Source organism: Silurus aristotelis, assembly GCF_946808225.1.
Source record: "Silurus aristotelis genome assembly, chromosome: 7".
NCBI classification, from domain to species: Eukaryota; Metazoa; Chordata; class Actinopteri; order Siluriformes; family Siluridae; genus Silurus; species Silurus aristotelis.
The window spans coordinates 7,904,920-8,026,426 of record NC_139580.1 but is presented as its reverse complement, the minus strand read 5'-3'; the positions used below and the strand labels follow the sequence as shown (position 1 = coordinate 8,026,426).

Genomic DNA, 121,507 nt, shown 5'->3' with positions numbered 1-121,507 from the left:
AAAGCCTACGTTTAGCCCAAGAAGAGTCCAAAAACTCGAACGCTATACTGCAATTCTCATACTGCGATTCATTTAATTGATTTTATTCTTTGAAGCTTTTCGACTGTCACCATGAACTTGCAATCTTTCTGACTTCAGGCACTCCTAAAAGGTTTTGTTTTTCCTGAGCCTCGCCTACAACCTATAGTTTGACGTCCAACCTACCACAGCATTTGCCACATATTTGTCTATGACAGGGCGTGTCCCTCTGCAACAGGTTTTGCAAATGAACTCACAAAGAGCAATGACGGTGTGTAAAACTTTCTGCATTTCACTGGTTTAAAGTTTTTTTTTTTTTTACAGGTTAATGCAATAAAAAACTGTTCATTTATGATTTTTTTTCTGAAAATGTATGAAAAGGAAAACTATCTACCCAGACCATGAGCTAGGCCTGGTTCATGCCTGTTCAGGGCTTGGCAGCTGCTGTTTCCCATTCAAAAAAGAGGAATCCAGATCAGTTTTTTTCCCTGTAAGCCAAGTCACGCTGTTGCCACTGCCTATTAAAAATGAACAGTGAAAATGAAAGATATTGCATCACATGTGCACATGTCACTTATGTAAAACTGGTTACGCTCTCCCCCACCGGTGAGAGACTGTCATCTTTATTACATAAGGATTTCTGTGCAACTTTTTTTTTACATTCATCTGACACCATCTAAGCATAGCCTTATTCACTTTTGGGTAAATGTAAGAATAGATGTTTGACTGGCCATAGCTTTACATCTTGGTGGCACAAAAATCTGACCTTATCACTTATTTTAACATAATTAATTTGAACATTTAACATATAAGTTTACTATATATATATATATATATATATATATATATATATATATATATATATATATATATATATATATATATATATATATGTATATATATATATATATATATATATATATATATATATATATATATATATATATATATATATATATATATATATATATATATATACATTTACACCCAATGTAAAAAAAAAGCTTTCTCTGACTTGATTAGTGTGAAATAAAGCATAATTAAAAAAAAAAACATTTATTGAAAACTTGATGACTAACAAATTTATTTCAGCCCATTATTTTGAGAAAATCTGCCCAGTCTGGATGACTCAGCAAATAATTTACAACATTTACAATAATATAACTGATGACTACATATGAAAGTTGTAATGGCTCTTATATATAATTTAGTCTTGGCCTTTTATCCTATACTTTAACCACATTCAGTAACCAAAGGAAGAACAAACTGAACATAACATGTAGAAATTACAGTATAAATGTGAAAAGATAAAAACAAAACAAAAAAAACCCCTACCCGTAATTTTTGCTAATTACATCGATCTGGTTTGAACGATTTTGTCCATAACTTTGTCCAGGGCCACTGCTCTATATTTCCGCAAATGCCCTCTGAATCAAGATTAGACTTGTTTCTCAAGGCTCCTGCACAACTCAAGGGCATTATCTCTAAAATATACAAGTTGTAATATGACATTCCAAAATATATCAAGAGAGAAGATCATAACAGAATGAATAGGAGAGCTGGGATAAAGCTGATGGCAGAATGAATGGGACTTTATCTTGAACACGACTCGATCTGATTCAGATGAAAAATCTCTACCGTGTTCATTTGCATTTGCATTAAAAAAAAATTTTCATTTAGCTGATGCCCTTATGAAGTCTCTAGCAGTGAATAAATCAACACCGGTTCACTAGATTGCAAACTTAGAGTACCAACAGCAATTCACTATAGTGAAATCAAGTTGGCTAAACTGTTCTCATATATAGATTAAACAAATGATCGTTGCAAAGGTGGATCGAACTTATATTGTATGTTGGGAGTCAGAGGTGACTGCATTCACGTCACTAAAGACAAAGAAATTGCCTGGCATTTACAACACTAATAGCTATAATAAGAATTCTTGAAAATCACCAGTGCCACCTAAACTGTTCCTATGGTTTAGTAACATAATATAGTTTCTAAAAACTTAAATAAACAATTCTAATATTTTCTCAGAGGATCAACCATCTACATTTACGGCATTTGGCAGAAGCTTTTCTCCAGAACAACGCACAAAATATATAATTTATACAACTAAGCAATAGAGGTTTAAGGGCTTTGTTCAAAGGCCCAGCTGTGGAAGCATTGGTATTTGAACTTATGACCGTCTGATTAGGAGTCCAACTTAACTACTGCGCCACCACCTTCTAAACAGAATGTTTTATAAAGCATAAGATCATTTAATAATCTATATCAATAAGAATGTGTTCCTCTCTTATTTTTTATTCAATTGCATTTCATTGTTTTTGCATTTTCATATTTCTTTTTTGTCCTGCCTTATGTGAAAAGAAAAATTGAAAACTGAATGCATTTTGAAAGTGTATCTGTCATACTTCGTTTTGAACAAATATATAATAAGTATAAAATAAGAAAGCAATCAAACTTTCAAATGACTCATGTTTAAGATCCGACTCCTTGGAATCGATTCGTCCACCAACCCCGAAATTCAGTCGCGCCAAAGTGCTTAAGTGAAGCTTTTACTAATATCATAGTGAAATAAATCGTTTAGTTTTGACACAAAGCTGTCGAAATGAGGTTACGCTGTTTAATATGGTAGGACTGGCCTCGTTTATGAAAGAAACCGGTTCATTGAGTCTTCTACACAATGAACATCCGGCAGTCAGAAAAGCCAGATTAGGATGACTCATCAGAAATTGGAAGCGTGTATAAAAGGAGAAGAGCTGTGGGTTTTCTATGCAGATCACTCCCTCACACACACAGGAACGCCATACCCAATACACAAGGGCTAAAGGCACTGCAAGAACCTGATCTACAGAAGAGTAAGTAGATGCATGCACTTCACTTCTCCTTTTTTTTTTTTTTTTTTTTTTTTTTTTTTTGTATGCTTTTGGAGCACGCGCTTTTGCAAGACCTCGTTTTATAGCCAGGCGTGTAAAGTAAATCTCTGAACAAGTCTTGGGTGCAGAGCTCACAATGAACTAATTAAATGCAGTATGCAATAATAAAATAAAATAAAAAAATCAACGATATTCAAAGTGTTTTGCTTGATTTTTACAATTTGCATACGCAGTTGCACTCTAGTTTAGTGACGTGTGCAAAATTGCATGCACTCAAACCTGCTATAACACTAGTGCAACTCTTCAAAAGTGCACATTTCAATATCTGGATCTATGTTTAAAAATATGATCGAAATTCTGCAAAGGACTTTTAATAGTAAACAACTCAAGACTAAACAAACATCTGGCAACAATCAAGAACCAATCAGCTGCCTGTTGCTATGCGTTTTTTCACAAGTCTGTGATTCTATTGGTTGTTTTTCTAAATGGGCTCAAGCTGTTGGTCTAAAGTGCATTATGCATCCCATAATTTCAAAGTTCACTTGGTTAAGGTGTACACAATCCACTCCTGGTCTCCTCTGAGACATTATGACTGTGGTGATGATCTCGTTACAGTCCTCGTCCAATCCTCAGAGATGTTATGCACCAGTGCCTCAGTCTCAAGTGTCCATTATTCTTTTATTATGAGCATAGCAACCAAAGAGCGCAGCTGATAACATGCATGAGCTGTAACTTATGGCCGACAGCGTGATCCTGGTGCACACAACAATCTCCTTCTGCACGTAGAAGTGTTTCCTCACCCATTCAAGATGTTAATGCTGTGTGTAGAAAATCCACTCATATGTATGTAACTTGATTGTAAAATGAAAATAACAGGAAGGAACAGAAGGACAGTTTGTGGAGGTGAGGAGGCTCAAAGCCACGTTACACAACGACTTTCAGTAGAAGTATGCAACTGGATGTGGGCGTTTTTTGTAACGTTTCATGGGATAAAGTAGCAAATCCTCAATGAGTTTATTCATCTTCAGTAAATGCTTTAGTGGGGAAAAACTCAACACATGCTGTATGGACCCCCCCACATGTACAAGTGTAATAATGCATGAACATGGTGTAATTGAACGACTTTTCAAGCTGCACAAAATGTTCATTGTGTTCTTTTTTTCCCTCTTCACAGTGGCACCCTACACTATCACATACTTTGCCGTGAGAGGTATGTGACAATCTTTATACTTCATCTCCACCACAGTCATATGACTTAGGCCTGATCCCCTCAGGTTGTTCTGAACAAAAACATCTCGTGGTCTTTCTCGCCGTCAGCTACTTTATTGGGGGATGGGGGGGAGTGTATATTGTATATAATATTGTATAGTGTAATGACTGCATGTGCACGGTGAATATCAAGTTTTATTTTAAAGATGTAATAATGACTCAACAAGACTTATCTGATTTGGCTCCAGAGCGAATCAGACAAATAAAAGGGAGCTTTGCAACTCTGATTGGTCCAGACATGTCTGGTGTTCTCCAGTGTTCATCACAGTCGGCCAATCGGACACCAGTTTTTTGTAGCGGCGTCACCCAAATTGGGGACAAACTTTGATTTGCATATGAACCACAAAAAAAAAAAAAAAAAAAAAAGAGTAGCCGAATCACTCAACACTTGTTTTATTTCACATTGATCAGATATAAAAGCAAATCAGATCGAAGTCAATAGTTATAATAAATCTCATACTAAATAAATGTACGTTTTTATTTGCATAAAGTGGACATGGTGCATTAATGCATAAGGGACTGGAAAATCCTGTTACTATAGTAATGAGGTGTAAACGTTATGCCAGGACGATGCGGCGCTCTGCGGATCATGCTGTCGGACTTGGGTCAGGAGTGGAAGGAAATTGTGGTGAACTTTGATGAATGGATGAATGGAGACCTGAAGAAAACATGTGTGAGTGTCTCCTACAAGGCTGCTGCTGTTATACATGTTAACATTTTAGTTTTCCTAAAAAAAATAAATAAAAAATAGGCCAAACATTCCAACATTATAAATATATAACATTATAAAGTCTCTTTTTTTTAATTATTATTATTTATTTTGATTACATTTTTTTTATAAATACTTTCTAGGTTTTCGGACAGTTGCCGAAGCTCCAGGATGGTGACCTGGTTTTGTTTCAGTCGAATACCTTTTTGAGGCATGTGGGCCGCAAACATGGTGATTATCCCATCAATACTCACGATAACCAATACAACAAAACCATACATCAGTTATTTCATAAAAAAAAAATACTTATTTGTAATAAATTTCAATCAGGAAAAAAAACATGTGTAAATGTAATAATACCATATACAATATATACAAGTAGAATTGTTTAAATAAGCGTTTAATTTAAATAAAGATTGAATCGCCTGATCCATGCTGATCATATCAGTTGTATAGCGTTCACATATTTGGTTGAATTAACCTTCAATTAGCTATTTAAAAGTATAAGTAAGTAAAAGAAGGTCTGTGACCTGAGAAATTGTCTATTTAATAAAAATAAAAAATATAAAAAAATTTAGTGCTAATTGAAAAACATCTGGATCACCAACAAATGTGTATATAGTATGTTACTAGAATAAAATTTGATACTTGTTTATCTTTAAAATAAGTCAATTTATTGACATAGAAACCAATGTCAGATTTGGAAAGGATCCCATTAAAACGTCACCCTGACAGCTCCTTCTGCTTATATGTGCAGGTGCGTACGGGAAAAATGACAACGAAGCCGCCCTGATCGACATGTTTAACGACGGAGTCGAAGATCTGCGTATCAAATACTTGAAAATGATCTACCAGGAATATGTAAGTGATATCTAATGATCTTATATTTCCTAAGAGTCTATTGAAGAAAGCGCAATCTTTAATCAGCATATAAAGCTGGAAATATAGCGACATTCAGGGGGTATTTTTTTTCAGTTGCTTCTGCAGCTAAAGTTCCAGGGAATTAAATCATCGTGAATTTCACGCAAGACCGTGAGAAGGTTTGGTATTTGTGTTCATCGAGACGACGAACTGAGTTAAAATACACGTTTACAGAATCGTTAAAGATTTTGACGTTAAAACACACTCTACATAGTATAAGTAGGAACACTCTCGAGAGAGGTTATAAATATATTTACCGATCACCACCACGAAAACAAAACATGCTGGTATCAAGAATCAATGCTGGGGCTGCTTTCTTTTAAGCCCATACTATAAACCCTCTCTGGGTTTCCACTCCAATTGAGCAGATTTTTATTTTTTTTATATCCTGCATTAATTGAGGAGGAATTATACTTGTGACATCATTGAGCTATTGCAAAAATATTTTTTTCAAATATGATATATTGCCAAAAGTATTGGGACACCTGCCCTTTCCTGCTATATCTTTTCCAAATTGTTACCACAAAGCTGGAGGCACTCAATCGTCTTTAGATGCGCTCTAATCAAATTTTGCATTCACTTTAACTTGGAAACCCAGAACCTGTTCCAGCATGGCAAAGTGCACAAAGTGAGCTCCTTGAAGATCTTGAGTGGCCTGAGCTCTGATCTCATCCCTACTGAACACCTTTAGGATGAAAGTGAACGCTGACTGCACCCCAGGTCTCCTCACCTTCATCAGTACCTGACTTTCATAACACCCTTGTAGCTGATGAACACAAATATCAATAGGCACACTCCAAAATCTGGTGGAACATCTTCCCAGAAGAGTGGAGGGAATTATAAGAGCAAATTGGAAATGTGGAACGCGATGCTTAAAAATGACGTACCATATTTATGACCAGGTGACCCAATACTTTTGAAAATAGTGTATATCTGGGAAAAGCCTGAACTAAAATTGCACATAATTTTGTCCCGTTTCCCAGGACACCGGCAAAGATGCATACATCAAGGACTTACCGACCCATCTCTCCAAGTTCGAGGCTGTTCTGGAGAAGAGCTCAAGCGGATTCCTTGTCGGTGGCTCGGTAAGACTTTGCTGTAGAACGTCTATCAAATATCACAAAACTAATCGAAGGATCTCAGAATCATACACGTGTTCTTGCTCCTGATGCAGTCGCTCTCCGTTCACAGATTTCCTTCGCTGACTACAGTCTCTTTGAGGTGCTGTTGAACCACCAGGTGCTGAGCCCCACCTGTCTGGACTCTTTCCCTGCTCTGAATGGCTTTGTGCAGAAGATGTCCAGTCGTCCCAAAATCAAGGCTTTCCTTGACTCCGATGCCTACAAGAAACTGCCCATCAACGGCAATGGCAAGCAGTAATACAGCTGAACATGTTACAAGCTGAACGTAGATAGATCCACGTTCTCAATTTTATAAAGCTGACCGTCTCGCCGCATTTCCTGTCTAGCACAGCTTTTGTTCTGTATGTGGCTAAAGTCTTTTTTTTTTTTTTTTTTTTTTTTAAGATCTTTTTGGTACTCTTTTTTCAAAAGTGACTAAATCGTATCATTTATTGAAAATAAAAATTTACCCAAGACATGACTGAAGTGTGTTTGCCCAGTGCATTTTTAAATAAGTTAAATACATTTTTAGAAATAATAAACAGCACATCTTTTAGCAAAGTTATAGTGACTAATAGTATATAAAAATAATTTGCTCAAAAGAATCAAACTTTTTTTAAATCAAAAGCTTAAACCTGTATCATCTTGGATATTTTTTTTACATTAAAATACACAAATCATGTAAATAGGGCACACAATGCTGTCTTCTCAAATTATTACCTTCTAATTTTGGCTTATCAGACAGGAAGTGAACTATTCGTTCTGGAAATTGAGGTGTCCAAAGCGGAAAAAATGGGCGAGTGTAAGGATTTGAGCAACTTCAAGGAACAAATTGTGATCGCTAGACTAATTGGTCAGGGCGTCCATTTAAAAATTACAGTTCTTGTGGGGTGTTCCCAGTATGCAGTGGTTAATACCTACTAAAATAAGGGACCACCAGAGAACAAGCAATGACATGGTAAATGTTCTTGAAAACCACGGCTGTCAAATGCATGAAAAAATACCAGTATAAAATTTATGGATTTTAATGTATTCATATTCATTAATACATTATATTTTAAGTTTATTTATCAACAACAAATGCAGAAGCAAAAATGTAGATCATTTTCTTTCTGACTTAGAATTTTGTGCTGCCACCTACTGATCTCCTGCACGCATTGCATGCCCTGTCTGCAGCCAGGTCCTTATCCAGAGTTTCACTAAAGCAGAAAACATCAAAAGTGCAGGACACTGGAGGTGCAGCAGAGGCACTTAGTACTATAAAAGGCATTTAATAAAAAGATCACAATAAAACAAAAACAAGTAGCAGGCTACGTGCTGTGCTGCGTAACGAATGCTACGATCTTTAGCAATGAATTGAACAGTAGTTTTTATTCTAAATAAAATGCACTAAATCCAGCTGTTTTTGTATCGTGTAAAGCTGCGAGTGCGATTGCAAGGCAATGAATATCGTATCTTAATTATCCTCCACGTTCAATCCCCTCGCTAATCGTTCCTCACCAAGCATTCCTTAGTTGTCCATATCTATCACCTGAACAACTTTCTATACCGGACAACCAAACCATCGACCGCACCAAACAATCTGCCCAGTCAGCGTTTTTCTGGAAGATGGTCCGCATTAGCTGTTTGCAAACTCTTTAGTTTTCTTACAGCTGGAATTAGCAGTTTATGACTCCAAACAATCTCATCCAAAAGATGTCAGCTTTTCAATCAACCATCCCGTTTACTGGTTCACTCCTTCCACCTTCCTTCCAACACTCAGATGTAACTTGTAGGTCAATCAAAAACAAATATTTGTTTAGAATGTTTCTAGACAGGTACAAATACAGGTATCAATACGAGGCGCACTATTAATGTTTTTAATAAACTTTTTTTTCAATAGCAATTCCTAGTAACTGCTTGGTCAGAGGATTAGTGGTTTAAATAGATATATATTACATTAGCTAAATTAGATATTCGATAAACATTTACATTTACAGCGTTTAGCAGACGCGTTTATCCAGAGCAACATACAAAAGTGCTCTATCGATGAATAAATCAACACTGGTCTGCTAGGATGCAAACTTAGGATACCATTTGACTAAAACTCTGTTGGAGGAATTATAGCACTTCTCCTTTTACAAAAAGACAAATGGAAGGTGGGTAAAAATAAAGAAGTGTGAGCAGTGCTATGCATATCCCTCAACCGATTGTGAAACGGAGCGACGTAGCGGTCAAGAAATCAGACGTCATGTTGACACCGTCAGCTACAGACGGCCGGTTTAAATTACAGCTCACCGACTTTATATAAAAAAAGAAGAAAAAAAAAATCGGAGACCGAGATACAGAGACACAAATAGCTACACTAGCTTAAAAAGTTGTAGTAGCTACCATAGCGTAGCGTCTTGCTAGCTCAAATGAATTCAGTATAAATGAAATTAGTTCTTTATAATGAGTTTTTATTATACAGTGGACACAAAATACGTTTAAAAAAAAACTCCAGATATGCGCCACTAAAGAAAGAGATATTTGAAGTGAACTCTTTACATATTCCCTACCAGAACAACAGATTTCCACACAATCTCCAGGGTGCTCACTTTTTTTTTTTATTTCCAGTTTTTTTTTCCTCTAACATATCAAAATGTTTTTAATTGCATACTTCATGTGAAATCAGAGCCAAATGTACACAGGGCATAAATTACATATATAGATACATGACACAGTCAGCTTTAAACCATAAATCACAAAGCGATTAAATGCCCCAGAGCATTTAATTCACCCAAGTGTTCGGGCAAATTATTTCTTTTTTTCTGGACATCATGAAGAGAGAGAGGTTGCCCATAAGACAACTGTCTGCAATCCCCAGGTTTTAAAAACATATGTTAAAGTGCTCCAATGAGAAAATAGGACCACACTTTTCATAATTTGTCCAGAATTAGATTAATGTTTAAAACGTTTGCCATTTGCATCATACCTACAGAACCGAGACATACCCACCGAAAAATAAATAACAAAAACAAACTTCAACCATTATCATCAAAACAGAAACAAAAAAAGAACAAATCCAACCATATGCATAAATCGCTACTTTTTTTCTACATACAATTAACTTTGGATAGAAATGAAAATACCACAAACCTAGAACAGAATAAACAGAACTTTATGGCATTCAATGGCATCATCGACTGTCCAGGTGGATAAAATGGGCACAAAAGAGTGAGGTCATCAGCAATTTGCCCTGATCGAGCAAGGCAAATATGAAAAACAATGCGGAAAAACCATTAGCGGCAAGTGCACTTTGTAGCAATCATTTCTTCATATTCTTTATACGCGATCGAGCCGTCGTTTTCGATGGTCAAGACGCTCAGGGGGTCATATTCCAGCGGAACGCAAGAAGGTCTGGGCACAGAGGAGTCCAGCTTCTCGTAAATAATGTTCTGTACCATTGTGTGCACCGGTGAGCCGTAGATATGGCCCACCACACGAGGACAGATGCCTTTGCAGTATCTGGGGTTGTACTTGGAAGGCGCTATGATCCAGTGATCTAGCCTAAGCTGGGAGAAGCTAACGCGGAAGTCGTAGAGGTCACAGTCGTCTGCTGGGTGTTCGAATGCAGCCAGAGGTCCTCTCTCAGCGCTAGACTTTAAGGACTGAGCTGTGTTTAGAGCACTTCTCCGATTTCTCCACTTCAGCCTCTGGAGACCAAATCCATAATACTGGCTTTGCATGGTATTACCCCAAAGGTTCGAACGGATCTCTCCCAGCCGGGTGTGTGTGGAGCCTCTCTGATAGGCCACCTCGCTGGTATCGTTCAGATAGAGCAAAAGAGACGGAGCCATGTGCGTGAGCTCCACGAGGCTTTTGGAAGGAAGACTTCCTGGTTCATCGTCCAAGCAGGTAAGGTTGATGAGGAGGTGGATGTCCTTTTTGTGATCCTTGATAAGAGGGTGGAGGAAGGGGGTCACATCAACTTCTACCCACTTGTGGTGGCTGGCTCTGTTGAGTTGAAACTGGAAACTGATGAGGGACACGGCGTGCTGGGAGCTGGGAGCGCTGAGGCACATGTGCTCGTCTGACGGCATCTGTTCCTTCATGTACAGGTAGCAGTGAGAGGTGAGCGAAACCGCATGGTTGTGGTCCAGGGAGTAGAGCAGAACCGATTTGAGGAGCTGTTCTTGAGTTCGTACACGGTTCAGACTGTAGGAAATGTCCTGCATGAATAGTTCTGCAGGAGAAAGAGACATATTTGATGTGACATATGCACAGACACATGAATCGAAGTTCAATCTGGAATATATTGGAATTTATATGATATTTACACAAAGCTGATTTTGTAAGATCCAGATTCACCAGTCTTACTGGAAATCCTCACCATTTAAAACACATTTATACAGGAACATTTGATTATTGTGGTGATTCTGGTGCTCTATTTTTTGGTAGATGCTGCGTTTCAATTAATTGTGTGTATATTTTTGCTAGCACAGTCTGAATGGTGTTAAATAGTTCATGTCAGTCATTTCAATCATAAAACACCATCACATTTTGCTGTTATTCTCCAGTTACTATTCTCACTTAACGGTTTCATGTTGGTTCTACAGTCACGTTCTACACTCAATATAACCATCAATGTTCCATATCGCTACCGTCGAATCCGACAGCAGATCCTTAGTTCAGCTTGTTAGTGAACCGCAAGATGACGAGGGGTTAACAGTGGTGGTGTTGAGCTCGAAAAAGTGGAAGCTATAAAAGGAGAGCTAGACAGGCTAAAGCATTGCTACATCATTCTCTTTAGGTAAAGAAGAGGTGAAAGCTAAAGTCGTATCGGAAGATAATCCGAAAAATTCTGAATATCTTTAGACAACATCTCTGGAATGTTATAATTCCAGCAAATGTATTTAACGCAAACTACGGTGATGATCGTCAACCAAACTGCAAACATTCTAAAAAAGGTGATCGGGTTTCCTGGTCGAATGAAATGCTAATTTATAAATCATAGGTATGTGAGGTGAAATAGCTTCTTCTACCTTTGGTACATGCTAGCTAGCAATACCAGTGGAAAATTTTACATACGTTTTTATTTGGGCCGTAAACATACGCCTTGTTTAACCCGTATCATCCCTGATTGAGTGTGTGCAAGCAAAACATTCATCTTTTCCTGTTCCTTAAACGAATAGTTTCTCTCATTATTTTTCATTATTTAGTTGTTTGAATGAGTCTGTGAGAACTTTCTATACATCCGTCAAGGGTTCCTTCTGAACTAAATAAAGGACCTTTGGAGTTTGATGGAATATTTTCATTATATTTGAGCGTATTGTACCCCAAAATACCCTCAATACACTTGTGATCCAATTCCACAGCCGTCAAGCAAACAACATACCGTGAAATACACCATGCTGTACACTACTTACTCCAAATACGATTTCTATCAATAAGCAAAGAACAATAGGAAGCACCATGGGAACTCCAGTGATGATGATTTGTGGGAAAACGCCGACATGGAAGTTTACGCGGTTGTAAAAGTGCATCCAGCACAGTGGTGTCACGAGGATTTATTACACACATCTACATAGTAAATCAGTGCATAATTGGTAATAATTGCAATTATTTTTAATAATCAGTGATTTGTCTGTGATTAATGGATAGATGTTTCAACATAAAAGTTTCAAAGCTCATGCAAAATTCAACATTCAAATGAATTCAATTGAGGTTGGACTGAATTTTATTATATGTTTAGGCATTTTCGTTAAGCATCTCGCGGGTTTAGATCTATAATTAACAAAATGCTTAAAAAAAAAAAAAAAAAAAAAAACCCTGAGAGTACACGAGTGATATATCTGGGGGAATCCAGATCCGCCCTGGACACTGTGTCCATCAAACACTAACGCTACATTTAACTCGTCTTGTAAGTGGAAATTGTCATCTATTAGCATTTTTAACTTATGAGGTGAAATAAAAATATATAAATAAACAAATAAACTCGTGCATCTTCATCTCTTTATCTTCTTAGCAACAACCTAACCAGCTACAGTAACTGTGAGGAGTGTATTTTGAGATGCGAGATGTTTTTTTCCTGTTCAAGCAGTTAAATGTGTCACCAGCATTGTACATTGAACATGCTCGTGTCTGTACATCCACAACAAAAGCACAAACTTGTACACACAGTAAAACTCATCGAAAGGTAAAGCTTTGGTGTTTTACATCAGATACTGTGAGCAGGAGGATTTAGTCAATCTGTAAAAACAATATAAAGGCAAAGACTATTCCAAGTGGACGAGTAGGAATTTCAGGTATGGGGACATCAACACTTCTTCAGTCTTCAGACATCAGAACTTTAGAGTAGATATGAGATATACTGTTTGTTTGTTTGTTTGTTTGTATACCTTGTTATATGCTTACCTTAATCATTTTTTACGCATCTCTTTGCGGTACTCGGACATATCAGGACATTCAGAAAAAAACGACTCACCTGTTAAATGTTCCAGTTTCATATCAGAAGCATAAGTGAGCACAAACGTACTTTGAAACGTCAAATTTTATGATTTATTTACTGATTTTTTTTTTATATTTTTTAAATATTTTTTTAATAAATGAATGTGTTAGGGATTTGTGTGGCTACTATGTTAGCAGGTTGAGGACAAGGCGACTCTTGGTTAAAAAAAAAAAAAAGGTCAGGAATACAAGGTCGTTAAAAGAAAACTATACACGTTTTGCCGACTGACTATATATTATGTGCTTCCTGCTTCATTTATGCTGAATAAAGTCATTTTCTCTTTGCTATCACAACCTTGTATTCTGAACATAGTTTCCTTCATTTGCTTGGCATTTTAACTGTTATTGAATTTGTAACTTTTGTTGTTGTCACAAAAATAGTAGGGGCCTTGCTCAAGGGCCCCAACAGTGGCTGTACTGTGGATGGGATATGAGCCACTGACCCACAGCTTTACCACTGAACCTAGTTTGAGGTTCAACCCACTACTTTTGCACACAGATTCTAACCTGTGCTCCAAGTGGGGTGAAGGTTCCTGCAAAGATCTTGTCCTTTATCCACTCATGCAGTACCAGTTCCACCAAAACACACACACACACACACACACACACACACACACACAGTCAGTATCCTCTGTGCTGAGAATCAGAAACCACTGTTCAGAGATGGATCAACATGGTAGACTTTAGTCACTAAGTGAACAGATGTGTGGGTTGTGGTTGTTGTGTTTGTACCTCCACAGCGGTCCAGACACTCCTGTCGTGCTGTGATGAGGCGCACCGTGTTGTAAAGGTGGGACATCTCGTGGCTCCTCTCGTGCTTTGCTGAGAGTTTGTAAAGCCTTTTCATGAATCGCACGTATCTGGAATCGGGTCTAGTTCTCGGGAAATGAATCCCCCAAGGCTCGTGCTCCGACAAGGCTTTCAGTAAGGGGCTTAAGATGTTGCCGTGATGCAGTAAGTGCTCGGCTTGTTCACCTCCAGAACCGCGGCTCGACCCTCCGGCGCACATCAGCACCAGAATCAGCACCAGAATCAGCGCCAGCATCAACGCCTTCAGGTAGAAAACTGCGCAACTGATTTGAACCATGATCAATAAAACTTACCAATGCACTTGCGGACTTACACACACCGGGCCACCCACACACACACACACACACACACACACACTTCCGGTCGTGTACCGCACTTCACACGTGTGTGTAATCATCTCAAACTGGGTGCGCGCGAGTGACGTGTCTTCAGCACGTGGATTCAGGAGGCAGTTCCTTTTAAAACAACACACAAAATCACTGCATTCATCAGTGCACTGGTCTTGATTTATTATTATCATTATTATTATTATTATTATTATTATTATTATTATTATTATTATTATTTTTATTATTATTATCATTATTATTATTATTATTGTTGTTTTGATTAACAAACAACTGTATTTTCAGTTACAAAATTTTATTAGGATTGTGCTATGCAATTAAATTGCACATGTAATGAACAGATGAACGCATGAGACATCATAAAGAATAGAATAAATAACAAATGTCCAACATGAGGGAAATTAACATATTAAATTTATACTTATAACCTAATACGTGCACTAAGTGTTAAATAAAAAAATAATCATAAAATAAAATGAAATATTTACGTCGCGTGAAAATCACGTAGAAACATTTATTTGGAAAAACACACAAGAAGTTTACTACTGAAACGTGTTGAAAAAAAAAAACACACGATAAGTAAAAAGAAAAAAACAAAGACGTGAAAATTTAGTATGGATCATGTGACTATTCACATGTGACGTCTATACATATAAATAAACGTGTATGTATATATATATATATATATATATATATATATATATATATATATATATATATATATATATATATATATACAGTACAGACCAAAAGTTTGGACACACCTTCTCATTCAAAGAGGTTTCTTTATTTTCATGACTATGAAAATTGTAGATTCACACTGAAGGCATCAAAACTATGAATGAACACATGTGGAATTATATATGGAATTATATACATAACAAAAAAGTGAACTGAAAATATGTCCTATTGTAGGTTCTTCAAAGAAGCATCAAGAGAATGCCAAGAGTGTGCAAAGCAGTAATCAAAGCAAAAGGGGGCTACTTTGAAGAACCTACAATATGATATTTTTCAGTTGTTTCACACTTTTTTGTTATGTATATAATTCCATATATAATTCCACATGTGTTCATTCATAGTTTTGATGCCTTCAGTGTGAATCTACAATTTTCATAGTCATGAAAATAAAGAAAACGCTTTGAATGAGAAGCTGATTCACTAAACATTGAATGATTTCAATGTTTAGTGAATCATGTGTTTAATGATTTCAAAGAAAAATATTGTGCAAAATAAAGTTTAGGAAGTTCATTCATAGATGCAAAGCAAAATGTAATTAATTCACAGACCACATTCCGAAAAACCCACACACACTGACTTGTTCTTTTATTCCAATACAATCAGCACACGCCACCCCCCCCCCCCCCCACACACACACACACACACACACACACACACACACAGAGACACACACAGACACACAGTCCCTCAAGACACAAATGACCAAGTAGTCATTCAATGAAGAAACTATCCACAGGATTTCTACTCCAATTGTAAAGATAAAAAACTGTCTTCAGGAATTTGCCTTATTTAAAAACTATAAAGCAAACAATAAAAAAGAATAAATGTCTAGTCTTGAATTCATGACCAGTTACAAAAGTCAAGTGTTATAAAAGCAATTATGTGAAATATACCATTTCTAAACTTCAAATCTATTCATCTATTACAGTCCAGAATACATTATAATTATATATCGAAATAGTTAAAAGGTTTAAGATCTTGGGCCCAACACTGGGCTGAAACCCATTGAGGCACCAGTTTAGCCATTAAGACTAAAACATTGAATTGCTCGAGGATGAGATCAAGTGAATAAAAAAAAAAAAAATAATGCTTTTTTGCACTACAAACACACACCAGAAAAACCCACACACATTTGTAATTTGCACACACAATCACTACAATCACAATCAGGGACAAAGACAGGTGTCAAACAAATCCCACTTTTCCAGAGCGATTATTTGTATAATTATTCACATTACGTACAATTACATTTACTGTAAACAAGATTAGTGTGTAATATCTATACTGAAATACACTTTCATTTCTCTTTCAAATTGAACTAAAGTATGATCCTCAAGTCAGTTAATAAAATGTACCGCACCATGTGCATATCTGTAACATCATGTGTGTAGAGGACAAGTAGAATCAGGGGGGGGGAAACCCCATAAAAATGTCATTACCCAGAACTCAAGCATATTATTAAAAGCTTATGATTATAGCTTATCAAATCAAACCTGAAAGTGGTGGATTTTTGAAAAATGACACGTTTTTTTACAACCTAAACCTCTAAACAAAATATTATCTTTGCTTTCAAAAAAATAAATATTAATACATTTTTAAATACAGGCTATGATGTGTGTATTAGTCTAAGACTAATCAAGTGCATTGGCTTTACTGGGAAGTTCCTTCACATCAGTGCAGATTAATATAAAGTCTTTTTCTACTCTCAGCTTTATGAAAATCTAAATATCACTCTGTAAGTGCTCAGGATGGTGGTGCATCTGTGGTTTATCTATAGAACACTGGGCGTGAACCAGGGACATACCTAGGGGCCATTTAGAGCAGTGGCCCCCAACCTTTTTTTTGCGGATAAATAAAACACAATAAAATGATAGGACCGGCATAAAAACTGTTATTTTCTAAATTTAATAATAAAAAGTGTTGTTGTTTTTTTCAGTTTGTTAGCTTGGGAGTTTTACTATTATGTGTTACTGGCCGGAGCCCCTTTAAGAAGGTAGAGGATGGAGGTAAGACATGTGACAGATTGAGGCATCATGACCTGCATCAAGACTGAGTCATAGACAGATGTGGTGGAGAGAATCTGGTAAATATCCAAAATAAAACATCGTTCAGAATCAGATAATAAATAAAACAGAAATAATGTAAGTTATGTATTCTTTCTGTGTGGCCCGGTACCAGTTGACCCAATTGGGGCCCGAGGGTTGGGGACCACTGATTTAGAGCTCCAAATTCACCCTTAAAAAAAGACAGGACGATACAATACTATGACAATATTAAATAAAAAAAATAAAATACAGTAAGTTCTGCTGAAGGTCTACTTAAGTTCACCGTCGGCTGTATTCATTAAATGTCTTTAAGAAAAAAATTTAAATTAACAAATACTAATGTGAAAGTCTATTGAAGTGCATTGGGCAGTTTATACGCAACAGTGGAACGCGGTGTGGTTGTAAATGGTCCTTCAGTGAGGCTGAATAACAAGAAATTGTAGGGTGTCTTGTTATACTTATCATTTTCGAACAGCATATTACAATGTGAAGAACAAAGTCCTCAGTCATGAACACTTTCTTCCCCATGGAGTTTTTTCGGACTGTTAAAAAAAAAACCCACTGGCACTACAGACTTATTTTTACAGGTGTTAAAATAACGATCTGAGGTTTTAGATCGTTAAGTAAAATGGCGTTGATTATAACGAATCTCGTTCCACCACAGAAATGTGATTAAGCTGATTGAACAAACTAAGAGCTGGAAATACTGTGTAAATGTATTAGAAAAGCTCAAAATATCTAGGAATTCAACTCAAAAGTGACATGTTAATGCAAACGTCTATTCAAGTGCATTCAAACTCCAAAACTCCTCGAGTTAGTGGTTGGACGTCCAGTCTTTCCTGTTCTCCTGGTCATCACCGAGGAAGCGGAAGCTTAATCGATGTTTGGATTTCTTCCTGCGTCCCAGGCTGCCTTGAAAGAGTTTAGTGAATGTGTTAGGGTTTGAAGACCACTCTGGAAGGTGTTGATCACCCGTGACTGGACCGGAGGCAGAAGGGTCTCCGAGCAGCGCTCTCACCTCAGCAGGGAGATCTTTGCTCAGGTACTGATGGGCCTTTTTGCCACTGTTGTCACGTATGTTGCAGTTTGCGCCGTATTCACGCACCAGTACGTTCAAGACCGATTCGTGGCTGTGAATGGCGGCAAGATGCAAAGGCGTGTAACCATCGTAGCTCTTGACGTTCACGTCAACCTTTTCCCCGACGTCAAGGATTCGGCGCACCGTTTTGCTGTTTCCGTGTTTAGCGGCCCAGTGAAGTACCGTAAATCCAGATATGAAGCTCCTTTTCTCCGCCAGGTGGATGTCCTGCAGCAGGAGGCTGTAGACTTGACTCCAGCATCCTGTTGCTGACTTTACAAGCCACTCATGTGCTTGTGGCTCCAGACCAAACACAGACAAGACCTTACCACCGAAACCTGGTGGATCTACTTTGTTTCCTCGTTCTGGCGCTGCTCTACTACGTCCCGCCATCGGTCTCCTTTCGATTCCTGGCGATTTGTTCAGATCAGGTTCATGATTTGGGTAAGGTGAACTCTCCTCCACTCGGAGGATGGTTTTTACCTTCTCATGTGGTGGATTCTCGAATCTCTGAGGACGTGCACGGATTCCGTGGTCACAAGGAGGCGATTTTATTGTCACTACAGCGAAAACAGACCCCATTTCGTGGTTTCCGGTATTATTCGGTACTTTAAGTACCTGAGCGATCCATGATTGCTCCTGGTTGGGTGAAGTGACCAGAGCTTCAGATTCATCTGATTTCAATTGACGCTGGTTGGTTGGTTTAATGGAGCCATTTAGATTTGTGCGAAACCATGAATTGTTATTTACAACATCTGCATTGGTTATAGGAAGAAACTCGCATTTGGAAAAGCAGCTCTGATGTGTAGTGCATGATGATGAGGAGGAGGATGAGGATGCTATGGACGGCTGTCCTTCATTGATCATCTCTTGGTATTTCTTCTTCAGCACGACGTATTTCACACCGTCGACCCGTTTCACGACGGCCACGTTGTTGATGAAACTCTTGAACAGATCCCGGTTGTGTTTTCTTTGCTCGTGCTCGCTGCAGCTGATGTGCGCCGTGAACGCGCCCAGGAGCTCCGCGTTCCTGACTTTCCCGGAGCGCGCCTTTAGAAACGCCAAAACCGCATCCTGCGTCAGTGCCATGTTCATTTCGACTTGATCCATGGGTAAGATCAAAGCCTTTATTCTTTCTTCTATTCCCTTTTTATCTTCGGGATGTTTTCTCCAACAACCTGCTGCTTCCGGTTCTCCACAACTTGTTTCCTGGCACAGATCCCCCGACCGCGTGAGCGCGCATTGGGCTGAATGGAGCCCTGAGAATGCGCGCCCCCGACTGATTGACCGTCCCTTTGTTTTATTGTTGCAGAATAAACTACAAAACTAACTACAGAAACGTCCAAAAGTTTAACAAGTAACAAATTTACACTTCTAAAAAAAAAGACAGTAAACTTGCAAAGTCAGGATTTCTTATTAAAATATTTTGCACTGGTTATAATTCTGGATTAATTTTCAAGGTAATAGGAAATTATATCTAAATAATGAATCATGATGGTGATGGTGTCAGTGCTATCATCATCATCATCATCATCATCATCATCATCATCTTCATCATCATCATCACTATTATCGTCATATAGTTTTATACAATCTTTAATCTTTGAATGGGACAAATTTTTTATTTAGTAGAAGAAAAAAAAAAAAAACTAACCAGCGTTTCCTCCTTCTTTATCTCAAGGATCTTCTCAGCACAAATCTCTTACTTCCTGTCCTCTCACTTTCAGAGAACCCCGACCTCGTGAGCGCGCACTGACTATGGGTCAGGAATGCGCGTGCACACAACAGTGTGTTGCATAACAGTTTCAGTAAAATGCACGAAAAGTAAAAAAAAATTATATATATTTTTGTTGTATTCAAATTTTGTTTTTCAGCCTGTGCACCAATTCTAGGAATAATTTAGGAAACAATTACTCTGATTTTAATTAATATTTACATTTTTATTCTGTTTCAAAATATATATATATACATTTGTCTATCAGCAGATGTGTTAATACGGAACCAGCTTTTTTTCCCCTCCACATACTCCATGTTTTTCTGTGATACTTTGGCAATATTGTAAATAAAACTTTGTATGCATTTTACAAACCAAACTGATATACAGATTTCTTAAAACAAGGCATCTGTATATTAATATCCTCAACCATTTCTCTACAGATGCATAAACAGATGAGATATAAATAAATAATATTGAAAATCTGGCAACCATATTAAAATCCCCAAATTGTTTATTTGCACACACAAATAATCGAATGAAACAAACCTTAGTGTATTTGTTCAGTTTTATTTTATAAGAAATGCACAGATTGAACTCCTTTACTACACATAAAACGGAGCTCATAAGCTGTAGTTTATTGATATACCGTATACAACCATAAAAACAAGCCGTAATCCGTGTATGATTCATTACATTCACTCACAGTTTTAAACAGACCTACAGAACACCTGGCAAGAGGAGCAATAAATACAGCAGCTCACTGTAGCTGAAAACAGCTTGTACTAATAAACCTATAAACATCAGGCCTATATTTTTGTTCGCTCCACTGGGGTCATGAAAATCCTTCAAAATAGAGATTGTATAAAAAGGCACGGTAACACAACGTCTAACGTTCCTTTACCACAGAACTTTCAGGGCTGGACAAAGTTCAAAAGTACATTGTTCAGGAAAAAGGCACACAGCCCAGACTAAACTCCTACAATAGTCTGAGACGGTGTTGTAGATACCGAAAGTCTGGGTTTAATGCGTGGTGTTTCGCTGAAAATAATTTAAATGAATGGAATGAAAGAAATGAACAATGTAAAACATTACACAATCTAAAGTACACTCCGATTTCAAATCCCATTTCTTTTCCTGTTTTAATTCATTCACAGTAATAAGGAATTTCATTGTCACAAAACTCGACATTATACAATTCAACCGGAACTTTTTTCTTCCCACTTTTGCCTTTGTTTTCTCGATTGATCCTGTTTTAAGTGTTAAAGGATCTGTCACTTTAAGGGCTTGAAACGTAATTTCATTGCACCATATAAATAATAATAATACAATAATATTTATTTAAAATGTAACCCCCCACACGGCCAATATTTACTGTAACTTTGTGTAATTTTAAAATCAGAAACATCCTTCACTGAGTGGAGGTAAAAAAAAAATAATAATAATTTTATATATATATATATATATATATATATATATATATATATATAAAATAGGCTTAACATAATGCATTAATAGCAGCTCGAACACAAATGATTTCTCATCCGTCACACTGCCGTGTAGAAAATATCATTTGTAAAAATGATCAAAATGAAATATTGCACTGTATAACAAGTGCTCAATCAAAAGGCTGCTGATGGTAGGTCATGGGTTCAAATCCCTGCACCACCAAGCTGCTGGAGAGACTTAAGCGAGGCTCTGAACTCTTATAAGTTATATAATGAATATTTAAGAGTTGCTCTCGATAATGGCGTCTGACACATAACGTAAAAAAAACTAAATAGGAAGCTGCAGCTCAGTGGTTAAGATATTGATCTCCTGTTTTTGGAAGGTATCGAGTTCAGATCCCTGCACCACCGAGCTGCCGACTGCAGGACCCTCAAGCAAGGCCCTTAACCCCGCCCTCAACTGGTCAGTTGTATAAACGATAAAACCGTAAATCGCTCTGGATAAAGTGCGTCTTCCAAACGCTGTAAATGTAAACCCCCTCCCTGATTTTCTACCCATGCTAATGACTCAACATGATCACCTGACTGTCAGTTTAACGTGTCCAACAACAGAATCCTAATGCAAAAGCTTCAATTAAATAAAGCTTGAAGTCCTTAACAGCTTCTTTCCAATGAGTTACGTGTGACCGCTGAGAATAAAAAAAAATAATCTTTCATATCTAAAGTGACGGAAATCTGACCAATAAGAGAAATCAGAATCACGACAGAAATACTGAGAATATTCAGAGTGGCTTAATATCAGATATCGAGGACACCTGAGCAAATAGAAAACAACTATGATTTTACAATTATTTCAGCAGGGGCCTGAAACAGAGGAGTTCTGACAGCGGTGGGTTTTTTTTTTTTTTGCGATGATTAATAGATATTCAGATAACATTTTCAGTCAAGAGGCGAAGAAACGAGTTCTTTGGAATGTGATATATATCTGATCATATATCGATGTTGAAGCCCCTAAACCAAGAAGTGGATCATGTTCCTACACGTATGTGAACACTGTGCACGGTAAATGTACATTTGAGAATCGGGAGGCAAAATTGTCAGTGGAACGTATTTGGATGAATAAAATAGAATAACTTTCTTTCGTTACACTTCCTACATTATAAAGTATAAATAAATGCCGTTATAAATATAAAGTCCTAAAACTCAATAAAAAAAAAATACCACAAAAAAAACAAAAAAACTGACATGTCCAAAAATTCTTTGGGTTGGTATGCAGATTGTCAGCTTCAGTCAAAAAAATAATAAAAATCACGTGATCATCATATCTGTCAGCATTCCTACTTTTTCCTTATAATTTTGGCTGCGAGTTTACACCGGTTACACACAGGGTGGCGTAGAGATGGAGACTGGCGCACAAACTCCTGCAGTTTGTGTGTGTGTGTGTGTGTGGATGAGATCACACTTTAGTTCCTCCCCTACAGGCTACAGGCACTGTGGTGTCTTTCGGAATCACGTCGCTCTTGGCATCGCCCCGGTCAGACGATCTCCTCGTCGCAGTGAGCTCCGGAGATGAGGAGCGAGTGTTTGTCAGGCTCACTTAAGGCCATGCTGTTGAGCGAATGCTTCTCCGAGCGCAGGGAGTTGATAGAGGCTCGGCTGTAGTTGACGATTCGGTCAAGTAAGCTGAGTCTGGGAGAGGGACGGCGCAGTTCGCCCATGCCGATGTGAACGCTGATGTCCGAAAGGCTGCCCGGTTTGCGCTGGCCGCATATCTGTTGCTCCAGCTTCTCAGCGGTGGGCTTAGTGTAACTGTTAAGAATGAAGAAAACAGACATTGGTCATGATGGGAAACGCAGATGGCATGTGCTTCCTAAAGTAGGTATGTTATTAATTCATCACGTTAACCCAGATCCCGGCTTCACTGATACCCGCTGCAGGGATCGTAATCATTGTAGATGGAATTTTTACAATTTCTATGACCTGGCTGTTATTTTTCTTACATCCCTTTTACTTTATTTTTATCGTTGTCAATTTTTGCATGACTTGTGCTGTTTTTTTAAACTAGTATTATCTTAGTTTTACTCATCCTCCAAATAAGACCATGTGCTCTAACCAGCCCCTGATCCACTATTTGGATGTCATAATAACCTCCACTCTTCTGGGAAGACTTTCCACACGATTTTGAAGTGTGGCTTGATTGTCCATTCAGCCACGAAGCCTTAGTGAGATCAGGAGATGTAGAAGTATGTATCAATGGAGCTCGCTTTGTACGCAGAAAGACTGTTATGCTGGAACAGGTTTTGGGCCTCTTAGTTCCAATGAAAGTAAATTATAATTATACGGTGTTCATTGACATTCTACACAATTTTATGCTTTAACTTTGTGGGAATAGATTTGGGAAGAACCACATATGGGTGTGATAGTCGTGTGTCCACATACTTTTGACCATACAGTGTATTTTCTGTACTTTTTTTTTTTACTTTTTCACAGAATATTTAGGCCCCTCCGGAAAAAAAAAAAACCCAACAAAACAAAAAAACAGTAATTGACTGGGCTACCTCTAGGTGGTGCTAAAATACAATCATTAAAGGCACTGCAGTGTTTTGATCATAAATAAAAGACACTATATGACCGTCACACCAGCGTTTTTTTCCTCAAACTGTTCCTACAAATTTTAAGCACAAAACTGTGTAGAATGTCTATGTATCCAGATTCCACTAAAATAAACAAACACACTTTTTTTTTCACCACACAAACAGTTTTAACGTCAAAATTTGACAAAGAAAAGGTGCAACAAAAAAAAGCAAGGTTGCTACCCCTAGATGGCGCTAGAATACCAGCATCAGAGGAAAACGCAATCGCCCAAATTCTGAGAAATTAGTGCAAGAAGAAATCCATGATGCCCCAGGAATATGTGTACAGTATCTCACTCTTCACATTTCAGCACCCATTCGAGTATCTTCTCAAGGGACAAAACTATAGGCATGAAACTTGGATATATTCTAGTCAATGTATCAAACTATAATATGCTGATCTAATGATCTGTTGGATTGCTGAGAGATATTAGAAATTAACCTCGAAACCAAAATGCATGGATCATATAAGCTGTTTTGCAGACCACAAGTCTTACCATTTGAGGAAAAGAGAGGAGAGGACCACAGACACAGAAGAAGCAGCCATAGCAGCAGAACCCATCCATGGCTGTAGCACCAGCCCAATAGGCATGAACACACCTACACACCGAAAAAGATTCTTTATATTCATACCCGAATCGATATTTAGGACGATTTGATCTTTTTATACATTATGTCACGTATATGCTCACCAGCTGCAATAGGAATTCCTACAACATTGTAGATTAGTGCAAAGACAAAGTTGATACGAATCCTTTTGACCGTCTTCTTGGACAAGTCTATGCTCCCGACAACATCCAAAAGATCATTCTGCAAAACAAAGACGGCAAGTGTTAAGAAAGCATTATCAGAAGAACATGAATGGTAATACCACACCGTGCTGATATTTTTATGGAGAACATAAAATCATATCTGTAATGCAGTGGGTGGAAGCTCTCACCCTGATGAGCACCACATCTGCCGCTTCAATAGCCACGTCGGTTCCCGTGCCGATCGCGATGCCCACGTCTGCCTTGGCCAGAGCTGGCGAGTCGTTCACGCCGTCCCCCACCATGGCTACGCACTTTCCGGCCAGCTGCAGCTGCTCCACCTTCGCCACCTTGTGAGAGGGCAGCACCTCAGCAAACACCTTTCGGATGCCAACCTACAAACGTGGGCAAGAGGCACCAGTCCGTTTATATAGTGTATACACAGTAGATCCATCCATCCATCCGATTTTCCAATCCATCCATCCCATCTATGTATTTTATGTATCATGTTTATTGTGCAATCCTTTGCTACTTAAATATACCAGGTAAATAAATGCTGCACAACAACTTGGTTGTGCTGCTGCGTGTGAATCTTCAGACATGTCCAAACAGCCAAAACCGGTTCTCTCACACAGATTTCATTTAGAAAGAAAAGAAGAAAAAAAAAAAGGGCAGCAGGGTCGAGTTTCACGCTTTCACTCCTCGAAGGCGACACACAGAGAAATGGCTTGAACGCAAGATTGCAATCCGAGTTTCTGGCCTGATTTCTGTTTGAAAAGAGAGTTGTGTGTACCTGCGCTGCAATGGCTCGTGCGGTCTTGCTGTTGTCGCCAGTCATCAGTATCACCTCCAGGCCCATAGAGGTGAGAGTGTGTACAGCCAGCTCAGCTTCAGGCTTCACCATGTCTGCTATTGCAACCATGGCACACAGCACACCTGAACACAGGTACAAGTGTTGAGAGGAAACAAGGGCAAAACAGAGTATAAAAGATGTTCATCGAATATACAAATGAATTCCAGATGAATCACTGCTTCAGATTGATTAAATAAATACATTAGAGTGAGTGAGACTGAATTATGTTCCTAACCGTCCACAGCCACCAGTACAGCGGTCCGCCCCCTGCTCTCATGTTCCATCATGCCTTCGTCCACTTCAGGCCGTATGTGCAGGGCGTTGCGTCTCATCCACTCCCTGTTCCCGATCAGAACCGTGTACGTGGCCGACTGCGCTCGAGCTAAAACCGGGGAAGAAACGGGCGAAGAGCTTTTAAAAGTGATATATGAATAAATAAAAACTAAAGAATGAATAGAACGAGTATCAGTTACGAGAGACTCCGCATAACATTATTTTTTGTATTGTAAAAAAATTTATTCTAAATTGACATGGTGACTGTCAGAGGAATAAATGGCTGATTTTCTACTGCGGCTAAAATCGCATGCGTTTGTTTCATCTGCCTGTAGGTGGCGCTTTGAAAATAATAATAATAATAATTTAAAAAAATATATAGAGCATTTTTTTTTAAGTTTAAAATGTATTAAATTGCTCATATTAAAAATGTTATTGATCACATCCCAAAACACTATATGGGGTGCAGTTTTTTTTCTTTGCGCTTATTGGGGAAAAAATATATTTTACAGAAAAATGCAAACATTAAAATATCATATAAATAATGCACAGACGGGTGGCAAAAAACAGTATGTTTTTTTTATTTTTTTTATTGGCATGAAACCATGAACTAGTTTTGAACTAAAATGATAATAGTTTTAAAAATGTACCTGTAGAATTCATGTTATTATTATGATTATTATTATTATTATTATTTATCACCCAAAATGATGAGAGGACTCACTCGGTGGCTCAGGGTCCATGATGAGAGGATGATAGTCGGAGGTGGCTCTGGGGTCACTGATCTGCACGAGGATGGCGTTGCGCTCGTTCTCCTCTCTGTCGCTGTCCTCCGTCTTCAGCAGGCACTCTATCTTGCTAACCTGACACCTGATCCCGCAACCTGGCACTGCTTGGAAATCAGTACAAGTTCCCAGTGCATCTTTTCCTAGCTCCTGAACATCAATACAAGCTCAGAATGAGATCACATGCTGCACTTTAATTCCTCAAGATCAGACAGACTTTTCTCAGCTTGAAAGAAAATGTGTAAATGAGCAGACCTGTTTACAGAAGCGGGTGATTGCAGCTCCAAGCGGATGCTCGCTGTTGTTTTCTGCCGTGCCGATGACGGCTAATAGTTTGGAGCGAGCCATTCTGTTCCCCTCGACCAGTATCTTTACCTGCATCACTCTGGGGGTTCCGTAAGTAATGGTTCCTGTTTTGTCAAAAACGACTGACTGAATCTGAAACAAAGATCGCCATTAATTTAGCTTTAAAATCTCCGCAAATAAAACGCCTGAAATCAATTAAATTGTGTTGACACACACACACACACACACACACACACACACACACAAAGTGCCCTTTTTTTCTCGCTCACCTTGTGTGCCATCTCAAGAGGTTCTCCACCTTTGATTAGGATGCCATTCTGTGCCCCAACTCCTGTGCCTACCATCACTGCTGTGGGGGTTGCCAGTCCAAGCGAGCAAGGGCAGGCAATGCAAAGCACAGTAATGGAGGCTTGAAAGGCGAAACGGATGATCGCCTCTGCTTCAGACACACTCCTATCATAATCCTGTAGAAAATAAATAAATAAAATCCTATATATTACACACAAGCTTCACGATTGAGTCACATTTGTTATGCAAAATCCTAGTATTATAGTATATGGTATGGTTGATTGGAAAGTTATTTTTCTACACCTCTATTACTTGAACTGATTAAACCACACTGGAGTTAATTTGGAACTGGACTGAGACGACTTCACTCACTATGTTCTCTTATGTCCAAATGTGTATATATAATATTTTATTCAAACTACCGTATTTTCCGGACTATAAGCCGCTACTTTTTTTTTTAAACAACGAAGCGGCTAATTAATGGATTTTTTCCGGCGTTTTTCCGGTTTCACTAACTTCAAGCCAAAAAACTGAACCCCATAACATTAGACCAATGAAATAGCAGAACAGGTTCAGGTGAACCAATGAAACTCTTTATATTAAATCAGATGTGCTCCCACTGAATCGGGCCGCACCACATCATAAATATGGATGAGGTTCCTCTGACGTTTGACCTGCCGCTCACTCGGACTGTCTACAGGAAATGTGAATCATTCGTCACGCTGAAAACAACCGGGCATGAAAACACACACTTCACCTGTGTTCTGAGCTGCACGGCATCGGGAGAAAAGATTCACTGATGGTGTTTTTTAAACGCACGACGATGCCAAAAGAAAAACTGTTGTGAAAAGGAGAAATTGTTGTGAAAGGAAGGAGGAAGACGGTGAACAATGACTTTCTTGGTAGGCTACTGTTTAGATACACGCCGCGTAACAGACACTGTCTTTCATTAAAGCCTGTGTAAAGTTCATTAGTTTCAATGTAGACATGCGGTTTATAGACAGGAGCGGCGTATTTATGTTCAAAATAAAAATCTTTGTAAAATTCAGTGGCTGTGTCTTATATTTGGGTGCGCTTAATGGTCCGGAAATTACGGTAAATTTTTCAACAATAAAAACACAATCAAATCAGTAAGAGCTGAGAAAAAAAAAAACACAGGCACAGAGGTGTGCCCATTTCTGCAGCATCAGAGGAGCAGAAAAACACTTACTGGAAAGTATGTCTTCACCAAAGAGAAGTCTACGAAGCCAATCACAGTCCAGGCAACGAGGGTGAGCACAGAGACACCTACAATAAAGGGGACGAAGTAGCCGCTGATCTTATCAGCAAACTGCTGAATGGGGGCCTGAGGGGATTACGAGAGAGAAGTGGGTTAGGAATGGAAAGAGTGGTGCTGAGTTTTAGTTTTTCTTAATGCATAAACCCCTTTTAACGTTTGGAAAACATTCGAATGACTGAAACAAAGAAAAATCTGTTTTCGATCGGAAAAATTGTGTTTCTGATAAAAACCGAATCCGAGAGTGTAAAACGCATTCGCTGCAAAATCATGATTCGTGGATCACTCGGTGCTAAAGTCATATAAACGTTGATTTAGATGCACCTTTGAGGTCTGTGCCTCCTCCACCAGTTTGACAATCTGGGAAAGCGTAGTGTCTGTGCCCACATGCGTGGCTCGGATGAGCAGTGAGCCGTTCTGGTTGATGGAGCCGGCGATCACTGTGCTTCCTGGTTTCTTCGTCACTGGCATGGCTTCACCTGTTTTATTATTTACACACATTAATATAATACAAGCTCTTGATTTCTTTATTGCATATTAAACATGAATACGTGATTAACGAGGGTAATTAGGAAGATTGACCTGTGCCTAACCTGTGATAAGTGACTCGTCCGCCATAGAGGTCCCTTCAACGACTCTCCCGTCTACTGGGAACTTTCCACCGGGCACCACTTTCACTATATCACCCCTCTGCACCAGCTCCACATCCACCTGCTCTTCACTGAGAGCGCAGACAGAAAGAAAAAAAAAGTGTGTATCTTTTAAAGATTGCATCAATACTTATAAAAATGACCCCCATATTCACCCTTTAAGTTTAACTGCGGTTTTGATAGAATGTAACAGTTTTAGGTAACAATAATAACTCGGTATTAACCTCAGAATCACTTCCAGGACCTCCTAGTTGTTTTCTATGGTAAAAGATAGCTCTTAATGACTTCGCCTGTATGTTTGGGGTCATTATCCTGCTGCAGAATGAATTCTGAGCCAATCAGATTCTTCCCTGATGGTACTGCATGATGTGTAAATATCTGCTTGTATATCTCAGCATTAAGTTAACAATAGTGGCTCAGTGTAATATTAGGATAAAAAGAGCAGAACCGTAGTTACCTCAGAATAGTCATTGTATCCCGGTTCAGAGAGACGACAGTGGCCTCTGTTGCCTGTAAGGACATCAGCTTGGACAGAGCCTCGGAGGTTTTACTCTGCGATGAAGCAAAAAAAAACAAACAAAAAAAAAAAAAAAAAACAATAACCACTCAGAAAAAATATTTGCTATTCAATTTAGCTTCTTTTTTTTGTATAACTTCCTTATAAAAGTCCAACTGTGTACACAGGAAGAGTTCTATAACCATATTTTCTGTGTTCAGTGTCTATCTTTCTAAAGATAGAATGAGTTGATGATATCCAGACTTACAACCCTTAAGCGAAAACCAGAACACTTAGCTGAAGAGTAACTCGATTCGGATACAAATAAATAAATAAAACATCTCCCAGAATTCTGAGTGGAAGTGTACAAATACAGAAATAATACACAAAGACTGGTGTTGCTTATTTATACAGAAAAGGTTAATATTTCATATCCAATCCCACGTTTATGATAATGCATACTAATTAATTTCCAAGCATGATGATGATGATGATGATATACTGTTAGCGATCATGATATACAAAGGCTTCACTGGTTGTACCTTGGCTATTTGTTCCAGCCACCTCCCCAGTGAGATGAACACAAAGAGCATTGGTGGTGTATCAAAGAAGGTGATGGGGTTGCGCTTTGCTTTCTCGATCATGGCAACCATTAGAATGACCACAGAGTAGGTGAAGGCTATAGAAGTAGCCAGGACTATAAGCACATCCATATTGGCAGTCCGGTGCTTCAGCGCTTTGTATGCTTGAGTGTAGAAATAACGGCCTCCTATAAACTGCAAGGAACAAGAATAAAGCGAGGGTTAACCATTTAGATCATTATTTCGAAAAATCTACCTGAAAACAAATATTTTGAAAAGTTCCACTTCCCAGAAAAGGGTCAAGTAACTCCCAGCATTTTATACCCTGACTAATCACAAGATGGGTCACAAGATCGGGAGCATGCGAGAAATACCGACATGAGATGAGAAAGGGGGAGCAAATGGAAGACGTGTTGAATAAAGAAAATACTTCACTATCAGAGATTCTTACAAAAGCCCTATATATTTGTATTTCAAGTGCAATTTACAAGAAAACGGTGTCCAAGCAATCGAGGACGTGCTGGTGTGTTGTCTGGGGTTACCGGATATCAGAGCCTCTGCTCTGATATTCACCGATGTGTACGCCACTAGAATGAATATGGCAAGTAGCAGCATTTGTTTCCCCACCACGAGAAAATAATCTACATGGAAAAAGTCCAGAGTTGTACTTAGATCAGACGGAAATGATCAGAGGGCAATTAGACTTGTAATTTTCTCTCTGGAGGACGGAGAAAACGTTAAATCTTACGGAGAAAACTGTGGCATTAATGGCGTTAATGTCCAAGATTCGAATCCGAAAGAAAATAAACTGGAATCTCGTTTCTACAGAAAAGAAAGGCCCTAACATTGATTATTACTCCCTGAGTAGCTGCTTGTTACCTGCACAGGCAGACAGAAGAGGAAGGAGAGCAGGTTCATGATGGACAGACCAGGAAGGAGCTGTCTTTCCAAGAACATGTTGGAGTGATACATCTGTCTATCCTCCGGTGTGGCATTGTGATGGTGTGTGGTCTCAATCTGGTGGTCCACTACCATCATGTACATCATCATGCCCATAACAGGAACACAAAACACCAGGCTGATGAGGAAAGACCTTCTCCATCTGGAAGGAAAGCAACATACAGCAAGGTGCTTTTAATGATTCATTAAGACCACAATATTATTTAAATGTGGAGGGGATGATCACGAGGGGCCTGGGGGTTTCATGAGATTACGGAGAGACACGGGAGGATAGATTTGGACTGTACTTCATATCAACAGTCTGCTACATTGGCTCAAGACTACAGTTTGCATTCGATCACCATCACTGCACACCTCGACATTGTTTATCTGTAATAAATGGACGTTCGGTGGCACCATGAGGGGGTTCCCTCTTGAGTCTGGTTCCTCTCAAGGTTTCTTGCTCATGTCTCCTCATGTGCCTTTTAGTTTACAATTATAAAGAACAAACTTATACATTCTTTAACACCGTGTTTTATATATATATTCAACAATTTACCCCAAACAGAGCGGAAAGAATGCTTACTGCTGAATCTCTCTGCTGTGATCCAGATGATTTCCTGGTCGATCTCTCTTCACCAAAGAGGCTGTAAAACCCAAATTCTGTCCAAAAAAAAAAAAAAGCATCATAAACAGAAATGCATGTACTGTATAACAGGATTTTGTGAACTGAAAAAACGTTTAGAACCAGACTAAATAAATAAATAAAACTCTTTGGTGCCACCTCCATTCTCACCTCGATCAATCTCATTATGTCCCGAGGGCCTGTCACCTCCGGGTCGTATTTGACATGAGCTTTGTTTGTTGCCAAGGCAACAGAGGCATAGACAATGCCTTTCTGTTTCATGAGGTTAGACTCGATTTTGTGGACACATGAGGCACATGTCATCCCTCTGACCTGTGGATCCCAAGACACAAAGTTGTTAGAGCGAAATCTCTTCTCTCAATCCAATAACGAATGTCTAGCAAGTACACACCACAAGCTCCAGGGTGCCATTGGAGCTGTCGTAGTTCTCCATAACGGAGGCGGTGAAGCCCAGCTCTTTGATGCACTCAGCTATCCTCAGCGGGTCGATGAAACCGGGGTTGTAGCGCACTTCCGCTTTACTAGCCATCAGCGCCACCAACACAGAGTGGATCCCTTCAGAGAAATCACATTGTTGCATTCATTCAGCAACAGTTTACATTCAACAATAATCTCAGAGAATCGTTTGGATTTATAATACATTGCATGGACAAAAGTTTGTGGACACCTAATCATAAGACTCGTGCTTTTTGAACATCTTAGTCCGCATTTAATGTTATGATAACCTCCACTCTTCTAAATAAATAAATAAAAAAAATATTTTTTTTTTTTAAATAAAAATCCTATAAACTTTCCCTTTCACTCATACAGATACCCTTCTATCACAAATCACTCCTGCTATCACTCTTCTCCACCCACTCCACCCTGCCTGCACTCTTTTCTTCACTTCTCCTACTGACTTTCAATCCCCTTCCCTCCAGCACATACCTCCACCTCTCCAGACTCTTCTCAACCTGCTCACTACTCTCACCACAAATCACAATATCATCCGCAAACATCATAGTCCACAGAGACTCCTGTCTGACCTCGTCCGTCAACCTGTCCATCACCACTGCAAACAGGAAAGGGCTCAGGGCCGATCCTTGATGCAGTCCAACCTCCACCTGGAACCAGGTCGACAGAGTGCCAAGAGAGGAGTTGTGGTATTGTATGAGGAAGTCACGTGTGTTAGAGAAGTATGTGAGGGTGGTGCAGGACACGTATGAGGACAGTGTGACAGCAGTGAAGTGTGCAGTATGGTGTAAATCAGGGGTCTCCAATCTTTTCCAGAAAGGGCCAGTGTGGGTGCAGGTTTTTATTCCAACCAAGCAAGTCCACACCAAATTCTACTTGTTCAAATCTAATGATCTTCATTTTTAATGAATCAGGTGTGACCATTGATTGGTTGGAATTTCCACTCTTCGTCTCTACGTTACATTACACTTTATTAAAATGTAAAAGTAACGGCATCAATAATTTTTCCTCTCAACGCTGAAACAACAGCAATAAACAAATGCAATGGTTTCGGAAAAATTTCCGGAAAAAGCCTACTGGATTTATTATTTTTTTTACAACATTATGTTTCAAAAGAGTTATGTAAATTTAGAATGAAAAGTAAAAAAAAATGTATTTTTTTTTTAATATATTTATTTCGTTTAGATTTATACTTGGGCAATTCATCTTTACTAATATCATACACAGTGACTTTCACTTCCGCAGTAACTTTTTCCTTCACCCTTAAAAGGCCTCTGACCCTCAGTGACGAGATCATTGTCAGGAGTCATGTGACAAATAAAAACCATTCAACAGTCTTTGTCTTTGTTCCTGTTTGCATGTATAACTACTCTGAGATGGTGTCTTGATATCTTTAAAGCATTGATTATCCACAGCACTAAATCAATCAGTCTGAGATGATCTACTGTGACACACTGGGGGAGAAAAAAAAAAATCTAGTGGAGGCAATTTGCATGATTCTAATTTGCATAATACTAACAACAGTTCTAACCAACAAAGCTCTTTCCTCATCATGCAGAATAGAAATGTTGGCCTTAATAAGAGCTAAAGGCAGCAGTGGCTTTCGGAATTGCTCCAGTGCCACGTGAGAAACCTCGCAACCAAGGTTTCTGGGAATACTCTCACCAGGCTCGTTTTTGAGGTTCCTCTCGATGTTGGCGACGCACGAGGCGCATGTCATCCCTCCGATCTGGATAAAGCACTTGGAATGCGTGGTTGTTGCTGCTGACTCGGCATCGATCTCCACTTCCTTCTCCTTTTTGGTAGAAAGCGCGGGGGACGAGGAGGATTTCTGTCCAGCCGGAGGACTTTTCGTATCTGACGGTAGCAATGAATTCGTCTCTGTTTATCACATACAAAAGAAAAGAAAAACGACCTCAACTTTTACTGCTTCTTGGCAGTGGAACAAATCTGTTATCAAAATCAATTAACTATATAAGCGTCATTTTGGCAGGAATTTGTGGCTTCAATCCAGTAGAGATAATGTTCTGGTAACCAAATTGACAAAGCATGAAACGTATTCATTATATAAAGAATCCCTGTTTGTACAATTTATGCATTTTTTGATTGATTATTTCTAACAGATGATAAAAGCGAGTTTCGGAAGCTCACCGGGTAGAAACGCATCAAAGCCCATGTTCTCGATCGCTGCTCGCAGTTCTTCCGCTGTGGTGATCAGAGAATCGTATATGAACATCCCCTGATGGTTAGCCAGCGACACCTGCGCTGATCTCACACCTTTCCTTTGGGAGATGGTACTTTCGATGGTCTGCACGCACGAGTTACAGGTCATTCCCTCGATGTGGATTTGAACTGTAGAATCCAGCGGCTGCAAGAAGGTTGGCACGAGGGATTGTTCCGATGGAGGAGCTGGAGATACGGCCTCGCGCAAAGCCGACTGGGTCTTAAATTTCCCAGGTGGCAGCGCTTCGATGGCTCTCTGCAGATCTTTCGCCGTAACTAGATTTGGATTGTGCTGGATTAAAGCTTGCCCTTTCTCCAAGGAGACCTGGACTGAGCTGACTCCTGGCAGCTTGACTATATTGTCCTGAATATTCACCACACATGAGTTACAATGCATTCCTGTTACATCTATTATTGTGGTGATGGAGATGGTGCAGTCCACAGTCTCATCATTGGCGCTCCCTTCTGGAAAAGAACGTGTGGGCCGTGAGGCATTGAGCAGGCAATCCACTGAAGAGAGCTGCAACTGACGAGGCTTGGACTTCACCGAGGCCTTAAAGCCTGCTACTCCGATCTGCTTCAGGATCTCATCCGCGGTGATGAGGTACGGCACATATGAGACTGAAGCGTCCTTGGACTCGAGATTTACTGAGAATAAAAACGCACAAATCATAGGATTACCGACAGGAACCTAAATGCACTTCTTATGTAGCAGCAGGTACACGTGATCATGATCTTGGCGACATTCGAACACTTGTTAAAAGGGGTTCTGCTTCATCAGCTTGTCCCTCATATCATAATCATGTACATTAAATGAGAGTTTGACTGCTTACAGCTGTGATCATTCAAATGTACTTGTTTCATATACATTCCATGACATCAAATGTAATTATAAATAGTAAAAAAAACATGTGCCATTCATTATACATTATATTGACAAAAATACTGGGCTACCTGACCTTTTCAGCGATATGTGGTTCTTCCTGTGGGTTGGAGTGAAAGATCTTGGACTAGTCTGCTATAGAGCTCTGACTTGAACACTGACTGCACCTCAGGCCTCTTCACCTTCATCACTACCTGACTTTACTAACACCCTTGTGGCTGAATGAATCTCACAAATCTCCACAAACACACTCCAAACATCTAGTTGGATCATCTTTCCAGTAGTGTGAAAGCCATCATAAAGGCAAAATGTGGCTGTTCAAAGAGCATGAATCAGGATTATGATCAGGAGTCCAGAAACTTATGTCAACATAGTGCAGTAAAACATATGAATTGCTGGCAAATGACTGTTGTATAAAGAGGAATAACACACTTCAAGAACATAAAACACTTTCTGGAACAGTGTTCGCTTTGGTGTGATTGCACCAACCTTTAAAAACCATCATGGATTGTTTTCCAATCAAATTCCTTTATTCCTGACATAATGAACATTCCGGTTCAGCGTTCCGGTTAATAAAACAGAAAACATCTCACAATGTGTAAAAAATTTTTTTTACATATAAATGCGAAGACAGGAGTGGCAGCTTTATGTATCTGGGATTTGAACTTATGACCTTCAGATCCAAAGACCATTTAGTGTGGCCTGATTAGAGTTATACTTTATTTAGATTTGAATCACCTTTGATCTTTTGGACTCCTTTTAACTTTCCAATCTTGCCCTCGATAGTGGTGGTGCAGGACAGGCAGGTCATTCCCTCGATGCGCATCTTCAGCAGCGCCACACCACCAGAACTATGGGAACTTGCCTGACCAGTGGAAGTGTTGCCAGAGCTGGACAGTGGCACGAGTGTGTTGAGCATTTCGTGGATTTTCTCAACGCTTATAAGAAACGGGACGAACGTGACAGCGATGTTCCTGCCTTCACCATTCTCCTTGGCCTCCAGAACACCCTTGAGCTGGTGGAGTTTAGAGAGCAGATCTGCACTGCAGCTGCTAACGGGGAACGATCTTGTTTCTGTTTGAACGACCGCGGTAGGAGTGGCGTCTGTCGCACTCGACTCAAACCCCATGTCTTCAATGGCATCTGCTAAGGATTTGGGAGTGTGATGCGCTCGGTCAAATATCACCGTAGCGTTCTTCTGCTCCAAGGACACCTGCGGTGTGAGAAGAAGCACAAGAATCGGGTTCAATCTTAACCACACCGACACACCGACACACCGACACACCGACACACCGACACACCGACACACTGTTTAATTGCACAATGAAGAGCTGTAAAATGTAAACAGAGCAATGAAGCTTATGGAAGCGTCGTTATAAATCTGCTGATCTGTTCTTCCACACACACACACACACACACACACACACACACACACACACACACACACACACACACACACACACACACACACACACACACACACACACACACACACACACACACAGAGTGTATGCCTTCAGTAATCTCCTCTGACACACTGAGAACTTGTGATTCACTGCGTCACCTGATCCACTAGCGCAGGGCTGCACGTGAGGAGAAAGAAAAAAGGGGAAATATGGAGTCAAGTGACCTCTCTAGGTTGAATGGAAAGTGGTAGCAGCTTCTTCACTTGCTAGTGAGACCCATAGACATTTAATTCGCTAGAAGACGCTGACACATATATTCTCCAGAATGTAAAAAAGGCTGACTCCAGGTCATTAGTTCAACAAGTCCAACCGATTCTGGTTCTTCTTGACCATTCATCAAATAGGGACAATAACAGTATGTGACTTGAGACTCTATTGATCAGCAGTGACACACGCAGCTCCTGCTTTAAAGAAAAATAAAAAAAAGACAACGCTCTCCTATACGCACGTAATACCATTATGTTTCTCTAACGTGAGCCTTTAGGGCAACAACGCGATTAAGGAAAAGGGCAGCTCACATTAACAACGATTTGTCTACGCAGACAAATCGTTTGGCCCATACAGATGAAAGCTTTTCCTCAATTATGTCCTGATCCCTGAGGGAAAAACACAAGTCAATTCTATTATAAGGTTGTTTGTGTTCTTGGTGCGCGAATGCAGACCGGTGATACCGACTTCCACAGTGATTAACTGATTCCTGGAAAAGAAACCACAGGTACAGTACAGGTTTATTCCGTGGCTGTAGAGCCGAGATCGATGGGGTGTTTTTAGAACGGAGAGGACGTTTTTCTGCGCTGGCAAATTAGGATACATCGTGAAAAAATCGAGTTTTGACGTATTTATATATTGAACATTTCGGGTTAGACGTGGAGAACGTTCTCGTGAACGCCGCTCATTTGCTTCCCCTCGAACCTCACTGCAATCTCGTCTCTCTCTATTAGTTCCTCTCGAGGCTCGGAGACGCTGAAATAGGGAAGATCGTGACGATCAAATACTGGAATGCGAACCTTTGCGCCGTTCACACCGTGTCCTGATCTATTATCAAAGTTACGTGCGAACGATTCTTTCAAATGTATAAAAAAAAAAAATTCAAAAACGTGATGAGTGTGAAACAATCCAATGATGCTTCCCCTTTCTTTTCTAGGGTGCCATTACTTTTGCCCTGCATTTCCATTAAGGGATTTTATTAAGATGTCAGCAATATGAGCGAGTGTGTGATCTGTATGTACACGTTGGCATATAAAAAACGTTCTGAATCCGATCAACCGTGTTTTCCCTTCAAACTCGCAGGTCTTTCCACAGAACGGTGATGTGATCTCTCGACTGTAATGTTTGCACACTGAGCACGTCTCCACTTTGTACATACTGTAAGCAAACAAACGTTGATTGCTCTCTAAAGCACTGCAGAAACAAACAAAGAGATTTTCCGTGAGAAGAAGTTCCATGTTCGTGGTCACTGGGAATCTCTTTGTGATTTTTGCCCTAGACGTGACGTTACCTCGGTGTGGATTACGCCTGGCAACCCTCCGATCCGCTGTTCGATACTCTGGACACAGGAGCCGCACGTCATCCCGTCCACGTGCAGGGACACGGAGCTCAGCCCGCCTCCGCTCATCGTGCTTCCGCTTTAAAACACACAAATACAACATGACATTCAGCACCTTTCAGCTAAAGGTGAACTCGAAAAGGGGACCAGGCAGAGAAGGATACGAACAGCGTGGTCTTGTAAAGCAAATATTATGTGTAGATTAAAGCGCACGTGGTCGTCATGGTGACTGGATTGACTAGATCACGTGTTACCATTTTCTTTTTTACTGTTTTGCCCTGCTGTATAAAATAACACTGAAACAATGTCACCAGGAACCATATCTGGTTTCAAGTAATAACGCGAGTACATAACGTGATCCTTGTAGGAGATTAGAAACCAAGCAGAACGACCGGAATTAACCTGAACATGCATTCAATTTCTTATCCATGTGAACAGATTTATAAAAAAAAAAAAAATGTAATTAAAAATTATATATATTTATGTATTACTATGTATAAGCATATAAATTATGTATAACATATAAATTATTACATACAGTTATTTACATTATTATATATATTTTTGGGGGGATTTTGACATTTTGCAGAAAATAATATATAATATATATAAATACTATAATGATATATTTCGACTTACAACCGTACACATGACTACACTATTACACGTGTTAATCGAGCTTTCAGACTGCATTCGAAAACAGCATGATGAAGATGATTCTTAAAAAGACGAATAGAAGAATCATATAAAAGGCAGATTACATTTTTTTTTTTTTAAAGGAAAAAAATTGTTTTTTCTACTGGTTTAACTCAGTCTACGTTATACACATTTATAAAACTGTGGAAATTTAAAGTGAAGCACAACTATCCTGAATAATAACAACAACAACAACAACAATAATAATAACAAGAATAATAATTATAACAATAATAATAATAACAATAATAATAATATCAATAATTATTACAATTATTAAAACAATAACAATAATAATAATAACAATTATAACAATAATAATAAAAATTATAATAATAATAATAATAATAATAATAGTAGTAGTAGCAATAAAAATAAAAATAACGATAATAATCATAGTAATAATAATAAAAATTATAATAATAATATTAATAATAATAATAATAATAGTAGTAGCAATAAAAATAACGATAATAATAATAGTAATAATAATAAAAATTATAATAACAATATTAATAATAATAGTAGTAGCAATAAAAATAACGATAATAATAATAGTAATAATAATAAAAATAATAATAATAATAATAATAATAATAATAATAATAAGTGGATGGAGATGAAGAAAGTAGAGATTTTAAAAGTGCACAATATTGATGCTTTCTGGGCAGAAAAGTGTCATTCATATAATACAAGATTTTTATGAGTATTTATTTGTTATTTATTTTATAAATGTTAATATTTAATATTGAAATTATGGGCAGTAGCTATGACAGGTACACAAACAGTGTGTGTGTGTGTGTGTGTGTGTGTGTGTGTGTGTGTGTGTGTGTGTGTGTGTGTGTGTGTGTGTGTGTGTAGGATAAGAAAGTAAACAACATACCCAATAATCCAAAACATCCCAAAAAATAATAATAAAACCGAATAAAATATGAAACTAATTAAAGTTATGAAGCTAATAAACAAGTCCACTTTAAGACTTCCATTAAGACTCGGTATCTATGGACACCATGGTTCTCCTGATCCCCAGACTAATGTTATTTAAAGCTTCACAGCTCACATACAACAATTAAAAGTGTTTATTTGTTAATGTTGTATTATTATTACCTGTATAATAGGAGTTTATTCACGGAGGCAGTAGCTAACAGCAGCCGTCAGACTCCTGGCTCGATAGTGAGACAGTTTTCAGGAGTCCTCCTCATGAAGCGACTCCAGCTCTGAATAAACACTCAAACATTTAATTATTAAAAAATAAATAAAGTAAAAAAAGCTCTCCTTCCGGGGAGCCTGTGTTCCCACACTCGGTCTGACCCATCTGAGAGCATTAACGTGAAAAATTGTGAGCTGTCCTGCACGTAGAACCAGATTACGGCTCAATCCTAAATCACTTTCCTAATTAAAACCTAGTGCACTACATAGTGAACAAACAACCCGAGTTACAGCACGAGAGTAGTGCAGTTAGGTAGTGGACACATAGCTGTTTAGGTTAGAACCGAAAGTACGGGCGCCCTCCTCCACGTTACAGTGCGTTCGAGGGGATCAACACTGCGCCGCAGAGTGCGCAGGGAGTGCGCAGTAGTGAAAAGAACTCAATTAAGGACGCAGTACGTTCATTTTTTTACAGATATTTTTTTACATAATGCACTCCTAAGCCATTGCCCATTCTGCTACCTGATACACCTTTGTGAAACCTTCACTGTGGCTAAAAAGTGCATTTACACACTCAATTTTTTAAATACCCATTCCATGTTCAATCCCATTGTTGCTGTTATGATCTATGGGAAAACTTTCCACTATATTTTGGAATGTGGGGAATTTTGATCATTCAGCTACAATAGCATCAGTTTATACAAAGGTGTACAAAAGGGTTGAAGTCAAGACTTCGTGCAGGACATGTTAATCAAACTTGACAAACCATACGAGCATCGCCATGCTGGAGCATGTTTGGACCTCTTAGTTCGGACCTCTTAATTTCAGTAATGTAACGTTTTGTGCTCAAACTTTTGGAGAGAATGACACATGCCATTAAATTTTTTTTTCTATGGGATAAAAAAATCATTATTTCTATTCATCTATTATTGTAGGTGGGATGTTTAGGCATTCAGATACATTTGTTCACATAAATTTAATGTAATCCTATTGTGTGATGATGTATGAGCACTAATCATGGGTGGCATGGTCAGTGGGTGAGCTGTCAGCTTTGGGAGTGGGGATGACGGGTTATTCTGGGGGTGATATTTGGTTGTAATAAGGACGTGTGCATCATTTGAAATGATTCTTCTTTCCAACAAGCAAATATCACGCTGTCCTGCATTCTGGTGCAACTTCTAAACCTGAACGTTCTGCTCACTCCACATCTTATTGCATATAAGATCGTTATATTTAGTATATAGTTGCTAGTGTGATAGTTGCAGAGATTCTCAAGCCTTAATTGCATTGAATAAGTGTAGGCCCTTTGGCACATCTTCTTTGGCTCATCTTATACCTAATTGTGTACTGACCCTTCACTGAAGAACGATTTTGGATACTGTGCTGTGTATTGGTCCAGCTCAGAGCATTACAGAAGACAGCAAGTTCACATCCAGCAGAACGGTGAACTACAGACTAGTCTGTTGAGTATACTGTAGCCTCTCAAACCTCCAAAGCTAATGTCAATCTCCATATGCATAAAATGTAAAATACAAACACACTGACACACGAATGTTTTATGCAGTACGTGTTTTATCCAACTATTCCCAAAAGCTTTGGAGGCTTCAGGTTTTATTTATAAATGGCACTGAGGACTACTGAGGTTACTGGTAGATAGATTTGGAAAAAGAATAAGAAAACTTTGTCGTATAAATACATGTATATGTGACAGGTTCAGTACTTTAAATTGCACTCGTGATCTTGGTGGATATTTCCCGGGGGAAGACACGGTCATTGACCACACCTGTGGCTTTACAGAAAGGCACGTCTAAACATTACGTTGTGATTCTTTCGACCCGTGTTTTTGAGCAATAGTCTTTGTCGCCTTCTAACTCCTTTTGCTTTTCTCTATGGAGTCTGCTGTAGTGTAAGAATTTTACCTTGGAGATGTGGCCTGGTGTTTCAGACACCGGTGGAAGCCGTTGTACTGCACTGCTGAGTATTTTTAAATGAACCTGCTTTGTTAATCGGTGTGATCCATTGGGAATTGGATAGGATTATCGGATACGTCTGTTTGTGTTATTGTATTAATCTTACGCTGTGGTACTCTGGTTCTTCGAAGCAGTCCAGACGTTTTTATATATATATATATATATATATATATATATATATATATATATATATATATATATATATATATATATATATATATATATATATATATATAAATCGGCATTTTGTTTTGATTGTGTTTGTATCTATTTTTATGTGAAAGCGGTACGATTGGAGATACTGAAGCATAACAGCAGGGATGAGTGTATTTCGTTTTTCTTTTTATTTATATTAACAGTGTTCATTAAATTGGTTCACTGTCCTATGTTTGTTTTTAGAATGTTGTTAAAGTAATTTCTGTCTTTAATCAAGTACCTGGAAGGTCGTTCATACCAGGTAACATGGAGGGGATCCACATTTGCCCCATGCAGACTCACCACTGGTGTCCCACAAGGTTCGGTACTTGGTCCCCTCCTTTTCTTCCTCTATACCCACTCCATTGGTAAAGTCAACAGCACTTCTCTGTTCTGGCACCAAGGTGGTGGAATGAACTTCCCCTAGATGTCCGTACAGCAGAGTCCCTGACTATCTTCAAGCGACAACTGAAGACCTACCTCTTCCTGAAACACTTAAATTAGCACTTTCCAAGTTTGTGGAATTCTAGGGTTATATTTATATTAAGTTTGTAATTTGGCGTACCAGTGTAAATGTATTTATTACTAGAGACTAAAAGCACTTTTGTACGTCGCTCTGGATAAGGGCGCCTGCTAAATGCCGCAAATGTAAATGTAAATGTAAATGTAAGTCAAACCAGCAGCGTCCTTTACATTGTTGTTACCTTATCGCTTAACAACTTTTCGTGGGGTTTTGTTTTATTGTCCTGGGTGGTAACAGAAACTAGGTGGCGTAGTCGGATTTCTCAAGCATTCTAAGCTGAGGGTTACATATAGTCGTATTCATTTCACTGCACTCCCTAGTTTGTAAGAAAACTAGGAAACGAGTACGGGGTCGCCCATTATATGTCGCCCATGAAGCAAATATCATTGCTATCTCGGAAAGTATATCGTTACCAAAACAGCGGTGTGGCAGAAGCTTGCAGATGCCACTCCAGATTCCACAATAGTGCTATCTTTAGCCTGTTGTAGCCTGTTTTACACATCATATGGAAATCTGAGCAACCAGTGTTTGTGAGTTCCATTGCCTGACACTATTGTTATACAAAATAGTCCACTAAACGTCCTACACAATGATCTGCGGCTTGTTTCGAGGACCATTTCTCTATGCCAGGGTGACGGGAAAAGGACGTGAAAAGAGGTGCACAAGATCAGGAGCCTGCTTTTCCATCCATCCTACACTTAAATGTCTGTTCAGAGACTGTTGCATCTTTGATTATTTCCAAACACCACCATTCAGCTAGATCAGATTTCTAGCCTCATTTCGTACTTACACCCACTCTTTACCCTCTGTCGTCTTGAAACACGACCAACACACTTTTTTCACAAATAACTGTTGCTAAATTACCATGTAGAATAATCATATTTACTGTAGTGCAGTGGCAGACCTTCTCTGCTGGGTGAAACATCAGAATCACAGTACTGTACACTTATTGGATCAGACTGTACTGGTTGGTGCTGCACTACACTGTGCTTACTATCACATGGTGTTTGCACGCATGCAATTTATATAGTGTGTGTGTGTGTAGTGTGTGTGTATATATATATATATATATATATATATATATATATATATATATATATATATATGCACAGGTGGTTGGGGTGAAAGAGGCAGATGTAGAGGACAGGGGGTATGGAGACGGATGATCCGCTGTGGCGCCCCCTATTGGGAGAAGCCACAAAAAGAATAAGTTTTGATGACGTACTACTAGTGAAATTTGTTTCTGCTTTTGCTTAATCCTTAATCTAGTGATGGTGAGATGCTTTTAAAAGTAGCTTTATAGTGACATCTGTTGAAGAACAGTTAAAAAAAATACAACCAATGTGTTTAACATCAGTTTGAGGGCCACCTGAAAAAAAATCTAAGAATACAATAAATAACGTCGTTGATTACTAAATTGATGATCCACCAACATCAGCTTCCACTGTTCATTAAAAGTTCTTGGAGAACAGTCTGCTGTCGTGGTGCTGAGAAACAGATGCGCTCATTGAACTGCACGTCAAAGACTCATTAACATATTTGCGCAATAGCGCCCTCTTAAGTCACAAAATGGTCACAGCATCTGGCAGTGTATTAAATACTGTATTATCTTCCAACAGCACACAAATGTAACCATCGATATCAGACACAAACTGTCTCTTTTGTGCAGTCTGAAATGGCGACTCCAAGGATATCGATGGATTTTGTGACGTAAGAGGGCGCTATTGCTCAATATGTAAATGAGTCTTTTCTGTGCAGTTCAATGAGCGCATCTGTTTCTCAGCTCCATTTATTCAGCCGGTGCTGTTAGACTTTATAAAAATAACAAATAAATAAAACAAAACTTCTTTTACTTAGTATTGATACTTTTTACATTTTGAATTTTTTTTTCTTCCCAGTTTGTTGTCTCATTACCACTTGTTTTTTTAAGTTATCTGCACCATCACTTATCCACTTAACTTTGGTGCTGAGAGTAAATTAAACTCTAATGTAGACTATGAACCATAACACCATTTAATGCTGGTCTCTGGTGGGTTGCTTTGGGTGGGTTGCTTCGTGACATGAAATTACAACCTACAAAACACTACGTGAAAACATTTCTTTATGAAAATAAAACAAAAAACAATATTCTGGGTGCACAAATATGCCCTTCGTTTATTACTGCGCCTCTGTCCAAGATAAACCAAACACATTCTATAGGATGATTCTGATTGGACAGAAAAACAAGAGCTATTTCTTTAGTATTTTGTTCAAAGCGTTAACATTGTAGCACAAGTTTCGATCAGGAGAGAGGCGTAAACATTAAACGTATACAATTGAATCTTTCAGTGTTTAAAAATTATTATTTGAATTTCAAATTTATCCTAATATTCCTGTTTTTTATCAATCAATTCATTCATTCGTATATTTGTTTTGCTGGTATTTTATATGCAACAAATACCTTCGTGTCGCTGCGGATACAATCGTAAATACGTATAATAAAATATAAAGGCGTCGTAATAAAAAACATTAATTGATAGTCAGTTACATTAGCGACATGAGTACATTACATTTGCTAATCAAGAAAAACATAAACATAAGTCATAAACATAAAGAGTCAGTTCAGGCTACTAACTATATTAAACAATAAATGTTTACAGTATTTTATTACACCTCATTACCTAAAGCAGGGGTCACCATCAAGGTGCCCACGGGCACCAGGTAGCCCGTAAGGACCACATGAGTAGCCCACCTTTTCTAAAAATAGCTGTTTCCTACTTTGTTAAATCATTGTTGATAATTATTGTGAGAAATCATTAACATGATCAGTGTCTTCACATAGATGAATATCATTAATTATTAATAATTACATATAATAAAAGGTAAAATGAGCAAAGTTGTTATTTCAGATCAAACTGAAAACTGTGTGTATCAAACTGGTAGCCCTTCACATTAATCGGTACCCAAGAAGTAGCTCTCAGTTTCAAAAAGGTTGGTGACCCCCTGGTCTAAGGGTCTTGTAAAGCTATAACACATACACACATATCGAAAACACTGATTGAAAGACTAAAAAAAATTTAGTTTTTAAGTTAATTTAGTTTAATAATCAATTGTTTGATTATTTCTTGTCTTTTCTGGAAGGCACATGCTAAACAAAAAGGCTGTGCTTGGCATTAAAGTTCATCATGTCCAAAATCAGAAGCTTATATGAGAAAGAAACCTTGAGATTCAAAGCAGAACCCATCAACATCTGGGTGGCACCAAATGCCATCCAGATATTGGGTCAACTCCTGTTGTCAAATATGCTGTAGACACAATTGACTTGAGATGACCCATGGAGAGCTGACACCTCCAACATGGTAGCGAGGTTGACTTGTTTCTTCTATTTCCGGTCCAGCTTTAGACCTTCAAAAGAAAACAGGCTCCGCCCCCTTTTTTCCGTTTCGTTTTATTTCGAACCCGCGTTCCCGCGCTGCTTTACTGAGCCGATCTGGAACATGGGATCTTCTCTGGACAAGCTAGTTGACCACCGTGAGGTTTGTCCGTTGTGTCACTGCGAGAACTGGGATCTGATCACACTGGAATGTGGACACGGGTTTTGTAGGAAATGCGTAAAAGAGCTGTGGAGTGGCGCATCCACGGGCCCGTACTACTGCCTCGAGTGTAACCATGAAATCATGAAGCTGCCGGACCTCTTTGGAGAAACAGACGGAGCTTCAACATCTACAGGAATACGCACAAGTACTGGTTAAGCTTCTCAACTCGTTCCTACGCGTCGTGCTTTTTCTTTCCTGCTCTCACGCGCGCCATATTTTCCCCCCCCGTGGGAGGCGCTGGCGTATTAAAACCTGGCACTATTCCCACTTCCCACTCAGTTACTCATATTTACATACACATAACTGTATCTGTCACATCTCAGGGTGCATTTGAATCCACGCGCAACATTGATTTCATCCTGCGTGTTTATTTTTTTTTTTCATTTTTTTAAATGAACGACTTGAAAGCTAAGCTCGATTTCTTGTTACTTTAAACGTTACTTTGTTACTGAGTCAATCGTTTGATGTCTGTGTCAGAAAATAAGGTTTATTTTTTGTAGGGGCGGATTTGAAAGAGGGGGCACTTTTTTATGATCATTAATATTTTAAGATTTTCACAAGTCAGTTTACAGAAATGTATAGATTTAGTTTCAGGTCCCAGGTGACTAAGCCATAGGAAAACTTCTTGACAGAACATGAAGAAACCTGGAACGAATCCAGATGTTTAGTTCTAAGGTTGGGAATTAGTTATTAGTTTAATATATGTGACTGATTCGAAAATCCAATAAAATAAGTGCAGAAACAAAACACATCTCAGATTTAACTCAATAAAGCTGCTTTGGGAAAATGTCTATTGTTAAATGTGCTATGGTTTTCACTTTGGTCATCCAATCATGTGGAGGCAGCATATCATGCAGGTACGGGTCAAGAGATTTGCATTGAAGTTTCACATCAAACATATAAATGGAAAAAAGTGTGATTTCTATAACCTTATCATGGTTGTAAGTGGCGGGCCGTGCATTTGGTACCTGTGCCTTCAGTGGGGACGTACCCGATTTAATCCACCTCTCAACACCACCACCATCACGTCACGATTATAGAAACTCCAAACCTCTACACCAACCGCAACTGTGTACCTACATCATCTGGAGCAGTTCAGAATCAATATTTGTCTAATAACATGACACAAACATTTAATTTAAATAAAATACAACCTACTCACCAGAGATGCAGACTCATAATGTGCAGCGCTCCTCAGAGGCTGTAATCCAGTGGTACCGCTCGTATTCACTGGTCTGGAAGTGGAGAACAAACCCTTTCCCGAGCTGAGACATGCTAGCTAGCTTCGGGGTTGGGTGACCTCCTCACGATGTCTAGCTTTTCCTCAAATTGTATTTTTAAGTATGTCCGAGACCAAATAAATAAATTTTCCTCCGTAGGCATAAAAAAAAGTTTAACTCGCATGTATTAATGTTTGCAGAGTGCAACAGTCGAACTTGACTAACAGTTTCCCTCTGACCAACCAATCAGAGGACAGGAAAAAATAAAAAATAAAAAAATAAAAATGTAAGGCGAATATGAAGTCTGATTGGTTAAAGAAACAGACACACTGATAATATTATTTAAAGGTAAAAAGGCCATCAGTACTGACGTTGAAGGCCCTGGGCAGATTAGATTGACATGGCAGCACATAGAGGATGAAATCTGATTGGACAAAAAATCTAACATACACATACTGGAAGCAGTGCAGCCAAGAGAAACGCTACAGAATGAAGAGAATAAACTGATGGGAATAAATTTATACAATTTCATGAAACAAATATTAGAATTTAGGTTGACTTGACTTGACTTGAATTTAGGTTGTAGATGTAGGTCAGTGCTTCTGATAGTGTTTAGGCCAACAGAAGACTTTGCTGCCCCTGACCGCCCGCCCGCCAGATGGTCTAAATATTACAAAAACAAGTGTGTAGTAAAAGTGGTCCGCAAAACAAAAAGCATTCGGTCTGTAGAGGGTTTTATGTTGTAGAGATTAGTTGAGTATAACCAGCCTGGTATGAGATGACAGGACATTTATAGTAACTTAATTAGTCTCAAACTGGGCTGTTTTTTTTGTTTTGTTTTGTTTTAATGGCCATGTAGGTGCACTCTATGTTTTAGAAAGCGATTAACTGGCAGGATGCTTACAGGCTTATAGCATCCAGTACCTGTTAGTATTTGTTTGACAGACCATACAATATAAAATACAATAATACAAGTATATATTGTCAAGTCAAGTCAAGTTTATTTGTATAGCGCTTTTCACAACAGACATTGTCTCGAAGCAGCTTTACAGAAATTAACAGTTAAGGTGAATGGTAATGCGTCTGATCGGTGTGCTGATGATGCTTAAACAGTGAAGTAGATAAATACAAGGTGTACCTAATAAAATTTTTTAAGGTATTATATTATATTAGGTATTAGATTATAGCTTCTTACTTTAGGCCATGCTGTACTACAGAAAGGATTTCAGTTTGATTGTAAAAATGCAGTTTTTTTAATTGTGTTTTTCTGTTTTCTTTACAGGCTTGAATCTTGGAAAGCACTTTTCTGAGCGCTACTCATCCTTAAATTTACTAGGGAAAAGGAAATTTGGCTCGTCTTCATTGAGACAGAACATTGGAGGATGTAGATTAGGCACAGGTTCATCTGAGAATCACACAACCACCATTAATGACTCGTCAGACAATGAGATACCGGCAAAAAAGAGAGCGTCGGAACGACAAAAAAGCCCTCATGTGCAGGACACAGTCCAAGCATCCATGGCTTCAAGTGTTAAATCATGTTTAGAGGAGAGTCACAGAAGCAGAAATTGTGGCGAAGCATCCTCTAGTGGAACACAGACACAAGAACCACCACCACCACCACCACCAGGCAACACTAAATCCAAGGAGTCCCCACAGAAATCCAACAGCAATGAAGAACAGACAAAAAGTCCAAATAAAAAAGCTCAGGAATCTAGTGAAAGGCCTGCTGGCTTCATCATCTGCCATTACTGCTCCGGTCATGAGCAGAGGATGGCTGTGAAGACCTGCCTGGTGTGTGGTGCCTCCATGTGCTCAGAGCATCTCCGGGTTCACTTGGAGTCACCAGTGTTCCAGAGCCACCCACTGGTGCCTGCTGTAGACGACGTGTCTCAGTGGAGGTGCCAAGAACATCAGGAGATGAACCGCATCTACTGTCGTCCTTGCGGGGTGTGCGTGTGCACCGTTTGCACTGTGATTGGCTCGCACAAGGATCATACCTGCATCAGCATCAAGGAGGCTGAGAAAGAGCTCAGAGTGAGTATGACTAAAACATAAACTGGAAATGCACAGTTGAGTAAAATCTGAAGTTTTCTAATCTAAAGCCATTCATTTATAAGTGTTACATTAGTTTCAAATTATTTACATCCAATTTAAAACATGTAGGTGGAGAAATGGCGTAAGATATTATGACATTCCTCAAGGGTCACGTTGAGAGCGTACATGTTGTGTGAGCGAGAAGACGAGATGCGCAAATTCTTTTTCACTCATACAAAAATGTGTAAATCTATGGATTAAATAATGTAATGTCTTCTTCTTCTTTGGCTGCTCCCATTAGGGGGCGCCACAGCGGATCATCCGTCTCCATACCCCCCCTGTACTGTACATCTGCCTCTTTCACACCAACCACATGCATGTCTTCCCTCACCACATCCATAAACGTCCTCCTTGGTCTTCCTCTTTTCCTCCTTCCTGGTGGTTCCATCCTCAGCATTCTCCTACTGATATACCCCATGTCCCTCCTCTGCACATGTCCAAACCATCTCAATCTCATCTCCCTCACCTTGTCCCCAAAACATCCTACATGCACTGTCCCTCTAATAAACTCATTTCTAATCCTGTCCATCGTCGTCACTCCCAACGAAAACCTCAACATCTTCAGTTCTGCTACCTCCAGCTCCACCTCCTGTCTTTTACTCAATGCCACTGTCTCTAATCCATACAACATCACAAGTCTCACCACAGTCCCATAAACTTTCCCTTTCACTCTCACAGATACTCTTCTATCACAAATCACTCCTGCTGTCACTCTTCTCCACCCTGCCTGCACTCTTTTCTTCACTTCTCCAACACACTCTCCATTACTTAAATAATGTGATGTAACAACCCATTATTATTTAATGTAATATAATTACCCAGTATTTACTTTTCTACTCTTTTCAACAACTATTTATTTAATTTTTCTAGCACTTTCATTACTTTTACTTTCCTTTAGCTTATTGCATTATATTTATAAAATCATTGGCTTTTCCCCCCAATTTTTTCAGGCCTCTCTAAAAACCGAAATGAAAAAGATACAGACGAAAGAAGCAGCCATCTTAAATGAAGTGAAGAAGCTCACCGAGCATAAAAGCAGCGTTCAGGTTAGTATTATTTATTTGTACGGAATGTTTATAAGACGTCTACTCCAGGCCTTCCTTAGTTCATTCCTCTGTAGCCTTGAAATATGGATTTGCTTATGGATTGCGCTTCTGTTTTATGATTGGCTGAAAGAAGGATTGCCTAATAAAGTGTGTGTGTGTGTGTGTGTGTGTGTGTGTGTGTGTGTGTGTGTGTGTGTGTGTGTGTGTGTGCGCGCGTCACCTTGCATATTTTTTTGTCTCTTTTTTTGTTTTTAAATATATATAGGAGTCACTAGAGGGGGTGCGTACCGCAGTAGTGCAGCAATATCAGGCCATGCGAGAGGCTCTGAAGATTGAAGAACAGCAGGCATTGCACTGTGTGTCCCAGGAAGAGAACCGAGTGCTGAGGAGCATCCAGGCACAGCTCGACATGCTCACTCCAGCCCTGACCACCATTCAGCACACCTTTCATCCACTGACTGATTTAGCAGACTCACAAGGGGCATCACGACTTCACGACCAGGCCTTCATCATGGTACTAGCTAGTTGCACAATAAAGCCTGCAAAAAAATCAAATAGAGACTGACATTATAGAAATGTGAAAACTTTTGTGAAAAGAATGACGAATGTGCATTTCCTTTCTTTTTAGGAATACAGAAAAATAACAGAGTCGTAAGTACATTGTTTTTACTGAAATTGATTACACATTTTTAGTTTTTTTATATAGACATGCTAACCTTATTCTGTAAGGATTCAATTTCATTTTCATGTCAAAGTCACTTCAATGCATAAGTTGTTTAACCAGAGAATAGACTTTGGACTTTTATGACGTCAACCTTTATCGGAGTGCAGTGTGCGAAGTATATCCAAAAAAGTGCTATAAACGATACATTTCCCAACATCAGCACAGTCCTTTAAAAAGGCTGCAATTAGAACAAGGGCTGATGGAGAAGCGTGTTTGATAAGCATTGTATTGCAGTAATTAAAAAAATTATATATAACTACTGTATATATTACACCGAATATTGATCTAACGATGACGATAGAAATGGGCAAAAAAATTGTACCAGGATGTGCGCATCTCCTGCCTTGTGAGAGGCTTTATTCCCCTAGTGGTCGCTCAGTGGAATAGCACATATTTTATATTTCAAACCAATTTTAGCTCTTGTCTCTCTTCTTTTCGTCCACGTCGCCCCACACCGAAACAGAGCACCCCTGGTTCCGGCCTCCACTTATGACCTGGCACTCGTCCGCATGTTTTACTGCCACATACATATATTCTGTAAAGTTAGATAGTGTAAATTGCTCTGTTTTGCTAAATTATATACCCCATTCTTTAAGGCTCCTGGGTAGGGTAGGCCGTGTTTTGATGTTACTGTAACACATGTAAATCGGGGACTAACTGTATACGTCTGATATATAAAGTGTCAACAAATGTTAATAGAAATACAGTATGTAAATTCAGACTTGGCTAAATCAGTAAAACAGGCAGTAACTATTATTCTTGATGTCTAATCCTCCTCTAGTTTGAACGGCTTGTCTGATCCTGTGGAGAATCTGGAGCCAGTAGAGGAAGTAAACAAGGGCAAACTGGATTGTCTTCAGGATTGGACAGAGAGGAGACTGGACATCGTGGTCATCTCTATGCCTCACAGAGGCCCGTTTAGACTGCTGTGTGAGTGCTCTCGCTAATCTGAGTACAGAAAATGTGTTCCTTGTTTGAACAAACCTACTGTCAGTCATCACTAAATAATTTGACAGAGCAGTGGGTATAAGTAGCCTGTGTGTGTGTGTGTGTGTGTGTGTGTGTGTGTGTGTGTGTGTGTGTGTGTGTGTGTGTGTGCGCGCGTGTGTGCGCACCTGCATAGGTGTCTGTTACTGTTGTCATTTCTATTGTCTGTTTGTGTTATAATGAGTGTGTATATTTGCTTTAGTAAATGATCGAGTGCATGCTAATATTTAATATAGAAAATTTCAATGGATTAAACATAACATTTGTATTACTATACACCCTGCAGATGGTTTAAGTCCAACTCTGGACCCTGACACGGTTCACCCGAAGCTGCTGCTCTCTGCTGAGGACAGGCGGGTGGAGTACAGTGAGGTGCAGCAGGACTACCCAGATCTAGAGTCTCGCTTTAGCGTTTTCCCCCAGGTGCTGAGTAAGCAATCACTATCCCAAGGCCGCCATTATTGGGAGGTGGAGGTATCTTTAGACGAGGGCCGCTGGAAGGTAGGTGTTTGCGGTGAGCATATAGGCAGGAAGGGGCAGAAGGATGCTTCCCGTCTTGGCTTCTACCCAAACTCCTGGTGCCTGGTTTATGAGAAAGGCAAAGTGGAAGCACTTCATGATAAGGCAACCTCGGCCGTGTGTGCCGTCGGACTGCAGAAAGTCGGGGTGCTTTTGGATTTTGAGGAGGGTAGCCTGTCATTCTTCAGTGTGGGTGAACAGGGAACTCTTACTTTGCTGTACAGCTTCCAGCATGAGTTCTCTGAGCCTCTCTACCCTGCTCTGGCTGTGTCCAAAACACACCTCATGATCTGTGACCTGTTTGCTCGATCCACTACAGACTGAAAATGAGCCAATATGTGACATTTTAAGATGATTTTTTTTTTAGTGTGTATTAAACATTAAACATTTTCCATTAAAACCTGGGGAGCAATAACTGGATTTTTCAATACATAAAACTATGTACTTTTTACAATTAATTTTTTAATATAATTTTTTTTAATCATTGGAATACATTAAGCAATATGTGGGTCAACCTCAAAATGACCACTATATAGTAAATAAACAGAAAGGAGGGCATTGTTTTTTGTTTCCTTTTGTTTCTACATTTGTATTACAAATTTCAAATGTATTGCACTATAAAATACTTTAGATTTTCTATAAATATTTCGAATTTCTACACTTTTTTTTGTCTGTTAATTTTTTTGTAAGTTATTTGTACTCAGTAGGATTTGCATATTCACCTAAAGAAAGCTGGATATGTCTATATATGCATTATATTCGTTCTCCTGGATCGAGATAAATATACATTTCATCACCTTGTTTGGCTGCTTTTTGGGTGGTCTTTTGTGTACCGTAATTTCCAGACTATAAAGCGCACCCATATATAAGCCGCACCCACTGAATTTTACAAATATTTTTATTTTTAACATAAATAAGCCGCACCTGTCTATAAGCCGCAGGTGTCTACACTAATGAACTTTACACAGGCTTTAACGAAAGACACATTACACACGGTGTAATGGGTGAAATATGTTGCGCTTCCTTTAGGAGCATATCGGTATTTAGGGAAAAGACCGGCACAGCATTTTTCCGCTATTACTGCGTGTGTTCAAGACCGAGGAATATGTCCTTATTATTTTCTGATGCTCATTTCTAAGTTTCTTTGTCTAACCTGTAACGCTGTTGCCAAGAAAAATAAAAAAGCACGAGTTTTGGAAACTATTTCTCTCGAGAGTTTTTCTTTTGGCATCGTCGTGCGTTTTGAAAAAACGCTTTATCTCCCGATGCCGTGCAGCTCAGAACACAGGTGAGGTGCGTTTTTTTTTCCGATTCCGTTCGAATGTTATGTCGCTCAGTTTTTTGGCTTGAAGTTTGTGGAACCGGAAAAAACCCAGGAAAAATTCATAAATTAGCCGCTTTGTTGTTTAAGCCACAAGGTTCAAAACGTGGGAAAAAAAATAGCGGCTTATAGTCCGAAAAATACGGTAAATGTTTTTAAAAGTGTTCACCAACACTATATTCTGTGCCCAACTGCTTAAACATCTTATACAATTTTTTATAAAATTCATTCTGCTTATCAATTCCTGAAAATATTCAAAGTATTAACTTGAATACAGCTCTCTTCATTTACAAACAGCTTTGACTCCCCGTAAGCAGGCTTTCTCCATTTCCACAAATTACTTCTTCGGATCATTTGATATATCTTCTTCCTCTTTCTGTTGCTCTTGTTGAGGGTCGCCACAGCGGATTATCCGTCTTCATATCACCCTGTCCTCTACATCTACCTCATTTAAACCAACCACCTGCATGTCTTCCCTCAGCACATCCATAAACCTCCTCTTTGGCTGCCTTCTCTTCCTCCTTTCTGGTGGCTCCATCCTCAGCATTCTTCTACCGATAATGCACCTGAATGAGAATGGGAGGAATTGGAACTTTTGGATGATAAAGTGCTTCAAAATCTCTTATGTCTCCAGCTGGGTTGGGTTTTGGAGTCTGTAAAGGCTGTGTCACCTATTTTGGGAGATTAATTGATCCTCGGTCAGGGAACCAACCCCAGCCATTAGGGTTGCACAAGCCAGTGCACTCTTAGTGCCGGGCCCAAGCCCGGATCAATAGGGAGGGTTGCGTTAGGAAGGGCATCCAGGGTAAAAACCTGCCGAATCAAATGAATACGGATGATCGGCTGTGGCGACCCCTAACGGGAAAACTTGAAAGAAAGTTTTAATTGAAGTAAATAAGTGAGTAATTTTTGTCAGCTACAAATGAAATCACTTGTGGAAAAAAACGAAATCCAACCACATCTGGATTTGAGATTATCTACATAATCTGAGTGATTAACATCTGCTTGTATATCTATTGTGGTTTGCTTCATATCCATTTTTTGGTTCTCCGTTATCCTGTGCACAGGGACCCTGTTACATTGTGATGAAATCGACTTGATGGATCATTAGGAGACGTGCAGCTGTTGTAGTAATTGACCCTCATGACATAAATGTCTTCTACTGTCACATGGCAGAATCTGTATAGCAAAATCTGTATAGCAGAATGACACGCTCCACTTCAAGGGTACTGATTATTTGAAAAGTGTCTAAAGACTTTAATTATAAGAGGCTTGTCACCTGAGGTCTTCCATGCGATAAATCTTCCTCGTGCCTTGGCTCGACTACAGTTTCCAGTCTAAATGAACTCATTTGTCCGTCATCATCGCTCCATCTTGCAGTTATGTAGATCTCATTTAGTTAGAAATGAACTCGGAAGCGGATGATTTAATACAACTCACTTTGTACAGTTTGCATGGACTAACTTATGAATGTATATTATAATATACACGAGACTCCTCTGAGTAGGAGGTGCACCTGAAGCAGCTGCACATTAGCATTGTGTGTATGAACTCGACCATGGCAGCATTTCAACATTAGGAGGAGCAGCTGCAATATGTTGATACACTACTTTCATAATATCCTCATCTACTTCTTCCTGTACAAGAGGGATTTTAAGCCCCAGGCCTTGACAGCTATACTCCTGAGCTGATATTTTTTGGACCGTTATGACAGAGTCTTTTCTCATTCCTCAGTTTGGGAGAGTGCAATGTACATTTAGGGAGCTTTGTTGAGCCTTTTGGACGATATCCACGGTGTCTGAACACTTTGAATGCACCATGTTTTCTAGTAAAGCTATAGGTTTTTAAAAGAAAAACAGCAAATGACACAAAATGTAATAATAATAGACCAGACAAGGTGAGGGAGGCGAGATTGAGATGGTTTGGACATGTGCAGAGGAGGGACATGAGTTATATTGGTAGGAGAATGCTGAGGAAGGCCAAGGAGGAGGTTCATGGATGTGGTGAGGGAAGACATGCAGGTAGTTGGTGTGAAAGAGGCAGATGTAGAGGACAGGGTGGTATGGAGACAGATGATCCGCTGTGGCGACCCCTAATGGGAGAAGCCGGAAGAAGAAGAAGAAGAAGACTGTATTGAGTGAGAGTGAGACGTCAAGAGTGAGAAGATGCACATTTGTCTCACACAGAGCACAATTTGTGTAACAAATACACAAAAAAATCCCTCCCTGAAAGCGAATGATAAATACACAATAGCATGCAGCATTGTTACAGAAAGTCATATGGGGATTTAGATCTATAATGAAAAAGCCAGGGGTGACAACGGTCAGGAAAAACGTCTGGAAATGACATCTGAGTGATACTATAAATTGAAATAACATTAAAGGCCTCTCCAGCATGAGTCTCTTGGTCTTTATTTTCACAAGTAATTTTTAGGTCTGCAGTATCCAGTTGAAATGAATTGTCTGGTTCCTCTCAAGGTTTCTTCCCAATACAATCCTGGTCACTGTTGTCTTGATCAATAAGTATAAACTTAGCAATGCTGCTTTTTGCTGCAATGTCGATTATTAAAAGTCTTGAAGATAAATTTTTTTGGGGGGAGTTCAATCACAATAAACACATCAATTTCCTTACAAGGTAAGAACAAGTTATAAAAAATTAAACGCCTCTGGCTTTGACTTCTCTTCTTATATATACTGTATGGACAGATTTTTTTTTTTATTGGACAAATGTTATTGTTAAAGCATGTTCAGGGGGGAAAAATGTGATCTCATTTTCTATTAAATGAGGTTTCAGAGATTCAGAAGCTCTTTCATGCATTTAGACTACACTTTCACTGAATTGAAAGACTGGAGATATTGGCAGTAAATTATTTATGGAGGACAACCTGGGGAAAAAGAATACGGGTATGCTTTATTTTCAGCCTTAAACAGAGGTGTGGGCTTGTGTATGTTTTCTGCACCGAAATTGAACTTGTTTTTTTTATATATTATGCTCTTTGTCTCAAACTATTTACAGTTCTGTTGCATGACTCGGGGCTTGTCTTGATTTCTAATTGTTAAATAACTTTGGCGTAACATTTTATTTTAGAGGTAAATGCTCATTAATTATGGGTTATTAAAGTTCTGGATTTGTTATTATACAGAGTGTCACAACAATGCACATATGTTTATGTGACACTTCTTGCAAAGCCAATAAGCTCAACTGTATTAATGGAATCAGTTAAAAAATTATGTGACGCTGCAGTATTGTACGTTTGAGGAAAAAAAACATAAAAATGGGAAATATAAATAGTGTTTACATTTATACTATACTGTTATATATACGTATATATATATATATATATATATATATATATATATATATATATATATATATATATATATATATATATATAGTGTGTGTGTGTGTGTGTGTGTGTGTGTGTGTGTGTGTGTGTGTGTGTGTGTGTGTGACCATGTTTGACGGACCAGTTGAAATATACAAACTCTGCGGTATATTTTTGCAAAGCCGTCATATTGACATTGAAACATCATCCATCTTGTACTCTTTCTTCTGTCTCTTGTGTATATATACAGTTTGCAATTCAACAGTCCAACACAAGATGGCAAAAATGTTTCACTAATTCAGTCTGTGACATCATTACATAAAAATGCAACGAGCTCTCCAAATCGAATCACTCCTGGACCCATTTTATTGCAAGCGTCAGCTACAGAGGGCACTTAAGCAAAAGGTGGAAGAGAAGACTGAGATTTACTCCGCTTTATCTCACTATGTGACCATTTGTGTCCAATCATCGCTGTCTCCTTGAAGAAAGAGGAGCGGCAGAGACATGCCAGAGATACAATTAGATGGTGTTTGTATTCGTACGCATACGTAAGTTTACACACACAAACACGTGATCTGGTCGAATGTAATGTTAAATCATACAGAATCGAGCACTATAACAGAAATCTGAGACGAATCTAAATCATGCTGCAGTAGTTTGGTTTCTGTCTCTCACCATCAAGCCCAGCATGCTGTCAACATGGATTCATGAACTGAAAATACCAAGATATTATGTAACATCTGCAATCCTCAATTATTTCATGAGCAGCTTCAAGCGCCTCTGAATACAAATGAGGTTTCTTACAGTGAAAGTAGGTTTCTCACAGGGAAGCCAACGCCACTTCAGATCACCAAATCCAAAAAAGCAGCTCATTTCAAGGTGTTTTGCTGAGAAACTGTGGGTGGTGCATTGATCGGTCGGCATGGAATGTGCAGCATAATAGTCTGAACCTTCTCCCAGGACTTGAAAGAATCTTGGAGATATGCTTGGAATCAGCATGGCTCCAAGCTGTTCAGGTTATTTCTCTGATTGGGGCTAATTCACAATACTGTTAAGACTGCATTCAAATATATAATTTTTGCGTAAATATGAGAGGTCTATGAAAGTTTGCCCTTTCACACTTGGCTTTGGGCAAAAGTTTAAATTTGCCAAAACATAAAATTGTCATCAGAAACAAACCAGTTCTTGGGCTCCTATTCTCCTGTATGTTAAATTTTTTTGCGAGAGTGCAAAAGCATTAAGCAGCCTCCTGGACTATAGCTGCATCTGAATGTCTACGTTTGGAGGTAGACAAGCTGGTGTAGGAGCTACACAGTTCCTTGAGGCTCCTCCACTCTCTGAGCCACATTTCCCGCTGGTCAGGAGGCAGCTGGTCTATCTGCCTCGCCTTAAGGTGATCACAGGGCACTAGCGTCCCTCTCAGGGCATGCAGTGTGAACCTGCAAAAAAGGAAAGTTCTCATGAGTGGTGTTGGACAAGGAAACTGTCTGTGCCTGTATGTGTTTAGTGCTCCAAATAGTTGCATCTTTATTAGGAGCATGGCCACTATAAATTAACTAGTAGCCTAATTTAAACAGCAGTCCTGATCAAGCGTTTATAATGAATGAATACAGATCAAACTTGTTAATGTATAATGCTTACATTCACGTGAAAGGAAAATGCACACATATTTGTATCCCTGTGCAAAACATTCTGGTAAGATGAATGAATTGTGTATCTCATATTCATATCTGTATTTATACTCATTTAAAACACATTGTCTGTTAGTTTGCCACATTAAAAAAATAAAACCCGAGGCCCAACAGAAAATAGATTCAGAGGAGAATAAAGAAATAAATAATTCGGAGGAGAATATTGGCTTTTTTCCAAATCTGTATGAAAAAATAATAATAAGTAGGAACCTTGTGAACTTACCATGCTCTCAGATTGTTAGCATAAATAGTGAACAACATTAGAATGAAAATTACCTTGGCAGCAGTGCTACAACGGTGGTTAAAATGCAGACCAGGTAGAAAACAGGGTCGTTCATTTGCTGCTGCATGATCCAGTATGGGTCTGAGGGGGGGTTACAGCTGATGCAGAGAGCGCTGAATACCAAAGTCATGACGAAAAACACCAAGACACTGCCCACCATGATCACCCAGTGTACCACTGTCTAATAGCAGCCGTATATAAAAGAAAAAAATTATTGGCACCAGTAATTAATAGGTAAGCAGCTGGCCAACTTGATTAAGCTTGGCTATCAGTAATGACAAAGCAGAATAATTTGGATAGACCTCTAGTCTGTACTGTTCATTATTTCATCAGCTAATTAGCAAATCTTTCAACAAGTTTAACAAGGTGTAACTGTAACAAGAACGAAAGAAAGACCTCTGCATTCTGAAGGATGCCAGAGTGAGGTATTTAACACCAAAATCTTTATTTGATCTTTGTTGACACTCACCCAACTCTTGATCTCAATTGCCAGGTGAAGCAGGATTGTGAACAAAGACACCGTATTCATTGGGGTTCCAAGAGAGAAAATGCCAATATCAGAGCCTGCGTATGTCTGTAAAATGTACAACAGTGCCAATGTTAAGAAAATGAAAGATATTGCATTGAAATCATTGAAAGGAAACCAAAGCACAAAGAACACCACCAAAAAAAACCCTGACTTACCCAGTATGGGACAAAGAAGCAAACAAGACTCTGATAAAAGGCATCTAGAATAGCTATCCAGAAAGTTGTACGACTGTATCCCTAAAAATAAAGGAATAAAAGAGTCTCGTGGCACAGTATATTTTCCATTATGCACAAACAAGTCAGTACTTCACTTAATAATGTAAAGACGAATGTGAATTAATTTAAATGAACCAAAAAAAAACCCCACACATTGTCTGAATAACATCTAGTATGAAACAGATTTTATGGCAAATAAATTATGTGGCAAAAAATCTAAATAACTGGACACAAATGAAAATACACACATTTTATATACAATAAAAACTTGTGACACGTGTAGTATCCAAAAGCTGCAAGATTTATTTATCAGGTCCTTTCATAAAACCTCAATTCTATATATGAATCATGTATGTATATGAATCATTTTATTAATCATATGTGGAAAGTAAAGGATTACATTTACTTGTTACTGTCACAGAGTAGTTGTTAAAAATCTGCTGTTTTATTTTTACATAAGTATGTTTTGTGTATTGTACTTTACTACATTTTACGTCACATTCATTATTGAAAATCCCAGATGAAGACAAGAGACAGACAAGTCAGACAGAAGCAGAGACCCAGATGAAAACAAAACCCCATCAAATTGTTCCTGAAGTTGAACTGGAAGGAAATAAAGGGACACCTCACCATATTAATGTGATTACTTTGGTTTCAAAAGAAGGCAATAGTAAGCTGAGTTTGTCCAGAAACCAAACTAGCATCTTATAAACACTCTCATTTGCTAAAATGAGTAAAAAAAAACGTTGTTGTATGACATAATGCTAATGTTGGTTAAAGCTAGGAACCTGCTGTTATTATGCTAATGCTAATATGTTCCATTAAAAATCACCTGTTTGATTATAAACAGTGATATGACCAAAATAAACAAATGTGTGAATGTTAAAGTGATTGTTCTTGTACTTATTCAGGATTGAAAAATAATAAGCATGAATCTTTTTTATCCACAAGTGAATGTTAAAAAAAATATATTGCGCAAAACCTGTCAATTTGACAATGTTTTCTGTGCGATTTTCTTTTTCTTTTTCACCGCTCTTGAATCAGAATCAGCATCAGAATGGCAATAACAAGTAAATGAACGTAAATATATTGTTAGTGGGTAACAAATCCTGTGAATATACACAAATTGTTGTGAATTTTTCTAAACAAACTGAACCCAAGCCAAAATCCGTGTCAAAATCCTGTCACCCACTAACAATATATTTGTTTAATAACCTGTGATTGTCCGGCATTCGCCAGCTCACGTGTTCAATTAGTACAAATATATACACCTTACAACATGCATCAAAATGAAAGAATATGTAAGAGAGAACTATATATGTTAGGGGTAAAATTACATTTAACGACCAAAATAAAGTGACATAGTGCCTAATAAGTCTTTTGGGCTTTTGCTAGTGCCATATTGTTTTGCTAGTGCCTGCTTAGGGGTTCAGGAGTGACAGCTCGGTCATGCTAGGTCTTTAAACTTTCACCCTTCTAACACCTAAACTACTGAGACACACCTCAATGTGATTTTCAGGTCAAATAGAATAAATTAATGTATTTTTTTTAATAAAACATGATTTTATGCAGTTCAATATATAAGACTGTTCCCAACATTCTATAAATGGCACCGGTATGAGTTCCGCACACGAGTTATTTGAGTCACATTCGAGTGATATCAGCTTCCTGATTAGCTGTGTGAGCAGCACTAGTGGACCAATGAGGACGCTCAAGCCAACCCTCCTGATTTACATAAAACTCTAACTGCACAATTTGGAAATTCATGCTCAAAAATTGGGAAAAAAAACATATGTACAAAGAAAAAATATGCACAGCAAACAGGATTTTGTGTCCAATTATGGTCACTTCGAATTCATCTTACAGTTTTGTGCGATATATTTTTAGTGTTTTTATATTTTTGAATCACTGGTTATTTTTCAATGCGCTATTGCATTACTTTAAAAAATAAATCCCATAAACGTTTAATTGGTAAATATGTTCAATTTTTTAGGAACACCTACATGAAAAAGTACTTTTTTATTTTTTAAGGTCTATATTTTACTTTTACCTCAGTAGAATTTCATTAAAGTAATAGAACTTTTACTAGAGTATAATATTTTGGTTTGTGTGCAAGTGCAACACGGCAGCTCAGTGCTTAAGGTACTGAACTACATTGTATTACTGTGCTATTGATTAAAAGGGTAGCAACACCAATCTTTCACGATTGAGTCTTTAAGCAAGGCCCCTTAACCCCTTAGTTGTATCCTGGTCTCTGCTGTAAGTAGTTTAGTATAATGGTATCAGGTAAACAGTCGCATATTCTCATGTGTTTTGACCAACCCTGTAATTGGTTTGGTAATAACAGGAGGCAACGTTGTGCTTAATTCAACACCTTTTAGCACTGTTTTCAATATACCCTTGTTGATTCTCCTCCAACTTAAGGGCTGTTTATTTACTTCTGAAACTGTTAAATTGAAGCTTGTTAGATAAGCCCTTGAAAGCGTGAGTCAACACGACTGTAGACTCCAGGAGCAGAATTTGCCCAGAAGGTATTATAATCTGATGCAATTTCCCTTTTATGAAGTGAGAAAATAGCAGACAAAGCGCTTTAGTAGGGAAAACGGGGAACCAGAATGCCTGATATTGCACAATTATAAAATCTGGTTTCCTGTTTAATTCGCAGCGCCAACTGTACACGACAGATTCATCACTTTACTCTAGTTAGCTAGCTGATATGATTCAACTACATTGTTTCCGATACATTCCTCACCCTTTGTGCTACAAGTGGCTGTTTATGTGACATATGTGATGCAAATTCATGAGAGAAAGTTGATGAGGTTGTGCTAAAAGCGCTGGTGGAATAAAGTATTCATCGGACGTAGTGTCGTTACTCTGACACGGAAATGTCAAGCGCTGACAGATGTGTCATTAGAGCTATACATTACAAATCGTAATGGAATATACAATCTATATCCCGCAGCCTCAGTAAACCGTGACTGTGTGTCCCAATAATTAAATTGTGTGTATTTTAGGACTCACCCCAGCATGCTGCCCTTTTTTATAGAGTTCAGGCAAGTTGAGGAGCATGTGAGCAGAAACCTCTCTGTCCATGATGCCAAACATGATAGGTGGAGAGGATGTGAATAAGAGGTTGAAGAAAATCATGAACCAGTAGTCAATCATGGCTGTGCCAGAGAAGCCGCAGAAGAACTGGTACCAGAACAGGAGGTTGACATAAGCCTGAAAGGACGATGGATTGAATGTCAAACTGCGAGAAGGTAATGAGTAGGAGAACTATACACTACAATGACACTAAAATTCTCACCATTCCAGCTGCTGTAATGTTTAAATAGCACATGCATAGAAAGCTAGGTATCTTGTGCTCTATCCTGCTTAGTTATGCAATTATCTGATCAGCCACTCATGTGGCAAGAGCACAACACATAGAATGCAGATACAGGTCAAGATCTTCGGTTAATGTTCACATCAAACGCATTAATGTGGAAAAAGTGGGATCTCACTGACTTTGATGGCGATGGCGTGGTTGTTAAGGCCAGACAGGCTGTTTTGAGAATTTCAGAGAGCTCCCGGGATTTTCATGTAAAGCAGCCTTCTCAGAACAGGCCAAAAAAAAAACAAACAAGTCAGCAAAAACTGTCTAATGAGTGTTAGTTCTGCAGGTGGAAATGCTTTGTTTGCAGAGAAGTCTTAGCTTAGCTGAGAATTCAGAGAAGCATGGCCAGACTCGTTTGAGCTGACAGGAAGGCTACGGAAACACTCTTTATAACCAAGTCGAGCAGAAATGCATCTCAGAATGCACAGGAAATAATAAGGCAGCTGAGCTACAACAGCTGGAAATATTTCAAGAATAACACAGAGAATATTTACATCACCTAAAATGTATTCCGGCAAATGTTGCTCCTATCAAATCTATTATGAAAATGGAATAAGGTTCCAGAGATTATTTTTGCTTTTGGGTAGACCCTGTAAACACCAAAATGTAGTGTAGTAGGCTTTAAAAAAAAATATAATAACAATAATTTTCCTGTTTTAGGAACAACAGTTCCTTTATTTTTTTCCCCCCAGTTTTATTTTAAAATGAAAAAAAAGAAAGAATACATCATATGCAGGCTGTGGCTCTCGGATCTCCGGATATTTCATAACGAAAAATGAGTAAATAAATAAAAAGATTTCAGAACTGGGCACTAGAAATAGAACACATCTTCACATTTACAGTGGCTTCCACACAAAGCTTGCTGTCACTGTGATATTTACCACATTCTTGTAGAAGAAATAGATGATCATGTTTGCCAGCCGTGTGTAACAGGAGTGACCGTGAACCAAGAGAAGCTTCTTCAGGTGTTTGAAGCGAGATATTGCAAAATCACTGGCCATGACAGCCTTTAAAATACACACACACCCAGACACAACCAGTAAACAGAAGAAAAAAAATGTTCCATATCATCCAATAATGAATCAGTGAATTATATAAGTCATTTTATCCTATTAGCGACATGTCTGAAAATACCTACTGAAGCGTCTGGAAGATAGAACACAAACCTGCATGCCTTCCTGGCCCGATATTCCCACACCGACATCTGCTGCTTGAATCATGTTTACGTCATTGGCACCATCACCTAACGGAGCAGAACAAATGAAGTCATCGCATTAAAAAAAACAACAGTGCTATCAAACCTGCACATACCGTAAAAGTAAAAGTGGAAACCTAACATGATCCCAAATTCCACATAAAAAGGCCAAACGTGTTACCTATAGCAAGAGTCATGACCTTGAGCCTGTCGCGTAGCAGCGTGACAACTGTGCTCTTTTGCAGGGGTGTTGCTCTGCAGCACAGCACAGAGCGGCTGTGTTGGCATAACTCCAAGAACTGTGCCTGCAGATCGTCATCCAGGAGAAGACCCAGGGTTTGACCGTCAATCACCAACCCAATTCTGGGCATCTCATCCAGAAAGCGGGGCATCTCGCTTAAAGCTCCATTCAGCATGTTCTTACAGACGTCCTGTCGTACATCACATCATTCAGATCGAGAAAAGGCAGACACCAGGAGCTTATGTGATTGAGGTTTTATTTATGGCTGTTCCATAATAACATATAGGGTTAGTGCACATTAATTCAGAAACGTTTATTTAAGCATTTTTAAATAAGAAAAAAAAAACCTATGCACCCTATTAGGGCTCCTAAATCTGTGTCTGTTTATTAGTAAGACGACTAACTAGTGTTCACTTTGACTGTTCGGCTTTAAATCATGTTCTGGCAACGCTGTGATTAAATTGCATTACTTTTTACAGGAAGTGTTTTTATGTATTTTCAGCTTGCTCAGCTCTGACCTTTACAGGGTTCTGTGGGCACCACTACATATAAATCCATATTTGGTCATTTATGGCTATTTATAAAAGTAAAGCAATGTCTCTGAAAGTTTCTGGATACTTTAAGTAGATTTTGTAAGACTTTACTTATACACAACTTAGCTAACGCTAAGGCCCAGTGCAGGAACTGTAGTGAATGATTTATGCCTATTAATGTGGATCTTTTCTAGGTTTGATTTTAACTAAATGAAATGACCTTGGGTTTAATTTAACTGTTCATTTAAAAGTCGGTGAGTTTTCCTTTTTCCTTGTCTGTCAGGGATGACATCTAAACAACATTCAAATATCATTTTAACTTATTTTTTCCCCACAAAGAGCCAAATAAAGCCTTTTTTCCCCCTTTAAAATCGTTGTATTGGAAATCAGTGTGAAGGAGGCAGTTGAATGAGAACAGCTTCTAAAAACAGCTTTTGAGAACAGCTATTGAGAACAGCTTTTATGAACACCTATTGAGAACACCTTTTGAGAACAGCTTTTGAGAACAGCTATTGAGAACAGCTATTGAGAACAGCTATTGAGAACACCTATTGAGAACACCTATTGAGAACAGCTTTTGAGAACACCTATTGAGAACAGCTTTTATGAACACCTATTGAGAACACCTTTTGAGAACAGCTATTGAGAACAGCTATTGAGAACAGCTATTGAGATCAGGTATTGAGAACAGCTTTTGAGAACACCTATTAAGAACAGCTTTTGAGAACACCTATTGAGAACAGCTTTTGAGAACACCTATTAAGAACAGCTTTTGAGAACACCTATTGAGAACAGCTTTTATGAACACCTATTGAGAACACCTTTTGAGAACAGCTTTTGAGAAAACCTATTGAGAACAGCTTTTATGAACACCTTTTGAGAACACCTATTGAGAACAGCTTTTGAGAACACCTATTGAGAACAGCTTTTGAGAACACCTATTGAGAACAGCTTTTATGAACACCTATTGAGAACAGCTTTTATGAACACTTATTGAGAACACCTTTTGAGAACAGCTATTGAGAACACTTTGAGAACAGCTTTTGAGAACACCTATTGAGAACAGCTTTTATGAACACCTATTGAGAACAGCTATTGAGAACAGTTATTGAGAACAGCTATTGAGAACAGTTTTTGAGAACAGCTATTAAGAACAGATTTTGAGAACAGCTTTTGAGAACAGCTATTAAGAACAGCTATTGAGAACAGCTTTTGAGAACAGCTATTAAAAACAGCTTTTGAGAAAAGCTATTAAGAACAGCTTTTGAGAACAGCTATTAAGAACAGATTTTGAGAACAGCTTTTGAGAACAGCTTTTGAGAACAGCTTCTAAACATTACTTTGTACATTAAAATTTTTTCCCCTTGATTTTAAATTCACATGTAATCAGTGTGAAACCATACTTCATCATCATTATTATCCCCATTATACTGTGGTATCATTTTCTACCAAATTATAGCAACGGAACGTGGCTTTGCTTTACCTTTACATAAACCAAAATTGCTGAGGATTCAGGATTAGAAAAACGTATAATGAACCTCGCAGCCCAAATGAGAAAATTCCTTATTCGCACATAGCAAATGCACTATGGCCGAAACGTATGCAGATAGTCTTCTATCACACCCATAGACACCTCAAACTGCGGCCACAAAGATGGAAACCAAGAAGTGAACAGACTGTATTTGGATGGCAACAAATTAACGTCATTTGAGGCCACCATATAATGATTCACAGCCAAAAGATATAAATACAATGAGGTTCATGTAATTTTAGAGGTTTTACAATTTACCATTTGTTATAGTCTTTATTTCAGTTTTATAGGTATGGTGCATTGCTAATTAATTGCTAATCTACTGGATTTACACAAAATTGTAGCAAACAATTAGAAAAAATGTCAAGCTAAGCTAAGATGTTAATAAACTTTAGATTAGAATAATATATGATTATATTACAATGTGGAATATTTTAGCACAGTGAAACTTTAGGGTTAGTTGGGCTTGTTAATGAAAAACATCATTATACGTTCTTTCGGCTTCTCCCGTTAGGGGTCGCCACAGCGGATCATCCGCATGTTTGATTTGGCACATGTTTTTACGCTGGATGCTCTTCCTAATGCAACCCTCCCCATTTATCCGGGCTTGGGACCGGCACTAATAGTGGCTGGTTCCCTGACCGGGGATCGAACCCGGGCCGCAGCGGTGAGAGCGCTGCATCCTAACTACTAGACCGCCAGGGGACCTAATGAAAAACATTATTCATTCATTCATTCATTCATTTTCTCCCGCTTATCCGTAATTCTGGTCGCGGGGGCAGCAGTCTAAGCAGGCCCCCGCCTTCGACTGCTGCCCAATCCTCACAGCACCGTCCCTTACGGTCCCTCCTGCAGGTGGTGAGCCCACGGGAAGGAAAAACATTATTATTATTGTATTTTAGTTTATTTATATTATATTATTTTTCTCAAATTTTTTTTTTAAATAATAAAAGATGTCTTTAGTTCAATCATAGTAGCCTAAACACAGTGGCATTTGGAAAGGTATGCAGATGATGCAACTTATCATGAATTTCATGCTCATATTTTGAGCCAAACTCATAGTAGTTTTAAGTCTTTGCCATTTCAAGCAATAGTTATCCAGTGAAACGGTAAATTCATTAGATACTGTGTCAGCTATGTTATTTCTTTTCTTGTTTATTGCTTGCTCAAAGCTAGCTGCAGCACCCCACTAAACAAATATAACAAGGGCAGAATAAGATTTTGTGCAAAGGGAAGCGCTCTCCTCTCCTCCTCGGCACTGTAGAAATGAGATTACGACGCAGTCAAACAAGCTTTCCACATTTGAAAATTTACTTCCGACCTACTGTCTCAAAATAGGGCTTGGGGACAGAGACAAATGCATAAAGCAGCTGCATGCCTGTCAAATCACTGCTTGTTTGAAGCGATGTTGTAAATGTTTGACGGTGGATTTCATGGAGCTCAAGCCCTGAGGGCTGAGAGTGACGAAAAGTGTCACCTGCCCCACTTAGAAATTCAATTCAACCCCTCATTCATGAGTTTCACTTTCAGCACACACAAGTGTTTTTGTCTATGCTTCTCTCTGAGGCAGTGATGTACCCTGACATAGAAACTAACAGGATGATGGAGTACTTTTAGGTTAGAGACACTTTTACATTACTTAAAATATGACTACATTGAGCATCTGAACATGCAACGATGGCTAATCAATACACACAAAACTGGGATCAAAGGGACATTGAGTTTAATACCTTGTTCGTCATTTTAAAAGTGAACACCAGGTCATTATGGTCTAGCAGCTTGCAGGAGTAGGCAATGTTGACGGCCGTCTCGAGTTTGTCCCCAGTCAGGACCCATACTTTGATTCCTGCCTCTCTCAAGGCCTGTATTGTTTCTGGAACATTTTCCTGAAGGCGGTCCTCAATTCCAGTGGCTCCTGTTTGCATATGTTTTTAATGTTAAACATTCTTGAAATGTGCAAATGCGAATGTCTTTTACAAATTAACATTTTATTTGTACCCAATCCATAAATTATGGATCAAAGGATAAATGAATCATATTGTCAACAAAGTTGACGCAACATTTTTTTTTATTGCTATTATATTCACTGTTTACTATTATATGTCAAACGTTAGTATTGATTCTTTTTTTTTTTTTTTTATTATTCTTAGTTTTATTTTACCCAGCAGAGTGAGGTTATTTTCCATGTATGCCGCAGTCTCCCTCAGTAGTTCTTCTTTATTCTCTATGGCTGACATGGCTTCCTTTCTCATAGTTAACCAGCTTTTATAGTCATGGTCACTTACAACCTTAAAGAGTAGAAAGTGAGAATGGAGAGAAAATTAATAATATTGAAAGGAGAGACAATGCACATTTTGAATATCTCGTCAGAAATCACTCATGGTTGGAAAGGTTTGAGATATGATATCTTATTTGGGACAAATAAATGTAATGAGAAACTCTGGGGTTGGCAATTTGATTGGGTACAAAATGATTCAACAGTAATACATCATTTTAAACTGTATGTTGAAAATGATACACCATGACTACCACCCTAACAACTCAATGCAGTATCCAAAACAAATGGAATAACGGCAAAATGTACCTTTCTTGTGAAACACAAAGTCCGCAAACCGTCTCTGGCGTACATATCAAGGTCCGTCTGAATCTCAGATGCATTATTTCTACTCTCGCTTTTCAGGTGTGATTTGGCTAGGGGAATTCAAGCAAGAATAAATTTGTTGATTTGGTTTCCTAGTGTCATATACAATGATTAAAAATGGCTTGCTAAACCTTGTTTGCTTTTGGATTCTACCTTCGAAGGAATTCTGCAGTCGCTCCATGATGCCAGAGTCTGCTCCTTTAGTATACATTACAATCTCATCGTTTTCAGGATGACGCACTATTATGGACATCCTCCTTCGGGTTGAGTCAAAAGCCAAAACATCCAACACGGCAAACGTCAGTAGCTTTCCTTGAGGCAGCTGTACGGTTACACGGTCAGGTGTCCGTTCCTTTAAGGTGAAGCCGTAAGCCTTAGCTGCATGCACCAAAGCTGCTTCATCTGGACTCTGGGCCTCATAGCAAACATCATCTATTACAGACAGGTTGCTTCCAGACCCTGGCCTGGCAAAACTGCTCCCTCCTTCATTAAGGCTTTCCATAGACCCATAAAAACCAGGAAGATCCTGTTCAGGAATTTCCATGAGGTCCATTGGCTCAGAGAACGCTCTTCTCTTGCGTGTGATCACCTTTCCAAGAGATGTTACTTGACTTATCAGGCCCTCCATAAAGTCAAGTGAACTTCTGGAGCTAGTAGATCTATGTCGACTTTTGGCCTGGAAGGAAGAAAAGTAGGTTTATGTTGACGATATAATCTGGGAATAATTAAATTAAAATGCAAAAATTAGGGGGAAAAAAATAAGGAAGTAATTTAGGGGGTAGCTCACAGATTGAGATGTGGGATTTCTGATCAGAAGGTTCAAATCCCACCACCACTATGCTGCCATTGCTGGGCCCTTGAGCAAGGCCTTAAACACTGAACTGCTCAGTTGTATTAATGAGATAATTATAAATTGCTCTGTATAAGGACTTCGGCCAAATGCCGTGAATGTAATTAAATTCGATGGTGATTCCTTCAAAGCCCAATTGGTGACGCCAATACCTATTAAGTATACTAAGTAATGATATGGCAACAACTAAGTAAAAAAAACGCTGTTTGTTTACTATACACATTTTTGTATTCATCATTGGACATAATATTTACAATTTTTAGAAGGTAGTAACTCATTGGTTCAGGTATTGCATCATACAGAAGTGTGTTCATGTCCCACCACTGCCAAGCCACCAGTGCTGGGTCCCTGAGCAAAGCCCTTAACGCTCAATTGCTCAGTTGTATAAGTCTCGTTTACCAAATGCTGTAAATGTTGAATGATCATTTAACTAAAACACATTTGATGTAACTGTAAAATATAAATCAAAAGTAATCATAAATGTTATCCTATGACTTAAAAATCATAATTTATCCTTGTAAAGCAGTCTGATCCACTGTTCTTTAACATGAAATCAGTTCACTGTAACAATTAAAAAAAAAGAAAGTAAAACATCTGAAATACTCTTATTAACTCATGCAATTTACTAGTGACCATAGTCTAATAATCTATTTTCCAATGCATAAACCACTCAATTATTATCATTAGATAAGCTCCACCAGTGGAGTTCTAAATATTGCCAATTGGGAACTAATTGATATTTAATTGGTAACAAGTTTTTTTTTTACACATTACTCCTGTCATTGTTGTTAAAATATAGCTTTTCTGCCCCCCAATACAAACTCTTTTTTTGTACCATTGCTAACCATATTGAGTTGTTTGGTTTCTTTGAATTGTATTAAGGACCAAGAACAAACATTGACTCCTTTGACAAAATGTTTTGTTGTTGGTTTCTGATGATCGACTGAAAATAAGATGACGAATCAGCTTTCTAAAATCATTCTATTATGTTCACAAAGCTAAAGACTGAGACTGCAAGCAAGGAACCACCTTTGGCCTAAGAAGCAAAAGTTCTAATAGCCTACAACCAGTACAGATCTATTGCAGCTTGTATGCACATAAATGTCCTCATTTTTCACAACAGCACTGGGCTGTTTCAAAGTAGATAGAGTAGGATTAGTCATACAAGCCATAATAATATCTAGGAGGCATCAGGGTTGGAGACACATACACTCTGCTTCCAGGAGGAGTCATTCTGCATGGTGCACTATTAGTGCTATTATTTTGACATCAAGGCTGTTTTTGTGCTGTGACTCAGTTCATGAAAACAGAATACTGTCCTTTGCAGGAGAGGCAAGGTTAACATGACCACTTCTCCTACCCTTTTTCTCTGGGCTGCTTTTGTTGAAACCACGACAGTGTTGCAGATGGCTAAAGCCAGGAAGAACTCCAGGTAGTGTGCATTCTTCCTCCCACACTCAGCATCTTCTACTAGCTGAAGCAATGTCTGGTCTGGAACCACCTCGGTTTCCTGTTAACCAAAACAACAAGCCAAAACCCTTAGTGGTAAACCATGGCACAACACACACACACATGCTGACAATTACCCACCCTAAGCATGATATCATACGCATCCCCATGGTGGACATCGTAAAATGGAATGAGAGGAAGGTGTGTTGGGATAGGGGGGAGCGGTGGGAAAGAGTGGTGGGCTATGGGAAAGCAGTAGGCCATGTTTAATGCACCTCAGCAGGCCCATATGTCAGTGAACAGACATCAAGAGCAATGGAGCCAGCATTTCTCTGTTTCTTTCTCACACCAAGCTGGCCGGCCATCTGCATGCTGGATCTGTCCACTTACGGGGACGAGACATTGGCGGTCTGTTCGCTCCTGTTTGATGCCATCTCACCTCATCTCATCTGCACCTGCCACTAACTGTAATATAACTACAGTTCACTGCAGATCCTCTCCACAGGGTACCCCTGCTTAATCTGCTAAAAAAATAGTGTTATTGATTTAGTCCCCTGCCACGCCTCACTGGGGAATGATCTGACCACCGAGCAGACATGTTTATTATTTTGCTTTTCAGGCAACACAAAAATTTGTATAGTCACCTGTATTTGATCTATTTTTATTGTATTTATTTCAGAACATAAATTAATTGTTTGGCCATTGCCTACATTGTAAGACATTATGTCAGTTTTTGTAGAAGGGTTTTGAAGCTAAATAAACTTAAAAAATATAAAAATAAAAATTAAAAAATAAATAAATAACATTTGTGATCATCACAGATCCAACACCAGCTTCTCCATGCTAGAGCCTTTAAACACTCCGGGAGGTCCAATGTCAAAACTCCACACATTTAGTGGGATCCCATTGGCACTGGTACATCCCTAGATGGTTCGGGATGTTTGCGAGTTCGGCATTTACTTCTTTACATGTCAACCTACGAGGGACATATGGATTAACTTACAAATAGAGACTAGACAAGCAGTCTAGTTGTGGAATAATACTAGATGAAAATGTCTTTGCTGAAATCTTTTATAAAAGTGATGCCAGATGATAGCATTGCCAGATTAGCCTGTACTGTTGCCACTATTGAAACATACCCAGCCTGAAATCACTATGACCCAAGGTCCAAAACACCTTAATAATCACCCTTTATGTTTCTGTCCGCTGTACTTTTCATTTGACCTTGTTATTAGTTCTAATGAAGTGAAAGATAAATTGATTCAAATTTTCATTGCAACATTGCAGCATTAGCATCTAGAAAATGGTGGCAGTACCACATAACCTACTAAGCACTTACTTTCTTTCCAGGTAGGACTTTAGGTGAACAAATGCAGGTGCTTGACTATGACAAGTTTTCAGGTTTTCAGGTATCTATGCCAAATCTGTATCATAGTGTCTGAGAAAAAAGTCCAAAAGCAGTCCAATGCAAATTTAGAAGTACTGCCAAAATATCTCACCAGTGGGCTGCTGAATGCAAAAATTCCAGGAGTTATGACCCTTGGCCTTTGAAATCTGCTCCTGGCAGAAGTGCTAGAGTTCACTCTGTCTCCTGTTGGGTATTCCTGGACCTCCTCCAGAGAAAAAAGAGAAGACTGTCTAATTTGCTCGTAAATAACATCTTCATCTTGATCAGTTACTCCTGCCAGAACAGCCAATCGGGTTGCTGCAAAAAAAGGACCATGTCATCAGCAGGACCAGGCGATTATAGAATAAAATAGTATGTTGTTTGTGTATTTTTGGGGGAAACCATCCCAGAACTAGTGCAGTTGCCCTAAACTCACCATTATCCTCATGAGGGAATTCCGTTCCCATTATAGTGCAGCGGCGGAACACCATTTTGTTCTCAGTCAGAGTCCCTGTCTTGTCTGAGAAGACATATTGGATCTGCCCGAGGTCCTCTGTGATATTAAGAGCACGGCACTGGACGCGGGAGTCTTGCTCCTCATCATACAGGTCTAAGTCTTGAGTGATGAAGAACACCTGACCGATCTTCACCAGCTCAATGGACAGGTAGAGCGAAATTGGAATCATCACCTGGACAGAGAGGTAATTCTTATAATTTGCTTCGTGACCACCTAGCCCATTGCTGCTGTAACAATTGATGGATTTTGTGCATTGTAGGTGCATCGAAGTATAAATAGATATGATTGTGTACAAAAAATGGTTTTGATTGATAGCTTGCCAACCTTTTTTTCTCAACATTCAGAGTTTAGTGATGCCATAGTGGCAACTGTCCGCAGTGAAAAATGACAGTCTGGAGACCCTGGAGAGCGAGTCACTTTTTTTTAACATTGAAACTATTTAAAACAATATCTGTACTTTTTTACTGCAGTAATTTTGTTTGTCACTGCTGACACAAATGGGTTTAGGCCATTTGCTCCTATGTATCATTTAAACGAGACAGTTAAAAGTTGAACAGACAGTGTGTGTGTGTGTGTTTGTGTGTCATATATCATTTTGAGAATTATAAAAGCTTTTACCTGCAGTAGGATAATCATGGTAAGGAACATGTAGATCCCTGCCTGCAATGGTTGGATAAAACTCCCATCACTTTCAGGAATAAAGTAGATTGGTACAGTAGGGAAAGACTCCAACCAATAGATATGACCTTTGAGAACAAAAGAAAAAATTAGAAATGTAGAGATATTAATTTTGTACTTTTTTAAGATACTTTTATAAATAAGTTTATTTAATGAGTAGTTTTCTCGAAGTTCTGCCTTATATAAGGAGGAGGAGAAGCAGATTCTTCACAAGGTCATAACAGCTCTTTCTGTCTACATCTGCTGTGGGATCATCTGTCATGCTGTGAAAGCTCAGGCAAGATTGAAATATAACATCGACCGTGGCTTCCTTTGTGTATCAACACAGAACCTTTTTGTAAGGTTTGGATTGAGTGAATTTTTTGTGTATTTTTTTTATTATTATTATTTTTTTTTTACATTTCAGTTAACCACACGGCATCCAAGTGCACTAGTTATGTATATTCGGTGTGTAACGTTACACGCTTCTTTACGTACCTAGGTTTTTTTTTCAGTTAGGGGGAAGGAATGTTATTTTACTTTACTTATATAAAAAAGAATAGAGTGTGTATAGTATCTTACAAAAGTGAGTACACCTGAGTACACATTTCAGCAACTATTTTAGCATCTTCTCAAGGGACAATACTATAGAAATAAAACATGGATATATTTTAGAGTCAATGTGCAGTTTGTATAGCAGATTTACTTTCCTCTAAAAATAACTGAACATACAGAAATTATTGTCTAAATAGCTGGCAACAAAAGTGAGTACACCCTCAGTGATAACATCTGTACTTTGTGTAACTGTGCAAAGTCACACGTCCTATTCATCATGTTCATGTTTTGGTTTGCTTGACAGAACCATACACATTTGTGTATCTTCGATTAGAGCAGTTCAAATGTGGTGCTTTAAGTCCAATTCTCTCATACTAAACACTGGATGTTCAACATGGCACCTCATGGCAAAGTCTCTGTGAGGATTTGATATGTAAAATTGTTGCTCTTCACAAAGATGCCAAGGCTATAAAAGGATCTGTAACTTGGGTTACAGTACAGTGGTCAGGGTCATACAGAGGTTTTCCAACGCGGGTTTCACTCGGAACAGCCCTCGCAAGGGTTCATCAAAGAAGTCGAGTCCTCGTCTTGTGTGTCAGATGCAGAAGCTGCTTCAAAACACAGACACGTGTGCTGCAGCATTGCTTTAGAGGTTGCAGAAGTGTAAGGTCCGCGTGTCAGTGCTCAGACCATACACTGCACACTACAACAGGTCGGTTTGCATCTCCATCGTCCCAGAAGATTCTGAAGATGTTCACAAGGAAATCCACAAACAGTCCAAGAACATGAATTACTGGAACCCTGTCCTGTGGTCTGATGAGACTAAGATGTGTGGCCACACCCTGGTGAGAAGAACCGAGCAAATTGTGTCTTGCCTACAGTCAAGCATGGTGGTGGTAGCATCATGGTCTGGGGCTGCATGAGTGCTGCTGGTACTGGTAATCTGTACCCCTATAGAAGCTGCACATTGACTACTATAAAATAAGTTTTTTTCCACAGTATTGTCCCTTGAGCACATATAATAAAATCATCGCTAAAATGTGAAGGGTGTCACGTGTGTGTGTGTGTGTGTGTGTGTGTGTGTGTGTGTGTGTGTGTGTGTGTGCATGGCATCTTTAAGCAGAAGACCTCCTTCTTCCTACTTACCTGTGGCTCCGATGAGACACATACAGAAGAGCAGAAGCAGACACAGAAGCACGTCCATGTTCATCTTTCTCTCCAGCTTGCTACGTTTGTACCTCGGCTTGTCATTGTTTAACATGGACTTTGTCTCATGGCCTACAATCAGGAAAAACCTTTATTAACACTGAATAAAATGATGAAACCTGTGTCGCTGAAGAACCGTGTCTAATTTGTATAACATGCACAGGTTTTTCCTTTTTCCTACTTCATTAGCAAGAGATACACCAATAAAATTATTTTCTAAATCAATACCGATACTACTAATAATATGAAGATTACCGAACGTGGCATCAATAAATTCTGACAAAAATGACACAATAAGAGTACGCATTTCTACTATTGTTTTAACAATGATTTGACTATTACTGATTTGACAAAAAGATGGATGATACAGCAGATGAGTGTACAATAACATGACTATACCTGCATACACCACTATCCCTGATGCATGAGCTGTATTTCTGACAGTGCATCCACGTAGTAATAAGTTCTCAATGTCAAAACCTGTCTTCTCGTCTTTTTCTCTGTTAGAGCAAACACATACGTATATACAGGCATTGGATAAAACTGAAATTCACTGCAGGAGTAACAGATTAGCCGACACATACAGAACCTGCGATCTCTGATTTGTATACACAAAGAGGGGCTGGTCAATACCAGGGCTTCTTAAATTTTCAGAGACAAAAAGAAATGTGATAAAAAAAAATAAAAATGTGACGAATTGAGAGAGTGAAACGACACACATCTAGCAGCTGCGAGCTGTTCCTCATGCAAAATGCAACATCAGACGACTTGTAATAGATGTCGGTTCAATAATATGTAAAGCATGCTGCTTTGCATCTCAGTGATCCGAATGGTGTGCAGAGAATGCAGACTACTAGGAGGAGTCAAACCTAAGAAATTTCTTCATAAGCATAATCCAGTTGTTTAAATATTAGGCTCATGGTTTAAATATTTATAGTAAGTTTCTTTTTACTGATTAAAACCCTGGACTTTCTTTTAAAAGTTGGTTTTAATGACAGAACACATTAGGCACTTCTACTCTAACTTTCAGTTTGATAATGGAGTGGAAAGACTCAGGTGGCCTGCACAGAGCTTTGACTTCAACATCATAAAACACGTTCATATTGATTTGGAATGCTGACTGAGTGCCAGACCAGACCTCCTCAAGCAACATCACCGCTCAACCTCACTTATGCTCTCGTGGCTGATTGAGCACAAATCCCCACAGTCGACGCTCTGAAATCTAGTGGAAAGCGTTCTCAGAAGAGTACAGGTTATAAGAGCAAGCAGTGTGTATATACAGTACCTTATGACTTATAATGTTAATGTAGTTCTAGCTGTCGACATGAAAAGATGAATGCTGAAAAAAAAAAACATTTTGCTGCTGGGTGAAAGGATTATGACCAACTTTAAAACAGTCACGTCCAGTTTGTAAGTAGCACCACTAAAACAAATTAAATCAGTGTCTGGCCCTCAGTTGGTGAAATGGTATACAAAGAGTTGACTGTGATTCAAACTGACAGCTAAACTGCCACAAGGGCCAATTTATCAAGACTCATCATCGCAATTCATTTGTGACTGCTTACATAAGCACATGTTTTGATGATGACCAAAAACCAGATAATGAAAACGAAGGTGTTCTGAGTAAAAAGTGAGGTCCATGCAAAGACCCCGGTTTACTACCTACAGTTCAACTGATGAATCACTGATAAAAAAAACACTGTGTCTGTTTATATTCACTCCCGGGTAATGTTTTTACAGTTCTCCTCGCACAGTACTGTACATTCAGAGTAGTACAGTAGGTTTACTGGTTGGCGCTATCTCAGGTTTTGTGTCTTGTCTTGTGTTGTCTGTCTGTACTGTCTGTCTGTACTGTTTTTCGTCTGCACTGTTTGCAATAGGTTGCACTCGATGCACTTTATGTAGCTTGTGTTGTGTTGTAGCTCTATGTTGTTGTTTAGTGTGGCACCAGGGTTCCGGAGGAACGTTGTCTCGTTTTTACTGTGTACTGTGTACCACTGTGTATAGTAGAAATGACAATAAAAGCCTCTTGACTTGACTTGATTTGACTTGACTTGACTTGACTTGACTAAATCAGCTCTTAATATAAATGCTGACATCTTAAAATGAAGTGCTGACAAACTACTGAATGAGAGAACCTAGTTTTTATTCAATTCAATTCACAATTTTAATAACACTTTTAATATGAAAATACAGATATCAATTTTACATTTATAAATCCAACACAAATGAGTAAGCCAAGAGCAGTGCTGACAATTTTCCTGAGACAACATGAGGAAGAAACCTTGAGATGAACCAGACTTAAAGAAGGCCTTTGTGTTATTATAGACTACAAGGGTGGGAGAAGCACCAGCTCTGGTTTTAGAAATGCTAAAATTTTGTTAAGGCAGTACACGCAGTACACAGTCACAAGAGACAACGTTTCTCCAGAACCCTGGTGCTGCATAAAACAACATCGAGCTACATATAGAACACAGAGCTGAGGATTAAAGTAAGTGCAGACAAAAGACAAAGACAATACAAGACAGATTCGCGAAACACAAAATAGTAAACATTAAACCAGTAAACATACTTGTAAACATGAACACTTCTTCTTCTTTCGGCTGCACCCATTAGGGGCGCCACAGCGGATCATTCGTCTCCATACCCCCCCTGTCCTCTACATCTGCCACTTTCAACCCAATTACCTGCATGTCTTCCCTCACTACATCTATAAACCTCCTCCTTGACCTTCCTCTTTTCCTCCTTCCTGGCAGCTCCATCCTCAGCAATCTCTTGCTCCTGCTTCTCACTTACTTTGTCCCCAAAACGTCCTACATGTGCTGTCCCTCTAATAAACTCGTTTCTAATCCTGTCCATCGTCGTCACTCCCAACAAAAACCTCAACATCTTCAGCTCTGCTACCTCCAGCTCCACCTCCTGTCTTTTATACTTGTAAACAGGAACACAAAATGTGAAAAACTGGGCCACACTCATAAGGCCAGAACTGAAAAAGCTGACCAGTCAGAGAAACGTATGTATGGATATGCAGTGACAAGTGGATTCTAAATGATCTCAAAGCACATCAGCACCTCCCTGTAGTAACTACAGATACTCTTAAGGCTCATCCGTGCAAATAATGTTGATGCTGCATCTGTGTTTAATGTTTCAGTATTGTTCCTGTACCCATTTGTTGCAGTATTACTTACAAAAGTGTGTATGCTTTATTGTGATTGGTTTCTGAATTACCTGTTTTTTCCCCAGTATTAGTCACAGTAAAGAAATTCTTTCCAATCTAAGCAAAAGTAAAATGCTCATTTAAAAGAAAAAGCTAAATCAGTCTTTCAGGAACTGAGTTTGACCAACACATATAAACTTTTCTTGCCTCAGATCTATGGACATACCTGGATGTTCATTCCTGGATCATGTGACAGTGATTGTGATGACCGATATTCTGCTTTCGTTTTAGGGAAAATGGGGTGGTCCGGAAAAGACAGACTGAATATTTCTTACAGCATTCATTGGTATGGATCAGGCAAATTGAGAGAGGAAGTTGAAGCCTGATGCGGTTGATCATGCATGAAATTGACTGTAGAGGGGTCTCTAGGATACTTACAGAAAGCCATTGAAATTGTTCAGGTCGATGTTGGGCTTTTCGCAAACCACAGTGCTGTTGAAGTTTAGCGGCTCAAATGATGAATTCTAAAACACAGAAGCAGCAAACTAACATTGTGAATAAATAGAAATCATCCTACATTTAGTAAACATTTTTATTAAATATGCCTGTTTTCTTGATGCACCTTGTACCATGGTCATACTCCATACTCCAGTACTGGATATTTGTGCTGATAGACCCTCAATATCAATATCAAAAATCACAGCAGTCATGTGTTACCAAATAATGTTACAACTAGTAAGATGCCACTACCATGTAAATACCACTCCTGGATTGGTCCTCTCTTTGGGGGGCCATAATGCTTTTTACTGGATCCAATGGCAGGCTGACAAACTGTATAAAAAGATGGCTTACAAAATAACCGTAGACCTACCTAATAGCCTACATTGTAGGTTCAATTCAAACAAATGGTCAAGAAGTGCATTCATAATGCTTGGTTATGTTGCTGGGTCAATGTGACGTAAATTTGTCTGATAATCGGAAATACTGCTGGACTGAAAATCAAGGCTTATTTTCTAAAATTGTCTTCAGTGCCTGTGGAAACAACCACAACATGCCTGAAGTAAAAAATAAAAAAGATACAAGAAGCATTTTCATGTACAATCATCTCAAAGTACCAGTTTATCAAAACAGAAATCTTATGTCAGTTTTAACCAGACATACCGGATATTATATAAACAAAAGCTTGTGGACACCTAAACAACAATTTCTATGTTCTTTCTGAACATCCCATGCTGTATTTAGCCCTAATTTCTGTTATAATAATCTCCACTTTTTTAGGAAGATGATGCTGAATGAACGTTACAACATCCAAAGACATCATATACAACTGTGTGTTTTGAACTTGGTGACATCAGTGTGGGGAAGAACCACATGCTGGAAAAATTCTGCCCCAATACTTTTGTCCGTATAGTGCTCGGTTGTCAATATTAACCACTGACAAAAAAAAAAAAATATTCTAGCTGATCTGGCAACAAAAGTTGTTCATAGAAAATTTGAAAGATTAGATTAAATGATTTACATTTAAACAGTTACCTAGTTATGGGCTGGTGTCTATAGCTTGGGAATGTAATTATTTTTTATGATATTTTCCAGCCAACAGCCAACATACTGGGTTAAAACAACCCATGCTGAGTTAATCCATATTGGACCCAGTGATGGGTTTCCAAATGAACTCAACCTGGGATATTTTTTAGCTATCTTTAACTATATTTGAGAGGGCTTTATTATAAGGTACTACAATTTATAATTTGGCCAATGTGTGTAATTTTAATGTCTGATTTTCTAAAAAACTTGGAACTGAAAAAAAAAAAGAAAAACAAAAAAGTCCACACTTTCTTGTGCAAAGTGCATCATCAGCCAACCTGTAATAGATGTAGGTTCAGTAATATGTACAGCACGTTGCTTTGCACAGGTTGTATGCACAGAATGCAAACTACAAGAAGGAGTTAAAATTAGGAACTTAGCAAGAATCCTGAGCTCCTATTAGTAAAAAAAGAAAGAACACCAAAAGCATACTGATCCTGACCAAAATCTGTGCAGTTTAAATGTTTCATAATTATCATAGTAAACTATGCAAAGATGTTATTTTTGGGTAATTTTTTATATCCTGGAATGATTCTGATCATCTGATTCTGATTCTGATCATCTAAGCCACATAAACATTAATGAGGCCAGGTACTGATGTTGAAAGAGGAGATCTGGGGTACAATCAATAATCAAGTTCATCCCAAATGTGTTAAGTGGGGTTAAGGTCAGTGCTCTATGTAGGACACTTCAGTTCTTACCTCCAAACTTAGCAAACCATATCTCATGAAGCTAGCTTTCTATATAGGGGCATTGTGGTGTATGGAACAGGTTTGGGTCTCAGTTCCAGTGAAGGGAAAGTGCAATGCTACAGCATACAAAGGATGTAGTTAAATATTAGTCATTTACCTACAGGCTTTCAGAATAAGATGTTTTTTAATGAATCCCTTAAACCCACAGGAGCATGTCCAGGCCTAGGCGTAAATATTTTACCCTAACTGAAGACTTGTCATTACTTAATAATTGTATAGTAATTAAATAAATTAATAATAAGTCTTTAATAAAAGAGTTTAACAGCAAAACATTTTAATGAACAGCAAATATATTCCCCCCAAAATCAGCTTTTTGACTATGGAAATCCTCTATTAAAAGGGCATCTTAGTTTCGGGTAACGTATAAGCGTTTGACTAACGAAGCCATTTTGCAAGCACACAATCTATGTTTTTTTACAAAGACCCTCACCGGTTTGGCGAAACCAGGCACCACTTTCCTCTGCTTGAGATTGGTCTCGCCATCCAGATTGGCCGTCTCCATGTGGCACACACCATTAGGGTTGGACGTGTGCAGGAGCAAGATGTCTGCTGGGATGATCTCATTGGAGAGCACTCGGACAAAATCCCCCACCCGTACATCCTTCCATCTTTTCTCCACAAAGCTTCGCTGGATCCTGGAAAAAGACAGACAGACACTCAGCTAGTGACCTGGAGCCCCATCGTGCAAAAACCTGCTCTGGATTAAACTGTGTGCCTGGATTGATTTAGAGCTTATATTAAAAATAAATATGTTTTCATTGAACCATAAAGTTGATCTTGTTGACAGCTCAATGTTGAAAATTCATTTTTGTACCTAAAATTTGTTGATAACAGAAACATCACATTTGTTTATGCACGTGATCTTTTTTTTTTTTACCCTTATTCGAGATACAAATCTCTTTTTCAAGTAGAAGATGGCAGCACAGTAATTACAACAAATATTCGACTAAGTCTTTTGCAATAGTTTGGGCCAAATCTGTGGCCAAATGAAATGTAAAAGAAATAAGCAGAACTGCAAATGATTTAAATGATTGGATGATACCAATATTAAGACTATTATTTTATGCATAATCAATTTTGAAAAAAATATTTTGCCATTTGCTAAATCTTTTTTTTTTTTTTTTTAGATCTGATATTGCCTCAAGAAGGAAAAATTTGAATAACACTAGTTTCATCATTATGTATATGCAAATCAGCCTTTGAGACACCATTTTTATGTTGTGTTTTTTGAGCCAGGACATAATAAATATCATCTGTTCTTTAGCAGGTCTTTAAATCACACATTTTATATGTGTATGTGTGTATAAACTGTATGTATACAAAGCCGCTGAAGAGAACACAAAGTTTACACATAGACTTAATCGCTAAATTACATTTCGCTTTCTTATCTTATCTTGTCTTGTTTAATGAGACACTATGCTACAACTTTTGGTAGAAAGTCCTGGAAAAAAATAGGCCAAGTGCAAAATGTGAAATTTGAAGCTTTTAACAGTTTTAACAACAAATTATCAGTCAGGCAATGAGCAAGAATGAAACAAAATGCACTCCTGTGCCACCATTTGATTGATTTTGCTCATGTGGAAGCAACTGTATGCAGTCTAATGGTATCCAAAGTTAAAATCATAGTAATGATTAAAATATTTGATGTGAAATTTAACGTCACTTAATTTATTCACTTATTTATTAACTGTTTCCTGTTTTGAAGCTCCTCAACATTAATTAATTAACACTGATACTTCATTGGGTGAAAAGATGTCTGCAGGTACCCACAAGACATTAAATAAATCAAAGGGAAATCTACTAGTAAGTTACTTTATTTATTTGTTCAATATTCGCTGATTCTCAGAATAACGAAATAAAAAAAGTTCATCGGCCCATTTCTTTAACGAGTGTTGCTAATATATAATTGTAAGTGATTTTGTATTTTGAAATTGTAACCCACAGTAATATAGTAGTAACCAAAATAATGTTCATTTAGTTTTGTGTAATCCTACCCCTTACACTTACAGGTAACATATTTGCTTACAAATAAGGTTGTCTTTTTAATGTTTGGAGCCTGTAATAACTTTCCTTCGGCTTATCCCATTAGGAGCCTGTAATATCATGTGTAATTTCTGTAAAGGTCAAGTCAAGTCAAGTTTATTTCTATTGCGCTTTTCACAACAGACATTGTCTCAAAGCAGCTTTACAGAAATCAACATCAAGGTGAACGATGTGTATTTATCCCTGATGAGCAGCCTGTGCAAGCCTGAGCAAGCAAGACTGTGGCAAGGAAAAACTCCCTTAAATGTTATGAGGAAGAAACCTTGAGAGGAACCAGACTCAAAAGGGGAACCCATCCTCATTTGGGTGACATCAAGAGTTTGATCATAAATCTTTCAACAATACAGAACACTGGAGAGTGAGAACTAACATGAGCACTGGAGTATAAGATTATAAGTAATGTTTTTTCTACAGTCTTAAACAGTCATTATGGTTATAAAACTAGGAGCTACTGAACTCAACATTTGTGATCATCACAGTTTAAAGGTATGCTGCTGTGACCAAAAAAGTCCCTCAAAGATCAAGAAAGTACTCTATCCATTTCTTTACAGGCATGATAAGGTTCATCATGAAATATCTTATTGTTGACACAGTATAATGTTGCATCATTTAGTAATCAGCAGGTAAATTAAATTCCCTGAATGGTCAGATCCCTGATTGTGTTTCAATCAACATTCAATTAAAAACAAAATGAAATAAAAACAGATAAATAAAAGATCATCTTTACCATATTAGCTGACCTGACTTATCCTCTCTAATCTAGTTAGAAGAAAAACTATCACCTCAATCCCCCCTTTCCCCCTTTCCAGAGTGTGATGAGACGGTGTGACAGTAAGTCTCCTTATCAAAATATGCACTATATTTAGAGGCAAGACACAAAACCCTGGATGATGGTAGGTTTCATCAGGCATGCAGCCCGACACGTAGGACGAGGAAGGAGACACCTACATGCATGCCACAGCAGCCTCTCCCCAAACAAAAAGCCTGCCAGACAACAGCTTCCTCATATTTGGCATACCGGTTATGTCCGAAAGAAATCCCTGTTTCGTAAATTAAGTATTGCGGCATGTAAACTCTAAGCCTGCAGGTATTTTGCTGATCAATAGACAGATTACCTGTTTTCAAAACAAATACCTTCAAAACTATTTAAAGCACAGTCAGCGATAAGCAGCTGATTAGTTACGTAATCCAAGTGGCTCAGTCCATATAAGATGCACAAATTTTACCCCCCAAAAAACGCTTCAAGCTTTGAAGACGGACAGAGGAATCTGCAAAATCTAACGAAGATGTCCATTTTTTCTGCCAAGTCTGCCTAACTGCTGGCGTTCTTAATTTAATTCACCCGTAATCCTTATCCTAATATGTTGTAATTAGCTTCTGTTTTTGTCTTCTTTCCACATTTTGTTTCAGACTTAATTCAGTTTATCATAATTCAGCAACCTGAGTTGCGAAGCAGTTCTACTTCCTAAAATATGAAACAAAAAAATTTGCAATAATTAAAAAATAGTACTCACTAATTAAACTGTGCCTCAAATTTACTTAAAATTATTATAAAATTTTTGTAAAAGTTGTAGAATTTGGATATACAATCACCCACCACTTTAATAGGAACACCTGTACTGTTGCTTTTAACAATTTTTGTTCTTTTTCAATCAGAAATGATCTAATCAGCGTGGCAGCAGCGTCATTCTGTATAGATCAAGAGCTCTAGGTAATGTTTAGAAAATGTAGAAGATGGGTCTGAGGCTACAGTAGGGGCAGGTTCAGGTAAACCAGAACAATTAGGGGTTGGCGGGGGGGTTGAAGCTTTTATTTTGGTTGAAAGGAGAACCTGATGCGGTCTTCTGTAGTTGTAGCTTATAATCAGGCTCATAATAGCCTCAAGGCAGGTCAAAACACTCACCTTTCTCCTCTTAACTTTCTCATTTCCACCCATAAATCTGCTGCTCACTAGATGTTTTTTGTTTTACACACCATTCTGAGTGAACTGTAGACACTGCTAAAGGGCTTCCAGAAGATGAGCTGTCTCTGAACTCTCAAACCAGACTGGCACTAACAACCATCTCACAGTGTAAATCAACACTGAGAAGACATATTTTACTGATTCCGATGTTTAATGTGAACAATAACTGGAGCTCTTGACCTGTACTTACATTTAAAGTGCTCCTCTTACAAGCTCAGGTATTCCTATTAAAAATGGCACTCAAGTGTATAAATACAATGTATGCCTTGTAATTAAATGATTTAAAAAAAAAGATTAAGTGCAGAACAACATACAATAAGATAGTAGATGACATAAAAGAAATAATATTCATTATGATAAAAAATGAAATATGAAAAGCTGAAAAACTAAACAAAAATTACTACTAAACAAATATGTCTAATAATATTAATAATAATAATTGTTATCATCGTCTTTCTCATCATTGTGTATGCATGGATGATTGAGTTTTTTTTTTAAATATATTTTGCTTAACATTCAACACTTAATATATGAGTTAAAGATTTGGACTATACAGTACAAATGACAGGAAAGAAGTAAAAATCTATATAAAAATACAATATAAAACACACCATAAGAAGGGTTTAAGTAATAAATAAATAAATAAATAAATAAATAAATAAATAAATAAATAAATAAATAAATACTGTAAAAACAACAACAAAACATTAAAATCACAAAAGGCAAAGCAACAATGTGCTCTGATTCTCCTTTACACAAAAGCAGAATAATCATTTAGACATCTTTGATTGTAACAATAAAAGCCAGACACTAATACAGGCTAGACATTTCTTTTTTCAAGGTTCAAGACTATGCTGATTATCTGTGGAGATTGACAAGCCGAATACCAATTATCGAATCTTCCGAATAATTTTTGAAAGTGATGCCATGCATTTTAAAGATATGACCAAGTAAAGTGTTATATTCTTTGGTGTTATATTTTCCACCAGGTAAATCAAGTATATATAACACAGTAGAACATTTCAGATAAATGAATGTGTTTTAAGCAGTAAAAATAAAAAAAAACATCAAACATACACACATCCTTCACTTAATTAGAAGTACAGATACTCATGTTTTAAAAGAGTGTTGTAAAAGTTAAAGTGCTGACTATACTTTTTTACTCAAGTTAACGTAAAGAAGTTTGGGCTGTGACATGTTTTTAAGTAAAAAGTAGTCACCTGTTTTAGTGTCACGCTGGTAACTGGACGTCACGTCATATTAATATTAGGGCTGTCAATTGATTAAAAAAATATAACCGTAAATTATTGCACATTTCTATCTGTTCTAAATGTACCATATATTAATACTTCATGTTTTTAATACTCTAATCAACATGGACATGGACAAGTATTGATGCTTTATGCAAATGTTTATCATTAGTAAAACCAAACTCAACATAGAGCATGGAGACAAAATAATATTGTAAACATTTTAAAGTTATTATGGTGTTTTAAATGACATAAATCATCAGGACACCAAACAGAACTTTTGCTATGTTTCCACACGGACTGTTAATGAGGTGATCCCGGAGCAACTGTACCTCTTCTAACTTTCATACTGATTATATAAACAGAGAATATTTGAATTTGATGTAATTTTTTTTTATTTAAAAGTAGACTTCCTATACGTATATTTATTATGTCTGTGAGGCGAGTATTTACTGAGACTCAGGTTGTTTTATTTGTGTGTCTGTGAAGGGAGACGACACAGACGGCAGAAAGCGCCCCCTGTTTGTTTGTTTTATTTGAATAAAGCACAGCGTTTTGTAATTATTATGTGTGTACAAATAAAAGTAGATATTTTACAGATTCTAATTATGTATTGCTCTTAGATGTACGATCAAAAAAAGACAGTCATTTATGTTCGTTTTCGGGATAATGATGAAAAATGCCACAAAACGCCCCGGCGCGTTTGTTGTCCCCAGAGGGTAAATTGTGTGCATCATGGCGCATTTTGGTTTTGATTTGAGACTTGGCGCAGCAATTAAACAAATGTTTACCGATTAACAATATTTTTCGGTGGAGTTTATTTATTTAGTTTATATCAGAGTAAAGATAGGACGTCATAAATAAATGTATGTTGCGCTGAAGGTTTTGATTTCGCCTCTTTTATATTGACTTATTTATTTATGTATTTATATTTTTGATAAAAATAGTCAAACTGATAGCACGTTAATAAAATTTAGTGCAGTTAAAAAAGAATTTGCGTTTGAATTTTGGCAGCCCTAATATATATAATAATACAAAAAATAAATAAAATTAAATTTTGTTACCTAATGAATGTGTCCAGGCTAAACATTCACCATTAAGATCGGCTTTAAAATGTGCATTTGGATACGAGTTTAACACTGAAAGAACAGATCAGGGTTGGGTAAATGCTAAGTAAATAACACACACTGAAATAAAACGTACATCAGCATGACTCAGAGCTTTCAGAGAATCAACTACAGCAGACAAAAAGTCAATTCATAAAAAAGTGCATATCATGAGGCATCATTAAGGCAAGAAGTTAAAGTTTTTGCAGAGATTTTTGCAATAAATGTGGACGTGTAAAAAAATTAATTTTACTATAGGAAATTAACTTAACCTTGTGTTCTAATGGTTAGGTAGAACCCATTCATTAACTTGATGTACATTATAATTGCACAAAAGGTCTGGGACATCTAACTTTTCCAGCCATTTGTGCTTCTTCCCCAAACTGTTATCATACAGCTGGAGGCACACAGTTGTATGTCTCTGGTAGCATTATATATTCCCTTCATTCAAACTAAGAGAATCAAAACCTGTTTTAGAATAACAATGTCCCTGTGCACAAAGCCAGCTCCATTAAGCTGTGCCTTACATGGGTTGGAATAGAAGATCTTAAGCGGGCCTGCTATAGAGCTCTGATCTCACCTCTACTGATCACCGGTGGGATGAATTGGAACGCTAACTGCACACCAGGTCTCCTCACTTTACATCACTACTTGACTTGATCGCTGAATGAGTACAAATCTCTTCAAGCTCACTCCAAAATCTAGTGGAACAGCTTCCAAGAAGGGTAAAGGTTATATAATAGCAAACACAGACTAAATATGAAATAGGATGTGTCCAGGCTGAACATTCACCATATAGAACACAAGCAGAGAAAAGATGATGATGATCAGGTGATCAGGAATGTATCTGCTCCCAGTCATGTTTACATTACTAGGACCCTCTGTCTCATCTATGTGTACCCCAAACTTCTTGTTGCCTTCTTTGTTGCTCATTGTTTGCTTTGTAAACTAGTCTACGTCTGTGGTGTGTGAGAGCCAGGAAATGATACACCAGTAGTAGATATTGATCTACGTCAATAATTGGATTAAAACTAAAGTCATGTGTCTGTTTTGAAAATGTAAGAAGTAGAAAGTACAGATATTTGTGTAAAAATGTAATGAGTAAAAGTAAAAAGTTGTATGAAAATTAAATAGTGAAGTAAAGAACTGATACCAGAAAAATCTACTTAAGTACAGTAACAAAGTATTTGTACTTCATTACTTCCCACCTCTGCCAAGAATATTCCATCAAATAAGTTAACAAACGTGGTAGCTAAAACAGTTTTTGCTGTTCAATCTGAAATCATTATCATTTTTAATCCAGCAGCCTGAAAAGCACGCAATTCAGATTCTTCTGTGAAATTTCATCCCTTTACATCACAGTTCAAACACCCATACACAGAACACCTACAGATTGGATTTACCTTCACGTAACCCCTGTGATGTTTTGTTTGGGCCGTTTCTCTGCTTATACTTCCTGCCCATCAGCAGGTTGTTATCACGAAACCAATTTAGAGCTGTACCTGAATGTCTACTGTAATTTTCCATGCGCTTTATTACACCGTCAATAGTGTCAGAAGCAGCACTTAGGTCAAGAAGAATAATTATTGTTGTCACAGTGTGATGACACTATCAATCGGATCTCCTGAGACGAAAACCTGCTGCTTCGACACCTCTCTTACACACTGAACACAACTCCATGATTAGGTGCAAGCGATTATTTTTGCGATAAGAACTCCACCGGAGGAAGACGAGCAGTTGCAGGTTGTGATGGTTTAGCTGTCTTTTTTTAGCACTAGACAATCAGCAATGTGAAAATACAATTATAAACACATATAGCATATATGCACATATAGCACATATATATTTAGTAATCCAAATATCTCTATCTGTATTGGATTAGATTTAAACCTAAAGTATCAGATACAGTATGTATTATTATATGGACAATGGCATTGTATTTTTTATCAGATCCACTGTGCTATTGTTCTTATCGTGTTGTGTTGTGTTGTGTTGTGTTGTGTTGTGTTGTGTTGTTAACACACATGTATTTTATGTAGTCCTCTGTGTAGGTCTCATTTTTTTGCTAGGTCTATGTTGTTCTATGTAGCACCTTGTTTTTAGCGGAAAGTTGTTTCATGTGTTCTGTACCAGTGAATTTCATTTCATTTTACAATCCTTAAGGATGAATAATGTGATATATATGGCTTGACTTGACTTGAAGAGGGTTTTCTGGCTTTTTCAATGAATACTAACACTATGTACTTTGAAACACTGGAAACCACTTGAAAATAAATCCAGGAAGCAGAACTGATAGCAGTGTGAATGTGTGAATGTTGGAAATCTGGGAGTTCAGCTATATCACTCCAAATTCATCAGGTCTCAACTAGACATATGTGTGTGTAGAAAATCTCTCTGGCAGTGTGTGTAAATGTATTTTTCTTTCATTTTCTTATCAATTTCGAACCATCACAATTCAGAGCAGGCAGTTATCAAGGATGAATAAATGAACAGTATATATATACAGTGAGGAAAATAAGTATTTAAACACCCTGCTATTTTGCAAGTTCTCCCACTTAGAAATCATGGAGGGGTCTGAAATTGTCATCGTAGGTGCATGTCCACTGTGAGAGACATAATCTAAAAAAAATAATTTCAGAAATAACAATGTATGATTTTAAAACTATTTATTTGTATGATACAGCTGCACATAAGTATTTGAACACCTGTCTATCAGCTAGAATTCTGTATATAGGGTTACAGAACACTTTCACATATTACCAGTCAGAAATCTTACATTATGTTTAATTGCTCTTTTGGGTTTACCCACTCCACTACATTCCATGGGGTTTAAACTTGGCAAAGAGAGAAACATCCAGAAATGCTGACTGGTATGCTCTAAAAACAAACCAGGGTGGGGTGTATAATAACTAAAGTATTGCAAAAATGTGCAAACAGGCATGACACAATGCATTCTGGGTATTCATTTAGCCTAAATATATATACACACACCTAAATACATTATTGCACAACTTAAACTTTAGAATAAAGGCTATATTACTTGTTGGCCATGAGAAAAATGCATTTAAAAAAAATATATAATAATTTGATATATATATATATATATACAGTATATATATTAAACCTCTATCCTGAAACACATAAAATATTTTCAGATTAAAATTTGTAAAGAGTTAGAAATGTTTCATGATTCCGGTGCTAATTAGTTGTTCGGTTTTGTGTTTTTGCCATTTTGATGCGATAGTGTGAGATTGTTATTGCTAACAGATTTACAACGGTGTTTAATTTTAACAATCTTCAACATGTGGTACAGCAATTAGATTGCAGTTTTTATCTGCTAAAAAATTTTCTTCTTTATTCACTTGCCAACATTATATAGTTAAAACAGCAGTTGCTGGATGCAATGCAATGCAATGCAATGCAGCTATATGATGCAGTTATGTGCTAGAGGATGAGCACAATGGTGTTGATGATGGTATTGTCAGAAGAAGCTGATTATTTGGATCTGTTTAAACAATGTGTAGAGATAAAGAGAGGCGAAAGATGGACGGATTAAAAGACTAAATCGTTGATTCGCTCCAGTTTTTAGACAGAAATAATATAAAGAATAAGTGTCCGAACTGAATTAAGAGTAAATTATAAAATCGTTATAAAATCATGATGATTTTCTGCTAACCCTTAACCCTAATTGTAGATGTTGAAAAAAGTCAGTAAGAATTCAATGAATGGAATAAATCATATATTCTTTAAATTCATTTTCTTTTACATGGTTGCTAGTCCTATGGTCATGGTCGATGTATTATGGTGTGGCACTGGAGCCACAATCAAGCACTTGAATCTCGTGCCCCCTGTGTTTATCGTGGAATTGCATTCGCCACATAAATAATTAGTTTGGCTGATTTTCCCGGTCTCTCACAGATAGCAGATAGAATAAACTTATAGGAAATTGTTTTAATGGAGTTTTTTTGTTGAAATAATGACATTTATATATTAAAATATAATTATTAATTATAAACTGAAGTAAAATATATACCTAAAATAATGTACAGTGTATCATACATTGAACCGTTTATCACAGGTTTTTCCGCATGACCGGATTTAGGAATGTTACCACCTCGGATAGCATGTGATAAAGACTGGGAAATGGTCAATCTCCTTTCATCTGTCCAGATCTGTTTGATTCCAGCTGTGGTGAGATCTCTACTATCATTTTTCCACAATCTTTATTAGATTATGTTGGTGTAAACACTTAAGTCAATTTAATTGTGATTAATTAATTTTCTCACAGTGTTGTGACACTATCAATCCAATCTCTAGAAGCTTACAACTTGCTGCTTGAACATTTCTCTTACAACCAGTACACTAAAAAAAAACAGATATGGCATTTTAAATTGAAAAAAAGCTGAGGTAGCTCCGGTGTGGATGTTTAGAAACACTTTTCTTATTAGCGTGCATGTGTGTGTATGTGCGTGTGCGTGCGTGTATGTGATTATGGCTGTGATAAGAATTCCTTCAAAAGACGATGACAAGCAATTGCAGTTTGTGATGACTCAGCTGTCCATTTCAGGCACTCGGCTATAAGTAGATAAGAAGTGAGAAAAAGTAATAATATTTTCCGTCGCTGGCTCGAGTCGTGAGGCAGCACCTCTCACATTGTGTTTAACTGCACAGCTGCACTCAGAGGCCTAAAGATCATTATAAAACCTAACACACTCGCAAATATTCCTCATGTTCGTGTTAATACTGTAGATGTGTACAATTATACCAAACTCTGGTGAAAATCCAGTTATTTCTGAAAAATGTTTTAAAAAAAATTCTTTCCTGTAGCCTATGAGAGATCTGAGTTTTGTAAAAAAAAATTTTACGTATAATGCGTACCTTGATGATCGGCTTCAAAATGTGCATTTGTATACAAGTTTAACACTGAAAAAACAGATCAGGGTTGGGTAAGTGCTAAGGAAATAACACACACTGAAATAAAATGTACATCAGCATGAGTCAGAGCTTTCAGAGAATCAACTACAGCAGACAAGAAGTCAATTCATAACAAAGTGCATATCATGAGGCATCAGTAAGGCTAGAAAGTTAAAGTTTCTGCAGAAATTTTTGCAATAAGTGTCAAAAAATACATTTTACTATAGGAAATTAACTTAATCTTAAGGAACAACAACTAAGCTATTACATAGTGTGTTCTAATGGTTCTCAGGTAAAACCCATTCAATAACTTGATGTACACTATAAATACACAAAAGGTCTGGGACATCTAACTTTTTCAGCTATTTGTGGTTCTTACCCAAACTCTTACCATACAGTTGGAGGCACACATTTGTATGTCTCTGGATTTAGTAGCATTATATATTTAATTTCATTCAAACTAAGAGAACCAAAACCTGTTCTAGCATGACAATGTCCCTGTGCACAAAGCCAGCTCCAGAAAGCTGTGCCTTACATGGGTTGGAGTGGCAGATCTTGAGCGGGCCTGTTATAGAGCTCTGATCTCACCTCTACTGATCACCGGTGGGATGAATTGAAACAATGACTGCACACCAGGTCTCCTCACTTTACATCACTACTTGACTTTAGTAACACATTAGTCGCTGAATGAGCACAAATTTCTTCGAGCACACTCCAAAATCTAGTGGAACATCTTCCAAGAAGGGTGAAGGTTATATAATAGCAAACACAGACTAAATATGAAATAGAATGTACAAAGATCACTGGAATCTTATGAACAGGTTTCCACAAACTTTTGTCCATATAGTGTAAATATGTTAACACTTGAGATTTGGATTGAGGTTGGGTATATGTGTCAGTCAAGTCAAGTCAAGTCAAGTCAAGTCAAGTTTATTTCTATAGCGCTTTTCACAATGAGCATTGTCTCAAAGCAGCTTTACAGAAATCAACAGATAAGGTGAACGATGTGTATTTATCCCTGATGAGCAGCCATGGCGACTGTGGCAAGGAAAAACTCCCTTAGATGTTATGAGGAAGAAACTTTGAGAGGAACCAGACTCAAAAGGGGAACTTATCCTCTTTTGGGTGACATCAAGAGTGTGATTATAAAGCTTTAAAGCAATACAAAACACTGAAAAGTGAGAACTAAAATGAGCACAGGCGTGTGAGTTTTTTCCTTTCTATAGTCTTATACAGTCATTTAAAGTTATGGAACCAGGAGCTACTAAGCAACCCATAAAATATCTGAACATTTGAGATCATTTTGAGTCTCAAACCTCAATCAGATGTAAAAAAAAAAAAAATTTCACCCCTTTTTTCCACACAAATTATGTTTTCCAAATAACTTGATGCATGTTCACATAAACATACCAGTTTAGATACAGGATGTCAGAGATCATGAGAATTCACACAAGTTTGACATTTTGTATGTTAAGGAGAGTGAGTATTTACGCTATTTTTGGATATAGTATGTCAGAGATCGTAAGTATTCACATTAGCACTGGACAAAGAGCGTGAGCATTCGCACCAGTATTATACAGTATGTACAAGAGTGTATTTACATTAGCATTAGATAGAGTATGTTAGAGAGGGTGAGTATTCATATGTGTGGACTGAAGATGAAGTGAAACTTGCGCTACACTTGAAATCAAAATTCTCAAAGCTTCTAAAATTCAACGGAACTTTAAAAAGAAAATTACAGATTACAAAATAAACACCCATAATAAAAAAGGAGTTATTAGAGTTTCAGAATAAGCAATACAACAACGGGCATGCACAGGTTCCCGTTATCATATCAGCCTTTTCAAAGCCGCCGGGAATTTTAGATTTTTAAAAATCTTTGCGTGATGTAAAAAAGGTGTTTTTATATAAAAATGAGTCAAACGTAAAGAAAAATCCTTATAATTTAAGAAATTCCTGTTTTCAAGTACACATACACAAAGCCTTAGAGTGGGTTTAGCAGAGTCTTTCTTTCCAGCTCTGATATTATACTGTGAGTTGGAATTTAATTTTGGAGTAAGGGTACATTTTGGGAAAATTATACACTATGCTAGTACAGATGCAGATATGACAATTCACTTAAGAGCCAGATGGTGAACAACATCATGGGTATTACAAACCATGGCAAAATGCCAATGTCAAATAAAGAAAATACAAAACTGCAGCTAGGGGTTCACACCAGAAGCAAAGTGGCGTCAATACTACGCCTGGAGTTCATGACTCGGTGGTTTAGTATGTAAAAATAAACCACGATATGACAGTAGTTACTGAGGTGCAGGGGAAATATGCTGAAGCTGAGGCTTGAAGACACAGACCTTATAATCTTCTGCTGTACAATTATTATGGTACATTTAATTTTAAGATCCACTTAAGATTTTTATACCTCTACTAACACTTTGGACTCATCTGTGAAATGGTTCATATCATTTGATATATTAATATTCCATACTTTAGTAAAAAAAGAATTAAATGTGAAAAAAGTGTGTAAATGTGAAATGTGTAAAAAAGAAAATAAAAAATACATAAATTGTATATATACATATATTTTGCACATATAGTCTATACTTGTCTCTACACTACCTCATACTAATACCACATGTGTGTGTGTATATATATATATATATATATATATATATATATATATATATATATATATATATATATATATATATATATATAACAAAAGAAAGTAATTATGTCTGTCATGTAAATACTTACATTGTGTTTTGCTTAGCAGCTTTTACAGGGGTTAGACTAGACTATTCAAAATTGTAATGTTAGATTTCATTCTATTTATGGTTTAAATGATTATGGTTAAAATACTCTGCCTTAAGATTATTATAATAATGACAGGGAATAAGAACTTTTCTGCGTGTTGCAGTCTTCCACATGGAATCAATATTGGATCCACACAAAATAGTGCGATATGCTGAAATTATTATATACTGTATACAAATAAAAAATGTAAATATTGCTATTGGATTTGTTTACGACAGCTGCTATAAAATCCTTTTATAATTTCCGGTCCAACCAATTTGCCTTAAGAATCTATACTGCTGTATATCTAAACTGTATGAATCCCCCATCCTCAATTGTAACACTACAAAATGTGGATTCATATCAGTATATAATAATTTGTAAGCATTTTTTAATAAGTATTACACACTTCTAGACAAATAGCAGTGCTCATTAGTGAGGTATTGAGATCTGATATTCAAATCAAAACTGATTTGCCTTTATTTATTTATTTATTTATTTATTTATTTATTTATTTATTTATTTATTTATTTAATCTTGGTGTTTTGTGCATTTATTTTGCTGATAATACATCACTCCTAAAGGATGTATGACAAATCTTTACTACCTGCATTGCCCCTAGGGGCAGTAATGGTTTAGTGGTTAAGTTTATGGGCTATTGATTGAGAGGTCTCAGTGGCACCAAGCTGTCACTGTTGAGGTCCAAAACCCCTAATCGGATAAATGTAATTATAAGACTATGTGTAAAGGCAGTAAAAGATTGTGGACTCAATAGCCTTCACTGTACTGAGAAAAGGTGTTTTTAAGATGCTGAACACTCTCGAAATGGAACTGGCTCACAAAGCACAGTGATTAGTGATCTAAAGCCCGGCACAGGGTCTAATCACAGCTGGAAACGAGAGAAAATGTTCCAGGATCCGGAGAAGACTAAAAACAGCATTTCTCCTACCAAATAACACCTTTTTTAACGCCCCCCCGAGACAGACCTACCATGTCAGAACAGGACGTCAGTATGCGGCTCCATGCTGGCTTAGGCCAGTTTGTCTGGCCGTGTTTGTGTGACACACCTGGGATCGACCATATGGAAATAGAGCACAGTCTCAGAAAATACTCCAGACCACCAAAATGGATGTAGCAATATATTTGGAGTGACTTTTAAAAAATAGAAAAACTATATCAGGGGAGGTACCTTAAAAAAAAAACAAGCATGTAGCACAAATTTTTTTCATTTTCACTTTCTCTATCATTCTCTCTTTCCTTTTCTCTTTCTCATCCACTCTTTCCCTTTCATCTCGTTTTGATATATTCTGAATTACTCCCTAATTTTCACTGGCTATTCAGGCTTTTAAAAATAGATCTAAACAGCATTCCCTGTCTTAGCTCTGATGCAATACTGTCATGAGGATTTCACTGGAACTCGCACCATGAACACGTTGGATGCGAAGACATTGTCCTCGTCAAAAGAGAAAAAAAAAACAAAAAAAAAAACCCTCCCACACAAAATTTATTTCTAGGTCAAAAATTCCCATAGGGTTTCGAAACACACAGATGAAGTGAAGCGCTCACACACTCACACACATACAGGCTGTGAGATGGAATGAAAACTGAAATAGAGCTGGAGAGACAGAGATGGCGCACACTTTAAAAGGTTATTAAAAGCCTGCGTATGTTTATCGGAGAAACCCACATTAAATGAAACTCGTGCAGAGGATAAGTGCAGCGGGGAGTTTAAAAAAGCAGGTGTTCGATGAGCTATTAGATGTACCAGAGAGGCGTTTTGTACCTGCTATAGACGTGGCAGGGCATGCTGTTGAGCTGACGATCGCTCTGGTAGCGTCTGAAATCTTCCCAAGCGTCCTTGATGGCCGTCAAAGCCAGAATGACACAGATGGGAATGATGGCCACTTGTGGCTGGAAAGCATTCACCGCTGGGACAAAGTTCAGTGCCGCCAAGCCCACGAAATAAAAATTGGCAACACGTAAGAATTGTTCCCACAGGTTCAAAGGGATGAAGGACCAGATGTGGTATTTTGTCGTCTTGACACCATTTCCCGCATACTTCCTGTTGGGATGATCTTTAGGCTTCTGGCCCTCATAAAGCAGGTTGGATACTAGTGTCCTTGAGTTGCCATCTTCTTCTCGCCCAGAAGTCCAGAAGGCCCAGACTGAAGGCAGACTTCTTGTCCAGGTCATACTGTCTCAGCTGTCTCGGTGCACAACCTACAGAATCTTTTCACACAATGTCGTACACACACTTCTCCCATATCACTTGGACGCGTGGCACTGAAAAAAAAAACGAATAGCAAGCAAGAGCGAGAATATCGTTGAACACACTTGTCAAACTCCCCTGACTGCTCAGGATGTTTTCAGGCATATGTCAGAGTCAAAGGCATGCCGTTGGATCAACATACCGCAGCCGACTGTACAGACAAAACAGCCGCGCACTTTACTAAAAGGTCTTATACAGACTTTTTACAACAGATTGACCTGAAATGTCAACGTTCTACCTATGAAGTTTTATAGCATGTGTGTAGAATTTACTTTGACTGCATGTTGTATTGAAATATAGCAATAATTTACTGCAGCAGATTTGCTGATGCAAAAGGAAGTGCAGAGCAGTGACGAAAACACGCAGTAAAACTTGCTCTCAATGGCACGTCACTTATCACACGTGGGAAAGACATCGAGATCAGTTAAGTTTAACCTGAATATCATTGGCAGCAAATAATTACCATTAGAATAAAAGACAGGAATGATAGTAAGAAGCGTAGTGTGCCAGACACCAAGGTATGCTGTATGACAAACCACATGCAGCCAAAAAACTAAAAATGTTATTACTGTCAAATTGCTGCGGTTCATGAACAATCAAGCACTTCAGGACGTGTTTTTAAACTACTAATAATTGTGTGTTAAGGTGTCATCCCCTCATTCAGAACGTTCCTATAACAACTTGGCCTTTGGGTTCTATTTCTCATGACTGACCACGTAAACCCAACTACTCTTTCCCCTACAATTAAATGAAATACATCAATTTTACATATCAGATGGGAATCAGATGAGTTTATCTGCCCATTGAAATTGTGAATAAATGCCACCTTCTGAACTAATACAAAATAAAAAGACACAAATTATTTATTTTTGTGGTAAGATATATTTCAGACAATGAATCATGTCATTAAAGCTGTGATGCCTGAAGTTCTGAATGATGGGAGACATTATGGGGTGTTCATACATTCTTTACTTAAGACACTGCACTAAAATATTATCACAACTTTCAATATGAAAATAAGCAAAAGTAAATTAAAAGTAGACAAGTGAGTAAATAAATAAGTAAAAAAGTAGGTTAGTAAGTGAGAAATCAAGTAGGCATGCGTGAGTAAGTAAGCAAAAGGAGGTGGAAGCTCAGTGGTTAACGCATTGGACTTTGGATTGGAAGGCCAAAAGTTAAAATCCCACCACCACTAAGCTGCCACTGCCAGGCCCCTGAGCAAGGCCCTTAACCCTCCCCTGCTCAGTTGTAAGTCACTCTGGAAAAGGGTGTCTGCCAAATGGCGTAAATGTAAATGTAAGCAAGTAGGTGAGTAAGTACTGTAATTAAGTATTCATGCAAGTAAATGAGTAAGTATGTAAGTAAGTATGTACGTAAGAAGGTATATAAGTTGATAAGTGAGTAGGATAGTAAATTAGTAAGTGAATACATAAGTAAGTAAATTAAGAAATTAAGGAAGTATGTAAGTTAATAATCAAGTAGCTGAGTAACTAAATAAGGGCGTAGCATAGTGAATTAGTAAATGAGTAGATAAGCACTTAAGTAATTAATTAAGTAAGGAGTTAGGTAAGTAGTTAAACAGAAAAGTAACAAGGTTAGTAAGTAAGTAATTGAGTAATTAAAAGACTGAATAACTAAATTCTTAATTAAGGTAAGTGAATAAGAAAATAACTAAGTCAAGTAAGTAAGTGATTAATTAAATATGTGAGTAAGAAAAGAAGTAAGTAAGTAACTTAGTAAGTCAAGAATTAGGCCAATGAGAAAATATGTACGCATCTAAGTAAGTCAAAAAGAAGGTAAGTAAGTAAGTATGTAAAAATCCTTAACTAGGTAAGTAGAATTATTTGAGCAAATTCTTGACAATGAAAGACAAGATGCTGTAGTTTCCCATAAAACCGCTTTGCTTTCAACCAATTACTAATGGCTACAATGCAGATAACAGTGTTAACTTCTTTAAACACTTTAAACACTACACGAATGCATGTAACACTGCTTATCTTCGTTTTAGCCAAATAGTATTGACTACCCACTTCAAAGGTTAAAAAACCATATTGTTGGAATCAGTAATTAATAAAGAAAATGGCATTCAATCATGTCTTAGTAGAGTGGATGTGGACTTCAGCAGGAGTTGTGCTGTCAGTGATGTGATGAAGTCATTTCTGCTTTAGACACGCCTTGCCTTCCATCCATTCATTTTCCATATCGCTTATGCTACACAGGTCGTGTGGAGCCTATCCAGAGCACAGTGCCATCCAATCACAAGGCCCGAGCACACACACTACAGACAATTTGGAAGTGCCAATCAGCATCATCCAAGGCAGGTCTTTTGACTAGAGGTGCAGACCTGAGTATCTGGAAGAAAACATAAACACACAGTGAGAACATGCATACTGTACTCCACACACTGTGCAAGGCAGGATTCAAATCCTCATAGGTGCCAGGCAAACATGCTAGGCACTAAACCACCAGTTTTTTGGGTTTTTTTGGGTTTTTTTGGCAGAAGCTTCATACAGTTAGATTAAATGTTGAATGCCATGACACTTTGTGTTCAATATATAGTCACTTGATTAAAAGTTATTCATTCTGTCAGATAAACAGAACAAGGTCATGCACATTTATTTAAATTAAATCCCATACTTTTTTGCTAAACAATGCTTTTTTTAAATTAAAATCTATAAACAGTAGCAACACCCAAACAAACAAATAAATACAATTGAATTTGGAGACTATAATAAAACGGGCACTGCAGGCTTTTCTTGGCAGGTGTATGTATATTTCGATCCCTGCAAAACGTATTTACTTCTATGTGTGTTTCACACCGAAACATTCAATCTATATCCAGTTCAGCGCTTGTAACGGAGCGTTTGTAAGTGGATTTCATAATAAAACGTAAAGAATTAGACGTATTGCCCATGCTTTTGTTTTTAGTCGGACCGGAATTAATTACGATCCCCAGACTGCTGTTCAGTGCGGCGGCACGTTTAATTCATAGCTCTCCCCAGAGACTTCATTACAGTGGGTGTTAATGCAACTGACCTGAAATCAGAGCTCTCCTGGGGAGCGAGTGAAAACAGCGCCAGGCTGGAACTCGTTCAATCTCCATCCTGCATACATTATCTTACAAATTTACATTTAGTGTGCAGAAAAAAGAGTGCCAACGCACTAATGTAAGTAAGTAGACTTGGAGGTCAGGAAAAGTTTCAACTGGCAAACCCTTCGATATAATAAATGTATTGATGTCTCAAACTGTTTGACGAGGTGGGTACATTATAAATGTTAGGATATCTAGATAAAGAAATAAAGCAAGTCAATTATTTTGAATCCTTAATGGTTTGGACATGTGCAGAGGAGGGACATGGGGTATATCAGTAGGAGAATGCTGAGGATGGAGCCGCCAGGAAGGAGGAAAAGAGAAAGGACAAAGTAGAGGTTTATGGATGTGGTGAGGGAAGACATGCAGGTAGTTGGGTTGAAAGAGGCAGATGTAGAGGACAGGGTGGTATGGAGACGGATTATCCACTGTGGTGACCCCTAATGGGAGCAGCCGAAAGAAGAAGAAGAATTATTTTGAATCCTTGGTGTTTGGAATTTACAGCACTGTTTATTTCAGATAGGCAACTTTTAATGGGGCACTTTGTAGGTTTAAAACCCTTTAAAGTCTGTGTTTTACCTCAGCCAACACAACGTCACGGTTAAAACACCCAGGATGCTTCTCAAATCTCTAATTACTGCATCCAATTCAATTTAATTCAATTGAATGCAATTTTAATTCATGTTTATTTGTATAGCGCGTTTAACAATGGACATTGTCTCAAAGCAGCTTTACACAGATAATGTGGCCATAAAAATGGATAAAATGTTTTTTATAAGTGTAAGTTTGTCTCTGATGAGCGAGCTGGTGGCGACTGTGGTGAGGAAAACCTCCCTGAGATGGCATAAGGAAGAAACCTTGAGAGGAACCAGACTCAAGAGGGAACCCATCCTCATCTGGTTTGCACCCAATGTCCATTTATTACAGATAAACAATTTTGAGGTCCATCCATCATTTATCAATCCTACCTCCTCAATAAAAATCCTTAAAGTGCTAATTTCCAAAATGCACATGGATAAATCAGTGAGGGGCGGCTGTGTGGCTTATTATTGGTAGGAGAATTCTAGTGTGAGATTTTTTTTTGTTTAGTTTAGGTTTTTTTAGTGTGCAAAGGACACTCCTAGGCAAATTTAAATTAAGCCAATCTCAAAATAATAAAATTTGAAGGTTTTAATGGTCTTAAAAAAATTATCAGTTAGAAAATTAGCAAGGATTCATAATAAGTTTCTATTTTTAATTGTTTAGTTTCCTGAGCCTTTAAATGGTGTCTTAGTCCGGTTCAGGCTCCACAATCGTGGGGGAAGACTGCTGACTTGACAGTTATCCAGAAGACGATTATTGACACCCTGCACATGGAGGGTAAGACACAAAAGGTCATGGCTAAAGAAGCTGCTGTTCAGACTGCTGTATCCAAGCACATTCATGAGAAGTTGAATGGAAGGAAAAAATGTGGTAAAAAAAAAAGGTGAAATGAAGCTCATTCAAGAATTTGGTGGAGATTAACAAAGAGTGGATTGCAGCTGGAGTCAGTGCTTCAAGAGCCACCACACACAGACGTATCCATGGGCTACAACTGACGCATTCCTTGTGTCAAACCACTCCTGAACCAGAGACAACGTCAGAGGTGTCTCACATGGGCAAAGGACAAAAAGGACTGGACTGTTGCTCAGTGAGCCAAAGTCGTCTTTTCAGATGTAAGGAAAGTAAATTTTGCATTTCATTTGGAAATCAAGGTTCCAGAGTCTGGAAGAAGAGAGGAGATGCACAGAATCCTAGTTGCTTGAGTTTCAGTGTAAAGTTTGCACAGTCAGTGGTGGTGTGGGGAGTCATGTCATCTGCTGGTGTTGGTCCACTGTGTTTTATTAAGTACAAGGTCAGCACAGCCGTCTACCAGGAAGTTTTAAAACACCGTATGCTTCCCTCTGCTGACCAGCTTTATGGAGATGCTAATTTCATTTTCCAGCAGGATTTGGCACCTGCCCACACTGCCAAAAGCACCAAAAGTTGGTTAAATAACCATAGTGTTGGTGTGCTTGACTGGCCAGCAAACTCACCAGACCTGAACCCCATAGAGAATACATGGTGTATTCTCAAGAGGAAAATGAGAAACAAGAGACCAAAAAATGCAAATAAGCTGAAGGCCACTGTCAAAGAAACCTGGGCTTCCATACCACCTCAGCAGTGCCACAGACTGATCACCTACATGCAATGCCAAATTGAGGCAGTAATTAAAGCAAAAGGAGCCTCTACAAAGTATTGAGTATATATACAGTAAATGAACATACTTTCCAGAAGACCAACAATTCAACAATTTTGATTGGTCTTATGAAGTATTCTAATTTTGTCAGATGAATTGGTGGGTTTTTGTTAAATGTGAGCCAAAATCATCAAAATTAAAAGAAATAAACACTTGAACTATATCAGCCTGTGTGTGATGAATCTATATTATATACACGTTTCACTTTTTGTATTGAATTACTAATTTAAATAAACTTTTTATAAAATTTTAATTGATTAAGAGAATATGTGCTCGTACATGAAATTAGAAGTGCCCCACCACCAAAAAAAAATAATTTTAATCTATGACAATAATAAGAAACAGAAATCGGTACAAATAAATAGACACAATAGACAAAATAAACAGGTTAAATATTTGCTTAATCTTAATAACTCGCGTAATAATTAAATATTGCTTAAAAAAGTGCACGGAAATTCATGTGGGATAAAATGTGTAGGATAAAACGTTCACATTTAAGCATGAACAAGTGCATAATGTATTTTTTCTAAAGCTAAATCAGATACAGATATGTTACACGGCTTAATTCAAATGAGCAAATTGAGTTAAAATGATGGTTCAGTGAGCAAAAACCTCTCATTTGACAATCACATTTGTTTTTTCCAAGCCTTCTTGGAAGGAGGAATTTGAGAAGCAAGCAAAGGAAATCAAGAAAAGGAACCAAGGGGACACGAAGCGAGAAGCTCTCAAAGTATTATGTATTTGAGAAGCGGGGTTAAAGTACAGTCTTTCACCTGGGGAGTAGCTAATTCAATGATTAAATCATAAAAAATTGCATGTCAATATGCACAATGTAAAAAATTATAATACAGTGGAACCAGGTTATGTCGAGGGCCTAGAGGACGCCAAAAAGCGTCGAGATAACAGATGATCAAGATAAACGAAAACCAATATGGCGGCAATACATTAACGTGCTTGAAATTTCTTTATGCACATAATGTGCGTTATTTAATGAGAATGTACATGCACGTGTTTTTGGAGGTTTTTTTTACACAACAGCGATGCTGCGATTTGATTAATTGGTCATGCGGATCGAGATAACCTGTAATGCGGATAAGGAGGTGGAAGCCGAAGTAAACGAAAACAAAGTTTATTGAGATTACTCAAGAGATAATCCACCAATACTTGTAGCGAAGCAGTACTATCCAGTGGTGCGCTCCGGGAGCGCGGTCCACGAAGTTCTGTGAAAGCAGAAACAGTTCGTGTAGATAATCCACGGATTCGCGCTATGGAAAGCGCAGCGCTGGGCAGCAACGGATAAACGTGGTGCAGACAGCGTGAACATGGAAAACAACAGGATCGGGGGAATCCGGGTTGCCATTGAGAGAATGCGGAGTCCGAGAAGAAGGGTACGTAGCGGAATACGTATACGCGATTACACAGACCGACATGAACCAACACATACGATCATGCACAAAATAACGGACCGCGAGTGTGTGTAGGTGAGGGGCTTAAATAGGAGATGGGATGAGTGAGTGAATGAGAGTCAGGTGTGTGTGATCAGCATGACTGCGACGAGCTCAGTGTTTAGAGAAGAAGCAGGGTGCTTCGGGGAATGCTGCCGCCGAAGGGGGCGTGGCAGGGGGATTCCTGACATAACCAACGTTAAGTGGCAAATTTGCCCCCCCTTGTGCTCGAGATATCAGGGTTCGGCGACATAAAAAAATCGACATAACCGATTAAAAAATGTTAAGACAAAGCGAGAATTTGGCGGTTCCACTTTTAAAACGTCGACCTAATAGGGTTGGCAAGTTAACCGAGGTCGAGATAAGTGGGTTCGACTGTATCTACATTTTGGCAAATCAGTTTATATGGGCAAAGGTTTGTGAACACCTGACCATAAGATTCGTATGTGCTTTTTGTGCTCTTTCTTCAAGGAGCTTGTAGCTGGTGGGGAGGTGTTAGCTTAGAAGTAATTCGCCTCTGGCTCGGAAAATCACAAGTTTAAATCCCAGCGCCACCAAGCTGCCAATGCTGGGCCCTTGAGCAAGGCCCTTAACCCTCAACTGCTCAGTTGTAAGTTGCTCTGGATAAAGGCGTCTGCTAAATCCCATAACTGTAAATAAGCTTGCTTGCAGAAACAAGTTTGGGTCTCCTAGTTTAAGTGAAGGGAAAATTGACTGCTACTGCATCGAATAGTATCCTATATAATAGTGTGGCTGTAACTTTGTGGAAAATTGTCACATTTTTGCAGCTTTTAAAAAAAAATCTGTTCAAAAAAAGAATATCTGCTCTCTGGTGTTCCAGTTTTATCCAGTTGTAAAAAAAATATATATATTTTTTAAATAAATCAAAACTATTGACATAGATGATTCTTTATGTATAAAAATATATGAAAATCTGCAAGTATAGTTTCCTAGTATAGTACCAGAAGTGATTTTCAGTTGCTAGTGTAAAGGTAGTACTATTAAAAAAAAACATGCGGTCCACATTTATCCAGTAAGATCAGTGGAATTGTTCGAGCAGGTTCTTGAGTATGAAAGACAAGATGTAGGTGGTGTAGCCCACTTGGTGAACTTGATACTGCTGTCTGCATTAAGTTCAACTGTTAGGTTTTAGGTTCTCATAAAATATATAATCTGTTCTCCATGTACATTTATCTATAGGGAAGATAATGATGTTAACATATATTATAAATCTACCTGAATGTATGTAATACAGTTTATCTGCTTTTAAAACAACTTTTATTGGCAGCCTGCCTCCAAGGCATGAAACAATATTAACTTATCAGTGTCATGTAAGAACCTGTTATAACTTAAAAGTGTCTGAGGCAAATGCCATTCGTATCATTACATCTTAGTTCAACCACTCCACTGCAGATGGCTTGTGGACTTCAGCAGGAAGTAGTTTAGACCTTAGATACGCTTGGCCATGGCAGGCAGAACTTCTAATATCCTTAGTACACTTTTCTGGCTACAACCTTCAGAATCTTGAAGGTTGTAATGTGACCGGTTCTAGGCGACAGTTTCCTAAAAACATTTTGGAGAGCTTAACACAGACAATATATTCAATAGATTAAGCAAAGTTCCTTTTCTTTGCTTTTTTGGTGAAAGGATCTAAAAATTGAGGAAGGGAAATAAGAAAAAAAAAACCTGTCGAGACTCATTTTTAGAAGTGAGAATTGTTTCATGGATGGGAAAAAAGGTAGAACTAACTAAGTGTGGTTCAGCAAGGGTGGAGATAATTTATGGAGTGGAAAATGAATAAATGTGATCATTTGCATGGTAATGTTAGCAAGTGAAAAATACAAATCTTTAGAATGTAGCTGTGTTTCTGTGATTTTTATGTTTTTATGCTTAGAAACATTTACAAATGTTTACAATTTTTTCCTGTAATGTTCAGAAAACTATGATTGTGAGAATCTTTTCATACCACACACACACACACACACACACACACACACACACACACACACACACACACACACACACACACACACACACACACACACACAAACACCTGACTGAAGCCCATTTCGGGAGCGGGACATGCTCACCTGTGCCTGCAGTGCACCATGTGTTTGGAGCACTGAGCTGACAGCAGAGTCACAGCAGAGACGTGCACAGCCAAATCATCACAAGATGGCTGGACTTCTTCTCACAACAGGAGGATGGAGCAGATGTTAAAGCAGAACTCACTCCAACACACACACACACACACACACACACACACACACACACACACACACACACGCACACACACACACACACACACACACACACACACACACACACACACACACACACACACACGCATATGCGAAAAGCAATAGCTGTCACTCAGATACCACACAACCGAATCTTGAAATCCTGGTGATTTACCCACAGGCATGTGACTCACAACCACACCGATATTCAGTAAAAAAAAAAAGTATTACTTTGCTACAACAGATCTATAAACAAGAAATAATTAAAGTATGTGACATTTTGGATGTGAAACTAAATTGTGAAATATTTCCTTAATTCCAAAGAAGGCGCACTTACTGGCTAGTTCTCTTACACTAAAACACACATTCCTGTTTACATTTACAGCATTTAGCAGACTCCCTTATCCACAGCAAAGTACAAAAGTGCATTCTCTATCAATTAATAAATCAACACTGGTTCACTAGGTTGCAAACGCAATCGTTTGATGATGATGAAGATTGACTCAGCTGTTCGGACATCCAGGGGAAGTTCATTCCATCAGCTTGGTGCCAGAACAGAAAAAGGGAGAGATGGTGGGACTGTCAAGCAGTGCTAGAAGGTCTGAGATATGACAATGGTGTTAATGCTGTTTCTGGTGAAATCGGGGTACCTTACTGATTCATATCTGATTAGCTTTTATATTTTAAACTACAACTACTTGTGGGAAGTGGGCGCTCAGTGCGTAAGACATTGGCCTTCTCGTCATTAATCTACCACTGCTGAGCGCTTTATCCTCAACTGCTTAGTTATGAGATAAAATGAGACAAAAAGTCACTCTGGATAAGAACATCTTCCATATTCATTCATTCATTCATTTTCTCCCGCTTATCCGTAATTCGGGTCGCGGGGGCAGCAGTCTAAGCAGGCCCCCGCCTTCGACTGCTGCCCAATCCTCACAGCACCGTCCCTTACGGTCCCTCCTGCAGGTGGTGAGCCCACGGGAAGGCGGCCCCATGTCACTCCGACGTCACGGACCTTGATATTTCCCTCGTAAGGGACCCCCAGAGCATAGAGGGTTAAGGGCCTTGCTCAAGGGCCCAAGAGTGGCAGCTTGGCGATACCGGGGCTTGAACCCCAGCCCTTCCGATCGGCAACCCAGCGCCTTAACCGCTGGAGCCACCACTTCCCTCTTCCATATTCAATAAATTGTTAAATCAATAAAATGTTATTTTTTCAATTTATTCATCCTTTTGCTATGTCTGCTGATATGTCGAATGCTACTGTAGTAACTCTGTCAAACTAATAAATAGAATCGTATGCAGTGAACATGAGGAGTGAAATATAAAGGAAATATCAGCACTCTTCACTGTAAACCCAGATTTGAGATCGAATTAAACAATCAATTACAATGTACAAAATTATTTTGTGTTTGATTGCATTACTATTAAAGGTGTGTATATTATATTCATTTGTAATACAATATAGTTGCATTTAATAGTAATGTAATATGTAAATAATTTTAGGTTTAATATCTTAAACATAGTACGTTTTCGCCATGGCCACACCTCTTTATCGCCATAGAGACATAATTTAAAGTTGTTGATTGGCTGTTTCTTCAGGTAACGCTCGATATGAACGTGCACAGTTATTTAAACATTTAAAACTAAAACATAAAAGTTATACCAGAACAGAACCATTTCCTTGTTTACATCAGGAATATGTATTTAAATTACTCAATGCACACTAAAACTCCAGATCAGCAACTAAATGTAGATGTACCAGTTCAATTCCGCTGTCTACTTTGTGGGTTTGCTGAGCCTTGTTTCTGAAACTATCAACTTTACTCACCTGCATAATACACACCTAAAAGTAAACTATAAAATCTGATGTCCTTGTAAAGACTGTACCACTTTCAAAGCACACAAGAGTAAAGTACACAAGAAAGCAAACTAAAAGAGATTCAAGTCAGAAATGACTCCATCAAGGTAACCTGCTGTATCTCAGAGATAGAACATATTGCAAATTGACAAAAAGAGCTGAAACATGATATTCTTGAGAAACTCGCTGAGACCATTTATGCATTTGATGCATACTCAAAACAAAGATTTTGAAGCTGTTGCAAAAGGCTTAGTAGAAACACACCCAGAATCGGGTCATCCTCTGGCTGGGACGGATGGAGGAACGGTCTCAAACCAAAATGCCTCAGCTGGGTCAACTTGATGTTACTGTCAACGGTGGAAAATGTGGAAAGTACAGTACACATGCTGACCCTCCCAACAAAGCCATCAGGAAAGCCAAGGAAAGGCAAAAAAAAACTTCCTACCTGAATATCAAGAGGAGTTGGGTGACCACAACCTGGAAAAAGCTTGTCAAGTCCTAGTCAAAGAAAAAAAAAGCCAAATGGATCCCTTATTAAGAAAGTGATGAATATGACGTTTGCTCTTCTGAGAAAAAAAGTGGTCAAAGACAAGCCTGAAATCAGAGAGATTGGACATTGATGGCCTGCTCTCTTCACAGAAAGCCAGGTTTGTATGATTAGTGGTAGTATTTACAAAATATTACAAAACATCGATTCGTGTGTAAATATAATTTGTAAACTTTTCAACCATACAACCATATGTTTTCGCCGTGGCCACACCTCTTTATCGCCATAGAGACAGAATTTAAAGTTGGCGATTGGCTGTTTCTTCAGGTAACGCTCGATATGAACGTGCACGAGTCATTTACGTTATTTTACCTGCCTGATTCGACCAAAATTCATTTTCCCCCCTCTTCTTTTTTATTGTTGTTGTTGGCTTATTGTGAGGCATTAGCTTAAAACATTGAATCGACAGGACTTTTTTTTTGCTTTGAACCCCGTTAACGGGGCTGGTGTAGCGGTCGCTATGGGTGAACCTCCCGCCAAGTCCAAACCTGGTGCCTTACATTGTTTCACAAGAGGGGTGTGAGTAGAGTGTGTAAGTAGAGTAAACTTTTTTGTAATGTTTATCAGTTTGACACGAACACGCAATTAACATTAATTCACCTGCTAAGTTAGCCAGGGAACACGTGCAATTAACATAAATGTATAATATTATATAATATTATTATAATAACATCATTTTTTTTATTTTTAAATTAAGAAAAAAAATGTTTAACGCTTTGCAATCTGATTTTAAAAGATGGCTCTGCCCTATTCTTTGCATGCATCACCTCAATAGTCTTAGCTCTAGCAGGCACAAGCTTTCTCTAGAAAGTATTTGATCATTTGTGTCTTCCTGGATAATTATGTTGCGGTTCCAGAATTACATAATACACCTATGCGGACCAAAACATGCCACATGCACCTGAAAAATTGGTATATATGGCCAGCCAGGAGTGGTTACCACTATGTAACCAAAAGTGTTGAGGGACACAGATTTTGATCATTTGACTAATGATTTGCTGTGTGTTATGCTTCAGGTTTATCATAAGTTTAACAGGGTGATGATGAAGAATCTCTGAGAGGACTTCTTTGTTGCACTTGATTGAAAAAAATCTTTTGGCTGGGCTTTTATGTCAGACAAAGGTGGGATGACTTGTCTATATTGGTTAACTTCCTCTTTTCCTCTCTCTGTTACTGTACATTCTATTTGCCTTTCTTCTCCCTCCTTTCTTGTCATCTCTTTTCCCTCTTTTTGCTGTCTTCTGTCCCTTCCTCTCCTCTCCATTCTTTACCCTTCTGTCCTCTTCATTTTTTTTCCTCTCTCACTTTTATAAAATACAGAGGAGAGAAGAGGAATTGCAACTAGTAAAACCAATGTACAGATCCAATTATGGAAGTTGATAAAAAGTTCAAGGCCAGTATTTAATAATAAATATCAGTGCAGTTTATACTATACTATCCTTTTTATTATAAAAAGATGGAGGTACATTTTGGTGAACATGAGAGCATTATCTGTCTAATTATATCTTCCCTTTGTCAATCTCTTCTTTCTCTGTTAGGATGTAACTAATAAGGACTTGAAAGGACAGTAAAGCTCCAATGGCAATCTTCTGGATTGACCAAGAAAATCCTGAGCTCAACCCATCCAGAGAGGACATTGTCTTAGAAGAGGGTGTGGTGATGGATAAACTGGTCAAACTGCCTCAGGCCTTCTGTATCCTATTTGGACTGATGTATGCCCTACACCTGGACTACCACGAAAGCATGAAAAACACTTTCAGCTTTAACTGTAACTTAGGATATTACAAACAATTTTAAGTTAAATCAATTTGGAATTTAATGCATTGAAGTTTTTAAGTAGAATAAATGGACAAAGAGATATATATTATAAAAGGTTTGATACACGGCCGATTTTTCAAGTTTTCCCACTTACAAAGATATGTATTTTTCATCGTATGTACACATCAAATGTAAGAGACAGAATCTAAAAAACTAAATTCAAAAATCATTAAATTTAAATCATTAAATTCAATTTATAGAAAATAGAATAGAAATAGAAAAATAAAACTTAATATTTGGTCCAGAAACCATTTTAACAATTACAGAGGTCAGAAGTTTCCTGAAGTTCTTGACCAGGTTTGCACACACTGTAGCAGGGATTATCGCCCACTCCTCCATACAGGTTTTCTCTAGATCTTTCAGGTTTTGGGTCTGTCTCTGGGCAACACAACGTTTCAACTACCTACATAGATTTTCTATTGGGTTCAGGTCTAGAGACTGGCTAGGCCACTCCAGGACCTTGAAATGCTTCTTAAGGAGCCACTAGTTATTTGCCCTGGCTGTATGTTTGGGGTCATTGTCATGCTGAAGACCCAGCCACAGCCCATCTTCAATGCTCTTACTGAGGGGACAAGGTTGTTGCCCAAAATCTCGTGATACATGGCCTCATCCATCCTCCTCTCAATCTGGTGCAGTCGTCCTGTCCCCTTTGCAAAAAAAAGCACCCCAAAGCATGATGTTTCCACCCCCATGCTTCATTAGTTGGTATGGTGTTCTTGGGATTGTACTCATCCTTCTTCCTCCAAACACGGAGAGTGGACTTTATACCAAAAAGTTCTATTTTAGTCTCATCTGACCACATGACCGTCTCCCATGCTTCCTCTGGATCATCCAGATGGTCTTTGGCAAACTTCAGATGGGTCTGGACATGTGCTGGCTTGAGCAGGGGGACCTTGCGCCCACTGCAGGATTTTAATCTACGATGGTGTAGTGTGTTACTAATGGTAACCCTTGAGACTGTAGCCCATCTCAGCCTTGTGCACATCTACAATGTTGTCCCTATTGTCCTTGGACTTTGGTCTTGCCCATAGTGGAAAGGTTGGAGTCTAATTGACTGTGTGGACAGGTGTCTTTTATACAGGTAACGAGTTCAAACAGGTGCAATTAATAAAGGTAATGAGTAAAGGATAGGAGGTCTTCTTGAAGACAAGCTGACAGGTCTATGAGAGACAGAATTCTTGCTGGTTGGTAGGTAATGATATACTTATTTTATAAAATAAAATGGAAATTTATTATTTTAAAATCATACAATGTGATTTTCTGGATTTTTTTTAGATTCTGTCTCTTACAGTTGAGGTGTACCTACGATGAAAATTACAGAATTCTTCCTTCTTTGTAAGTGGAAAAACTTGAAAAATCGGCAGTGTATCAAATACTTATTTGCAACACTGTATATAAGACAGTTGTACTGCCATATATATTGGGAACAGTTTTTGTTTGGTTCTGGTCACTTTCTGGCAGCTTTATTTAGATATATTTTCAGAAAAGAATATCTGTTGTCTGTGGAGTCCACAATTCATACATTCTTGCAAATGAATGCAAATTTTCCATGGTTTTCTTTTATCCTGTCACATGAATTCCCTTGGAAGAAAGTAGGCGGCCTTCTTGCTGCCACTGGTGAGCCTTATAGGTTCACACACGTAGCTTGTTAACGAATCTCCCCTCCACGCTAATACAAAGCCAAATAGGTAATCACACTTCATGTATTGAATCTGTGTTTTAACTAGTTTGTTAAGTAGTAAGAAATCATTTCACTGCATGTCGCACTTTGTAGGAATGTGTATGTTACAACTAAACTTACAGTTTTAACTGGTTTAGGGGATTTTTTTTGCCATTCGATATGCTCACCAAAACCACTTTCATATCTTTAAAGCAGACTAAGGCTATGATTTCTACACTGACATAATTGAAACAAAAAACCCCAAAAATTCACTTCTTTATACCACTCCTACCTTTTGGATCTTCTTCAAACGTTGCATGTGAGGTGTAATGTGATGATAGCATTATCACAGATAAGGATAAGCGAAATGCTTTGAAGTATAAAGAGAAGTCTCATGATCTGCTTGACTGTTTTTCAAATTTCTACCTGACACTTTTTTGCAATGGAATGGAATTCCTGTTCTTAACATTCCACCAGAAAATGTTTCCTGGTGGTCTAGTGGTTAGGATGCGGCGCTCTTACTACTGTGGCCCGGGTTCGATCCCCGGTCAGGGAACCAACCCCAGCCATTAGGGTTGCACAAGCCTTAGTGCCAGTCCCAAGGCGGAATAAATAGGGAGGGTTGCGTTAGGAAGGGCATCCAGCGTAAAAACATGTGCCAAATCAAACATGCAGATGGTCCGCTGTGGTGACCCCTAACGGAGAAGCAGAAAGAAAGTTTAACATTCCACCAGAAAAAAACCCAATCTCTGCCATTCGTGATGTATTCTAATAACATATAAGCATTCAGGATGAAGCAGCTGGTGAAAGTAAGTGACTGTTGGTTCCCAGATGTTGGTTCACCAATCTCATTTTGTGTAATTGCACTGGTTTTAAATGCTTGGTTTGTATTGGATTGCATTGGACATAATTTCCAATCTGATCTACTAATATGTTTAATGCCACAAATGAATTCTTCATCCTCTTTGTTCAGAACCTATTGAGTATTTTTTTTCACAGTGGCTTATGTCAATAGATTCTACTGTAAGTGAAACCGACAGGTTTATTAAAGCACTCATTCTAATATATCATCATTTCTATAGCAACATCGAGGTCAGGGATTTGTATGGCCAATTTGTATTTTAAATTCTCACATAATGTAATAATAAACAAATTAAAACTAGTTTATTATTTTCCAAAGACATATAATCATTGATATGTTAATACAGTAAGTTTTCAGATGTTTATGTGATATTTATAAAAGTTTTCGCACAGGACAGGATCATATGTGTGTGGTAATGAGAGAGAGAAAATATACCCCCTCATTTTTATTTTCAAATATATACATAATACAGTAAATTGTAAACTTGTTTGCGCTGTATACAGACCTCATATTGTCATATTACTTACAGCCATGCCTTGCCATACTACACTGTTTCATTGATTATGACAGTGTTTGGTAGCTGAAAAAAGGCTATTATACAGTATGTTTGTGATTTAAATCTCAGTTTATTCGATTATATTATGGATATGATGGTATGGATGACATAATTATGGATAAGGGAAGTGGTAACTCAGTGGTTAAGTCTCTGGGTTACTGTGTGGTTGGGGATTCAAGCCCTGGTATCGCCAATCTGCCATTCTTGGGCCTTTGAGCAAGGCCCTTAACTCTCTGTGCTTCATGAGCACTGTATCATAGCTGACCCTTTTCTCTTACCCCTGCTTTTAAACATCGCTAGGATATGCAAAGAAAGAATTTCACTATGCTGTAATGTATATATGACAGGTAACACCCCCCCCCCCCATCACTTTAATATTATGGTTATACAAGAGTTTCTTTTTATTTTATTTTAAAGAAATTCAAAAGAAAACAGTACAGCCAATCTAAAGAGTGGTTTATGGTGGTTCAAGCTTAATTTCTTTGATTTAAGATGCTTGGTATACCTCCTTGCACGGCGCATAATTAATACACTTGAGCAGTAGAGGGTTAGGGGCCTTGCCAAAGGGCTCAGCAGTGGTAGCTTGGTGTTGCTAGGTTTTGAACTCACAACCTTCCAGTCAGAAGTCCAACATCACAAACACTGATTCATTACTTCCAGGTAATATAATTCATTAAATATGGCATTTTGCTTTGGATCATACAGCCTTCTAAGCCCAAATGCAGCTGTGATTTGTATTTTGTGAATTGAACAAGTACTTGTGCAGTATTATTCTGAACATAAGAGGATCAAGTCATTTCAAACATAGTCATATAAATATGTCATGGTCAGTGATTTTTTTTCTTTTCTTAAATAGCCAGTGAATACCTAGATTATGACAAGATTGAAACTGCTGATTTGTGTGCTCCAGACTAGCGTTGAGTACCACAGCACTGCTAGAGTCTTCTCTCATTCCCTGACTCATTCATCAGCTTCGGATAAGAGTCTTTCACCTTCTAGTGGACACCATTCAAGCTTTTAATCCTCTTCTTTCACTCAGCATCTATCGCACCAAGCTCACAGGGATGCCCTTTTTCCTCTTTTTTTTTCCCTCACAGAGATATTGTGATTTTTGAACATGAAATCCTTTTAGCTTTGGAACCACATTAGTTCAAGCTGAATTTTGCAGAACGCAAGATAGTAAAATGTTTTTTTTGCACCAATTTAAATGCATCTCTTCAAAGCCCTCCAAAAAAAAATCCAATTAGCATTTTAACACCGCCTCAGCCATCAGAGACATAAAATGGCTTTGCTGGACTTCAGGTCAGGGAGATGCAACTTCTAATTTCATGCACAGAAATAGGAAAACAGCTTGCCTAAAACAAAGCAGCAATAGTTGTGCAATTTCTGAAACAGGTTCTGCTGAAAAGCTCATAGCATCAGGAAATCTATACTGCAGCAAAGAGAAAACGGTGTCATAGGGTGTTTATTGGGAAAAGAGGAAGCAATGTATCTTTTTTTACCCACATGCTTTTCATGTTTTGACCCTTCTGGCCTACAGGGCCATTATTTCACTGTGGAGGAACATTCATGCCTTTCTGACTTTATGTCCCCTTTGGCTGACTGGAGAATTCACACACACCCACCCCCAATAGGAACAGATTTGTTGCCTTTTCAGCCATTATATATTCTCCAGTTTTTTTTATCAGTATTCTCCAAAACTCAGCCAGCCATAAAACCAAGATAAAAAAAAAATCCTTCACAGGCTGCAGAATACACTCTCTCACTGACTCATACTCACCCCTGCTACATAATATCATAATTCCTTTTCCAAGCCAGAAATGGACAACAGATACTTAGCACAAGGTGTCTGTTCCAAAAAATTCCCAAAAGGTTAATAAAGTGCGAGTGAAAAGTACGATATTTATGTATATAAAACGTGGATCACAACACGGCAGATATTTTTTGGCGTATGTAAGATAATGACTATTTCTATTTTTTTTTTACTTATTTATTTTTTGCTATTCGGCAGACTCGTATCAAAAACAGCGAGCGTAATAGCAATCATCAACCGAGAATGACCTCATCATGACCATTTTTTCCGTTTCGATCTGCAAAATCGCTTTTCACCAATTTGAATAAACACCTAAATTGGACCACATTTCCAATAACCAAGTCTCGCAAATAAAAATGAAACACCCACAGGGCAAGTTCCAATTTTCTTTGCATCATGTACATGCACATACACAGAGATGGAAAATACTTGAATACTCCAAGACTAGAATTAAGTATAATTTCACATGGTTTCTTCATTATCAAAGACTCCTGCTTGATTAATTATCTAGTATTTAATGTACGTTTATCTTTTTAGATTTTATGTGGGTTGTTCCAAATTTTAATTTCCATTTTTTTGCATTCTTTTTTAGCAATATTTAAATCAGCTAATTTTTTTTATGCTAATTTAGCAGTAGCGGACAAAATACACAAAGCATGTTGTTGTGTTTTATGCAATTCCTTGCGCTACCACTAGAGACGCTGGATAGAAAAAAGAGTAGAAGAAGAACGGTGAGCTAGGCGTGAATCGGTGAAGTTGCAGTTTTAAAATAAAATGCAAAGTTTGGAATACTTGCCGTCTTGCTTTTGCCTACAGACCTAACAAATTGGCGACGAGGATACTAATTTTAAATACTGACTTTCTTTACTGACTGATCATGTCTGTGAACGTCTCAGCACCGACAACGTTCCTGCCCTGCCCGGGTGAACCTGCTATGCCATTCGACATGTGGCTACGTGTCTTTGATAACTATTTGCTGGTAATTAATGCATCAGGCTCTGCATGGCCTGACGCCCGGAGGAGGGCTACATTACTCCATTGCTTGGGCGCCGAGGGTCAACATATCTTTTACGCTCTGCCAGACACCGGTGAGAAATATGATGCTGCTGTTGCTGCTTTAAAAAAACAGTTCATACCGAAAGTTAACGTTGTTGTGGAGCGGCATACGTTCAGAAAAAGGGTGCAAGCCTCACACGAAAGCATACAACAGTACATTGCTGCTTTGCATGCACTTGCTGCTAAATGTGACTTTGGTGATAAATTCTACGACATGATTCGGGACCAGTTGCTGGAACATTTACAAAGCAATGATATCAGACAGAGATTGTTACTCGAGCCGGACCTGACATTACAGAAGGCAACTATCCTTGCGACACAACTGGAAGCCGCGGCTGAGCACGCAAAGAAAATGACGGCCGACAGTGATGCTCCAGTGCGAGCTATACAAGCCAAGGCACATCATGCAATAGTGAAACACCGCTCACGTCCAGCTGCCGCCTCCGCTTCGTCTGACCATAAGTCATGTTTCAGATGTGGTTCAGACAAACACCTAGCTAACTCAGCACAATGCCCTCCTGCAAAACTTTATTGTAACTTTCTTGTTGTAAACTTAATTTGCAACAAGAAAGGACATTTTGTGCGAGTGTGCCGTTCAGCCCCAGCGCGTGACGTGCGTGAGGTCCAAGTGCATGACGTCACCGTACTGTATTTAGAGAACTCAGCCGATGCACCAAAGAAACTACATTGCAAAGTGACTGTTAATACTTCTGCTTTACCTGGCACCACAGTAAAATTCGTTGTGGATACAGGTTCTTCTGTGTCCATATTGCCCCTCCATGTTTATAAACGCTACTTCAGTGCCACACCATTATCTACACCTGCTATCCGACTGGTGACTTATACTCAGGAATGCATACCTGTACTTGGATGTCTGCAAGCGCAAGCATGTGTCTCCAATACATCTGCTGCAGCCACATTTTTCGTTGTGGATAAAGGAACTGCTTTGCTGGGCATGGATTTGATTTCTGCCCTAAAACTACAAATCAATGGTAATATCTGCACCTCTGTCATGACCACCAATACCACACCCCTGGAAGATTCCAAAATAGGGTGTGTAAAGAACTTTGTTCATAGAATAAAAATTGATCCCTCAGTGAAACATGTGCGTCAGAAATTGCGACGCTTACCTTTTGCAGTCCGAGCTTCTGTTTCAGCTGAAATAGACCGTCTACAGAAAGCTGGTGTGATTGAACGTGTGGATGCTTCTGCTTGGGTGTCTCCCATTGTTGTTACAAGAAAGAAAACTGGTGGGATACGAATGTGTGCTGATCTACGGGAAGTTAACAAAGCCGTTATTACTGACTGTTATCCTTTGCCGCACATTGATGAAATGCTCACCAGCCTTAGGGGTGCTACAGTATTTTCTACTATCGATTTAGCTAATGCATACTATCAGCTTCCACTGCATGAAGATAGTAGAGATATTACAGCTTTCATCACACATGATGGCCTGTTCAGATTTTGCAGGGTTCCTTATGGCCTGGCGTCAGCACCCTCCGCTTTCCAAAAGATGATGGCTACCATCCTGCAGGGGGTACCAGGTGTAAAAAACTACCTGGATGATCTTATTGTGTACGGAGAAACGGTGGAAGAGCATTACGTGTACCTTAGTACTGTGTTGCAGAAACTGAGAGAGTCTGGGCTGGTGTTAAATGACAAAAAGTGCAATTTTAAACAGACCTCTCTGAGGTTCCTGGGACACATAATCAATGCCAGTGGCATCTTACCCGACCAGGAGCATCTGGATGCTGTCCATAAAGCTCCGCCTCCATCGGATGCAGCATCTCTGCAATCCGTCCTAGGATTAGTATCTTGGTACTCGAAATTCCTCCCGGGATTTGCGACAGTTGTTGCCCCAATGCGTGAGTGTGCTAAGGAAAAGGGACTGTTTACTTGGACTCCTGCTGCTCTAAACAGCTTTGAGGACATTGAACAAACGCTTGTGTCCAGTCCAGCCCTTGCCATTTATGACCCCACACTCCATTCAGTAATTTCAACGGATGCAAGTGATTATGGGTTGGGTGCAGTGTTTGCACAAATACAACCCAGCGGAACAGAAAAACCAGTTTCTTTTGCTTCACGCACACTCACAGACACTGAAAAGAAATATTCTATTGTAGAGAAGGAGGCCCTAGCATGCGTGTGGGCTACTGAAAAATGGCGAACGTACTTGTGGGGCCATCGCTTTACACTTCGCACAGACCACCAGGCACTCACCACCTTACTTACTACAAAAGGAATGGGAAGAGCCGGAATGCGAATTGCTCGTTGGGCAGCACGTCTGCTTTGTTTTGATTACGACGTTGTCTATCGGCCGGGTTCCCAAAACCATACTGCAGACTGCTTGTCTCGTCTTCCCATACCTGCACCTGCTGATTTCTCGGATGATGTAGAGCCTGAAATTGTTGCATCCATTTCTTCAACATTGTGCTCTCTTTCAGTGTCTGATTTTGAAACCGCCTGTACTGCTTGCCCTGAACTGGAAAAATTGCGGAAACCAATCAGGCATGGCTGGCCACCCTCTATCAAGGCAGTTAGTCAGGACTTGATTCCATATTTCAGAGCGAGAGACGAACTTTCAGTAAAAGATGCATTTGTTTTCAGAGGAACAAGGCTGTTAGTTCCTGTGGCTTTACGACACACCGTGATTTCCTTGGCACATGAGGCTCACCAGGGAGTAGTGCGTACAAAACAGAGATTGCGGGACCTTTACTGGTGGCCACAGATGGACTCTCAGGTTCAGTCAGCAATTTCTGCATGCATTCCTTGCCAGTCCAACGACAAATCGGCTGTAACGCATCCAGCACCCCTGCAACCAGTTCAGTTTCCTGAGGGCCCATGGAAAAAACTGGGTCTGGATATAGTCGGACTGTTCAAAACAGCCACCCCTGCTTGCCGATATATTATAACACTCACTGACTATCATTCCAAGTGGCCAGAGCTTGCATTTGCTAGCAGTGCAACTACTGAAGATGTTATACAATTTCTGTGCACTGTCTTTAGTCGTCATGGCGATCCAGAGTGTATCATTACGGACAATGGCACCCAGTTCACTTCTGCTGTTTTTGCCGAGTTTTTGAAACAGCAAAACATAAAACACATCCGTACATCTGTGTACTATCCGGCTTCTAACGACGCTGTTAAAAGATTTCACCGTGCACTGAAAGGTTGCATACAGACAGCAATTCAGCACACAGAACCATGGAACAGAGCTGTCACAGCGTGGCTTCAGGTGTACCGGGCGACACCTCATGCCACTACGGGCGTGTCACCTTACGAACTGTTATACGGGAGAAAGATGCGAACCAAGCTTAACATCCTACCTTTACAGGTTGAGGGCAAATGTGATCTAGCTGCCATCCGTGAGAATGTGAAAAAGAAACTGGACAAAATGAAACAATACACAGATCACAAACGCAGTGCATGCAACCCTCCATTTGATGTGGGTGGGAGAGTGAGGATAAGGCTTCCTCGTGCAACCCCAAAAGGTCATCCGAGATTCTCCGCTCCTGTGAGAGTAGAGAAGAGAGAGGCACCCAACACATTCTTGCTCAGCGATGGTAAACGGTGGAATGCAGCTCACCTGGCATACTCACCTCGACTGGCCGATGGTGCTAGTAACATGTTTCAGCAAACACTTTATACAACACACAATC

The 121,507-nt window shown here is 38.4% G+C and overlaps 6 protein-coding genes and 1 long non-coding RNA gene across 10 annotated transcripts; 3 read left to right on the top strand and 4 right to left on the bottom strand.

The window, feature by feature from the left end:
* Nucleotides 1-2,701: 2,701 nt before the first annotated feature.
* Nucleotides 2,702-7,395, top strand: LOC310729145 (glutathione S-transferase P-like). The gene is made up of 7 exons (XM_083547231.1): nucleotides 2,702-2,876; nucleotides 4,069-4,104; nucleotides 4,730-4,836; nucleotides 5,016-5,103; nucleotides 5,630-5,733; nucleotides 6,777-6,878; nucleotides 6,985-7,395. Coding segments are annotated over exons 1-7 (627 nt in total). The 5' UTR covers nucleotides 2,702-2,875; the 3' UTR covers nucleotides 7,174-7,395.
* A 2,114-nt stretch (nucleotides 7,396-9,509) lies between these two features.
* On the bottom strand, nucleotides 9,510-14,611 carry gdf9 (growth differentiation factor 9). Its single transcript, XM_083547128.1, has 2 exons — nucleotides 14,115-14,611; nucleotides 9,510-11,118 (listed from the first exon to the last, which is right to left on the bottom strand). Exons 1-2 carry the CDS (start codon nucleotides 14,467-14,469, stop codon nucleotides 10,175-10,177), a joined length of 1,299 nt encoding a protein of 432 aa, XP_083403254.1. The 5' UTR covers nucleotides 14,470-14,611; the 3' UTR covers nucleotides 9,510-10,174.
* Nucleotides 14,612-17,656: 3,045 nt separating this feature from the next.
* sowahab (sosondowah ankyrin repeat domain family member Ab) lies at nucleotides 17,657-20,039 on the bottom strand. Its single transcript, XM_083547122.1, has one exon. It carries the CDS (start codon nucleotides 19,508-19,510, stop codon nucleotides 18,137-18,139), a length of 1,374 nt encoding a protein of 457 aa, XP_083403248.1. The 5' UTR covers nucleotides 19,511-20,039; the 3' UTR covers nucleotides 17,657-18,136.
* A 628-nt stretch (nucleotides 20,040-20,667) lies between these two features.
* On the bottom strand, nucleotides 20,668-40,667 carry atp7a (ATPase copper transporting alpha). Its single transcript, XM_083546920.1, has 23 exons — nucleotides 40,412-40,667; nucleotides 38,561-38,687; nucleotides 36,335-36,809; nucleotides 34,642-35,361; nucleotides 34,156-34,371; nucleotides 32,429-32,592; nucleotides 32,188-32,349; nucleotides 31,978-32,054; nucleotides 31,332-31,554; nucleotides 30,414-30,647; nucleotides 29,833-29,927; nucleotides 29,319-29,446; nucleotides 29,050-29,204; nucleotides 28,660-28,794; nucleotides 27,431-27,625; nucleotides 27,111-27,293; nucleotides 26,795-27,005; nucleotides 26,033-26,179; nucleotides 25,738-25,880; nucleotides 25,136-25,339; nucleotides 24,888-25,005; nucleotides 24,693-24,795; nucleotides 20,668-23,371 (listed from the first exon to the last, which is right to left on the bottom strand). The coding sequence occupies exons 2-23, from the start codon at nucleotides 38,675-38,677 to the stop codon at nucleotides 23,098-23,100; spliced, it is 4,479 nt and encodes a 1,492-aa protein (XP_083403046.1). The 5' UTR covers nucleotides 38,678-38,687; nucleotides 40,412-40,667; the 3' UTR covers nucleotides 20,668-23,097.
* A 4,627-nt stretch (nucleotides 40,668-45,294) lies between these two features.
* On the top strand, nucleotides 45,295-45,983 carry LOC310729206. Its single transcript, XR_014534502.1, has 2 exons — nucleotides 45,295-45,812; nucleotides 45,865-45,983. It is a non-coding gene; the product is annotated as an uncharacterized lncRNA (long non-coding RNA).
* Nucleotides 45,984-46,247: 264 nt separating this feature from the next.
* LOC310729055 (tripartite motif-containing protein 14) lies at nucleotides 46,248-53,969 on the top strand. Its single transcript, XM_083547022.1, has 7 exons — nucleotides 46,248-46,861; nucleotides 49,219-49,973; nucleotides 50,984-51,079; nucleotides 51,345-51,593; nucleotides 51,708-51,730; nucleotides 52,585-52,733; nucleotides 53,077-53,969. Exons 1-7 carry the CDS (start codon nucleotides 46,477-46,479, stop codon nucleotides 53,631-53,633), a joined length of 2,214 nt encoding a protein of 737 aa, XP_083403148.1. The 5' UTR covers nucleotides 46,248-46,476; the 3' UTR covers nucleotides 53,634-53,969.
* A 4,331-nt stretch (nucleotides 53,970-58,300) lies between these two features.
* atp10b (ATPase phospholipid transporting 10B) lies at nucleotides 58,301-98,666 on the bottom strand. Of its 4 annotated transcripts, none has more exons than XM_083546941.1 (21): nucleotides 98,160-98,666; nucleotides 82,735-82,939; nucleotides 80,407-80,492; nucleotides 77,211-77,311; nucleotides 76,752-76,883; nucleotides 75,012-75,139; nucleotides 74,313-74,565; nucleotides 73,989-74,194; nucleotides 72,401-72,550; nucleotides 70,344-70,866; nucleotides 70,134-70,240; nucleotides 69,711-69,837; nucleotides 69,280-69,464; nucleotides 65,426-65,675; nucleotides 65,216-65,292; nucleotides 64,931-65,056; nucleotides 63,695-63,895; nucleotides 60,614-60,694; nucleotides 60,399-60,503; nucleotides 59,923-60,110; nucleotides 58,301-59,394 (listed from the first exon to the last, which is right to left on the bottom strand). In XM_083546941.1, exons 1-21 carry the CDS (start codon nucleotides 98,567-98,569, stop codon nucleotides 59,193-59,195), a joined length of 3,843 nt encoding a protein of 1,280 aa, XP_083403067.1. In that variant the 5' UTR covers nucleotides 98,570-98,666; the 3' UTR covers nucleotides 58,301-59,192. The 4 variants fall into 4 exon arrangements, with proteins under 4 accessions (XP_083403067.1, XP_083403069.1, XP_083403068.1 ...); XM_083546943.1 differs by lacking the exon at nucleotides 98,160-98,666 and adding an exon at nucleotides 97,367-97,429; XM_083546942.1 differs by lacking the exon at nucleotides 98,160-98,666 and adding an exon at nucleotides 85,130-85,197.
* Nucleotides 98,667-121,507: the final 22,841 nt, after the last annotated feature.

What these genes read in the sequence shown, in the direction of transcription:
- LOC310729145 (XM_083547231.1), top strand. An exon ending in CACATACTTTGCCGTGAGAG is followed by an intron (nt 4,105 to 4,729) that starts GTATGTGACAAT and finishes ACGTTATGCCAG; the next exon opens with GACGATGCGGCGCTCTGCGG. An exon ending in GCATGTGGGCCGCAAACATG is followed by an intron (nt 5,104 to 5,629) that starts GTGATTATCCCA and finishes TTATATGTGCAG; the next exon opens with GTGCGTACGGGAAAAATGAC.
- gdf9 (XM_083547128.1), bottom strand. Translation starts at nt 14,469, where the DNA reads ATGGTTCAAATCAGTTGCGCAGTTTTCTACCTGAAGGCGTTGATGCTG. An exon ending in GTGTCTGGACCGCTGTGGAG is followed by an intron (nt 11,119 to 14,114) that starts GTACAAACACAA and finishes TTTCTCCTGCAG; the next exon opens with AACTATTCATGCAGGACATT.
- sowahab (XM_083547122.1), bottom strand. Translation starts at nt 19,510, where the DNA reads ATGGATCAAGTCGAAATGAACATGGCACTGACGCAGGATGCGGTTTTG.
- atp7a (XM_083546920.1), bottom strand. Translation starts at nt 38,677, where the DNA reads ATGAGCGGAGGCGGGCTGAGCTCCGTGTCCCTGCACGTGGACGGGATG. An exon ending in CACAGCAGAGAGATTCAGCA is followed by an intron (nt 31,555 to 31,977) that starts GTAAGCATTCTT and finishes CTTTCCTTCCAG; the next exon opens with ATGGAGAAGGTCTTTCCTCA. An exon ending in TCCTCTCTTTTCCTCAAATG is followed by an intron (nt 23,372 to 24,692) that starts GTAAGACTTGTG and finishes CATTCTTAACAG; the next exon opens with TTACACTAAGCCCACCGCTG.
- LOC310729055 (XM_083547022.1), top strand. Translation starts at nt 46,477, where the DNA reads ATGGTAGCGAGGTTGACTTGTTTCTTCTATTTCCGGTCCAGCTTTAGA. An exon ending in AGGCTGAGAAAGAGCTCAGA is followed by an intron (nt 49,974 to 50,983) that starts GTGAGTATGACT and finishes CAATTTTTTCAG; the next exon opens with GCCTCTCTAAAAACCGAAAT. An exon ending in AGCATAAAAGCAGCGTTCAG is followed by an intron (nt 51,080 to 51,344) that starts GTTAGTATTATT and finishes AAATATATATAG; the next exon opens with GAGTCACTAGAGGGGGTGCG.
- atp10b (XM_083546941.1), bottom strand. Translation starts at nt 98,569, where the DNA reads ATGACCTGGACAAGAAGTCTGCCTTCAGTCTGGGCCTTCTGGACTTCT. An exon ending in AAATAACCTCACTCTGCTGG is followed by an intron (nt 69,465 to 69,710) that starts GTAAAATAAAAC and finishes ATATGCAAACAG; the next exon opens with GAGCCACTGGAATTGAGGAC. An exon ending in GCTTCTTTGTCCCATACTGG is followed by an intron (nt 60,504 to 60,613) that starts GTAAGTCAGGGT and finishes TACATTTTACAG; the next exon opens with ACATACGCAGGCTCTGATAT.